The following is a 144,179-nucleotide window of genomic DNA, read 5'->3' as shown; positions in this document are numbered from 1 at the left end:
GCGGCGTGACAGCACAGCGGTGGGCAAGCGTCAGCAGGCCGTGCTGAAACTACTCAGCTTAGGAGAGAAGAGGCACATGGCCCACGAACTGCTGCAGGGTCTGACAGAGCAGACCGACCGCTGGCTTTCGCCGCTGAGCCTCCAACCGGGCATGGTCGTGTGTGACAACGGCCGTAACTTGGTGGCTCTGCAGCCTCACGCACGTGCCATGCCTGGCCCACGTCTTAAATTTGGTGGTTCAGCGGTTTCTGAAAAGCTACCCACGCTTGTCAGACCTGCTCGGAAAGGCGCGCCGGGTCAGTGCACATTTCCGCAAGTCTAACAGGGACGCTGCCACCCTGCGGACCCTGCAACATGGGTTTAATCTGCCAGTGCACCGACTGCTGTGCGACGTGCCCACACGATGGAACTCTACGCTCCACATGTTGGCCAGACTCTATGAGCAGCGTAGAGCTATAGTGGAATACCAACTCCAACATGGGCGGCGTAGTGGGAGTCAGCCTCCTCAATTCTTTTCAGAAGAGTGGGCCTGGTTGGCAGACATCTGCCAGGTCCTTGGAAACTTTGAGGAGTCTACCCAGATGGTGAGCGGCGATGCTGCAATCATTAGCGTCACCATTCCTCTGCTATGCCTCTTGAGAAGTTCCCTGCAAAGCATAAAGGCAGATGCTTTGCGCTCGGAAACGGAGGCGGGGGAAGACAGTATGTCGCTGGATAGTCAGAGCACCCTCATGTCTATATCTCAGCGTGTTGAGGAGGAGGAGCATGAGGAGGAGGGGGAAGAGACAGCTTGGCCCACTGCTGAGGGTACCCATGCTGCTTGCCTGTCATCCTTTCAGCGTATATGGCCTGAGGAGGAGGAGGATCCTGAAAGTGATCTTCCTAGTGAGGACAGCCATGTGTTGCGTACAGGTACCCTGGCACACATGGCGGACTTCATGTTAGGATGCCTTTCTCGTGACCCTCGCGTTACATGCATTCTGGCCACTACGGATTACTGGGTGTACACACTGCTCGACCCACGGTATAAGGAGAACCTTTCCACTCTCATACCCAAAGAGGAAAGGGGTTCGAGAGTGATGCTATACCACAGGACCCTGGTGGACAAACTGATGGTAAAATTCCCATCCAACAGCGCTAGTGGCAGAAGGCGTAGTTCCGAGGGCCAGGTAGCAGGGGAGGCGCGGAGATCAGGCAGCATGTACAGCGCAGGCAGGGGAACACTCTCCAAGGCCTTTGACAGCTTTATGGCTCCCCAGTCAAGGCTGAGTCGGCGGGAGCACTGTAAAAGGATGGTGAGGGAGTACGTAGCCAATCGCATGACCATCCTCCATGACGCCTCTGCTCCCTACAACTACTGGGTGTCGAATCTGGACACGTGGCCTGAACTTGCGCTGCATGCCCTGGAGGTGCTTGCTTGCCCTGCAGCTAGCGTCTTGTCAGAGAGGGTGTTTAGTGCGGCTTGGGGAATCATCACGGATAAGCGTAGCCGCCTATCAACCGACAGTGCCGACAGGCTTACACTTAAAGATGAACAAAGCCTGGATTACCCCATACTTCTCTTCTCCACCAGCGGTACGTAAACAAAACGTAGGCTGCACCCACGGATGGAAGCATCGTTCTCTATCACCATAAAAAACAGGGACCTTTTTAGCTTCATCAATCTGTGCATTATTTTCATCCTCCTCCTCATGCTCCTCCTCCTGAAACCTCACATAATCACGCCGAACGGGCAATTTTTCTTAGGCCCACAAGGCTCAGTCATATTACTTTTGTAAACAATGTTTATACGTTTCAATTCTCATTAAAGCATTGAAACTTGCACCAGAACCAATTTTTATTTTAACTGGGCTGCCTCCAGGCCTAGTTACAAATTAAGCCACAGTAACCAAAGCGATTAATGGGTTTCACCTGCCCTCTTGGTTGGGCATGGGCAATTTTTCTGAGGTACATTAGTACTGTTAGTACACCAATTTTTTTGGGCCCTCGCCTACAGTGTAATCCTAGTAATTTTTATGGGCTTCGCCTGCACTCATGCTACAGCAAGGTGAGTGGGGTTGGCCTACACTTTTGCTACATAAATGTAACTGGGGCCTTGTCTATACTGCAACTACTGAAATGTGAAAGACGGTTATCTCCCTAAACTGCTGCAACGGGAATGTTACTGTGGCCTGTCTTGACTGCTACTACTACTGAAATGGAACTAAGACTGTGCTTCCCCTATACTGCTGCTAGTGATATGTTACTGGGGCCTGTCCCTAATGCTACCGCTGAAATGTTACTAATTCTGGGCTCTGACTATACCGCTGCTAATGCTATGTCACTGTGGTGTGGAAACAGAGGCTTCCCAAAGATATGATGGTGGCGAGGCCATTTCCCACCAACGCGGTTACTGTTAAGGTACATATTACCAGTCTGACTGGGGCATGCAGTGTGGGCCGAAGCCCACCTGTATTTAATCTGACGTTAGCTCTGCTGTCCAGGGCACTGCAATGGGATTTGCTTATGTACCGCCGATGGGTTCCAGGGAGCCACCCATGCTTTGGGTCCACACGGACTTCACATTAGGGAGTTGTACCCTGCCTGTGTCTATGTATTAAAAACCCCAGTCAGACTGTGGCATGCAGTGTGGGCCGAAGCCTACCTACATTTCATATGACGTTACCTTAGCTGTGCTGGGCAATGCAATGGGAATTATTTATGTAATGCCAGTGGCTTCCTGGGACCCACCTATGCTGTCGGTCCACACGGAGTTGTAACTGCATGTGTCTACTTATAAAGAACCCCAGTCTGACTGGGGCATGCAGTGTGGGACGAAGCCCACCTGCATTTAATGTGACGTTACCTCAGCTGTGCTGGGCACTGCAATGGGATTTGTTTATGTACCGCCGGTGGGTTCCAGGGAGCCACCCATGCTGTCGGGGGCACACGGAATTCCCATTGCAGAGTTGTACCTGCCTGTGGCTATTTATAAAAATATGAGGCCAGCGTGTGGCATGAGGGCAGCTGAAGGCTGCGCAGACACTTTGGTGTGCACTGTGGACACTGGGTCGTGCGGGGAGGGTTGGGCAGCATGTAACCCAGGAGAAGTGGCAGTGGAGTGTCATGCAGGCAGTGATTGTGCTTTGTTGGAGGTAGTGTGGTGCTTAGATAAGGTATGCCATGCTAATGAGGGTTTTTTAGAAGTAAAAATTGTTGGGGGGGCCCACTCTTGCCGCTATTGTGGCTTAATAGTGGGACCTGGGAACTTGAGATGCAGCCCAACATGTAGCCCCTCGCCTGCCCTATCCGTTTCTGTGTCGTTCCCATCACTTTCTTGAATTGCCCAGATTTTCACAAATGAAAACCTTAGCGAGCATCGGCGATATACAAAAATGCTCGCGTCGCCCATTGACTTCAATGGGGTTCGTTACTCGAAACGAACCCTCGAGCATCGCGGAAAGTTCGACTCGAGCAACGAGCATCCGAGCATTTTGGTGCTCGCTCATCTCTAGTTTTAATATAATATTTATCAAAAGTTATATTCTATACTAGCTGATATACCCGGCTTCGCCCTAGTTAATTTAGTACTGGTGTTTATCTGGTGTTCACACGGAAAATCTTATAAAGTCGTGGTTACTTTAGAGATACTGAGGAAAAAAATATGTTCACCATTTTGCATGGTTCTTTGCGTTACCCAGGAAACACCACATGGAGGTAACCATGCGACGTTTTCTTTATATAAAATGACATCAGGAAGTGAGAACTTACGTAAAATTTGGATGCTAATTCTTTTGCGCTTAGAATTGAATAATCGAGTTAGGAACCATTAGTTTTTTCTACTTATGACATAATCAATGCCTGTGCCAAATTTCAAATTTCTATGACAACGAGAAGTGAATTAGATTACGAACGTAAAATTTGGACGCTAATTCTTTTGCGTTTAGAATTGAATAATCGAGTTGAGAACCATTAACTTTTCCTATTTATGACAATCAATGCTCATGAAAAAAATTTCAAGTTTCTATGACATCGGGAAGTGAGAGAATTAGATTCCGTACATAAAATTTAGACGCTAATTCTGTTGTGCTTAGAATTGAATAATCGAGTTAGGACCCATAAAATTTTCCTATTTATGACATTTATCAATGCTCGTGCCAAATTTCATGTTTCTACGACATCAGGAAGTTGGAGAATTAGATTCCGTACGTAAAATTTGGATGCTAATTCTTTTGCGCTTAGAATTGAATAATCGAGTTGAGACCCATTAGGTGTTCCTATTTATGACAATCAATGCTCGTGAAAAATATTTCAAGTTTCTATGACATTGGGAAGTGAGAGAATTAGATTCCATACATAAAATTTGGACGCTCATTCTTTTGCACTTAGAATTGAATAATCGAGTTGGGACCCATTAGCTTTTCCTATTTATGACATAATCAATGCCTGTGCCAAATTTCAAATTTCTATGACATCGAGAAGGGAGAGAATTAGATTAGGAACGTAAAATTTAGACGCTAATTCTTTTGCACTTAGAATTTGTTATGGAATTCAATGTTCCGTCAATATGCTGTGAGGCTCCAAATCAGAGGTGGTTATGGCGGCCGCCGTGAGAAAGCAATGAAACACAGAGATCAGGCCTGTGTCTAGAAGCAATCTGTTTATTCTGTACATTGTCATTTCTTATACAAAAAATAGGAGTATCAGTAGGCGTATCAGTAGGCGTATCAGTAGGCGTATCAGTAGGCGTATCAGTGCAAAGGCTAGTGTTACAAAGTTCAATCTGTTATACTGAGGTCAAAGTACTAAGGTGGTGAATAATTGCGTTTTCTCAATAAACATGGCTTCTTTTGTTGGAATGTAGACTGGCTGTCTAGTACCTTGATTCTTTATCACAATCTACATTTTAATCACATGCCCTAGACAGCAGTTAATGATCGAAGCATTCCATTATCCTTTGATCATTGTAACGAGATTAACAAGATCTTGGAGACATGATGGACATTTAAGATTACACCTCTACTTAATGTAATTAAGTACTAACCTAAATGTACAAGCATTTATCAGAGCTTTTCATAGGACACAGAATAGAGTGTACAATTTAGGCCTAAAGCCTCCAGAAACGTATATCAAAGATACATACATATATAAATTAGTATGTTCATAACCCTCACAAATTCAATAATCGAGTTAGGACCTATTAAGTTTTCCTATTTATGACATAATCAATGCTTGTGCCAAATTTCGAATTTTTATGACATCGGGAAGTGAGAGAATTAGATTCCGTACGTAAAATTTGGACGCTCATTCTTTTGCGCTTAGAATTGAATAATCGGGTTGAGAACCATTACCTTTCCTATTTATGACAATCAATGCTCGTGAAAAAAATTTCAAGTTTCTATGACATCGGGAAGTAAGAGAATTAGTGGCAAATTAGTGGCGAGTCAGTCAGTCAGGTCTTTCGTCTATTTTTATTTTTATTATATATATATATATATATATATATATATATATATATATATATATATATATATATATATAGATTGGGATTAATAATTCTGTCATACCTCTATAGGGTACTGTAGTGTTACTTCAAGGGCTTTTCCAGGCAGTGTTGGCTGTTAGTGCTGGGCCACAACAAAGTCGAAGCTGCTGCTCTGACCCCTGTGTAGTGGCCAGCACTTATAATTGCAGGCCTAGTTCTCATTGAAATCAATGGAAGCTTCATTTGTCATTGCAAGCTGGGGTCCCACTGATTTCAGTAAAAACTGTGCCTGTAATTACAAGCTCCGGCAATTACACAGAGGGTCAGACCAGCGTCTTTTGCTCTGACCCCGATGTATCCAGGCACTGACCGCGGGTGCTGCCTGGAAAGCCCATTACATTTTTATTGAAGCACTTTGGTTGCTAGTGTTATGGGTCATTGTGTTGGCCCATGTGTTCAGTGCAACTTATTGTGAAATGAGCAGGATCAAGATGAAAAAAGGTGAGAAGAGGCTTTGTGTGTAAGTATATACTAAATGCTTAGTATGCTTAGTCTACATTCCCTGTTTTAGGGCCCTGTTAGACGGAATGACATCGTTCAAAGAATCGTTCAAACAAGCAAAAGTGCATTATAATTATTCGGACTAAACATGAGCCAACGTGAACAATGAACAAGAATTGTTCACTTTTTGATTGCCATTCATTTTATGTTGGCATAAAAACCATTGTTGGCTCGTTTACTTATTGTTTCTTTTAAACAACGCTTGTTCAGTCCTTCTCATTCAGTGAATGTGAAAGACCACACAATGCTCTTTTGAATGAGACAAAAATGTGTCTGCCTGTCTAAACAGAGCGAACGAGTAAGAGGTGACATCGCTCATTCAAACAAAAATCAGCTCATTTGAAAGGACCCTTAGCTACAGTACCCATCTTACCTACAAGCCATAATGAAACAAAGAGTATAGAAGAAATGAGCAAGAGCAAAAAAAAAAAAGTGTAAATTGAGACAAAACAGAAAAGAAAAACCACCTGAGAAGATGATCTACCTGGAAATAAAACTACATCATAGCACTAATGGCATCTGAACTTGCTACACTAATTAAATAAGTTGATGCTATATAAAAATGGGAAGTAAATGAAGCACAGACATGAGTAGACATCAGTAAGACTAGACTTTTGTTTCTGTAATGAGTTGATTTGTTGAATTTGGCAAGACTGGGATGTGAAATCAGTGATGGTGCGTGTTGCCTGCTCTCTGGGGTTAGACTCCTATTGTCTTATCTGCTGTTCTGAGAACACCTCCATTGTGGTCACATAATAGCATATAAATCTAGAACTGCTATGGCATGCAAACAACCCATTGCTACTAGTCAATGTGGATGACATCAGAGCATTCCTTGTAGTCTGTACATGTGGAGGTGGGGCAGAATGCAAACACAGAAACACATCCAGGTCTACAGTAAGGGAATCGCCTACTGCTTATGTTTTAATAATTAAAGCCAGGTATGATATTTTTTGTGACATGTTTCTGTTTTCTAATCGTAGATATCTTTATGCTATTTTCTGTATGGGATTATAGTAACGGTGGCCATCTTGCCCATGCGGTTGTTAACAGCAGAGATACACTTTACAGCAGCTCCATGGGCCATAGGAACCAATAGTCTGGGGATGACTTATGTGTTCTCTACATACTGTGACATGCACAGAGGTCATTTTGCAGGGAGCAGAAGAGGTGATCTGCTTACATCCCCTAATGTTCATTTGTGCCCATGTTATCTTCCTCTAGCTTCGTTATAGTCTGTTGTTCAGCTTCTTCCTAGGAGCCAAACAATGGTAACACCAAATGAGTCAAATTTAGTACATGTTAAGGTTGGTTTACACGGGTCGATGATCGCTCAAATGACAGTTTGAATGACAGCTTTGAGCGATCATTTTGCATAAAGTAGTAAGTAGCTACTCAGCTACTTAAATACAAATTAGGTGAGCAAATGAAGCCTTCCCTGAACACTGTGCTCAGATCCTTTGTTCTCCACAGGAAACAATGCTATCAGCACTCCCCATGGAGAACTTCTGATAAAAGTGAGTGGCCATTTTTAGGTTAGCTTGAATTTAACGATCAGCAGTGCCTGAAAAGCGGATGATGGTCGCACATTTAGACGCACCGATTATCGCTAAAATGATTCCCCATAAGCGATTTTTTTTTAGTGATCATCGGCTGGTGTAAATGGGCCTTTAGACCTGAGCATTCACTATAATGGGGTCTGTCTGGCTGTTGGCATGCCATCTGATATTTAATAGGACAAAATAGAGCAGCACTACTTAAGGGCTCCTACCCACTAGCGTTTTTTTTCACTGCAAAATTCGCAGGTTTTTTTTTTCTACAGGGGGTCTATGGGACTTGTAATGTTAAAATCGCGATTTACCGCGAAATCGCGATTTTATCTTTACAACTCCCATAGCCCAAAGACCCCTGCAGAAAAAAAAACCCTGCGAATTTCGCAGTAAAAAAATACGCTAGTGGGTAGGAGCCCTAATCTTGCATTTTGCATACCTCCCAACTTCAAAGCCAGTGAAAGAGGGTCAAATTAAATGTCATGCACAGCATATCACAGCAAATCTTTTGTTAAGCCACGCCCATCCTCTCCTTGAAATACCATGAGTATGTTCTTAAGACCATATTCACACATTTGTGCATTGCCCCTATAAAAATTGGGTGCAAAGAACATCAGCTATCTAATGTTTAAAAAGCCCCACACTGTGTTCTGTTCTTCTCTGTTGAATTCAATGGGAGCTGTGCCTGCAGTACCAAACCAGACTGCTGTAATACAATGGGAGATATAAGGCTAGATGAGCTATGACAGTGTTTCCCAACTCCGGTCCTCAAGGCACCCCAACAGGTCATGTTTTCAGGATTTCCTCAGTATTGCACAGGTGATGTAATTATTGTCAGTGCCTCAGACATTGCCACAGGTTATCTTACTATAGAATATCCTGAAAACATGACCTGTTGGGGTGCCTTGAGGACCGGAGTTGGGAAATACTGAGCTATGAGGTTCCTTTTAGTTTGTTGCATGGAAAAAAAAAAAGTAGGATGGGTAGCATGTGCAGAGATGAGTCATGGAAGACGTTTTCATGGTGTTCTGGGCCTAGGTAAGAGAAAGGTAAATAGGCAACACAAATCAGAGAAGATGTCACATATGATGACTCGAAGTAACTGCACTGTAATCAATATCGCTTTGTAGAGCTAGTTTCTGCCTATTATATAGAAGTTTACGAGAGCTGCACCACTGTATCTAAGCCCACTGTGTTACAAAAGTTGTATTAGATTTATGCTGTCTCCAATATATCAATATTTTTTGAGGCGGAGGAATCAAAACTGATGTCTTTAACTTGTAGACCTGGTCTTTTAAGACCCTGGCAAAATTCCTAGCTGTTAGTGCTGCAGCTGTAAGTCATACATAGCTTGTGGCTGGAATTTGTGAAGAGAAATAAAGAGCAGCGTCAAGTTCATCTTTTGCAGTGGAACCCATGAGCCTTTAGCTATGCCCAGGGGCCTAGGGTAGACCACACAGAGCAGCATGACCATACTACAGCCAAGATATGGTTCAGCGCAGTTACAAACTGAATGTTAAATAGCTGCATAATTTTGCAGGGAATAGCAACTCTACCTGCAAAACTGTGAGGCCACTTACAATCAATCTGTAAAATGTGGCTGTCAGGATTCCAAAATGTGACCGATGCAGCCCTTCATACTGAGCTATTTAGCATGCTGGATAGCTCCCCTGATTTCAAGTCTTGTGTTCTTCGTTCCTTTTGCCCTGCTCAATGTCCTGGCACTGTGTAGTCCACCCAGTGTTTTATACCTTCCCCAATTAGTCCCCTATATAAACCTGGTCCTACCACTCGCTCCTTGCGTGTTTATTGGGCCTTGTACCTCTAACCAAACTATCCTCCACGCGTACCTGCTACTCTACAAACCGATCATCTATCTCGTGTACCAGACCTCGGCTTTTCCTCTCCATTTTTCTACTGCTTAAACCCATTGTACTGCAGTACCATTTTGTGAATCAGACCTCAGCTAACTCCTGACTCCTCTTCTGCCTACACCCACTGTACTGCACTGCCATCTTGTGGACCCGACCCGACTACTCATTGACCACGCTTTCCTCCAGTAGCAGCTACAACACAAGATTCCAGTCCCGCGCAAGACTCGTGACCGCCTACATGCTTTTCAGCACAGATTTTGGCTTTCATCTTGGCTGTCTAGAAGCTGCTCTATGGAAGCATTACCCTCAGGTGTCAAGATACTGACTCTGCAATGTAAAAAATACTAATATTGATGTTACATTAATTGGCAGGGGATGGGGAGCAGCAAATTGAGTTAAAGGGGTTTTTCCATAATTAAATCTACAGGACAGGTGATAAGAGTCTGATTGGTGGGGGTCTCGCCTCTGAAACCCCTACTGATCCGGAGTGCTTCTACTCAACTATCTCCGGCAATGCATTGAAATTAAAGGAGAGGCAGCGCATGTGCTTGGTCACCGCTCCATTCAAGCTCCTCACTGTGGGGAACAGAGGGGGACACAAGAACCCATTCTTGAGTTCAGTGGGGGATCTCAGCAATGAGAAACAGTTGACACTGGGAAAATCCTTTTAGGTTTTAAATGGGGAAGGGGCAGGGGTGCCAAACTAAATCTTTGTCCCAGGTTCAAGAAAACCTAGTTAGACATCTGCCCTACAACTGCAGGGAACAAACATAGGGAGACCTGATACGCCCATCTTTATCCTTTGCCAAGAGCTAAGGCTAGGAGCAGGTAAGGCGGGGGCTGAGAACAGTTATTAAGCCCTTAACACTACAGCACATACAATTACACCCTGCAGGTTCAGGGTATGTATGGAGGGCGATCATGGGTCGTTCCTGCTCGCGGGTGTCAGCTGTGTCTTACATATGACACTTGACCGCAACAGCTCTGATAAGCAGTGCCACTGATCAGAGCTCTTAACCCTTTAAATTCTGCTGTCTATTCTAATGACCCAATCAATCTTCATGGGTCCCTCACTGCCTCCTGCAATAAGATCGTGGGTTGCCATGGAGTGGCATAATAGATTGCCTGTGGTGCGGCTTGATAAATTGCTTGTCAGATCGCGGTATAATGTAATACTATGGCCTTACGTCATACTGCAGGAGCGATCAAAATATCGCAAGTTCTTGTTCCCTATGGGGACTAAAAGATTGCAAAAATGTATTAATTAATAAAATATCTAAAAAGGTAATCTAAATAAAAAACAAATCCCTTTTACAAACGCAGCAGTACCAAATAATTTTTGAAGTTTTTTTTTTTTTATTGTAAATATGGTAAAAGTCCAAACTATCTTTACCCCCCAGTGAAAGATGTAAAAAAAAACAAAAAAAAACATGCCAGAATTGGGAAAGGGGGAAAAAAAAAAAAAAAAGACTTATGCTCACAGGATTTAAATACAGGAAAACCTTAGACTTGAAAGGAGGACTTATTATTATGGTGGGGGGGGGGGGGGGGGGGGGGAAACTCTCTTTGAGGCCCCCTGGTGGTTTCAAAACCAAAGAAAGATTTCTTTGAATCCACAGCATTAAATTGAATGTTTATTCACAAAAGTGAGACAAGTACAAATAATAATAGACGCGGCAGCACGTTTCAAAGCTGCATGAGGCCTCTTTAGCAAGCAACACTGCGCTTCTTTGATCACCCAGTCTCCAAGAAAAAATGTAATAAAAAGCAAAATCAAAACGTCATATGTACTCCAAAATGGTACCAATAGAAAGTACTGTAAAAAATGAGCCCTTGCACAACTGTCGACAGAAAAAACGAAAGTTAACTGTCAGAAAATAATTTTCAAAAATTAAATACTTTTGGATAAAAATTAAAGTAGTATAGCAAAAAAAATATAAATTTGGTATCGTAGTAATCGTACTGACCCATAGAATAAAGTTATGAGATCATTTTTGTTGCAGTGTGTACACCATGGAAACAAGATGCACCCAAAATACTGGAATTTCCATTTCACTCCCCTTATAATATACTAAAAATCTTTTAAAAAATTCTATGGTACATTACATACTACCACTGAAAAATACAACTTGCCCCACAAACAACGAGCACTCAGACAGCTACGTCTATGGATAGATAAAAGATGATTTTTTTTAAAAGGGGAGGAAAAACTGAAAATGAAAAAACAAAAGGGCTGCACCCTTATGGGGTTAATGGGCAGCATGGCAATGAGGTGGAGTGAGCCCGGGTTACAGCAGGACGTGCAGCAGAATGCTTAGGATATCGATTTCAAACCGGGACTGTCCCGCTCAATCTGGGGCCTGAATAATTTCTGGTGCACATTGCCTAAACTGTAAGACTCAAACAGCAGGGCTAATAGATATGTAATGGAGATGCCCAATTCTGAATAGATACTGGGTAGAAGTACGTTCTTTAATAGAAAATGTGTATAAGGATACTTTAGATCATACCCCCTTTGTATGTGTACTTGGGTATGTAGACAATTTACCAATAGCTAGAGATGAAAAATTAGCAGTGGCAAGATTACTTTATGTCGCAAGGAAACGGATAGCCCAACATTGGCTAAATGAAGCCCCCACAGTAGCTGATCAAGCGGTTACTGCCCTGGGAAAGAGGGGTATACATTAAATGTAACACTGAGCACTAATACAAGATCTTGATGAAGTGGATGTTAATATTTGACACCTGTGAACTGATTGAATATTAGTGATGAATGCATCACTTAAGAGAAAACACAATTAAGACTGGGCACAGAGAATGGAGTAAACAGATAACCTTGCTGCAGAAGCTACTAGTTTGACAACACTAATGACGGTAGTGGACAGATGTAAAATGTCGCTTTGGGGCACAAAAAATTGAAAACTTTACTAAAAAGCATTTAATAAAAAAAAAAAAAAAAAAAGCACAGCCTAAGCTGACAGTGCAGTCATGCTTGTGATAATAAGATGATTGCTGAAAAGTGATCCCAATGTAGTGGCCCAGAACATTCCTGGCCCCTCCATAAATGTCATACATGTAATGTCTTGTGTATATGTGCTGTGCCAATTGGCTAGTCTCTTATGTGTATTGCCCAGCTGCAGCAAGTGAGAGGTTAATATTTGCAAGAGACTGGGAGATGTCTGCAAATGTATCAATTTATGTCCGGTCATGTGGTATACTAGAACCTATAAGTGTGTGAGAGCAAGGAGTGGGTTTTTCTTCTGGAGTTCTGTCCTTCTGGGTTCCTGAGAAAGTGTGTCAGCCACATGGTGGTACCTTCAACCCTCATGTGGTGAAGAATAGAAGAGAAAGGTAGGTTTCCTGAGGATCCTAATGCCAGAAACCATTAAAAGCGGGAGTGAGAGCGTGAGGAGAAAAAAAAAGTCCAAGACCACCATACAGAGGTGCTGTGTTGCAAGAGTGTCTGTGGAGTGACCCCTACCCCTATCCTCCTCTGGAGAGTTCCCCTTCCAGAAGCGGTACCTGACAGATAACGCAGGCCTGGACCAGTGTCATCCTGAGCTTCTTACCTGCACTAGTGTGTTACTGATTTGTGTGAAATTGAAGTTTCCAAGTCAAGTTTTGCCAGGCCCTGACCATTCCCAGGGACTGAGGTACTTTAACCTTACATTGCGTGTGAATTCTCTTTATTACCACTGAGGGTCATACCGATGGGTAATAGGAACGATGGCATCACGCGTGACAAACATGTATTCCTGTTCCATCTATATTCACCATCCCTCTCTTAGGGGTGTCCGGAAGAGGCCAAGCGCTGCTCTGGCCGAGGCTACGTGTGTCCCTCTGGGAGCAAGCCTGGTAAGTGCCACCATGACAACTAACCACTACCCTCCCAGCTTCTCAGCATATTGAAAAATGAAGAAGATCCGCAGCAGGCAAAGAGATGTAAAAATAGTATTCTTTTTATTCCAATTCCATAAAAATAGATGGTACAGGCAGCGACGTTTCAACCATTACTGGTCTTTATGCTTGATAAAGACCAGTAATGGTTGAAAAGTCGCTGCCTGTACCATCTATTTTTATGGAATTGGAATAAAAAGAATACTATTTTTACATCATCTCTTTGCCTGCTGCGGATCTTCTTCATTTTTCAAGTTGGTAATATATAAAGGTTGGTCCACCTTTATTGATCGGCTGTGCAGAGAATTCTTCCCCATGTTTGGGTATTGAGAGCAGTGCTGCGGGATCCTTCTTTTCATGTTGTGAGCTTCTCAGCATATGCCCCGTGTCCTGAGTTACCCTTTGGGACACTGCACCTACAGAAGAGGAAGTGTTAGCATATTTGGAGGCTCAGTGACCAGAGTACTGTCAATGCGATCATCATGACAGTCTGGATGTAACAGGCAGCCAGGGTCCTGCTGCAACAGCAGACATCAGAACGAGCTCTGATCCTGGTTGGAGCTCTGATGTTGTAATCAGTGCTAACCACGGCATCTGAGAGATTTTGAGAGGACAGGGGTTCCCTCACACTCCCCATCAACCTCTCCCCGCCCCCCCCCCCCCTGCCTCCACAATACAATGATGGGGAACTTATGGTTGCTACGGTAGCTGGAGGTCAAACAATGGCCTACAAGTCTGTCAGTCATAAAGGTGTACTGGAAACATCCAGAGATATATTCTAATAGGCTATGTGTCAGTGTGAAAGATGACTTTCGCTCCACGATCTCTAAAGGCAGGCACCAAGTTTCCCTTATGGAAACTTAAATAAAAATTTTACATAGGACATATTTAGTTCCACAGAGAATGCACCATCTCTACCCATCCTCCACCCCATTGTGCTTTTGGGGATGTCAAGAAAGGGGGGATATGCTTCACACATGGTGGACATGCCTGGAGGTCAAAAGGCTATGGCCACAGGTTCACAACATTCTCAGTCAACTGTTTGCAGGTCCGATTTCCAGTTCTCCTACAGTGTTCCTGCTGGGGACAGCCCTCTGTGATTTAGTTATCAAACTCATAAACTGATTCAACATGTATGTATGGCTACAAGAATCCATATCGCCTCTAAATGGAAATCACCTACTCTTTCCTTCCCAGAGGTGCTTAATAAAATATCCTCAATGATGTTATTTGAAAGTAATCATGCGATTAGAACAGACACTGACAAATTTCCAAGAAACCTGGCAACCCTGGACTGAGTGCTTAGAGATTCCAAGGCTATGCCATTATATATTATCCACCCAATTACTATTCTAGCAACCAATTACACACGTCATATAGATGTTCCTGAATGACAATGTGGATTCTTGACGACCCATGGGTTAAAACCCCCATGTTAACCCTTTTTCCTTACCCTTTTTTTTGGTGTGATTTATTAGCCAATGTAGGCATATATAATTTTCTATGGTGATATTTAGCTCCCCGCGAGGGGACTTAATGTTATAAGCTTATTATATGTATGCATATAAAACACAATAAAAACCTTTGAAACTAAAAGATGACAGTTTCATTAGAATATACTGCACCCCAAAAACAGGGAGACATATGTATTGGCAACTAGTGGTTTCTGCAAATAGGAAATGGTGCCTGGAAAAAGTGCTAACAAAGCAGCAGCTCCAAAATCAAAAGGCTGCCATTTCATTTCTCGTGTTTGAATCAAGTTATACATTAGGACCATATGTGGGATATTTTTAAAAACAGCAGAATCAGGATTACTGAGATTTGCTTCTCTATTAACTTCTGCTGTAATATAGGAAAAAAAATGTTTAAAACTGAGAATCTGGGAAAAAACTAATTTTGAAATTTCACCTCCACTTTGCTTTAACTCCTGAGAAACTAATAAAGGATTAACAAACTCCTTAAATGCCATTCTGAATACTTCGAGGGGTGCAGTTTTTCTGTGGGATCTTTCGATCCCCACTCCAAGCCCCCTTAAAAAATGAATTGGTCCTTAAAAATAAATTTTGGAAAAGTTTAGCAAAATTTGAAAAATTGTTACCTAACTTAGAAACTTATAATGACCTGAATAAAAAAACAGAAGTTTAAAACTGATGCCGACATAAAGTAGACATATGGTTAATGTTACTTATTATTGTGTGCTGTTTTAAAAGCAGAAAATTTTACATTTATAAAAATGTTATTTTTTTTTAAACAAAATGCAAAACGCATTGATCAAATTTTACCCCTAGCATAAAGTCCAATATGTCGTGAAAAAATCTCAGAATTATTTGGATAAGTAGAAGCATCACAAAGTTACTATCAAATAAAGAGATGCGTCAGATTTGAAAAAATAAGACTGTCTGGTCAGGAAGGTTAAAGCAGGCTCTGGTGGGAAGGGGTTAACTAGTAGGTTTTTCTCTGATGACATTCCTGGTAAGTTGTGTGGAGGTCCTGAACAAAACATTTTCTGGAAGTCCCCCTTTTCCTCTATAGGAGGCCTCTGAAGAAAGGCGGGGAGGGGGATTCCCACAAGATGAAGGAAGAAGAAAATTGTCCTACAACAATACATTACACTGCTAGAATAAAATCACAAAGTTTATTTTATAAAAGTACTAGCCCGGGTACCCGATACAGAACGCGTGCAATACAAAACGGGACATATTAAGTAAGAAAAGATGGTATCAGAAAGTAGGCATAGATACGTTGAAGGACACCTATGCTGATTAATGCTATGTTAATGTATTAACTTAAAATAGACAAATTCAATGATCCTTGCGTTGATTCTAGAGTCGTCCGCTAGCTTGCTCCGGCGTCTCAGCTACTCGTGTGGCTGCTACTTTAAGGCCTCTCTCACACAGAGCATTTGCAAAAACGCTGTGGTTCTCAACGCTGCGTTTACAGCATTTTCAGCCCAGCTGAAAACGCTGCCCATTCATTTCAATTGGAGACACACAGCTGAAAACGTCAAAGAATAGAACATGCAACGCTTTCGAAACGCAACGTTTTTTCAATGTGAGCAGCCCCATTGAAATGAATGGGAGCCTTGTACAGCATTTAGCGCAGCACTGAAAACGCAGCGCTAAACGCTGTACAAAAACGCCCTGTGTGAGAGGCCTAAGTGCAGCTGTTGTCCTTCTGCAAAAACAGGTCCTTCGCTTGCTTGGCATCTTACATCAGAAACAAACAGATTTTGTGTTTTAGTCGCATACAAATCCCCAGTTCTGGTTCGATTTGAGTAAAATTTGGCTTTTGTTGCCATTAGCAACCAATAATAGCTCAGCTTTCATTTGTGATTCTGCTGAGGTAAAATGAAAGCTGCGCCATCATTGGTTGCTAAGGGTAACAGTTCTCAATCCTCAGTGCCGAGATGAAATGAAAGCTGCTCTGTGGTTGCTATGGCGCCAAAAACAGTTTTTACTTCATTTTTGCAAACTGTTATCCACACAGACATCCAAGATGGAATTAGGAAGGACAAAATGGGCAAATGGTTGGTGGCTCCACCAGGGTTAGACTGGGGCTAAAAAGCAGTCCTGAAGCACAAATTTTCAACACTCAGTATGACTCTTCTAGTGGGAAATACTTGTTGGAAATAATCAGGAATACTAGAGTACGTAGAATCCATTGGTGAAACCAAATTTTGGGGGTTACTGCATTAGAATTCAAGCAAAAGGCAAAAAAATGCAAATAAGGTTTCCAAGACAACAACATTTCTGAAATTTTTTTAGCCTATAACCTGCTCCAGATTAGGATTATACTATATGCAAAATTTCATGTCAATCAGTCGTACAGTTTGTGCAAATCAGGTTAATTCCCTCGCCTCAATGAGCCCTCTGTTGTAAGGGCTGCACATACAGTTCATTTTCTATTTTCTGTGATTTGCATTACTATAGCCTATTGCACATGGTGGCGATATTTGGGCTGGCAGCACCTTATTGACTACACCAATAATTTCTTCTCTACCGTTTGGACCACACTGCGGGTAATAGTTGCTCCACTCTTCTCTTTTCCTTTTTTTTTAAATTTTAAAAACATGATGTGTATTGTCAACTCCTTTCATTTTACCCAATTCTTATGTTCAAAAATATTTTATTAGACGACAAGTTATTTGAAGTAAACATAATCAACAAAGGTAAATGGGCTCAATGTATACAGCATATTACATATGCCAGGCCCTGCCCAGGTCGGGGGTCTATAGATATCCCCGCTGTCAGTTTTACACAGAATCTTTGTTGTTAGTTTACTGAACATACTCAACTTAACACATCCTAAAACAAAAGGTAAAATATAAGTAAAAGAAAAGAGGAAAAGATGGGGTAGGGGGGCTACTAGATATCTTCATCCTCTTAATCAAGTTATTGTGATCGCTATAGGCCATATGTGCCCAAGATGATCCAATTCCTAAATCTCTGAGATGTTTGGATCTGCACCCATGGTTGCCAGGCAGCACAGAACCCCGGATACTTGTATTTATCTTCAGATCTTATTTCCTCATATCTCATGAGAATGTTCATGGATTCTACCCACAACGCTCTGGAGGGAGCAGTCGTGGTACTCCATAGCCTTGGGATGATCTGTCTGGCCGCCACAACAAAGAGGCGTAACAGTCTTCTCTTTGGAAATGGAAACATTGATAGGACGACAGTTTGCAGAGTTAAGGCAGAGGAATTGCATGCTAAGTTGTAGAGGGACATATCACCCCATAGGTTGGCTACTGGAGAACATTCCTACCATAGGTAGATCATGTTGCCCACCTCAGAGTTGCATCTCCAACATAGAGGAGAAAGCTGGCTATACATTTTATGTACTTTCTCTGGGGTTCAGTACTGTTGGGTTAGGATCTTATAATTTACCTCCTGCAATCTACAGTATGCCACCACCTTGTGCGACAAGAGGAAGGCCTTAAGCCAGAGCTCCTCCGGGAAACACCTGCCCAATTTTCTCTCCCACGCAACCACAAAGCTCGGCCTAGAGTCCCCCATATCTTGACTCAGCAGCGCCATATCAATCACTGAGATAGTGTGTCTGGGGGAAGGGGTCTGCAGATACACACAAAGCTTTGAAGGGGGTGAGGGATCTGGTGAGGCTCTCCCCAGGTGTTAGAAAGTCCACAAATACTTAACTGAAAGTATTGTAACCAGGCCTTAGCAGGAGTCACAGATTCTTTAAGGAAGTCCCTAAGGGGTCTCGATCCTGTTTGTGAGTAAACATCTCTCAGGTGGGAAGTAGGGAATCCGTGGAAAAAATAGCAGAGAAGAGCACCACAGTGTGGCCTTAAACTGAGGATTATCTATCAAAGGAGTGAGCGGGCTGGGGGAGGTAACTAGTTTAAATCAGGGAATCCCATCCAGATTTGCAGTATCTGCTCAAGGAGTGGTAAGGATACCCCTATATAGTCATGGCACTTCCTCAAGATCCAGAATACTCCCTCTAACCAAATTGGTTCCTGGTCATATTCTATTTCTACCCAAATTTTGTTAGAGCGATGGCGTAGAACACATGTGTCAAACAGAAGGCCCGCTGTCCGAATCCGGCCCGCTGCCTTTTGTTATGTGGCCCGTGGCGTACAGACACCGCTCACCATTGCAGCGATTACCAGCAGGGGTGTCGCAGCTGCCCGCTGGTAATCGCGCTGTTACTGCTAATCCCGGCGCACACTGATGTCAGTGTGCAGCCAGGATCCTCCTCCCGAGTCCCCTGCTCATCAGTTCCTCAGGAGAGGACTCGGAAAGGAAGCGTGACGGGCGCACACACTGACGTCAGTGTGCACCCAGGCTCAGGGCAAGCAGAGAGAGAGCAAGGCTGACAGGAAGGAAGAGGTAAGTATATGGGGTTAGGTGGGTGCTGCTTATTACTGTGGGGTGGGGGCTGCTTATTACTGAGATGGAAGGGCTGCTTATTACTGGGGAGGGGATATTATTGGGTGGGGGGGCTGCTTATTACTGTGGGGGGGAGGGGGCTGCTTATTACAGGGGAGGGGGTATTACTGGGTGGGCTGCTTATTACTGAGTGGGGGCTGCTTATTATTACTGAGGGGGGCTTATAATTATAACGTTGCTATGGGGGTTATTACTACTAATTGGGCCACTGTAGGAGTCGTTATTTTTACTGGGGCCACTATCAGGGTCACTATTAGAACTCGTTTATACGGGTGTAATTGTATTTCGGTCGCACAAATAGGCTGCGTATTTGCGCAATCGAAAATCGCTTATACCTGTATATTCGCATACGTAAAAAGGAACGCAGGTGGGCCCATTGAAATAGTGCGCAAATATGCAGTGAATACATAGGTTTCCTGCCCATTCACCACGTATTTGCATGGCCCATTCACTTAAATGGCCTATTGGGGTGCGTAGGACGCAACAAAATAGGCTCGTGCTGTTTGAAAATATACATCAGGTAAATGAACTCATTGACATCAATGGCTTCTAGTCACTGCATATTATGTACGCAAATACGCTTGTGTAAACGAGCTCTTACTGTACTGTTGTAGGCCCCCTGCACACGGGCGGAAATTCCGCCTGTGGAAGCTGCCATAGGATTGCGTTAGAAAACGCAATTCTATGCAGATGGCTGCAATTTGTCTGCGCGAAATCTCGCACGAAAAACAAATCGTGGCATGCTCTATTACTGTGCGGGGCAGCCGGCACATCACAGAGCCGTGGGAGCAGGCGAGTGCCGCGCTGGTTCCTGCAGGGGCTCGGGTTGGGTCCCGCTGCGAGAATTCTCACAGCGGGATCCGACCCGGCTGTCTGCAGGCAGCCTTACAATCGGCCCTTTGAAGGTCACCATAAGCCTGATGTGGCCCTCGGTGAAAATGAGTTTGACACCCCTGGTGTAGAAGGTCGAGAACAGAGTTTCTGATGCACAATCTGTAGTATGAGGAAAAATCAAGTAAACCTACTTCCCTCGAAAGTCTCACGCATTAGGAGGTCATGTTTTAATCTTGGTCTAGGTCCCCTCCATACAAATCTTTTCCTACAGAAAATCAAGTAGCCTTAATAGTTATTCCTCCTAATCCAGGAAAACAGCCAGATACCCAACAGAACTTTCGCGCTATATCACTATTAGGGCTCCTTTCCACTAGCCTTTTTTTATCGCTGCGTTTTTTTTCACGCGATTGTCAATGGGACTTTCTAATGTTAAAAACGCAGCGCAATGCACCAAAAACGCAATTGCATTGCGTTGCGTTCTTAACATTACAAAGTCCCATTGACAATCACGTGAAAAAAAAATGCAGCGATAAAAAAAAAGGCAAGTGGAAAGGCACCCTTAAACATGGATATCAAAATCTATGCAAACACTCTAGCCTCCAGCAGGCATCTCTCTTGCCTTATTTGATTAAAGATCATCAAGTAGGTTTTGTAAAAGGTCAACAAGCATCAGATAACACTAGATAACGAATTTTGAGCGACAAATCATACTGTGTAAATAACTCATAACTCAAATGTACCATACATGTAGAAACAGTAAGAAAAATAGCATGGAGATGGTCTTATGCACAAGTTTGTCTAGCCCATATATATCCCAAATATTCAGCTAATTGTTGGAGAAATGGTGGCGGCCAAGAATGTTTGCTGCATATATTATGGAACTGCCATCTTCTCCATCAATATTGGGACTCTAACCAACTGGAGAGGATGATAAAGCACAGTCCAGGAATCTCCTTCATTGGCATTGATTAAGATCAGTTCCCATGTGATCATGCCAGTTCCAAATTCCGTCCTGTAAAGTGCTGGCACTATTAAACAAAGGCCACGATCACATATTTGCTTTTTAAAATGCTGCTGTAATTGCGGTATAACTCTCCTATTGATTTCAATGGGGCCACGCAAACATGCACTTGAATGCAGTGTTTTCGAATGCTGCGACTTTTGAGCACTGTCTGCTCTATTGTGCCATGTTTTTGCACTTTTTAATGGACCTCCTCAGCCATTACAATGATGGTGTGCATTAAAAACCACTGTCGGACAGAGTAACCGGTGTCCTAAAATGGCGGTAAAATGCTCTATGTTCCAAAAAATGGGATAAATGAAGACTAAAGCTAGTTCTGCAAAAAAACAAGCCCTCACAGAGCCCCATTCATGAAAAAATAAAAATGTTATGGCTCTTGTAATGCTGTGACCCAAAAGCAAATCTTAACAAAAAAAAGTTTAGTGTATAAAAATTGTAAAACATAAAAAACTTTATTAACTTGGTTTCACCCGAATCATGCTGACTTGGAGAGTACGGTTATCTCATTATGAATTCTGCATGCCATAAAAATAAAGTAAAAAAAAAAAAAGCTATGGTCGAATTTCTTTTCCTAATCCAAGCCCCCAAAAGTGTATATGTATCCAAAAATGATGGTATTAAAAAAAATGCTACTTGTCTTGCAAAAAACAAGCCCTCAAATGTTGATGTTGACAGAAAACTTAGTTATGGCTCTAGAAATGCGGTGATGAAAAAAACGGATAAATTGGTTGGTCATTAGGGCATAAATTGGACCCGTCACTAAGGCCTCCTTCCAACGAACGGACTTACGCCGCGTAAATCCGCGGCAAAAATCCGCTGCGTTGCCCCATGCTATTAGGTTCTATTGAACCTAATAGCACAATGCTCACGATGCGTAATTCCACCGCGGAATTACGCACCGTGAAATCTCCCGTTCTCACCCGCAGCATGTTCTATTTGCTGCGGGTGTACGTGCTGACGGCTTCCATTGCAGTCATTGGAAGCCGTCCATTCACGCTATCTCCCGCTGCAACCAGCGGAAGATAGCGTGAAAAAACGCTTCCCCGCCTACCGCCGCGCGTCATATGACGCGGCCGGCGCGTCACGTGACGCGGTGGGCGTGTCACATGACGCGACGGCGGTGGGCGGGGAAGCGTCTTCACGCTATCGTCCGCTGGTAAGTATGGGGTCTCTGGGGGGCGCCGTGATGGGCTTCACTGCGGAATATTACGCGGCGGAGCCCGTCACGCTCGTGGGAAGGAGGCCTAAGGGGTTAAATAATGGTTTCTTTAATTTGCTTGGGTCAGAAATATGCAGTAGATGTGTACTATTTTAAGCAAACATTTTACCAGGTTTAACAATTCTTGCCCTTTGTTGTATCTCCATCTAGTGGCAAAAGCAAGAACTGCAGCCAAAGATATAGTGCATAAAGTTAGATTAGGCCTCATGTAGAAGAAAAAAAAAATCAAAGCAAATAATTCCATTACTCGTCCACAGCTGTCAGTCTCCACCTGTATCCTGATTTATGACTGCTGACCCTCACAGAGAAAGGTTTCACATGGGCATAAGTCACCTGCATATCACACATGTATTGTTCATGCACGATATATGCGGCGCTAAACACCCATTGATTTTTATTGGGGAACTCACACCTGCATTTTTATATATGTGAAAAAAAACAGTATGTCAAATTATGGTGCATATTACATGTGGAATATGCACCAATATAGCCTTTGGGGATTTCAACATACACAGTGTATTCTATGTGCGTGAAAAATATGTGCATCATACGCAGAACATATAAAACCATGTGAGTTAGCCCCAAAATGAAATCTGGCATCTGATTTCTTGCAATTTTTTGTGCATTAGCATATATTTATTAAAGGGGTTCCAGGACAACTTCCCTTTAATAGACCTGTCTGTATCAAAACAAGCAGAGCTATACTTACCGGTCCTTCGCCGCTGGGATTCAGCCTCGTAGTCCTGCTGTGGTTCTGGCGTTTGTTACGACCGCAGCTGTCACAGGAAGTTAGGTGACTGTTGCAGCCAATGAGAGTCCACAGCATCATGTTCCTGAGCTCCTGGCATCACATACATTGGCTTACAATGCATCAGTGCAGCGGGGTGTATTTCCGCGGTGTATAAGCGCCCGACTGAAGGACTCCGGCTGCCACGACACCCGTACGCCTCCCTGCAATCTCACGCGGAGGGGTTGGGGGGCGTTTGCAGCCATTGCCCGCGGGCGTAAGCTATCACAAACAACTGACGCCTGCGCTACATGAAGAGAGGTCGCTCCACGATCTCTCTTCATACATACTCTGACGCTGCAGGATGTTAATGTACATCCTGGAGCAGAAAGGGGGTAATGGTCTGTCTTAAAGAAATAGGACAGGATTATATTCTAAACAGTGAGCTGGCTTATTTATTGTCCAGAACCCAGTACTGAAAATAAGAAATCAAATGTTTTCAGATATGAATTTGGAGATAAACAGATGAGTACACGGACTGCATTTTCTGTACAGATAGCTGGACCTCTATCCATTCGTTTTTTTCCCTTCAGCAACCAAAATCATTTTTGCTTTTTTTTCCCTCAGCGCTAGCAAAAAGTATGGGAATGGGTTCATTTTGTTTCGGACATTTTTATATAGAATTTGTATAGTTTTGAATCACAGGGCACATATGGCGACTGTTTTGGTTGGCGTTGGATTATTTTTTTATGTTTATATTGTCATTTTATAATGTAATTTTTTTTAAACTTATTTTTACAAGTATTTTTGTTAACATCTATGTTCCTATGATGTCATAAGACCGCTGGGGGACATTCACATGGTCTTTCTTTTTTGTTTGACACTTTTCAAGTGTAGCTGGGGTATCTATAGGAGCAGCAGCCATAGTAGCCTGAATTGCAAGGGAAAACTCCCCCCTATAGTGACAATAGTCACTAGCAGAGCTGATCTGGGTCTGCTAGGAGCCTGCAACTCTGCTGTAAAAGGGGGCACCCGGCAGCCACCTGATTGCTGGGTCACATAGTGGAAGTAACACTTGCACTTAAAGTACATAGTTCTCATTGAGTGCTATGTATTCAGGAAAGGAGGAACAGTATTTTGCACCTGCATGCTGTTAGAAAGTGGTGTTTTATACCCGCTCTTGTATTATGCAATATTATTCCAGTGAGTATGGCCACTGGCAGTGGTTTTTGATATTTCCTTTTTCTGTGATTTCTTTGTAATTTGTTCATAGCAAGGCTCTAAACGCATTGCACCTGGTGACTCTTGCGTATGTACTTTGTGTTCTACCAAAGAAATCAACAGATGAAGCAACTGGCATTTCAGTGCTTTTTATTTCTTCTTTAGTAACACAATCTAGGATATACTGTAACTATGCCCACTTCTGGTTTTAGCTCAGCATACATGTTTCTAGGCTATCTTTCTCTTAACTAGGGTGACCTGGCACGCCGATTTAGAAGGGACAGGCCCGCATTGGGACCCTACGTCCCGCTTTTGTTCCACTCTCAGGACACGGAGTCACAATTAAAGTGATTACTAGCCAGGGTGAGGCGGCATCCTGGCTGGTAATCACTCAGCGGCGCTGCAGCTGGATGCACCCACTGACATCAGTGTGTGCATCCAGGATCTTCCTCCCTGCATCCCCTGACTTTTCCTCTTTGGTTCCGCCGCAGCAGGCGCACATTTACTGCTGTAGGCGCACACTTCCCGCTGCAGCACTGACTAGATGATGCAGAGCCAAGTATATCGGTCTCAGAGGGGCTACTGTGGGATGGGGGAATGTCACTATTAATACTGGGGGTGGTATAGGGGACAGTATTAGTAAGTGTCCCCTATATCAGACCCAGTAGTAGTATTCCTCCACTGGCGCCACTGTGGGGGGCACACTATTGCTCCACTGGCGCCACCATGGGGGGGGCACACTATTCCTTCAATGGTTCCACCATGGGGGACACGTACTGCTGTTGTCGATATAGGTTTCACTACTACTACTACTACTAGTTGCCACTGACTACTGACTGTACTACTGACATTTTTGAACCACTCAGTGGATGGACAGAAAACAATTTTCTTCAGATTTGATCAGTTAAGATTCATTTCTATGTTCACTTTTATTCCTGATACCTTCTATGAGCCATGTATGAAATGCTGTCCATACGCATGCATTACGTATAGCAGCGTTTCCATACGCATCCCTGCTATGAACATATTGGGGAATTAAAATAAATAAATAAATAAATAAACTCTGTGCATGTCCCTGATGTGTCATTCCCGAGCATGCGCAGCCCGTACGTGGTCTTTGCTGGCAGAGCGCATGGACTGTAATGTGTCTATAATGCTGCAGGAAACTCGCAGCATTGTACACATATATGCCGATGTGAACGAGTCCCAAGTTTGCTTTCACATCTGCATTATGGCCCAGTTAAAGGATTCTGGCGCTCTGCTCCGTTTTTTTGAGGAGAGAACGGAAATAAAAAACGGAAGATAGATAGATCCTTTTTTTCTTATTAATTTAAACCGGGCTTCAAAAAAAAACAAAAAAAAAAAACGGAAAGGCTTCCGTTTAATTCGATTCCATCAGATTTCAATTCTTTTGGACATGAAAATAAGTCTGCAGTCTCCTTTAAGAAAAAATAATAAACATTACCAATGAATAATGCAGTACCAACCATCTAGAACCCACATTTGAATAGCTGGTAGAGCTTAAAATGAGAACTAGTACCAGGAATAGACAAATGAGTCATAACAAACTTCATCTATTCCAGTCAATTCCGCAATAGGTATGACATAATTGAGACAATCTAATCCTTTCAGAATGGAATTTACAGTGTGATTTCTAGTATCTAGCAATCAGGATTCTACCAGCTACCATAAAATGACAGAGCATCCGTTTATGTTGCCATGTAGATAGTTCCCTATTAGGGATGAGCGAGTATACTCGCTAAGGCACTACTCGCTCGAGTAATTGCCTTAGTCGAGTATCTCCCTGCTCGTCCCTAAAGATTCGGGGGCCTGCGCGGGGAGCTGCGGGGGAGAGCCGGGAGGAACGGAGGGGAGATCTCTCTCTCCCTCTCTCCCGCCCCGCTCTCCCCTGCTCCCCGCCGCAACTCACCTGTCAGCTGCGGCGGCCCCCGAATCTTTAGGGACGAGCAGGGAGATACTCGGCTAAGGCACATTTCTCGGACGAGTAGTGCCTTAGCGAGTATACTCGCTCATCCCTATTCCCTATATAAGGGAAAGCAAGGCTACCTCTATTCATGTGAAGGATTGTCAGACCTCTATACCAGGAGGACAAAACTGTACAGTTTCTTTCCTGGCATCTCCCAGATATGGTGGACAAATGAGTAAGATGAAAAACGTTTAAAAAAATTTATATCTGAAGAAAAGGTTGTTAAGCTCTGAACTGCATCTGGCGCGAAAGGAGGGATGGATCCTCTATTGGAACCAAGTCATCCCCTTCGTCCCTCGGCAGTGCATAGATCCATGCAACAGTATGAGACAAGAGAAAACTGAAGACAGGACTTTTAAAATTGAGTTATAAAGCATAATATAGTGGCAGCGGAGTCTTTATTGGAAATGAAGTGTTTAATTTGAGAGTATAAGAACCAGTCCCTGTATGAATTGCTCCATGACATCTCTAAGCCTTGGGCATGAAGACAAGGGTAGATTAAAAAGAGAAGAGTGTTTCAAGCCCATCCCAAACTGTAGGTTGGCCACTAGTGGGAGTGAGGACCTGGTCTATAGGATAGCAGCAACTGATGAAACATTCAATCCCATAGTTGTGTTCAAGTTATGGACCAAAAGGGGACAATGAGAAGGGCTAATCCATAACAAGTATGGTCAATAGTTATAATCTTATAATCTGAAGGCAATAAATTCTCTGCATCCTTAGGGTTTATTCATATAGGTGTGCCTGTGCACTGTCCACAAAAAATATTCAACAGCACACAAATGCCATCCATGTGTTGTTGTCTGATTTGCATGGAGCGTTTTACATTGTATGAGTTGCTCTGTGAAAATGGACCAGAATAGGACTATTGGTATGTATGAAGAAATGCATGTGTGAGTAGCATAAGGGTGCCTTCACAATGGTCCCCAAAAAATGTGGGAGATTTGTGAACTGCAATACATACAAATATGAAACCCATTCTTTGTTTTCCTACATGGCACCGCAATGTGATGATATGCGAGAAACACATTGCATTATGTCCTATCTTTCTGCAATATTGCCCATTGCATTTAAAGGGGCCACATGAAAACGCCTCAAATCTACAGGGCTTTTACATGGTGGCAATTAAGATATCAGGACGGGATTCATGACCCGACATCGCCTCGCCAGTGTATAGGAGCCCTAATTGACTATTATGTACCCATGCACTATAAAGTCCATTTCAGTCTAGGACGGTAAATGGATCAGAAATACTCTAGTGTGAATAATCCCTTAACCCCTTGAGTGGCGGGTTTCCTACCACCCTGTTGTGCCCACCAGGGCAGGTTTTTTAAAATGGTCTAATCATTGAATTTCAACAAATTTTGCAGTTGCGTCTCAAGAGCCATAACTTTTTCATTTTTTCATTGACATGGCCATATGAGGGCTTGTTTTTTGCGGGACAAGTTGTGATTTTTTTAAACAGGGCGGAGGAAAAAAAGGGGCCATGTCATTAAGGGGTTAAATAATGTATTAACTTCCTTTTCTGGGTCATTACGACGCATGGATACCACATGTGCAATTGTATTTTTGATTTTTTACAAAAAATAAAGGGAGACAAGTGTTTTTATGTTTATAATTTTTTCCCCTTTTTTTTTGAATTTAAAAAAAAATTTTTTTGGTCCCTTTAAGGGACTTCCACAGGGACCCATCAGTACCCCTGATCACATTCCAGGGGTCCGATGGTGACAGCCCTTTACATGCTGCAGTGACAGCCCTTTACATGCTGCAGTGACAGCCCTTTACATGCTGCAGTGACAGCCCTTTACATGCTGCAGTCACATAGACTGCAGCATGTAAGGGGTTAACACAGCAGAGCTCGGAGGTTTTCTCTGATCTCTGCTGTAAGAGCTGGTACCTAGCTGTCCTCTCACAGCCAAGCACCAAGCTCTCCCTGCCACAGAGACCATCGGCTTGCTTCTGACAAGCCGATGGTCTCTATGGCAACCTGTAAACAAAGCAGGATCTGGAAAGGATATCAGGAAAGGAGACAGAAGTGGCAGGAGGTTTAAATATGAGGTAGTGACTAAGTGTTTTCCTGATGATGAGGCGGAGCCTTTATATGTGTGGAATATTTTGTCATATACAGTTACAATCAAAATTATTAACCCCTATTGCAAATTAGGTTCATTTGCCAAATTTACAGATTCATCTGTTTGCAAGAAACAAGCAAACAAAAACAAAAACTCAACACAACTAATCTAACAAGTGGATCCTCCAAATTAATCACAAAATGCCAAAATGGAAAAGCTGCAGCAAGAAGGGGTTAAATATATACGTTTTGAATATTATTTAGATGGCAGCTTTGAAGGCATAATTGTGTATGGCTGGTACAGGAGAGGGAAAGGGACCGTTCTTATAATTATTTTATGGCAAAAAGTGGGCCGTCAGTGTTGTGTTGCTTCTGCTAATAATGTGTGGAATTTATAGATTTTCCAATATATTATAGTTAAATGAATATGTGGGAAATAAAAGTCCACTTCTGGAGCTATAAATGTGTTACAGAAAAAGTAATGCAATTAAAAAAAAAAATTATAAACGGTGAAACAAGAATCATTTAAGAAACTTACATTAAAAACAACAACAGGCACAGCTATAAAAGCAAACAACTGCAAAAAAGCAAACAAGACTACAAAAAAGGTCTGCCCCCCCCCCCTCCACCCCTTAATAGTGGGCCATCTCTCACCTTATTTCCCTGTCGCCGATGGGAAAGTAAACAATGTCATAGAAGAGGGAGAAATCTAGAAGTACACTCACCGGTGACTGTAATAGTAACATTAATATCTTAAGTATATGTATATGGTAATACTATACATACAGTATCATAATATTATGCTATATTGGGCATGTGGTGCATCTGACATGGTCAGGCACATCCTAATACCATACATAATAGAAAACAAAAGTCCAGCCTCCTCCACCCCTTAATAGCCGGCCATCTCGCCTTATTTCCCATTCGCGATGACAATAGAAATACAGGTCATGGAGGAAGGGGAAATATAAAATTACACTCAACAGCAGTCACTGGTAAATGTAACTATTTTTAGTAATGTATGGAGGGTATATAAAGTGTAACACTGTACATACAGTACTAGATTATCAATGTGCTCTGGGCATGTGGTCATGCCATACATATTAAAAAATAAAAGTATACCACCGTTATGCCAGATTTAGACATTCTGGCAGTAATCTTCCAGCTTGATCAGATGGAATTGCTGGGCCTGCTCCTGATGATGTCCTGAGTGTTCTTCTGCCTACTTCATTGATGCTCATCTGCTCTTCATGGTCATCTTCTTGATTGTCTTCTTGGGGCTTAGGACATTCGATGATCATAAAGAACGGATGCGCTGTCCAGGGTTTTCCAGTTTGTGCTGACAAATAAAACCCTGCGAATAAGGCCTGGTGGCCTGCTAATATGGTCGAGTGGTGAGCTTCTGCTGCCTCAATCCACTCAAGACTGAATGGTCTGGAGCCATGGCGGATGTTGTTTGACTAAGAAAAGGAAGCAGAGGGATTAGCTGGTATTATAGCTTCTCATGACTGCACTGGGTTACAGTTCTAAAATACAAACTAATTCCAGTATAAATTTATCACCCTAAGGCTGCATTCACACGAACGTATATTGGCTCGGTTTTCACGCCGAGCCGATATACGTCGTCCTCATCTGCAGGGTGGGGGGGATGGAAGAGCCAGGAGCAGGAACTGAGCTCCCACCCCCTCTCTACCCCTCTGCACTATTTGCAATGGGGAAAGGTGGAACGGGGGCGGGGCTAATTCTCAGAACTTAGCCCCACCCCCATCCTGCCTCCTTTCATTTAAAATAGTGCAGAGGGGCGGAGAGGAGGCAGAGAGGGGGCGGGAGCTCAGTTCCTGCTCCTGGCTCTTCCATCCTCCCCCTCCTGCAGATGAGGACGACGTATACCGGCTCGGCGTGAAAACCGAGCCGATATAACGTTCTTGGGAATGCAGCCTAAAACTGCCTGCACACGGACAGATTTAAACATGCGCCTGAGATTCTTGGACACACCATCCATGCGTTGTCCGATGTGAAGGGACATCACACATTTTTATGTGCTATTCTTGTTCAAAAATCAGACAATAGGACATGCTACAATTTTTATTTTCCATGAACTATTTATCCAAGTAGAAAAAAAATCCAACTCCAATGAATGGGTTTCATTAGTCCAAAAGTTGGATGGAAAAATCTTCTTTCTGAAAGCAGCCTAAATCAGGTTACTGTAAGTAATCACCGACACAGAAATGTGTTCTTCCTCTTAGAAAATATTACAACAGACATTTAAGACAGACATACAGTATATACACCAAGAAACTTCATAAAACCAGTATATACACCAAGAAACTTCATAAAAGGTGATATTAGGGCTACAGCCCATGTCTAGCACCATAGTGAGGCTTAGACATATCCCACTCAGTTTCATTACTACTATGACGTTATAACATACAAAGTTGAACCAATACAATTTCTGCCCTAATGCTTACTGGTACATGGGTTTGTGCTGGTCACATCATCATGGCTTGTACCCAGTCCCAATTGCTATGCCGGGAAAACTTCTGGGCTCTGATGTCACCGTGGACCCCTAAGCATTTCATAGGATCTTCTTGGAGGAGCTAAAAATGAAAAATTGAATCTAGTGATTTGAACTATTACTATTATGTGAATCACTGTAAGGAGCCCTTAGGTGTACTATATGGATCAACTATTTAAAATATACCTTAATGTTTGTTTAAAATTTGATCAATATTAGAGACCACAATACAAAATATACACATACAAACACAAAACATTTATGGGTTTAAAGTAGCTAGTACGTGACCCTCTCTGTGAGAACTACTATTATTGCCAAACTTCACACATTAGATCCTAGATGGGGCCAAGGCCCACTGTTCGAATACGGAAATAGATAAGAACTTCGATTTGCTATAAGGTCAGATGATTGATACTGACTACAGATTAGCCCTTAGCGAGCATTGCCCTTAGTGAGTACCTGCCCGCTCGAGACAAAAGGTTCAGGCGCCGGCGAGCGGTGGGTAGCGGCAGTCAGCAAGGGGGAGCGGGGGGGGGGGGGGGGGGGAGGGGGGGAGGGAGATCTCCCCTCCGTTCCTCCCCGCACTCCCTGCCCACCGCCGACTCCCGAACCTTTTGTCTTGAGCGGGCAGGTACTCGTTAAGAGCAATGCGCGCTCGAGCAATTGCCTTTAGCGAGTATGCTCGCTCATCACTAATACTAACCAGAGCAGAATATGCTGAGCCCTTTTAGGTTTAAGGGTCATTAGTCGACACTTTGCGTCAGTGGCCATTAGGCTGAACGATAACATTGAAAAGTCAGACCAAGGTAGGTGCCAGTTAGTAAAGCACTGACCCTGTATGGGAACTGATCCTTCAATCTGGATCTGGTTACTATAGTGTTGCACTGTGTACTTGACTGGGCTAAATAACCAAAGATTATATACCAATAGGTTCTATATGGGAGAAAAGGGCCTTACAGGAGGTTTTTCTCCAAAAATGTTGATGGAGCTTAGATAATATGATCAAAAGATGTAAAGCGTTTACTGACGCACAATATGATCTGTTATAGACAATATTCGATTAATGGAGTACCGCTAGGAAAAAGTGATAAGGAAAAAGATCTGGGGTATTAGTGGATAGTAGACTAAACTGGAGTAACCAATGCCAGTCAGCTGCTGCAAAGGCAAATAAAGTCTTGGGGTGCATTAAAAGAGGTTTAAGGGCGAAGGACGAGAACATTATCCTTCCATTATATAAGGCACTTGTCAGGCCCCACATGGAATACTGCGTACAGTTCTGGTCACCGGTGCTCAGGAAAGATGTCACAATGCTTGAGGGGATTCAAAGAAGGGCAACTAAACTAATACACGGAATGAAGGGACTGGAATACCCAGAGAGGCTATCCAAATTGGGATTATTTACTCTAGAAAAAAGACGGCTAAGGGGTGATCAAATAACTATGTATAAATACATGAGGGGACAATACAAGGATCTCTTCCATGATCTGTTTATACCCAGGACCGCGACGGTAACAAGAGGACATCCGTTAAGATTAGAGGAAAGTAGGTTTCATCACCAACATAGAAGGGGATTCTTTACTGTAAGAGCAGTTAGACTGTGGAACTCTCTGCTGGAGGACGTGGTGATGGCAAAATCCATAGAGGAGTTTAAAAGGGGACTTGATGTCTTTCTGGAGAGGAAGGACATTATAGGATATAAATCTTAGGTTAATTGTTAGAGATGAGCGAACGTACTCGGATAAGCACTACTCGTCCAAGTAATGTGCTTTATCCGAGTACCTCCCCGCTCATGCTGAAAGATTCGGGACGCGCTGCGGAGCGGGGAGCTGCAGGGGAGAGCGGGGAGGAACGGAGGGGAGATCTTTCTCTCCTTCTCTCCCGCCCGCTCTGCCCCGCTCCCCGCTGCGACTCACCTGTCAGCAGCGGAGCGCCCCGAATCTTTCAAGACGAGTACAGCGGTACTCGGATAAGGCACATTACTCGGACGAGTAGTGCTTATCCGAGTACGTTCGCTCATCTCTATTAATTGTCAATCCGGGTATACAGGCAGGTAGGAACTATTAGGGGTTGATCCAGGGAACAGTCTGATTGCCATTAGGGAGTCGGAAAGGAATTTTTTCCCCAAAAGGGCTAATTGGCTTCTGCCCTTGGGGTTTTTTGCCTTCCTCTGGATCAACACAGGAGGATAGACAGGCTGGACTAGATGGACATGGTCTTCATTCAGCCTTACATACTATGTTACTATGTAGTCTCAACTTAATGGAATGAGACCTCATTAATTTTAAAAAACACTGGACTATTCAGTATTGACTTCTTGATAATTATGTGAACAAGGATTTACTATTTCATCGCGTAGTTAGGACGTTGATGTGTCCTTTTTGTATCACGATAATGCGTCTTGCTTTTATATTTGTAATTTTTATTGTTCAAAATAGGGGTCTGTTTTGCAATTTCATGCAATGTTCTTAGTCTCGACGCGTTTCCTCAGCCACCAATCGTTGGGGCTGATTTACCAGGAATTAGTCAGTTCAACAATGCTGACGCTGTAATGCTTTAGATTTGGCAGGTGAGCCTCCACGCCCTTCGGAGCGGAGTTTCCTGCATAAAAACATGGGGTATATCACTTCCTACCAGGATTGTCAGTAAGCTCACACAGAGCTTACAGCGTGAGCATAAGCTATGTGCTCTGAGCAGTAATCTATGACAGCCATTATCAGATCTGTGTCATAAGAGCTTCATATAATAGGAGGGGAGAGAAAATAGTTCTAGTTCCACGAGGAGTATGCCACCGTTGAGAAATGAGACTTTGTGCAGCTATTAAAACTGCCAAATCTAAAAGCATTACAGCGTCAGCATTGTTGAACTAACCAATTCCTGGTGAATCAGCCCCAACGATTGGTGGCTGAGGAAACGCGTCGAGACTAAGAACATTGCATGAAATTGCAAAACAAACCCCTATTTTGAACAATAAAAATTACAAATATAAAAGCAAGACGCATTATCGTGATACAAAAAGGACACATCATTGTCCTAATTACGCGATGAAGTAGTAAATCTTTGTTCACGTATTTATCAAGAAGGTAAGACTGAATAGTCCAGTGTTTTTTAAAATTAATGAGACCTCATTCCATTTAGTTGAGACTACAGTCTATAACAGATGATAAAGTGCGTCAGTAAACGCCTTAAGTCTTTTGATCATATTATCTAAGCTCCATCAACATTTTTGGAGAAAAACCTCCCGTGGGGCCCTTTTCTCCCATATAGAACTTATTGGTATACAACCTTTGGTTATTTAGCCCAGTCAAGCACACAGTGAAACACTATAGTAACCAGATGCAGATTGAAGGATCAGTTCCCATGCAGGGTCAGTGCTTTACTAACTGGCACCTACCTTGGCCTGACTTTTCAATGTCATCATTTAACCTAATATAGGTGCTCATGACCATTTTCCTATAGGCCTCTGACGCAAAGTGTCGACTAATGACCCTTAAACGTAAAAGGGCTCAGCATATTCTGCTCTGGTCAGTATCCATCATCTGACCGAATACGGAAATAGATAAGAACTTCGATTTGCTTTAAGAATAGTGGGCCTTGGCCCCGTCTAGGATCTAATGTGTGAAGTTTGATGGCAATAATAGTAGTTCTCACAGAGAGGGTCACGTACTAGCTACCTTAAACCCATGAATGTTTTGTGTTTGTATGTGTATATTTTGTATTGTGGTCTCTAATATTGATCAACTATTAAACAAACATTATTAAAAGTTATATTTTAAAAAGTTGATCCACATAGTACACCTAAGGGCTCCTTCCCACGGACGTATTTCCGCCACTTAATACGCGGCGGAAATCCGCTGCGTTGCCCGCAGCTATTAGGTTCTATTGAACCTAATAGCTCAATGCTTACGGTGCGGAATTCCGCATCGTAAAATCACCCGGACTCACCCTCAGCATGCTCTATTTGCCGCGGGTGTACGCATGGATGGCTGCCCTTGCAGTCAATGAAACCGCCTCTCCACCTACCCCCAGCCGCGTCATGTGACGCTGTGGGTGTGTCATAGAACGCAGCCGGCGCGTCACGCGCTCTATTGCGCATGCGCGCCGAAGCGTCATGCGGGACCTGGGACGCCAGATCCGCAGTTAAGTACTGGGGTCTCTGGCCGTGTGCAACCGGCCTAAAGGTTCCTTACAGTGATTCACTTCCTTAATAGTGAGAACCTATCTGTCTCAGTGATCCCCCATTATTACTGTTATGGTCTAGTGTAAAATGTATTACATAGAGAAAATATTCACCTTTTTGATGATGATCTTTGCCTCTATGTTGGAAGCATTAAATCGCCCTCGATGGTACTTGGACCTGCTGGTAACAATGATATTCGAAATGATACCTAAGGCATACCAGTCGATTGTGGCATTGTACTCCGCCCCGTTCAGCATCTCAGAAGCCATGAAGTCTGGTGTTTCAGCATATCCGGTGGCTGTGCGATCTCCGTAGATGTCCAAGGGCCAGCCCGAAGTCAGCGATCTTTAGATGGCCCATTTCAGTCACCAGGATGTTATCGGGCTTGAGATCTCTGTGAAATAGAAAAAAAAAATGGTTTATCCCTTTTCATACTGCTAAGAGAGAATCAATCACATTAGCCGATTTGCTTTATAAATACATGAAAATGTTACCTAATGTGTACACATACATTCAGAATATTCTTATGTATGTTTTATATCAGATTTCAAACCATCCTCTATACATACAGAATAATCTGGGATTACAGACCAGGCCTGAGTCTATTACACTATATATTTACGGGTGGACAAGGCACTTCGAATGCAGGTGTTGAATACTTCACACAAGTTCCACGGCTAGAAACTGCCACAAAGGGAAGAGAAGAAAATCAATATCTGGAGGCAGACAGAAGGCTCTGAAAAAATCATAGTACAGAACAGACGGGCAGACTGACTATGTGAGGTTATTACTAGAGGCTGGAGGGATCACACTACTTCATGTTCTCTAATCCGATTTCATTCCACATACTAGAAACATGGGGTTAAGGACTTGTGTACCATGTTGTATTATAGATCAGTGGGCTCTCTGCGACATCCTCTACAGCCTTGAGAAGATATATTATCCACTGGAGTAAGCACAGCATGGCTTAGAGTTACAGTATGTACAAGGGATGTTGCTATTACATAGTCAGATCCATAATATACAGGTTCAGACCAGGCAGAGAGTAATAAGCCTAGAATTGGATAAACGTCTTAAAGTGTTTCGGTACTAACATTTTATAAATGGAGAGTATAGTTGCAGCTTATGAGTATAACACTATTCTTTGTACAGTCCCTTAATGAATGGAGGTCATCATTGACCTTGTATGTGGGCAGTAAGGCTAACAATATGAAGGTTGCCTTACAACATGGGACCACTGTAGGTTGCATAAAGGCCCAACAGCCATTCCATGAACAGCTGCCCAACTATCGCTCCTGCGCTTTACAAGGAGTAATAGCCCTTCTGTGGATGGAGGCGGAGCAGTTGGGAGATCATTCTGGCTCACCTGCCTCCATTAACAGTAAACAGGCAGTAATTCATAGTTGAATAACTGCCTGTTTACATGGGCCAATAGTCACTTGGTTTTTAGTTCTGCTATAAACCAAGTGACTCTGACCAGTGAGCGATTTCTTGCTGCTCAGTACCGAGTACACGGTACGGCAATTGCCCAAATTTGCTCTTCCCAGCGATAAATTGGGCGATAATTGCCCCGTGTAAAAGGTAACTTCACTCATGTACTGTCCTCTACGTATAAACTGTAGTGAGGGGGGGCGTGGCCTGCGGATGACCGGGGAAGACACTTGAGAGGCGGACTCCCGCTACAGCCTTCCTTCCCTCAGCCATAAGCCTCCGGTACTCGGCGAAAATCACCCTCCCAGGTTGGGATGGGTAAGAAGACGGCCCCAGACATAAAATCAGCGGCACTCGCCTCAAAAAAGGGACAATGGAGCGCTTTATCGGCGCTCCGTGCACAGCCAGGAGAAGATCCAAAATGGCGCCGGCCAGCACCAGAGCGCATGTGCCGGCTTCCTCACCCTCTGCAGCAGCAGCGGCTCAACAGAGCCCGACTGCACGGAGAACACAGACCACACAGATGGAAACACAATCAACAGCAGCAACAGCAGGAGCTGGGGCAAGGAACTCCCCACAGAGTGATCTAGCAAACCAAAGCAGCCCAGGGACTGAAACCCAAGGTGCAGGGTCTGCATCCACCATAACTCTAAGGGGGAAACCTGCCCCCCCCACAAAACACCCGGGACGAAGCCCCTCAGCACACTACACAGTTACACTACAACCCTACAGCCCTGATAGGAAGGTGATCCTCACGACTGGGACATATCCCCTGGCAAAAGTGCACTCAGCAGCCCTACACTTGGCTCGCCAGAAAGGGCAACATCTATGGCTGATAACGGTGCATGGAAATCACGCATTATGTCAATCCCCACAAAGGATGAATTAAATGCACTATTCACAAGATTTGAAGAGTCTAACAGACAGGCCCTTGACCGGATTTACTCTGATATACACCACATGGGTCACAGGCTCCTCCAGGTTGAGGAGACGCAGGAGGGAATGGCGGCCATCTTGGAATCTCACAGGCAGGTCATCCAACACCAATCAGATCAAATCTCCAACATTATCTCACACTTGGATGACCTTGAGAACAGAAATAGAAGGAATAACCTGCGCATACGAGGCGTAACAGAAGTAGGACACCAGCTAGAGGAATGGGCCCAAACATTATTTCTACAACTGCTGGGCCGCACACGAGAAAAACCGATCATGATAGATAGAATTCACAGGGCACTGGGCCCGAGAGGCTCGGACCCTAACCGCCCAAGGGACATAATATGCAGGATCCACTTTTATAAGGAAAAGGACTGCATCTTACAGAAAGCCAGAGAAAAAGGGAGACCTCACACATAATGGCCGACCGCTCATCCTGCTACAAGACCTAGCACGCAACACACTGCGCCTGCGCCGGTTGTGTGGGACCCGATCTAGCTTTGTCAGAAACCTCACCACTCTCCACCAGGGTAAACAGTTGCACATTAGTGCAACCTATACGAGTTTTCAACTCCTCACCACACTAGTGTGGCGGCCTAATGCCACACAAAGGTTTTTCTAACAAACCTTTTTCTCTTTTCTCTCCACTCCGCTCTTTCCCTCCTTCTCCCCCTCACACCCTCTCCCCCCCTCCTCCCAAATCCGGTCGGGAAGATAACCCAAGAATTATAACTACACAATGACAAATATCACATTTAGTACTTGCAATGTAAGGGGGATAAACAAACCCGCCAAGAGGGGCCAGATCTTGGAACACCTACATAAACACAGAACAATGATTGTGCTCCTACAAGAAACACACTTCCAAGCAAACAAGATACCCAACTGTAGGAACTGCAACTACACCACTTGGTATCACAGCCCTCATCCTTCTAAAAAGGCAGGGGGCACTTCAATTGCCATACACAAAAACTTCTCCTACAAATTAATCTCGCTATCAACAGACTCTGAAGGTCGTTATATCTTTCTAAACATCCAAGTCGGCAATGAAGTTATAACTGTAGCTAACATTTATTTTCCGAACCAAGCACAGGTCCGATTTGGGATCTGGATACTGGGGGCTCTGAGGACCTTTGCGGACGGCTCCAACATCATAATGGGAAGAGACCTCAACCTCAGCCTAGAACCCAAACTCGACTCCTCTGGGGGTAAGTCTAACATCGCATACACAGCACTCCGCAGGGAACTGGCTAATCTCCGCCAGATTGACCTCTGGCGGATATTACACCCGGGAACAAGAGATTACAGTTTCTATTCCCCATCCCATAAATGCTACCACTGACTAGACTACCTATTCATATCACACACACTACTAGATCGTAATCCCTCAAGCTCAATAGGCTCCCTCATCTGGTCCGACCATGCTCCGGTCTGGGGATCATTGAGAGGGTCTCAAAACGATAGAACAAACATTAGCTGGCGCCTGAATGATAACGCCTGCTTACAGGCGATCCAGGAAGCTATCCAAAACTTCTGCCTGGACCACGCCTGGACCCAATCCCTGCGCCCATAAAGTGGGAAGCACTTAAGTGTGTACTCAGGGGAATATTTATATCTCACGGGGCACGCTTAAAGAGAGAACAGGCAAACTGAGTGACCTAATCTCCCAACTGGATCAACTCGAACACGCCAACAAAATCCCGTCCTCTATAAATAAGGCAGCAGAAATTTCAGCAGCCCAAAACAAAATATTACACATACTAGACCAAAACTCACTTAGCCAGAGGGATAAAACCAAAAGATGGTTTTATGAGCATGGGAACAAAAGCGGAAAGGGACTAGCTAGAGCTCTAAACCCAAAAACATCACAAACTCACGTATTTGCCATTCAAACTCAAAAAGGACTGGTCCACGCGAACTCAAAAATAAATAATTTCCACCGATATTACCACGACCTATACAATCTTCCAGACAGATCTAAAAAACAGGGGGCAAAAATAGCACGAGAGAGATTCCTATCTGGCAGACTTTACTCCAACTAGGATCTCGGACTCAGACCAGACCTTATTAGAAGACGACTTCACACTACAGGAGGTAAAAGAAGCAATCAAGTCCCTCAAGATAGGGAAGAGCCCAGGTCCAGATGGGTACACACCCCAGTTTTTCAAAATCTTAGAGGAACACTTAGCCCCTTTACTGCTCCACACCTTCAACTCCATCTCTGACTCGTGCCCCTTCCCCACACAAGCATTACAAGCAGTACTAACAGTCATACCGAAGCCGGGCAAGGACCCATTAGTCTGTGGTAGTTATAGGCCGATATCCCTCTTGAACACTGACACCAAAATTTTCTCCAAAATTATAGCTACACGTCTACAGACACAAATACCATCCTTGATCCATAGAGACCAGGTGGGCTTTGTGCTTGGGAGGGAGGCAGGGGACAACACTATAAGGACGTTGGCCCTCATGTCCCGGGCGCGGAAATCCGGGCATCCCCTCTGTCTCTCAGTAGACGCGGAGAAAGCCTTTGACAGGGTAAGCTGGGGATTCCTGGAGGCAGTCCTTGAGAGGCTGGGCTTCGGCCCCAAACTCAGGAGCCGGATAATGGCCTTGTATAGGGACCCCTCAGCACGTATCCGAGTCAACGGACAGCTGTCGGATCCAATCCAGATTCGTAACGGCACACGTCAAGGGTGTCCCCTGTCTCCCTCCTTGTACATACTAGTTATGGAAGCTCTAGCGAACGCTCTTCGAGCGAATTCGAACATCTGTGGGATCAGGATAGGCAACACTGAACACAAAACAGCTCTATATGCTGACGACCTACTACTATTTATCATGAATCCCAGAATAGCCCTCCCTGTTGTCCTAGAGGAATTTAAAAGGTTCGGACGGCTCTTTAACTTTAAAGTGAAGCTGAGCAAGTCGGTAATCTTAAACACCACTTTAACAGATGCAGAAGTCACCGCCCTAAAACCATCTCTTCCTTTCATCTGGAGATCAGATGAGATCAAATATCTGGGGGTAAGAATCACACCAGACCTAGACCAACTTTTCCTGAAAAACTATAAATCCCTATTAACCTAACTGGAAGCGGACTTTGACAGATGGAAAACAGTCCCTCTGTCTTGGTTCGGAAGGATCAACACCATTAAAATGAACGCCCTCCCAAGATTTATGTACATGTTCCAAACAGTACCAATAAAACTACCGGGGGCATTTCTATTAAGGGTCAGGAGGTCAATGATGTACTTCATCTGGGAGAACCATAGACCAAGGCGTAATTGGAAGGCCCTGACTGCACCCAGAGATTCTGGAGGAATGGGAATCCCAAATTTAGCTCTTTACCATAAAGCCTCACTAACCAAATGCATGTTAGATTTATTCCACAACGGAACACAGAGGCTTTGGGCGGAATCGGAACAGGACTCAGTCCCCTTTAAAGGAATGGGCCTCGTATGGATACCGGGCAAAGAGAAACAAAGACCTAGGACTATCGCCCTTCATAGAGAACATGATAACGACATGGTCAGAATATGTGACTCTAAAGGGAATGATTAGTAAACCCGGCCCTCTCACTCTGACGGGAAACCCAGAGTTGCCCATCTTCTTAAAAGGATCATACCTGACAATTAACACACCAAAGAATATCTTAAGGGTGCGGGACGTGGTGTCGATGGAAGGGGTTAAACCACTAACTGATTTACTCGGAGACAGAAGGCCCCCCCCCCCCCGAAGCATGGTTCCAATACTTACAACTTAGCCACTACATTAGATCTTTAGGAACCACTCAACAATTGAGCCGTCCCACCACCTCATTTGAGGAAATCTGCATTTAGTCTTCCCCGGAACAATACACAATATAGACACTATATCAAATACTGATCGAAGAGGACACCCGTAACTGTGGGAGGGACATAGAAAGGAACTGGGAATGAGACCTAAACACACCCCCAGAGGAGTCCTGGAAAAAATCATATACTCTGTCAGACAAAATGCAGGAATTAAATTACAAAATACTTATAAGATGGCATTAAACTCCAGTGAAACTAGCGAGGATTTTCCCTCAGTATGCCTAAAAGAAAAAGGGTCATTCATCCACCTCTGGTGGTCCTGTTCTCTGATCCACCCACTATGGCGAGAGGTCAACACTCTTTACTCTACGGTTAGCAGAAATCAAGTCCAATTCACACCAGAAATTGCTTTATTGTCCATGTTCCCTGGGTCAATATCACACGCCAAAAGCTCTCTACTGAGATTCTTTATCTTGGCCACACGTCAGATAATTCCTAGAGCATGGAAAACAACAACACCCCCTTCCAGACTATGGTGGCTGGAAGCTTTAGATCACATAAAACACATGGAGGAGCTTTGCGCTAGGGATGAACTAAGATACGAGAAACATGTCTCCACCTGGCTGATTTGGACCCAATACAGACTTTCACCGGAGCTAACGACTTGGCTAGAGACAGGCATCCCACCTTCCCCGATTACAATTATACCCACAACTATGACTACCGTGTCATCAATGATAACAGACCAATAACTATATAATTATATACCTCAACCTTTTTAAGGTATAGACCGGACCCCTCCCTCCTCCCCTTCTTTACCCCCCCCCCCCCACCTCTTCTAAATACCTTATTTCCCCCTTCTTTTTTTTCTTCTCTCTTTTTTCTCTTTTCCCCCAAACATAAACATACTTCCAATACTCTCTATGGTTGCTTGATATAACTAGTTCACTAAAGGATTAGCACTTAATTGTAGTGTCATATTTCGCGATTATAGAGTTGTTTAAAAATGTTTTAAAAAATGTTTAATTTTGGAAAAATAGAAAAATCTGCCTCAGAAAGAAATTACATTATGAAGAATGAAGACAGAGAATATATTTCTATACTGTTTATTTACTCACACGTTAAAATAATATTGTATTCTTTATAAATGCATGGCAGGCAATAAAATTCTTTTGAACCATAAACTGTAGTGAGCTGTTTATTAGCTTACGACTACATTACCATGCACTGGGGAAGTCAAGACACCCCTTCCACTGCAGAAGCTGACGGAAGTCTCCGCAGTTGATGTACTACATTCCGAGCAGCACCAGGTCCTGCCATACAGACAAAGATACAAAAATGTTAATGCCTGCAATCATTTGGTGTAGACTATAGGACGACAGGGGGATAGGATAGTTACTGTCTGTATGATCGATCAGTAAGCTTAATATTGGTGATACCGTGTTTCCCCAAAAATAAGGCACCCTATGAAATTTGCAGAAGTCCCAAATATAAGCCACCCCCCGATAGTAAGGCATAGTAAAGTGTGCAGGCACGTCAAGAGGCCTGTCCCCTGAAGCCATCCCCGTTGTCTCCTACCTCCAGATGTATAGGTAGATCTCCAGACAGACTGCTGTTATCCTGTCCCTGCTGTGCTGTACGAGTGTGCTGTTGTGAGCTCCCCTTGCTGGCTGGAAAAGTCCATACTCTACGTTCTGTTCCTGCTGTACATGTCTGCTGTGATGAGCTCCCCCTGGTGGCCGGAAGCTGCAATACCATCCCTGCTTACAAGTGGTACAGGAACGGCTGTCTGCAAACAGGTACGTTACTTTACAGCCCTTATTTTTTTATGGCTCTGTGTGTGCAGGCAATCTGTGTGTGATTCTTAAGGCTGGGTTCTCACAGAGCGTATTTCCAGCGGAAATCTCGCAGTTTGGCCACAGCGATAAACAGCGAGATTTCCACCGGGAAAGCGCTGCTTCAAAACCCACGGCACTCAGCCGCTTGTTTTGAAGACACCTGGCTGCACGCTTTTCTGTGGCTGGTGAATCCGCACCACAACACCAGCTTCTCCCAGCTTTGCCGTGACAGATTTGCTGTCCCATGTGGACGAGATTTCTGAGAAATTTCGTCCACAAAGCTGGCCAATTGAGGGATTAGCAGCCACAGACGGATTTGCCGCGGCAAAATAAGACACCCCCTGAAAATAAGTCGGAGCGCATATTTGGGAGCAAAAATTAATATAAGACGCGTCTTATTTTCGGAGAAACAGGGTAGTACAGTTCTAGCCATGCACCAGACACAGGAGAGATAACATCATACAGTAGGTGTTCTCTATGTACATAATATTCTAGTTTCACTAATGTACATATAAGAATGTAGAAAAAAATTATTTTTCACATAGAAAACGTAGGCTATGATGCAGACATGAAAACCGATGATGTGGCATCCATAGACTATTTACAAACAGTTTGCCTACATTGACTTTTTTTTACTCCGTTTTCCCGCTTTGACCCCTCAAGTATCAGCCCCTTTTCATTCTCAATTTTTTTAGCCATACGAGGGCTTTTTTGTGAGATGAGTTGTATTTTTTAATGGTGTCCTTTAGTTTACTATATAATGTATTGAGCAGTTTTACACCTTTAAGTGGGGGTGGAATAGTAAAAAAAAAAAAAATTACTGTATATACACGAATATAAGCCTAGTTTTTCAGCAAATTTTTGTGCGCTGAAAAAGCCCCCCTCGGCTTATACTCGAGCCAGGGAAGGCTTTAAAAAAAAAACAAAACCCTCCATACTCACCTCCCAGTCGGCATCTGTGTGTCTGGCGGCTGGCTGTTTGCATTCTCTCCGCTGTCATCCCCCGCCATCCTCTTTGCTCAGCCACTCCCCACAATCAGTGCTGTGTAAGTAAGAGCTGTGATTGGATCCAGCGTCAGCCAATTACAGCCGATGCTCGATCATTCACAGCCAATCTGTTTCAGAATTCTTCCTGCTTGGCTTTTAAATCCCCTGCCGTCAGTGCTGTGTAAGTAAGCGCTGTGATTGGATCGAGCGCCAGCTGTGATTGGCTGGCGCTAGAGATGAGCGAACGTACTCCGTAAGGGCGATTTCGCAATCGAGCACCGCGATTTTCGAGTACTTCACTACTCGGGTGAAAAGTACTCGGGATCGCCGGGGGGCAGGGGGAGGCGCGGCGGAGCGGGGGGTAGCAGCGGGGAACAGGGGGGAGCCCTCTCTCTCTCCCTCTCCCCCCCACTCCCCGCTGCAACCCCCCGCCCACCCACAGCGCACCCGAGTACTTTTCACCCGAGTAGTGAAGTACTCGAAAATCGCGGTGCTCGATTGCGAAATCGCCCTTACCGAGTACGTTCACTCATCTCTAGCTGGTGCTCAATCCAATCACAGTGTTACTTACACAGCACTGACAGAGCCAAGCAGAGAGGACGGCAGGGGATGACAGCAGGGGGAATTCAAGCAGCTTGTCGCACAGACCCATACGGCGGCTGGGAGGTGAGTATGGAGGTTTTTTCTTTTTACCTAGTATATACTCTAGTATAGCTCTGCTTATACTTGAGTCAATAAGTTTCCCCAGTTTTTTGTGGTGAAACTTATTGTCTCGGCTTACACTCTGGTCGGCTAATACTCGACTATTCACGGTATGTTACTTTCTTGCAGATCTTACTTTTAAGGTTTTCATGGTGCTGTAAAAATAACATAACATTCTGTGGGTCAGTACAGTTAGGGCGAGCTTATATATAGTATTTATCAAGTTTTAACAACAGATATCGGAAAGAAAAATTTACCCTGTGGTGCAGAGGACTACGAGTGAGCAGTTTCTTCATTTCATAAACACAATCCAGGTTCATTTCAGCACATAAGCATGCCTTTTTCAAGCTTAACCCCTTGAGTGGCAGGTTTCCTACCACCCTGTCGTGCCCACCAGGGCAGGTTTTTTAAAATGGTCTAATCATTGAATTTCAACTAGTTTTGCAGTTGCGTCTCAAGAGCCATAACTTTTTCATTTTTCCATTGACATGGCCATATAAGGGCTTGTTTTTTGCGGGACAAGTTGTGATTTTTTAAACAGGGGGGAGGAAAAAAAGAAATGGGAAAAAAAGAAAAAAAGGGGCCATGTCATTAAGGGGTTAAATAATGTATTAACGTCCTTCTCTGGGTCATTACGACGCACACGGATACCACATGTGTGATTGTATTTTTGATTTTTTACAAAGTAAAGGGAGACAAGTGTTTTTTTAATTTTTTTAATAATTTTTTTACTTTTTTATTTTTATTTTATTTTTTTTAATTTTTTTTTTTTTTGTCCCTTTAGGGGACTTCCACAGGGACCCATCAGGACCCCTGATCACATTCCAGGGGTCCGATGGTGACAGCCCTTTACATGCTGCAGTGACAACCCTTTACATGCTGCAGTCACATAGACTGCAGCATGTAAAGGGTTAACACAGCAGAGATCAGAGGTTTTCTCTGATCTCTGCTGTAAGAGCTAGTACCTAGCTGTCCTCTGACAGCTAACAACCAGCTCTCCCTGCCACAGAGACCATCCGCTTGCTTCTGACAAGCCGATGGTCTCTATGGCAACTTGTAAACAAAGCAGGACATTGCCGACATGTCGGCAATATCTTCTGCTGGTTTTTCAAAGCCCTTGCACTGCTCTGTGTGGGTCTGTGCAGGCAGAGCACACTGTCACAGCTTGTGGCATTGTGCTCTGCAGCTCCCATCGTGATACATAGCCCGGAAATCTTCCGGGCTATGTCACTATGAGCAGTGGAGCTGGTCCTGGAAAATTTCCGGGCGTGCCACTCAAGGGGTTAAAATACAAGGAAACACAAACTGATATATACATAAATGTTACTCACAACGAGGTATCACTCAGCGGCATCATGTAGTGTCCCCTGACATAATTAATGGGGAATGGCTCCATTCCCTCTAGCGTGAAAAATACATTGTGGAGAATACTTTATGAAGTTTTACACGTAATTGATGAATAATATACCCATTCATAAAAAACAGTAGTAAAATGTATGCTTCTCTGTCAGTTTGAAGAGTAGTGATAGTTTGTTGGAACGCACGTTGGCAGGCCAAACAAGGTCATGTGATTTTTCACGCTACAGGGAATGGAGCCCCAGGTGAGTTTTCATTCACCTTCCATACTTCAATTCTATTGAATGCTTAATGGTTTCATAAGGCGCTTTCTTATTGTATATTGATTTTGATTTATAAAAGTTGACAGTTTTAACCTGGCATATAAAATTTTTAAAATTCTTAGTACCAGAGTGCTATTAACCTTTTAGTGACGGCCCCATTGCCTTTTTATGTCCTCACTAAGTGGGCTTTAATCCTAGAGGACGTAAAAACATACATCCTCTTAGGATTAAAGCGCTCTTGGCTGAGGACGTGACAGCTCCATGCTGTCGGTGCCCGCAGGTAGCCGACAGCATGGAGCGGTCATCCTGGGCTGCGGGCAGTTTCCCCCGGCATTGCGATCAGCGCTATCCAATGGATAGCGCCGATCGCAATAAAGTGGAAAAAAGTTTGATATTCAGCTGCCCTGATGGATTGGATCCATCAGGGCAGCTGAAAGTACCTATCGGCCTTGATTGAGGTGTCCCGCGATGCACGGGTCCTCCGGGACCCGTCGCCGCTCGGCCGGGAGCCCCGGCAAATTCAAAATGTCCTGGCTTCTGGCTCCTGAAGGTAGCCGGCAACCAGGAGATGTTACCGGGGGCGGCGGTGAGTGGTCCCTGGGTCCGCGATCGCTGCTATCCAGTGGATAGCGGCGATCGCGACAAGGTTAAAAAAAGGTTTTAAAAAGTGCCAGTTTCACCTCCCCTTATGGGTCTGATCCATGAGAGGAGGTGAAAATACTCACCTCGGGTCCTCCGCGATGTCCCCGGTGTTCCGGGACCCGAAGTCCCCCTTTGCGCATGCGTGCCCGATGTCAATCATCGGGCGCGGGCACACAGGGGCTCGAGCCCCGGGAAATTCAAAATCCCTCTGCTCCTGGCTGCCATCTGTAGCCAGGAGCAGAGGGATGTCCCTGGTGAGATGATCACTGTTATCCAATGGATAACAGTGATCATTTAACGTAAAAAAAAAAAAAAAGTTTTAAAGTAAAAAAAAAATAAAGTTGAAAAGCTTACGTTTCATCTCCCCCCACGGATGATATCCATGATGGAGGATTAAATTACGTAACTAAGGCCCCCGGATTTATCCGCGGACCTTACCCCAGCTTCTGCGCATGCGCCTATCGCCAAAATGGCAGACGCATGCACAAAAGCCGTGGATTGCCAGGGTAATTTAAAATCTCCCTGCTCCTAGCTACAAAACTTGGCCGAGAGCCTGGAGATTTCACAGGGGCCGCGGTGAGCTGTCCCTAATAACGTGTTCGCCGTTATCCAGTGGATAATGGCGATCACGTAAAAGTAAAAGAATAGGTGAAACTTCATCTCCCCTCACCTATGCGATTGGTGAGAGGAGATGAAACTTTACCGGAGGCCTCCGTATTTGCACCCCGACGCGATCTTCCTCCGTGAACTTTACCGGATTCTGCACATGCGATCACCGGCAAAACACCGGACACATGCGCAGGAGTCAAGGAGCTAAGGAAACTTAAAATTTCCCTAATCCCAGCGACCAATGGTCGCTGAGAGCCTGGAGCAGTGACCTTGTTGAGCGGTTGCCGATCACGTGATAAAAAGGTATCGATCTACCTTAGACCGGTCTCACTTGATTGGATAGGAATTACGGATTCCGCATGCGTCTGATCCGCGGTAATACACGGATCAATCGCATTGGATTACACAATTCCGCTCACATTAGTGGGTCGGAATTGTGTAATCCACTCGCAGATAAGAGAACGCAGCAGGTTCTATTTTACTGCGGATATCCGCAACATAGAGCCAATTGTGCTCCATGGTCACGGATATACCCGCAGCCACATTGTGTACGGGCTGCGGGTACCCGTGTCACCGATAAGCGACGGTGTGGGAAATACAAACAAAAACACAAAAAAAAGTACTGTGCATGATCGCCTGTGTGAGTAGGCAGTTATGCGCAGTACATCATGGGGCCGTATGCAGGGTCACAGCCGGGCTCACAGCAGATTCCACATGCGTTATTCAGACAGCTACCTGTAATACGTAATTTACAAGAAGCCCCAGGAACGCTCATTTTCATGCAGTTCCAGGAGCAGCTTGTTGAGCGCCTTCCGTATGTGACCGCCGCACCTCGGCAAGCTTACGAAGACTCAGAGTGCAACTTTTTACACCCCATCCCTGCCGCTGAGGTCACGAAATACACCCCCCAAAAAGCAAGAGAGGAGGGGGAATACCCGGTCTTATTGTCCCATGTACCCATCCCAATCAGCTTCCATAATTACCCCTGTCTTTAGAAATAGCATACAGTTCACATTACTACTTTTATCTAAGATTTGGAAAACACCGAAAAGGGCGCGGGAGGGAGATTTTTTTTAACGTGTCAATTTTTATTCCGTACCAATGAGCAATGGGGCCTGGAACTTATTCAGTTGTGCCCTGCAATCCAACGGGTGTTCCCTCCATTACAGGTCTTGCCATGTGTCCTATAAGTAGATTAGGGCCACAACGGGAAGGTTTCTGAACACGGGACAAACAGGGGTATCCATTTTGGGGCTAACGGCTTCATTTCTATGTACACTGTACAAAAAACAGGAATTTTTGGTATAACTTACCGTAAAATCTCTCTCGTCACGTTCATTGGGGGACACATGGGATATAGCCACTGCCACTAGGAGGCGACACTAAGCAAAAAGTTTTAGCCCTGCCCACCGGCTATATTCCCTCTGTAGGCACTCAGCTAATCAGTTTTGCATGCAAGCAGTAGAAGTAGCCAGTGGGAGCACAACAAAAATCATATCTTTGACTTATGTAAACATATAAATGTTCTGGATTAATCTAAAGCCATCTGCGACCGAAGAACAAAAAGTTCCAGCAACTATTTCCGAGAAAGGGGTGGGTGCTGTGTCCCCCAATGAAGGTGACGAGAAAGATTTTACGGTAATTTATACCAAAAATTCCCGTTTCTCGTCCGTATCATTGGGGGACACAGCCAGACCATGGGGCACTCCAGAGCAGTCCCGAACGAAACATGGGGAGGGTTATTCACAAATAGTCCCGAGCAGTCGGGACAGCCGCCTGTAGAATCTTCCGACTCAGGGAGGCGTCCGCTGATGCATATGTATGGACCCTATAACATTTCGAACAAGTATGCAAGGAGGCAGATGTAGCCACCTTGCATACCTGCAGGGCTGAGGCCCCCACAGCCCGTGTCGAGTGGGCCGTTAGCAAGAACTGGGGCAACCGCCCCTTGGCGCGGTAAGCCTCTGCCACCAGCGTCCGTATCCACCTAGAGATGGTCACTTTAGCGGCTGCAGATCCCTTACGCAGCCCTCCTCGGATCACAAACAACGCCTCTGCCCGCTGGAAATCCTTGGTTCTTGCAACATATATTCGCAAGGCCCTCACCAGGTTCAGTCGGTGCAGCGCTCTCTCGAATGTACTGGAGCCAGGAAGAAGGATGGAAGAACGATGTCCTCGTTAAGATCAAACGGTGGACACTACCTTCGGTAGAAACTCTGGCACTGGTCTTAGAACCACCTTATCTTGGTGGAAGGTCATAAAGGGTGGCTCGACCGACAGGGCAGCCAATTCGGACACCCTACATATTGACGTGTCGCCACCAGGAAAACCACCTTCCAACATAAAAGCCGCAACGGTCTTTCCCTAAGCGGCTCAAAAGGATGCAATAGCAATAACACCAAATTGAGGTCCCATGCGGGTGTAGGTGGCCGGAACGGGGGAGCAGCGTGGGCGACCCCTTGAAGAAAGGTTCGTACCGCCAACCTGGTAGCAATTGACCTCTGAAAAAGGACTGAAAGAGCCGATACCTGGCCTTTCAGCGAGCCTAGCTTCAGCCCCAATTCTAGCCCTGTCTGTAGAAACGCCAGTATATTAGCCAGTGAGAACCGCATGGGGTGGAGGTGACGGTCCTCGCACCAGCCAAAAAAGCGTTTCCAAACACGATGGTAGATCCTTGATGACGTCTGCTTCCTTGCCTGTATCATTGTCCGAATCACCACCTCTGCGAAACCCGTCTTCTCAGTATCGCAGTCTCAACAGCCAGGCCGTCAAACGAAGCGACCCTGAACTCGGGTGGAAGAGGTGTCCTTGTGACAGCAGGTCCTCCCGCTCTGGCAGGCGCCACGGTAAGGCGGCCAGAAGCTCTATGATGTTCACGTACCATGCCCGTCTTGGCCAGTCTGGTGCTACTAGAATTACCGGGCGCCCCTCCTTTCTGAACTTCCTGAGTACCCTCGGAATGAGAGGGGAGAACACGTATGCAAGGCTGAAACCTGACCAGGGAATCACCAGCGCGTCCACTGCCAACGCCTGAGGGTCCCGGGCCACAAACTGATGTACTCTGTAGTTCAATCTGGACGCCATCATGTCGACATCCGGGGTCCCCCAGCGACGACAGATCGCCTGAAACACCTCCGGGTGCAGCTCCCATTCCCCGGGGTCCACTGTCTCCCGACTGAGAAAATCTGCCACCCAATTTTTTACCCCCGGTATTTATACCGCCGAGATAGATCGCAGATGTTTTTCTACCCAGATGAGTATTCCAGACGCCTCGACCATCACTCTTGCACTCCGCGTGCCCCCCTGATGGTTGATATACGCGACTGCTGTCGCATTGTCCGTCTGGACCCGCACGTCCCTTCCCCTAAGAAGCAGGTCGAAATGCTGCAGAGCTAGCCGGATAGGTCGGAATGCCAAGATGTTTATGGGAAGTACTGCCTCGCGCTGGGACCACACCCCTTGGACGGACAACTCCCCCAGAGTACCTCCCCAGGCGTGAAGGCTGGCGTCCGTGGTTCGTACCGTCCACTCGCCTGGGAGAAGTGAACGACCTCCCTGGACTCTTTTGGGGCTTAACCACCACCTCAAAGCGGCTCGAATGCGGGGTGCCACTACAATCCGCCGATCCAGAGTCAGTACTGATCTGTTCCAACACGACAGAATGAACTGTTGGAATGTCCGTGAGTGGAACTGCGTGAACGGAATCGCCTCGAAAGAGGCCACCATCATACCCAACACCTTCATGCAATGTCTGATGGATACCGGCTTCCCCTGAAGTAGGGACCACCCGTTGCTGACCAATGCTTCCCCTTTTGATTGGGGCAACCGAAGCTGGTGCTTCCTGGTGTCGAAAACCATCCCTAGGAACTCCAGCCGCTGCGTCTGGACTGGGCAGGATTTGCTGTGGTTGATGATCCACCTGAAGAGTCAGCATCTGCAGCGTAATGTGCAGACTCTCTACATTGCTGTCTTGACACGGTGCCTTTATCAGAATATCGTCCAGGTAAGGGATGGCTACCACTCCCCTTGTGTGAAGCAATGCCATTACCGCCGCCAGCACCTTTATGAATACTCTCGGTGACTTTGAGAGCCCGAAAGGAAGGGCCGCAAATTGGTAATGGCTCCCCTGGACCTCGAAACGCAGAAAATCGCTGATGGGATTTGCGAATCGGGATGTGCAGGTATGCGTCCCTGATGTCCACTGACGAAAGGAACTCCCCCGGTTCCATCAAGGCAATCACTGCCCTGAGGGACTCCATGCGGAAGTGTCTTGCTCTGACGTAGTGGTTCAGCCGCCTCAAATTGAGGACTGGCCTGGCCCTGCCAACTTTTTGGGGGACTACAAAAAGGTTTGAATAAACCCCGTCCGCGCTTACAGGATGGAACAGGCACCACTACACCTTGGGCCAGCAGGTGCTCGATCGCCAGGTAGAACTGCGCCGCACTTTCCGGGGCCCTTGGGACTCTGGACCTGAAAAAGTGATCCCAAGGAAAGGACGCAAACTTGATGGCGTAGCCGACTGAGATGACTTACGTCCCGCTACAGGGAAAGTCTGCCCTCCACCCTGTTGAGAACAGGTGGGGGCTGACCCTCATGCTGACACCTTTGTCCCTGCGCCCTTCAGCGCCCTGGAACGAGACCGCCAGGCTGGCCTAGCCTTGAAGGAAGGACCCTTCTGTTCCGTCGGAGCCCTTCTTGCCTGTGATCACTGCCCTGCTACGGGCTGAGACCCAAACCGGCAAAACGACCGAAAAAAGGACCTTTTTTGGTGCAACTCTCTCTCCTTTTCCTTAACTCTGAGGAAGGCAGGTGTTTCCTCCCGTCGCGTCCTTGATCAATTCGTCTAACCAGGCCCCAAAAAGCCTGTTACCCTCAAAGGGGAGTTTGGTCAGAACCCCCTTTGACGATGCGTCCGTTGACCAGCCCTTCAGCCACACGATCCGTTGCGACGCCACCGAGGCCGCAGAGGCCCAAGCCAAAAACTTTGCCGAATCTAGACTCCCCGCACAGACAAACTTCCCAGCCTAGATAATGTTATCCGTGACCTCCAACAATTAGTTGGGCGGAACCCCCGCAAGGATATCCTTGCTCAGTTGCTTCGCCCAAGCCACTGACGCCTTGCTTACCCAGGCGAAAGCAAAAGTGGGCCGCAAAGCGGTGCCAACCGCTTGGAAAGCTGACTTTGCCAAGGAGTCCAGCTTTCTATCCTGCGGGTCTGTTAGTGCAGCAACCTCGGCTGTGGAAGCACGGTATTCCTAGACAACTGCGATACAGGTGGATCCACAACCGGAGGCACTGGACCATTTCCTCATGAGATCCTCTGGGAACGGGTAAGCAACCTCACAGGATTTACCAGGAGACCTGAACCGTTAATCTGGAACCTCCCATTCACTTTCTAGGACCTCCTCAAAGTCCTGATGGGAAGGGAAGACCTGCCGTGGGTGTTTTTGCCGTTTAAAGGACACGGCCGCCAGTGGAACCTCCACTGGTTCCTCTGCTACCTGCAGCGTGTCCTTTACCGCCACCACCAAGCTGTCCATTAACATGGCCAGCCTAGAAACCTGCTCCTCGTCTAAATCAGAGCGACGACGCACAAGAGCGTTCATCCCCCCAACCGCTACTCCCCTTCACCGTTGACTGCAGTTGCTGCACCTGGGATGTAGCCTGGGACGCCGAAGAACACTAGGACTGTGAGGGGGCTGCTTGCGACCTCGCGGACCTCGCAGCGTACCAGGACCGTCAGGAGGATTCCCTAGACCAATGTGATGTATGGATAGACTCCTTGGAACTATGAGACCTGTGAAAGGACTCCCTCGAGTGGCGGGACCTTGAGGACCTCCTGGAGCGACTAGACCTATGAGAGGATTCCTCACGGCTGCGGAATCTCCGTCTCTTATGCGACCTTCCCCGTGACCCCTCAGGGGAAGACGCTTACGTGTCAAAGTGCAAACGGCGCAATATTACCGCCGACATGCTGGCTAAGCCAGAAACCGCCGCGGCAAGAGACCTCGCCCACTCAGGCTCGGCCGCCTGCTCCACAGGGGCGGCGGGGGGTACAGACATTCGTGGGGCCAGCCGAGCCAGGATACAATTTGTACAGTGGGGTTCCGCCTGACCGCACGGGAGTTCTGCATCGCATAAAGCGCAAGCATAAAATTTTGCCCTTCCAGTAGCCTGACTGGAACCCTCTGGCCTGGGGTCAGACATGGCGTTATGCACAGCAAGAAAGGCGCACCCCCTACTGCAAGCGGGTAACTGCAGCACAGGAAAGAGCTGCCTCAGCAGGGCTTACCCTGTCCTGCGGCTGTCCTGTCCCAGCTGGAGCTCCTGGGTTAGCAGACGAGGCTTCTTCCTCCTTTGGAGCACAGCACTGGATCACCTGGCAACAGAGAGGAATTGTCCCGGAAGGCAACGGCCCCTTCTCTGCAGGGGACAGTCTCTTTTAAGCTTCCCGCCCTGCTGAGGTGGGCGTGGCTTCAGTCCGGCTCCCGTCTGTCAACGGGAAGCCCTTCTGCCAGCTCTGCGTCCCGAGACGCCGACATGCCGGCAGTGTTCACCGATGCGCCTGTGTACGTCCGTGTGCCAGCAGTGTTCCCTCCACGTTCGCCGTCACCAGGAGGGGAGCCGCTCCAGAACAGACGGAACCCTATTGCTGGGGGGCCAACGACTCCAATGCACAAGGACAGGGTCGTGCCACCTTTTCTTCTGTGGGTCAGGCGCAGCAGAGTGGAGAATACACCACCTGTCTGTGCCTTCCCCCGGGAGGACAGGAAAGCCAGGGAAAAGCCCCGACTCCCCGTATTCCCGCAACAAAGTCTTCTTCAGACCTACGTACGTCTGCCTCCGCCAGACACTAAGCTAAAAACTGATTAGCTGAGTGCCTGCAGGGGGGGGATCTAGCCGGTGGGAGGGGCTAACAATTTTTGCTTAGTGTCGCCTCCTAGTGGCAGTGGCTATATCCCATGGTCTGGCTGTCCCCCCCCCCAATGATACAGACGAGAAAAACCGTTATTAAATTGACAAAATTGCCAAAAAAATGAAAATCATAATTTTTCCTTCTGCTTTGCTTGGATTCATTCAAGAATTGTGGGGTCAAAATATGCAGTACACCCCTAGATAAATTCGTTAAGGGGTCTAGTTTTCAAAATAGGGTCATTTGTGGGGGTTCTTTATCGTTTTGGATGCTCCATGGCTCTACAAGTGGGCAATGGGGCCTGGAATTTATTCCGTTGTACCCTGAAATCTAACGGGTGCTCCTTCCATTATAGGCCTAGCCATGTGTCCTGTAAGTAGATTAGGGCCACAAGGGGTATGTTTCTGAACACGGGACAAACAGGGGTATCCATTTTAGGGTGAAAGTCTTCATTGATTTGTGTGCTGTACAAAAAAAAAAGTTTTTAAATTGATACAACTGCCAAAAAAATGAAAATTGTAATTTTTTCCTTCTGCTTTGCTTAGATTTATTCAACAATAGTAGAGTAAAAATACACAGTACACCCCTAGATGAATTCGTTAGGGGTCTAGTTTTCAAAATGGGATCATTTGTTGAGATTCTCTGTTGTTTTGGCTGCTCAAGGGCTCTACAAGTGGACAATGGGGCCTAAATCATCTTCATGCTAAATTTCTGTTCTGAAAGCCATAGACTCCTTTCATTTTGGGCCCCGTTGTGCATCCAGACATAAGATTAGGGCCACAATGGGTATGACAAACCGGGGTATCCATTTTGGGGTGCAAGTCTTCATTCATGTGTGTGCTGTACCAAAAAAGCGGTTTTTAAAATGACAATTGCCAAAAGAGAAAAAAAATAATCAATCACAATTTTTTCTTTTTGCTTTGCTGGAATTCATTCAAAAACCGTGGGGTCAAAATGGGCAGTACACCCCTTGATAAATTCGTTAAGGGGTCTAGTTTTCAAAATGGGGTCATTTGTGGGGGTTCTCTATGGTTTTGGCCGCTCAAGAGCTCTACAAGTGGGCAATGGGGCATAAAAGGCCTTCAAGCAAAATTTATGTTCTAGTTCAAAAGGTTTTTATTGGCACAGAGAGTAATGGACAGAACAACGTACATTTCAAGATGCTTTTCAATTTTAGTGCAATTAGGATAAATCTAAACTTTATGACGCATCCGCTTACTAGCTCCTCCTCCTCTCCACCATGGAGCCTACTGTAGGACTCTCTCTGTTCACCATTTATCTTAAGAAAGAGTCCCCCTTTCCCCTCGAGGAAGGGGTCCAGGGGGGTGTGGGAAGCAAACAAACAAAAGGACAGAAGAAGGTATAACTAATCATGGTGCTCCTGGGAGCGTAGCAGGGGTTTAGAAGGGGATAGGGGTGGGTGGTGCCCAGAGGTTGGGGTTATGGCATCGCTGTGCACTTCTGTCTTCATGTGTCAATTGTCGTGCTTTGCGTCTCCTGGAAGGGGGTTGGGTCTCAGTAAGAGCACGTCTCCTCCGCTCCGCACTACCGGGCCAGTGTCGCTCCCCAGTCTTTCTGGGCTGCGCTGTTGGTGTGTCACCTGTTTATGTCACACCTATCATCTCTCAATCCACTCTCCCATTCCGGGAGACGACCACAGTTGTACAGCGACTCCACATCTCTCCACAGTGTCAACACTGGAAGGCAATCCCACCATCTATGAAAATTTATGTTCTGAAAAACACCGACTACTCCTTTCGTTTTGGGCCCCGTTGCGCATCAAGACATAAGATTAGGGACAAATTGGGTATATTTGTGAACACAGGACAAACAGGGGGATCCATTTTGGGGTGTCAATCCTCATTTTCATGTGCACTATAGGAAAAAAAATGCCTTTATTTAAATATAAATATTTATTTTTTCTCCTCTAAATTGAATTCCTGACCAAAAAAAAAAAAAACAAAAAACCTTTTTTTTTGCTTTGCTGGAATTCATTCAAAAACCGTGCGGTCAAAATACTTATGAAACCCCTCAGTGGATACATTAAGGGGTGTAGTTTTTAAAATGGGGTCATTGGGGGGGGGGGGTATCTATCATTCTGACACTCACGAGCCTTTGCAAACTTGGCTTGCTATAAGAAAAGTGTTCCTCAAAATGCTGAAAAGTAAATGTTAAATTTGTACGTCATCTAAATCAGTGGCCAACCTTTTTGGCACCAGGGACCGGCTTCAAGCAAGACCATTTTTACAAGGCCCGGCAGGGTGGGGTGGGACATGGGTGGGGCTTTGGTTATATGAGGCGGAGTTATGAAGGGGGTTGGAGTTTAGTGCATACTTATTTAATTATGACATTTAGAATATGACTCAACTCACCATATGTTCAGAATGAGGTGGAACCTGCGCCACCTTTTTAGCTGCAGCCTCTCCTAAAAGTGAACGGCTTCTTAGCCTTGGCAATGCGGCAATAGTGAACGGCTTCTTAGCCTTGGCAATGCGGCAATAGTGAACGGCTTCTTAGCATTGGCAATGCGGCAATAGTGAACGGCTTCTGAGCCTTGGCAATGCGGTTAGCCACTAAGAATGATGCTCTCAGTGCAGACACACTTGTTGATGTGGTGGCCTTCAATAATGGCTTCTGTCCTTCGTGTTCACATTTTTTTTCTTTCAAAAAACTCCAAAGGCTTGTCTTTAGATGCAGGGTACTTAGTCTGTAAGTGGCAAGTCAGTTTTGTAGGCTTCATGGCCTCGTTTGATAGCCGGTCGCCACATATCAAACAGAGTGGGCTTGGGGCCTGTGAATCGCCAGTTACAATGAGTCCTATCTAAATTATGGGTTCATAGCATTTTCTTTTAAATGCAGCTTTCTTTTTTCTTTAAGCAGACATGGAGTCTTCATCTGTCTCATCATCGGGTCTTTCTCCCTTTTCAAAGAAGCTCTCCAGCCATGTTTGTTTTTTACTCATTTTACAAGAGTTTGAGGCAGAGGCGTAGTGGGCCCCTAACGCTGAAAGATGGCTACTGCTTCTGACGACGGGCACTGCTGCTGATGATGACTGCTAATAATCAACTGTAGGTCTGCAAGAAGCATGGTCAAAAAAAGAGTAACAGTTTGTGGTTTGCAACCATGAAGAGACACATGTCAGTATAGCAACTATCTATTGCGATGGCAGTATATGCCCCCTGCCTGCCCGGCAGCACACACAGGGGAGAGGAATGTGACAGGATTACCTTGAAGCTCCTAACAGGGATTATAGATGATGCAGGTCTCCTGGTAACCGGCAGTGGTAGTGATGGCTGCTGTGGCACAGTGGCGGCTCCTTCTATGTGCTCGCGGGACGCTCTGCTCTGTCTGGCGCCGCACTCCTAAGCGCTTTAAGAGGTTTAGTAGTGTGAAACCCTGGTGGATTTTAAAGCTTTCATTAAGCCTTTAACTTCAGCCTAGCAGCACACACAGGGGGCAGTATAATATGACCCCGCTTGCCTGGCAGAACACACAGGGGAGAGGAATGTGACAGGATTACCTTGAAGCTCCTAAAAAAGGATTATAGATGAGGCAGGTGTCCTGGTAACCGGCAGTGGAAGTGGCAGCTGCTGCTGGCACAGTGGCGGCTCCTATTCCTATGTGCTCGCGGGACGCTCTGCACTGTCTGGCGCTGCACTCCTCAGCGCTTTAAGATGTTTAGTACTGTGAAACCCTGGTGGATTTTAAAGCTTTCATTAAGCCTTTCTTAACTTCAGCCTGGCAGCACACACAGGGGGCAGTATAATATGACCCCGCTTGCCTGGCAGAACACACAGGGGAGAGCAATGTGACAGGATTACCTTGAAGCTCCTAAAAAGGGATTATAGATGAGGCAGGTCACACGTAACTTATCCACCCCCTCCCCCACAAGCACACACATAGGGCAGCATGTAATTTATGCCCCCCCAGAGCACACACATAGGGCAGCATGTAATTTATGCCCCCCCCCCAGAGCACACACATAGGGCAGCATGTAATTTATGCCCCCCCCCCAGAGCACACACATAGGGCAGCATGTAATTTATGCCCCCCCAGCACACACATAGGGCAGCATGTAATTTATGCCCCCCCCAGCACACACACATAGGGCAGCATGTAATTTATGCCCCCCCAGCACACACACATAGGGCAGCATGTAAATTATCCCCCCACCCCCCCACCCCCAGCACACACAGTGCAGCATGTAATTTATCCCAAAAAAGAAATATGGGCTCACCTCACCAGCAGTATCTTCCAGTGTTGCAGGGAAATCTGAAATTCAACAGGAGCTCCGTCCTCAAGCAGCCGACGGCAAACGGCTAAATTCCATATAAATAAAAATAGAAGTCGAGAGGAGCTGCTACCGTTAAAAAAAATTCATTTATTAAGTAAAAAAAGCATACAGCTCACAGGTTCGCGCTGAACGCGTTTCGGCTATAGTAGCCTTTGTCAACAGCTATGAGGTATGAAATACACAAGACATTTATAGACAAAATACAAATTAAAATCAAAGAAGCAATACCTGTGTGTGCTAGCCTGTCAGGAGAAGAGGTGTGGAGGGTGTGTTCAGGAGTTAATTGCATCACATGTTGTAACCAGCATACAGAGATTTGTTGCAAAAAAGGTTAAAACAGACAGACAGAGGAACAAGTATGTATGTGGATATCTGGAAAATAGTATTTGAATACATCTATACAGTGATAAATAAGTGAAAATTTTAAAGGGAAAAGGAATCTGGAAGGCAAAAATTCCAACAAAGTAAAAGTCCATGAGAAAAAAAAAAAAAATTTTTTTGGAATACATGCTCTTAGATCTCCTAGATATATAGTTACACAAGCTATCTCTGCATAGTAATAAAACGATTGCAGGGTATATGAGTTCACCAAAATCTACAGAGCAGAAGTCAAGAAGAAAAGAAAAAAAAAATTCTCTTTCTTCTGAATGCATACTCCCAGATCTCAGATATATAATTACATAGATTATCTCTGCATAGTAATAAAACAATTGCAGGATATACAAGTTCACCAAAAATTACAGAGTAGAAGTCAAGAAAAAAAAACAAAAACACCTTCTATTTGTTTTTTAATAAACACAGAATAAATCCGTTCTATAATTCATACCAAACGGAAATCTAGTATTTAGTTCCAAGATCCAATACGCTTCCCTACGGAGAATATCCTTCATTTCTACTTTTTGTTTCCTATTTTTCCAATCTCTGTCTATACCCAAACATGAGAAATTTTTTGTCTCACCACCATGTTTTAGGATGAAATGATTTGCAACCCCTGATTTTCCTAATAAATTTTTTGGGAGGTCCCTCAGGTGTTCTGCTATTCTGATATGTAGTCTTCTGGAGGTACATCCTACATAAAGTGCATAAGGTGCATACTATTATATAGATTATTCCACTAGTTTTGCAGTTAATAAAACTGTTGATTTTGTATTTTTTGTTGTTCTGTGGGTTAATGAATTCCCTAGATTTATTAAGGGTGTACTGACAACAACCACAACGTGGGTCCGCACATTTAAAGAATCCATTAATATTAATCCAATTATTTTTGGGTTTCTGACATATAAAATTCTTAGATACTCTGTCTCTAATAGTACGGTTTCTGCGAGAGGTACATAACACACCTTTATCCAAGATAGATTTTAAATCATCATCATCTTGTTTTAAAATTGGAAGGTAGGAGAAGAATAATTTTCTTATCTGTGGGAATTCCCTACTGTATGGTGTAGTGAAGACAATTTTGTTGGATATACCATCAGATAAATCTTTATCCTTGTACAGTAAGGTCTTTCTATCCATTTTATTAACCTTGTCCTTAGCGTTCCTCAAAATTTGTGGGTTATAACTTCTGCTCGCCAAGTGGGTACAGATTTGATTTTCTGACATATTATAGCTTGATGTATTAGTGCATATGCGTTTTGCCCTAATAAATTCCGTAAGTGGTATGGCATTGATTGTGTGTCGGGGGTGACAACTGGTAGCCTTAAGTATTGTGTTACCACTGCTAGGTTTGCGGTATACTGAGGTATTGATACTATCCCTAGAACAACTGACCTCTAATAGAAGATCCAAAAAATTAATTTTGTTCTCATCACTATTAATGGTGAATTGTAAGTTAGTTATTTTTGTTAATATAACTCGAGAATTCTAATAATTCTGAGTGGGCATCAGAAATAGCGACATTTTGGGAATGGGAAGATCCCTGTCTCCAAATAATAATGATGTCATCCAAGTATCTGGCGTACCACACCACGCTGTCAATGAACGGATTAGATATAGAAAAAATATAGGATTCTTCCCACCAAGCCATATACAGTATGGCCAAAGTGGGAGAGAATTTTGACCCCATAGGAGCTCCTACCAGCTGTAAGAAAAATTGATTGTTAAAAATAAAAAAATTATGAGTGAGAAGAAACTGTACAAAGTATAATAAATTCTCTCAGCTCACTACTGTACTCGCTATATTTTTTCAAATGATAATGTAAAGCTTGTAGGGCAGCGTGGTGTGGTATACAGGTATAAAGACTGACGACATCACGTTACCCAAATGTAATCCTCCTGCCACACGAATGTATCCAATTTTTTCAAAACACTGCTGCTGTCTTTCAGGTAACCCGGTACCCACATAGCTAGTGGTTGTAAAGATTTGTCTACCCAAGCACTGAGTCTTTCACATAGGGAACCAATTCCTGAAATAATAGGGCGCATGGGAGGGGGGAAGGAATCCTTGAGTTTTAGGGAGGCCATATATATATGGAACTTTTGGGTTAGTGGGGATAAGGTATTCTCCCATATTAGTAGTAATCACACCTAAGTTAGATCCCAATTGTAATAATTCATACAGTTGTTTAGAAAAAGTAATCGTGGGATCTCCCTGTAGTTTTTTATAAGTAATCCTATCCTCAAGAATGCGATTAATGCAATTAATGTATAGGGTAGTGTCCATAATAGTGATATTTCCCCCTTTGTCTGACTGACCAATCCTGATGTCTTCATCTTTGGATAACCGCGATAACTCAATTCTCTCCCTCTTCGTCATATTATTGAATCCAGAATGTCCATATTGATTGTCCTTAGTTTGTGCTTCTAACAACTTCAGTTCTTTTTCCATAATCGTTTGAAAATCTTCCACAACCTTTGTGCGGGTTTGTGTTGGATAGAAATCAGGGTTAGGTGTTTTTATGTTGATCCTGTGTGTAAGGACATCAGCTGTAACTGACTCCCTATGTAGGTGATGTAAGTCCAAAAGGGCAGCTGTGTCCTTCGGGGTTAAATCCTCAAAGGTGTCCTGTATAAGTTCTCTTTTAGTAGCTGGAGTAAAGGAGTCATCACTGTTAATGAAATGTTTTTTCACAATTAAATTGCGGACAAATTTGTTGAGATCCAGGAGGGTTTGAAAAAGGTTGAAAGATATGTCAGGAACAAAATTGAGTCCTTTATTGAGTACATTGATCTGATTTTGTGTCAAAACCTGTGGTGTGAGGACTATGATGTTATTGTCCTCTAGTTGTTTCTCCTGGATGGGTATCTTCTTGTGTCTGTGTCGCTTGCGTTGTTTTTTGAAGTAGATAGCTTGTGGTGGGCTCTATGGTCCTGTTCTTCAGAATATGAGCATTCCCAGCTGGAGGTGTCATACGTTCTGTCTGATCCTTCCTGATCTGAGGAGGAAAAGGTAACTGTAGAATTGCGTCGTGTGGGACCCCTCCTAGTTTTTAAAATGGATCTAGGGCGGTGAACAGGCCCATCTCTCCAACCATAAACTTTATTTTCCATGTAGTCCTTTTTATCCCGTTCAAGTTTGGAACGTTTTGTTTTTAATATATTCTCTTCCAATTTCTGCATATTAATATTGATGTTATCCAGAATCTTTGTATATTCATCCTTTCCCGTTTATTTTATAAGCTCATCTTCAGATAGTTTAATCTCCTGTTTCAGAGTGTCCAGCTTAATCTGTTCTTGGTCCACTATTAATTTCATTAATTCCAAAGAGCAGGTGGATAAGACTTGATTCCATTTATTTAAAAATTCCCCATTGTATAATGTGGTGGGCTTTTTTTAAGGCGCAATCCTCTAGGAATCATACTTAACTCCAGATACTTGACCAGTGAGTTCCTGTCCCACCAGGTTTTAATTTCACTCCTCTTGTTTTTCCAGGTTATGTCTTAATAATTTTATATCCTGATCAGAGGAAAAAGATGTTAATAGTATGCACCCTATGCAATCTACTTTATGTAGGATGTACCTCCAGAAGACTACATATCAGAATAGCAGAACACCTGAGGGACATCCAAAAAAATTTATTAGGAAAATCAGGGGTTGCAAATCATTTTATCCTAAAACATGGTGGTGAGACAAAAAGTTTCTCATGTTTGGGTATAGACAGAGATTGGAAAAATAGGAAACAAAAAGTAGAAATGAAGGATATTCTCCGTAGGGAAGCGTATTGGATCTTGGAACTAAATACTAGATTTCCGTTTGGTATGAATTATAGAACGGATTTATTCTGTGTTTATGAAAAAACAAATAGGTGTTTGGTTTTTTTCCCCCTTTCTTGACTTCTGCTCTGTAATTTTTGGTGAACTCATATCCTGCAATTGTTTTATTACTATGCAGAGATAATCTATGTAATTATATATCTATGAGATCTGGGAGTATGCATTCAGAAGAAAGGAGAGAAATTTTTTTTTTCCTCTTTTCTTCTTGACTTCTGCTCTGTAGATTTTGGTGAACTCATATACCCTGCAATCGTTTTATTACTATGCAGAGATAGCTTGTGTAACTATATATCTAGGAGATCTAAGAGCATGTATTCCAAAAAAATTTTTTTTTTTTTTCTCATGGACTTTTACTTTGTTGGAATTTTTGCCTTCCAGATTCCTTTTCCCTTTAAAATTTTCACTTATTTATCACTGTATAGATGTATTCAAATACTATTTTCCAGATATCCACATACATACTTGTTCCTCTGTCTGTTTTAAACTTTTTTGCAACAAATCTCTGTATGCTAGTTACAACATGTGGTGCAATTAAAAGGGGTTGTCCGGCCACACAGGGTAAAAAATTTTTATAATGCTGCTGCTTCCCTTTCAGTAAGGATAGTAACACACAGCATACAGGGGCTCAAACCGGCCGGCAGATCAGCTGCAATGTCAGTTTGTTACCTTAGAATCTGATCTTCACTGCAGCTTTCAAAGATGGCGCCTCTGTGCTGCCTTCCCACAATGCTCTGCGCTCTCCCTCTTCTGTGTGCGTGCTCCCGATGGCAGTAAGAGGCATGAAAAGGCAGGATTTCATGGCCTCCCTCAGCTCACGTCCTAGCCCCGCTCACGACACCCACCTCTATTGAACTGCTCTACAGTCTCTCCCCGCCCAGGCCCCGCATACTATACTCAGAGGGGGTGTGGCCAGGGGAGACTGCGTTATACACTCATGGTTCAGGATAAAATCCTGCCATGAGTGTAAACAGCAGCACTGTGTATAGTGAATTGAGAGGGGCTGGGGAGAGCCGAGAGAGAACTCTCCTGCAGCCCCCCCACTGCAAGGCTACCTACTGCCCCCCCACCCTGCTAAAGTAAAACAAAACATTTCCCCACACACACACACATGCCCTCATAGTGCCCCTCCCACAGCGACCTCCCCCCTCACAATGACCGCTACCCCCCACAGTGCACTCTCCCACAGTGCCCCCCTAATGATCCCCCACAGTGCCACAAACAGTGCCCACCCCCCCCGCGACTTCTGTCAGCTGGGTCCCCGCACACCACTTGCACACAACCATCCATCCTCCCCCCTCCCCCCGCGAGAGCCCGCCCCTCCACTCATTCTTACCTTGGAGATGAAGAGCCAGCAGCCACGCCTCCCCTGCAGGCAGAACTGAGCTTCCCAGCGGCTGAAGTTCTTCTGCACATGCGCAGAGCTGTGCTGGAGAAGCGCGTCCCCGCTGTCCCAACAAGAAGAGGACAAGAGACTTGTCGGAACCAATGGCAACCGAGGAGCAACACAGGGGGGGGGGCACCCCAAAAGGTAAGTGAATAACTTCTCTTTGCCTAATTTACAATGCACAATGTATATTACAAAGTGCATTGTATTGGGCAAACAGAAGTAATGAGATCTAATGTTTATGGCCGGACAACCCCTTTAACTCCTGAACACACCCTCCACACCATTCCTCAGCCATCTCTCCTCCTGACAAGCTAGCACACACAGGTATTGCTTCTTTGATTTTAATTTGTATTTTGTCTATAAATGTCTTGTGTATTTCATACCTCATAGCTGTTGACAAAGGCTACTATAGCCCACACACAGTGTAGCATGTAGTTTATCTCTTCTCCCCCACCCCCCAGCACACACATAGGGCAGCATGTAATTTCTCCCCCCCCCCCCCAGCTCACACACAGGGCAGCATGTAATTTCACTCTTCTCCCCCGTAACCCCCCCCCCCCCCCAGCACACACACAGCGCAGCATGTAATTTATCTCCCCTCCCCCAGCAACACACAGGGCAGCATGTAATTTATCCCCCCAACCCCCCCCCCCCAGCGCACACACAGGGCAGCATGTAATTTGTCCCCCCCCTCCCCCCCCAGCGCACACGTAGGGCAGCATGTAATTTATCCTCCCAACACCCCCCCAGCACACATGTAGGGCAGCATGTAATTTATCCTCCCAACACCCCCCCAGCACACATGTAGGGCAGCATGTAATTTATCCTCCCAACACCCCCCCAGCACACATGTAGGGCAGCATGTAATTTATCTCTCCTCCCCCGAGCCACCCACAGCACACACATAGGGCAGCATGTAATTTATCTCCCCCCCCCCCCAGCACACACACAGGGCAGCATGTAATTCATCATTCCCCCCCCCCCCCAAAGCACACACACAGGGCAGCATGTAATTTATCTCTTCTCCCCCCTACCCCTAGCACACACATAGGGCAGCATGTAATTTATCATTCCCCCCCCAAAGCACACACACAGGGCAGCATGTAATTTATCTCTTCACCCCCCCCCCCCCCCAGCACACACACACAGGGCAGCATGTAATTTATCCCCCCAACCCCCCCCCCCCAGCACACACACACAGGGCAGCATGTAATTTATCCCCCCAACCCCCCCCCCCAGCACACACACAGGGCAGCATGTAATTTATCCCCCCCAACCCCCCCCCCCAGCACACACACAGGGCAGCATGTAATTTATCTCTTCACCCCCCCCAGCACACACACAGGGCAGCATGTAATTTATCCCCCCAACCCCCCCCCCCCCCCCAGCACACACAGGGCAGCATGTAATTTATCCCCCCCCACCCCACCCCCAGCACACACATAGGGCAGCATGTAATTTATCCCCCCAACCCCCCCCCCCCCAGCACACACACAGGGCAGCATGTAATTTATCCCCCCAACCCCCCGCCCCCCCCCCCCAGCACACACACAGGGCAGCATGTAATTTATCCCCCCAACCCCCCCCCCCAGTACACACAGGGCAGCATGTAATTTACCCCCCCCCAGCACACACACAGGGCAGCATGTAATTTATCCCCCCAACCCCCCCCAGCACACGCACAGAGCAGCATGTAATTTAGCCCCCCAACCCCCCCAGCACACACATAGGGCAGCATGTAATTTGACTCTCCCCCCCAACACACACATAGGGCGGCATGTAATTTAACCCCCCCAACCCCCCCCCCCCAGCACACACGTAAGGCAGCATGTAATTTATTCCTCCAACCCCCCCCCCCCCCAGCACACACACAGGGCAGCATGTAATTTATCTCTTCTCCCCCCTCCCCCTAGCACACACATAGGGCAGCATGTAATTTATCATTCCCCCCCCAAAGCACACACACAGGGCAGCATGTAATTTATCTCTTCACCCCCCCCCCCCAGTACACACACAGGGCAGCATGTAATTTATCCCCCCCCCCCCCCAGCGCACACACACACAGGGCAGCATGTAATTTATCCCCCCAACCCCCCCAGCACACACACAGGGCAGCATGTAATTTATCTCTTCACCCCCCCCAGTACACACAGGGCAGCATGTAATTTACCCCCCCCCCCCCAGAACACACACAGGGCAGCATGTAATTTATCCCCCCAACCCCCCCCAGCACACACGTAGGGCAGCATGTAATTATTCTCCCAACCCCCCCCCCCATCACACACACAGGGCAGCATGTAATTTCTCTCTTCTCCCCCGAACCCCCCCCTCCAGCACACACACAGGGCAGCATGTAATTTATCCCCCCCCCCCCCCCAGCACACACACAGGGCAGCATGTAATTTATCCCCCCCCCCCCCACCCAGCACACACAGGGCAGCATGTAATTTATCCCCCTAATCCCCCCAGCACACACACAGGGCAGCATGTAATTTATCTCTTCACCCCCCCAGTACACACAGGGCAGCATGTAATTTATCTCTTCACCCCCCCAGTACACACAGGGCAGCATGTAATTTACCCCCCCCCCCCCCCCCAGTACACACAGGGCAGCATGTAATTTACCCCCCCCCCCCAGCACACACACAGGGCAGCATGTAATTTATCTCTTCACCCCACCCCCCAGTACACACACAGGGCAGCATGTAATTTATCCCCCCCCCACCCAGCACACGCAGGGCAGCATGTAATTTATCTTCACACCCCCCCCCCCCAGCACACACGCAGGGCAGCATGTAATTTATCTCTCCCCCTCAGCACATACATGGGGCAGCATGTAATTTATCAATTTATTAACTTGAAACTGACCTAGGTCCTAACAGGTGTACAGACGCGGCGGCTGCTGCTACTTGCACAGAGGCAGCTCTTCCTCCTACTCGCGGGATGCTCCGCTGTTTGGCGCCACAGTCCTCAGCGCTTCAAGAAGGTGCCTTGTGATTGGTTGCGGCGTGCTGCTTTCACACAAGCAAGGAACATAGCAGGCTAGTGTGAGAGCATAGAGCGCAGCTGAAGAGGCCACGGGATTGTTCCTTCCAGATCAAAAGTTCCCAGCGGTCTGCGGCAGTAAACACCTAACGGCCCGGCCCTGGTCCGCGGACCCCTGATCTAAATGGTTGGGGGAAAAAAAAACAAGTTTTTCAAACGTGCATTCAGAATAAAGTAAACCGATAAAAATATATATCCTATCAAAAATTTGTACAGTATGTTTGCACATATTTGAGATATTAGTTGAAAATGTGAAAAAAGACAATTTCTTCAAAATTTTTCCAAATATTGGCACTTAATAAATATACACAAGTTATATCAGTATTTTTACAATCTAAATAAAGTACATGTGGCAAAAAAAACAATGTCAGAATCACTTGGCTATGCAAAAGCCTTACGGAGTTATGCTCTGTTGAACGACACATGCTAGATTTAGAAAATTTAACTCCGCCACTAAGGCGCAAACAGGCTTAGTCACTAAGGGGATAATCGAATTTCTTTTATGACAACAAAACTGTATTGAGCTTTCCTTGGCTTAAGTTGTCACGTGATTTCCTGTGATATCATCTGTCACAACAATCACCGGGACCACAGCAGGCTGCAGCACTGGATCCTGGAGACTGCAGAGGGGGCAAGTATCTCAATTTTTTATTTTAATACATGGGGTCTTATTGAAAAACAGTTTTCTAATAAGTGGACAACTCCTTTAATTTCAAGTGACAGAAGCTGCCATTTAGCATGCTATGTGAAAGACCGATACAAATTACAGTGAGAGCAGCCTGTATTGTGGCGAGGGGGATCTGCACACCCACCCGCTTAGGGGCCTGGTCACAACTGAAACATTGTATGTTAGACCACTTATAGTAATTGTTTTTCATCTAGGTTGTACATGCAATTGAACTTTAGATTTAATTTAACTCTATGTAATTTATTTTGTATGTGTGATTCCTCTCTGTATGGGATTCTTACAGTATAACACGTTTGGATATACACTATATCCATGTGGATTTTGTATGTTTTACAATAAATGCATGTACTGTTTATCGCTGCTTGGACACAAGTGTCCTTGTTCATCCAGTCTGCCATGGTCCTGCGTATTACACACTTAAACCCCCTAATGACGGGGCCCCTCCCCCTCATCATTTTGTTTTCTACCCCCCCTTATAAAAATCATAACTCCTTTATTTATCCATCGACGTAGCTGTATGAGGGCTTTTTTGTGGGATGAATCTATTTACATGGACAGATTTTTCATGGCTGCGTTTTACAAACACAACATGCACTACTTTTGTCCTTTTTTGCTTTTGTATTTGCATTTATTTGTATTTTCAATTGAGCAAATTTGGATCAATATTTATCCAGCAGAAAATGAAACTCCTGATGGCAAATACGGATCATACAATGAAAAATACTGACGACACACAGTTGCAGTCATTTGTAACACATCTGTATTACAATATGTTCGTGTGTAACGGACCTTAGGGCGAGTTCAGACACTGTGGAATTGTTCTGTAATTTCAGCTATGGAACGTGCACCCAAATGTCCCAACAATTTGCAGTATAAAAACCTGCAGCGGAAGATAATCACGTTGCAGATTTCCAAATCAGTAGCATGTGTCATGTGTCACAGAAAAATGATGGCTGTTCATTTTGGATTTCAATCAAGGCAATGAGTGAAGGCCAGAGTGAAAACTGCACCAAAATTTGCTTCTATGTTGGTATTTGTTTAAGTGGTTTCATTTATGTCTATACAAATAACGGATGGTTTAATATGGGTCTATAGAATGGATTAGAATTCTTGTTCGTGTATAGCACCCGTTTTTTTGTATTTTTTGTTGCGCTCTATCTATAGAATGACTGCTCCCTTATCCCTGTAGAGATCTAGTAGGACATTAATAAACACAGCCTTGTACACCTAAAAACTGAATAGTGGGCATTCATTTTAATAAAGGTATAGTATATTTAATATTCTTCTCAGTGGAAAGTGGGGGCCATTCTGATTATTGCTATGTGAAGATTTTTGTATAGAAATATATTACCATTGCCCAGCTCAAACACAGTATCTATCACTACAGTCTGAGGAACATATACTGGTAGTTGTTCATTTAGAAGTAGTCATAAATGGTCTGGTAAGCAAATTCTTTGAGAAGAAAGGGGCTCCCAGGTGCAAGTGGTAACACCCGCTGCTCCACCATCACGCAGTCCTCTCCTTCAGTAAGCAGGTTTCTCTTGGCGATGACTTTCACAGCAAACTTCTGGTGAGTAAAGTTTTTTTCTGCTAGCACCACCTAGAAAAAGTTATTTATGAAGAATTGTCATGACTTTAATAATAATTATGAATGTTTACTCTATTTGTACTCTTTAACAGTTTGATTTACACTGCATATTTGCAGTGTGGATTCTTCAGCACAGCTCTGCAGTACGAACCCAGGCCTCTGCATCTGGGCAGAGCTGCCTGCTTCCGGCACTGACAGCAGGCCCAGTGAAAAGCTGTACTTACGGCATAGAAGGATTTTTTTTTGTTCATATTATGTCCGTATAACTTTATTCATGTATTTTTTGGGAGGAGGTGGGACCCAGAAATGTCACAACTGTTTTTACAGCGCATATAGCATAAAACGCTTGAAAACATACTATGGATCAGCACGATTAGAGCAATATCAAATTTATATATTTTTTTTTTTACTGTTTTACTACTTTTGCAAAGAGGAACATACCTTGAACTTAGAGGGCCCCACAGCAATACTCAGAATTATATTAGGGACAGCATATCTAAGAGCGGCTCAGCTCTAGTATACCTCTAAATAATACAGGTGACGGCTAGTCTGGTGGTCTGTATAGAAACACAGGAGGCTAACAGCAGAAAAAGACCACAGGGTCCATGTCTACCATTGGAATCTTTCCTTATAATTATTTTTTAGATGGGTCCTGGAGTCTAAAGTCATGTCTGGTCTATACTAAGGGGAGTCTGATCATTGTTTTAATTCCCTAAAGGGGTTTTCTGCTGCTTGGGAACCCTGTCCATCAGCTGATCAGCTCACTGTCCAGTGCAGTAGGCTGGATGTAGTGATCACTGGTCAGAGGAAGAATCTCCAATATATATAACGACCGTCCGGGGCAATGACTCACAGTACTTATCTCATATATATATATATATATATATATATATATATATATATATATATATATATAAAACGTTTGTGACCGTGTATAAGGTGCAAATAAAATTCTCAATTCCTTCATGAGAAATAGAATTTTATTTGCACCTTATACACGGTCACAAACGTTATATATATTGGAGATAAGTACTGTGAGTCATTGCCCCGGACTCGCATTAGGGATGCTGCATATGGACTTGGATGTCTTGTTGCATCCTTTCATACACAGAGTGCTGTTGGTGATAGCACTAAGGTCAGAGGAGGAAGTCTGAGCATTGAACATTAAGTGTAGGAGCAGCATGGTGCTGCCATTAATTTCAAGCCAGCCCTCGGACTGACGACCATTTAACTGATTAACTATGCAGAGGAATGGTCATCAGTTAAGAAAAAAATTCAGAAGCCCCGTTTAAAAGGGCATAAAAGGGGCCTGTCACTAATGACAGAGTTGAGCAAACGTGCTCTTTCAAGCTTGATGCTCATTCGAGTATTAGCATACTTTATGGTGCTCGCTACTCGAGTGAGCATCACGTTGTGTTCAACCCCGCCCCAGTTTTGGCCCCTCCCAACTGCGCACATCAATGGTAGTTTGTGGCTGGTTTGGGAGGGAGAGTGAACACGGAGAAAAAAAAGCTTGGCAACTGGCGGGTCCCATACAAAAATGCTCGAGTCTCCCATTAAAGTCAATGGGGTTTGTTACTCGAATAGAGCTCTCGAATTTTACAAAAAGCTCGACTCGAATAACGAGGACCCGAGCATTTTGGTGCTCGCTCATCTCGAATGACAAACCATTTCCAGTTTTCTCCATTGCCCATTCCTAGATCCATACCTTTTTAATTTTTCCCTTCCACATAGCCATATAAAGGGCTTTTCTTTGTGGTACAAATTATATTTAACCCCTTGAGTGGCATGCCCGGAAATATTCCGGGACGAGCTCCAATGCCGATAGTAATATAGCCCGGAAGATTCCCGGGCTATGTATCACTATGGGAGCTGCAGAGCACAATGCCACAAGCTGTGGCATTGTGCTCTGCCTGCACAATCCCACTGAGAACAAAGCAGGACTTTGAAAATCAGAAGCAGGAAGATATTGACGATCTGCCGGCAATCTCCTGCTTCTAAAGTCCTGCTTTGTTTACAGGTTGCCATAGAGACCATCTGCTTGTCAGAAGCAAGCTGATTGTCTCTGTGGCAGAGAGAGCTGCTGCTTGGCTGTCAGAGGACAGCCAGGCACCAGCTCTTACAGCAGAGATCAGAGAAAAGCTCCGATCTCTGCTGTGTTAGCCCTTTACATGCTGCAGTCACCATCGGAGCCCCGGAATGTGATCAGGGGTTCCTGATGGGTCTCTGTGGAAGTCCCTTAAAAGGGACAAAAATAAAGAAAAAGTAAAGTTAAAAATGTATTTAAAAAAATATTAAAAAAACACTTGTCTCCCTTTACTTTGTAAAAAATTAAATAAAATTACACATGTGGTATCCCTGCATCTTAAAGGAGATGTCTCGAGGAAGCAGTGAATTTTTTTTTTTGGCCAGTCCCCCTAATTAAACATACATTACTAATTACCCCTGTAAATGACTTTCCTAGCTGGTTTCTACTTACCGTTCCAGCGTTTCAGCAACTTATAAAACTTTTTCCCAAGATGGCCGCCAGCTCTTTTCACATCACTTGCTGTAGCCCGACGTGCGCGCTCCCGAGACGCTACCAGCTGTGTCTCCATGGCAACCAGACGCCCCGCAGCCGCCGACCGGACCCCTGGAGTGAACACGGCCGACCAGTCACCCACCGCCAGGCAGAAGGTAACCGGCGCAGCCCCGCCCCCCCATCACAGCGGCAGCCCCCCGGCCCAGCGACAGCCCCCCCCCCCCGGCCCAGCGCTAGTTCCCCCGGCCCAGCGCTAGTTCCCCCGGCCCAGCGCTAGTTCCCCCGGCCCAGCGCTAGTTCCCCCGGCCCAGCGCTAGTTCCCCCGGCCCAGCGCTAGTTCCCCCGGCCCAGCGCTAGTTCCCCCGGCCCAGCGACAGCCCCCCTGGCCCAGCGCTAGTTCCCCCGGCGCAGCGACAGCCCCCCCGGCCCAGCGCTAGTTCCCCCGGCGCAGCGACAGCCCCCCCCCCGGCCCAGCGCTAGTTCCCCCGGCCCAGCGCTAGTTCCCCCGGCCCAGCGCTAGTTCCCCCGGCCCAGCGCTAGTTCCCCCGGCCCAGCGACAGCCCCCCTGGCCCAGCGCTAGTTCCCCCGGCGCAGCGACAGCCCCCCCGGCCCAGCGCTAGTTCCCCCGGCGCAGCGACAGCCCCCCCCCCCCCCGGCCCAGCGCTAGTTCCCCCGGCGCAGCGACAGCCCCCCCCCCCAGCCCCCCCCCCCCCGGCCCAGCGACAGCCCCCCCATCGCAGCGGCAGCCCCCCCATCGCAGCGGCAGCCCCCCCATCGCAGCGGCAGCCCCCCCATCGCAGCGGCAGCCCCCCCATCGCAGCGGCAGCCCCCCCATCGCAGCGGCAGCCCCCCCATCGCAGCGGCAGCCCCCCCGGCCCATCACTTACCAGGACAGCTGGACGGCGGGACAGCTGGGCGGCGGGACAGCTGGGCGGCGGGACAGCTGGGCGGCTTCTCCGGACAGCTCGGTAGCTCTGCACCTTCCTCTAACAGAGGAAGGTACAGAATGGCCGCTCCAGCGCGCTCCCGAGCAGTGACAGCTCGTCTGCGCATGCGCAGAAGAGCTGTAGCGGGGAGCACACTGAAGCGGCTCGTGCTGAAAGGAGAAGACCGGACTGCGCAAGCGCGTCTAAAAAAAGCAAGCTGCCAGCGAATTTAGACGGAACCATGGAGACGAGGACGCTAGCAACGGAGCAGGTAAGTGAATAACTTCTGTATGGCTCATATTTAATGCACGATGTATATTACAAAGTGCATTAATATGGCCATACGGAAGTGTATAACCCCACTTGGTTTCGCGAGACCACCCCTTTAATGACCCAGGAGGAGGAAGTTAGTACATTTAACCCATTAATGACACGGCCCCTTTTTTCCTCCCCCCGTTTTAAAAATCATAACTATTGTGTTTATCCATCGATGTTGCTGTATGAAGGCTTGTTGTTTTTTGCGGGATAAGTTGTATTTTTCAATGGTGCTATTTAAAGTACCATATAATGTACTGAAAAACTTTTACAAAATTCTAAGTGGAGTAAAATGAAAAAAAATGACATTCGGCCATCTTTCAGTGCGTTTTGTTTCTATGGCACACACAAAGTGCAACAAAAATGACAACTATATTCTATGGGTCAGTACGATTACCGTATATACCGGCGTATAAGACGACTTTTGAACCCCGAAAAATCTGCTCTGCAGTCGGGGGTCGTCTTATGCGCCGGTAATAAAAAAAAAAAAAAGTGTAAAAAAAAAAAATTTTATTACTCACCTCCCACGGCGTTCTGTCGCGCTCCGGCAGGATGTCGCTCGCTCCGGCAGGCTGTCGCTGGCTCCTCGTCCCCGCCGCAGCATAGCTTTCTGAATGCGGGGCTTGAAATCCCCGCTTCCAGAAAGCTAATACACACGCCGGCAGCCATGACAGCATTGAATGGCTGTGATTGGCTAAAGCACACGTGGCTTCAGCCAAATCACACTATTCAATGACATCATTGAATGGCTGTGATTGGCTGAAGGCGCACGTGTTAGCAATCACACCCATTCAATGATGTCATTGAATAGTGTGATTGGCTGAAGCCACGTGTGCTTTAGCCAATCACAGCCATTCAATGATGTCATGGCTGCCGGCGTGTGTATTAGCTTTCTGGAAGCGGGGATTTCAAGCCCCACATTCAGAAAGCTATGCTGCGGCGGGGACGAGGAGCGAGCGACATCCTGCCGGAGCGCGACAGAACGCCGTGGGAGGTGAGTAATAAAAATTTTTTTTTTTCTCCACTGAATACCGGCGTATAAGGTGACAGTTGGGGGGGTCGTCTTATACGCCCCGTCGCCTTATACGCCGGTATATACGGTACTACGATACCAAACGTGTAGATTTTTTTTTTGCTGTAGTACTTGTATTTTTTTGAAAGACATTTAATTTTTAAAAAATTATTTTCTGCTGCATCTTCTGCGCGCAATTACTATTTTATTTTTCCGTTGATGTACTTGAGCAAGGGCTCATGTTTTGCGGGATGTCCTGATGTAACAATCCGGAATACATAAGACTTTTTGATCGCTTTTTATTGCATTTTTCTGGGAAACAGGGTGAGGGAAAAAGTGCATTTGTGGTGTTCTTTATTTTTATTCCGGACTACGTTCACCGTGCGGGGTAAATAATGCACTACTTTCATAGATCGGACTTTTACGGACGCGGTGATACAAAATATGTATTTCTCTTTTATGATTTAGATTTTATTAGATTCGGCAAAAGGAGGGCAATTAAAAAAAAAGTAAAAAGTTTAAAAGTGTAAAAAAGTCATGAAAAAGAAAAAAAGCTATTACAATCTGGTATGGGCACAATCGTACTGGCCTGTAGAATTACTTTATTATTTATACTGCTCAGAGAATGCAGTGAAAAATAAAAATAAAAAACATGCCAGAATTACAGATTTCATTTATCTTGCCACTAGAAAAAGATGGAATAAGCAGCGATCAAAATTTTACATGTTCCAAAAAATTAGATAAATGAAGACTAATTCATCTCGCAAAAAACAAGGCCTTGTAGAGTTCCGGCAATGGAAAAATAAAATTAATACAGCTCTTAAAATGTGGCGACACACAAGGAAACCTTTAAGAAAAAAAAAAGGTTTAAATGCACAAAAATAGCAAAAAACATAAAAAAAAACTGTAAACTTGGTCTCGCCAAAATCGTGCTGACTCGGAGAATAAGGTTACCGAACTGTTTATTCTGCACGCTGAACGCCGTAAAAATGAAATCCAAAAAACAAATGGCAGAAATTTTTTTTATTTCCCCAATCTCACTACCAATTTTTTTTACAAAAGTTATGCAATACATTATATATACCCAAAAATGATGCCATCAAAAAGTACAACTTGTCCCACAAAAAACAAGCCCTTATAAGGCTGTGTCGATGGAAAAATGAAAAAGTTATGGTTCTTGGAACGCGGCTGCAAAATTAGTTTAAATTAAATGATTAGACCATTTAAAAAAACCTGCCCTGGTGGGTCTGACAGGGTGGTAAGAAACCCGCCACTTAAGGGGTTAACTATAATATTTTTTTTGTAATAAAATGTATTATATAACATTTTTTTGAGAGAGTTATGAAAAGAAAAAAACATTGGTTTTAACTTTAAGGTTCAGCATGCAGAATAAATAATGTGATAACATTCTCTGGGTCAGCACGATTCTAACACCAGAATTCTTTTGTTTTGCTATATTTGTACAGTTACAAAGCCTTTTGCTTTTCTGTTGTCGCCTTTCAAGAGCTATAATATTTTTATTGTACTACCAATGGAGCTTATTTTTTTGCAGAATCAACTTTGATCTTTTTATCCCATTTTTGGGAAATATATTTGGACTACTTTTTATTCCAATTTTAATAAAACATGGAATTCTGGCACGTCTTTTTTTTCAAACTGTTAATATGTCAACCCATTATATTGTGCAAAAATAAAGCCATTTTCAAAATATAAATTCTCTGTATGGAACCCACTAAACTAAAAATTAAAATATAGCCTTTGTTGTTTTTTAAAAAAAATTGGGACCCACTACTATAAACAAGGACAAGAGACACACAAATACACACAACACGTAGGTGACCCCAAAAATAGGCAGAATAACCACATTTTATAGACTAGACCACTGTTCATACTACAAATAGATGCTGTTGAGGAACCTGTGACAATGCAGTCACTAGTGAGTCCGAGATGAGACTGATGGATTATTGGTCGCATCTATATGTGAATAGGTACACTGAGAACTGTAAATAAACCTACAGCCAATATGTACTTAGACCAATGTATCGTATTAGGTCTCGTCCTAGAAAGCGGTTATACTTAGAATCACTGAGATTATACAGCCCTTAGGTGCCCACCGATAAAGGAGACTACTGTATAGCAGTATGGATGATTAGGTCAAATAATGTATCCTGTCTATTCTGGTGGTCCACCTATTCCTATAGGTTCCAAAAAGTTCAAATAGTTCTTGGACTGAGTGTGAATATACTAAAATAGATCTTTTAATGTACTGTAGATACTAAAGCTCAAAATAGCGGTCTAGGGTCTATTGATTCTCCCTCGTATCATTTATAAACTGATATCTGGAGGGGTATGATGATCTCTCAGATGAAAATAAATTTGCTCAGTCAGACTAAGAAATCTTCTATCATAAAGGTATGAGCATCAGCTCCATATGTTGACTAATATGTCCCAGCAAAAACTGACAGACTTCAGTATTAAGACTTGTAGTCCTCACAGGAACCTTTCGGTCTCAGTGAATAACAATTTTCAAAATATATAATCATCGTCAGCGCATTATAAATAGATGTGTGTATTACATATTGATGAGAGTTGATAACTCACAAATTCACATACTATTTGGTGTTTTTTTCATTTATATATCAGCACATTACAAATAAAGTGTATATTTACATGTTGAGGAAAACAGATACATTCACAAATTGTTTAGACATATACAAGACCACTATGACAATGTTCATAATGCCAAGAGTATATACACCATGTGTGAAGTAAATACATAATGTGAAACTAACTGCATACAAATTGTGTGTACCAATCATTCAATATGATAGTTGAACATGCATCTAGTATTAATATCACGTGGGTAAGGTACCAGGTCATTAAAGGGGTTGTCTCACGGCAGCAAGTGGGGTTATACACTTCTGTATGGCCATATTAATGCACTTTGTAATGTACATCGTGCATTAAATATGAGCCATACAGAAGTTATTCACTTACCTGCTCCGTTGCTAGCGTCCCCGTCTCCATGGATCCGTCTAATTCTGATGTCTTCTTGCTTTTTTAGACGCGCTTGCGCTGTGCAGTCTTCTCCCCTTCTGCTTGGTCCAGGCACGAGCGGCGTTCTGGCTCCGCCCCCTTCTACGCATCATTGCGTAGCTCCCCCCCATCACGTGTGCCGATTTCAGGCAATCAGGAGGCTGGAATCGGCAATAGACCGCACAGAGCCCATGGTGCACCATGGGAGAAGACCCGCGGTGCACCATGGGAGAAAACCGCAGTGCATCCCTGGGAAAGGACCGGCGGCCATCTTGGGAGAAGATTTTTTAAAGTTTTTATTTCGTCGGATTGGTAAGTAGCAAGCGGCTTAAAAACCGCTTTACGTTGCTATTTTATGCCAGGGGGGTGACAGGGGGAATGGGGTAAAGTAAAATTTTGAGGTTTGCCGCGAGACAACCCCTTTAAGTTATTGTACAGTGAAAATACAAGATAATTTCTTCATTGCGGCGAGTGTAGTTAAATACACGGCCATGTGAAACAGCCCAAATAATACTTCTCAAATCCGACCCACAAAGATGAAATATGCTTAAAATACCACAAAGATCCTAATAAAGCATTATAGGACTCTAGGTAGTCAAGTATAAACCATAGCCTCAAGAGAGATTACATTATAAGATCACGGCGTAGGCATTAGGAGTCAACATTTACATCACAGAATCCAAATTACAGATACACATTGCCAAAAAACTAATATGCCAAAACATTTAACGAGTCCAGAGATGACTAAATACAAAAAAGTAATGCAAAATAAGAATACAAATGGGAGGCCAAGAAAAGTATTTACTTATAATTTAAACCCTGCCCCATCCATCACTCCACCTGACCGAGCAACGCAGGTCCAAACCTGGTCTTAGATAAATGTTAGTCAGTTATTCAAAAAATCCCGAGAACAGTCTTAGTTCAAATCTGAACAGCCAAATTTAGACAAAGGAATTTTCTTCAGCGCCCATAAAGGTCAAGATCACGAAGTTCGATCAATTTAAAGGACAATCCACCAATAATTCCGAGACTTAAAGTAGGGCCAGAAAGAAATCAGAACTCCAGAGGCCAAAGAGTATTACCAACGGGATCCCAAAGAGGCAGAAAAAGCCCCCAAATAGGAAACCTTATGGAAAACAGAAGAGACCTTCAAACAAAAGATTTATACAGAAGTGTTAAAATACCAACAATTAACCCCTTAAGGACCAAACTATTGTATCTTAAGGACGAGACACTTAAGGGATTTTATCCATATGGTGGTTTTTCCGTCAGCTACCAAAATTATGTTTGCTGCATTTTTTCCCCTCGTGACGTTAAGGGCTTATTTACATGAGCGTATATCGGCCGGTGTCTTCTCGGCTGGACGATAAACGCTTCCATCTAAGCAGTCCCCCCCTTCCTCCCCCTCACTGTCCCTCTGCCCCTCCTCTGAGCAGTTTGCAATGAAAGTTGGTGAGATGCAGCGTAGCCAAGCTCCTACCCCTTCCTTGTCCCTAGCCAGTAATGGGAGTGGGTGGGACAGAGTAGAGCTTAGCTCCACCCCCACAGCTCCCATTACAAACGCCGCAGTAAAAGGAGAGAGGCAGAGAGTCGGTGAGAGGAAAGTAAGTGGGGACTGCTTAGATGAAAGCATATATAGGCCAGCCATCATAAACGCCCGGCGATATATGTTCGTGTAAATAAGCCCATAGGGCTATTTTTAAAAAAATTTTCACTGACTTTCCATTTTTTAAGTTTCATCTGGAGTAAAAAGCTACAAAGAAAAAAAAAAAAGTAACATTTAGTTTTTTTTAAAAAAAAAGTATATTTACGCTAAAAGTATGGGAATGTGTTCATTTTGTTTTGGACATTTTGATATGTAATATTTATGGTTTTGGGTTACAGGGTACATAAGACAATGATTTTGGTTGGCATTGGATCTGGGTTATTTTCTTTATGTATATATTTAATTCTGTAAATTTTGTTTTACTTATGTATGTAATTTTTTTTTTTACCAAGTCCATCATACAAGACCTATGGAGAACATTCACATTTGTTTTTTTTACATTTTACACCTTCCAACTGTAGCTTGGACATCCATAAGAGCCCGAGTTACACGAGAAAACATCCCCTGTTGTGACAATAGTCCCTAGCAGAGCTGATCTGGGGTCTGCTATGACTCTGCAGCTCTGCTGTAACAACGATTTCCCACAGTCATGTGACTGCCGGGTTGTGTAGTAGAAGTTATACTTCCACTTTCAAGTACATAGTGCTCATTGAACGTTGTACACTAAGGCCCCCTGTCCACGTGTGTTGCGAATTCCCAAGTACCAATGCTATGGAAAGCTTCAGACGGCGTGATTCGCTGGCAATTTACTGCTTGCGAAATCCACCCGTGGACAGGGGGCCTAAAGGAGGAGGCAGAACATGTTAAAAACCCCACCTGCCTCCTCCTCAGGGTTATCAGCTGATCAGCTGTGACTAACAGCTGACAACCAGACATGCTGCTAATTTATTGCAGAAGTTTTAATCTTCCCCTCTGTATATTTAATATCATCTGGGTTTAAAGCCCAGGACCAAGCCCCGTAAGTTTACAGTGCTTGGTCCTTAATGGGTTGCACAAGGAATCCTATGAATAAGAGCTTCATGGAACCTTTATGGGCCAACTATTTGTAACCAAAATATCCACCTGGATTCATGCTTTTGTATATGGGTCATTATGAATACAGCAATAGTAAGAGGGAGAGGAAAGTCTCACATATGGATTCTAATTGTGGAATCTGCAATCGCCATCTGGGTGGAGCCCTTAAAAATGATGAAATAGGATTGCCGAGATGGGAATATTCCTTTAATATATTTTCGGAGTAAAATATTTCCGAATGCAAACTGGTGCAATTTTAGCACATATAGTAGTTTCATGCAGGAATTGACTAATTTTGTGGTGCAAAACAAACTACATGAATAGGGTGTTTTCATGTTTTTACCTCTATCTTATGTTAAAGCGAGTAATTGGATGGCAGAATAATTTTTATATATTACTAGAGATGAGCGAACGTACTCGTCCGAGCTTGATACTCGTTCGAGTATTAGCGTGTTCGAAATGCTCGTTACTAGAAGCGAGTACCACGCGATGTTCGAGTTACTTTCACTTTCATCTCTGAGACGTTAGCGCGCTTTTCTGGCCAATAGAAAGACAGGGAAGGCATTACAACTTCCCCCTGCGACATTCAAGCCCTATACCACCCCCCTGCAGTGAGTGGCTGGTGAGATCAGGTGTCACCCTAGTATATAAATCGGCCCCTCCCGCGGCTCGCCACAGATGCATTCTGACAGAGATCAGGGAAAGTGCTGCTGGTCCCGGAGCTGCTATAGGGAGAGCGTTAGGAGTTATTTTAGGCTTCAAGAACCCCAACGGTCCTTCTTAGGGCCACATCTGACCGTGTGCAGTACTGTTGAGGCTGCTTTTAGCAGTGTTGCACAATTTTTTTTTTTTGTATATCGGCCGTGCAGAGCATTGCGTCCGCAGTCTGCAGTCATTGTACAGAGTATAGGGCCAGTACTGGTGAGGCAGGGAAAGAGATATTCAGGCTATATAGGCAGTGGGCTTTTTCCAAAAAATTGGGGAAAAATACTATATTTGGGCTGCCTGTGACCATCTTCAGTTTACTGCGTGTCTGCTGGGGGTAGTAGTCCTAATTAATACGCAGCTAAGCGTTACAGCAGGCTTGCGCAAAATTGTTTCCTGGATCTGCTGTGTCTGTTACATGATGGCCGTCATCCCGCCAGAGGGAAACAGTATACATAATATTATACGCTGCCTACAGTAGCTATCTGCTGGGGGCAGTAGTCCTAATTAATACGCAGCTAAGCGTTACAGCAGGCTTGTGCAAAATTGTTTCCTGGATCTGCTGTCTGTTACATGATCGCCGTCATCCCGCCAGAGCGAAACAGTATACATAATATTATACGCTGCCTAAAGTATCTGTCTGCTATATCAGCTCAGCATTTTAAAAAAATAGAAGCAAAATACTTAAGGCCTACTACTGGCCTTTGGACACTTGACTGCTTCTGCGCTGTGAGTTCCACTAGCTCAGTCATACGCACCGTCTCACTACAGGCGTGCGCAAAATTGTTTCCTGGCTCTGCTGTGCGTTCCGTAAGGGAAGTCAGCCTCCAACCACAGGCCAATAAGCAGCACATTTAATTACAGCGTTCTGTTTCTGCACTACTGGTAATACAGCATGCTGAGGGGTAGGAGTAGGCCTAGAGGACGTGGACACGAGCGAGGACGCGGAGGCCCAAGTCAGGGTGTGGGCACAGGCCAAGCTCCTGATCCAGGTGTATCACAGCCGACTGCTGCGGGATTAGGAGAGAGGCACGTTTCTGACATCCCCACATTCATCTCACAATTAATGGGTCCACGCGGTAGACCTTTATTAGAAAATGAGCAGTGTGAGCAGGTCCTGTCGTGGATGGCAGAAAGTGCATCCAGCAATCTATCGACCACCCAGAGATCTACACCGTCCACTGCTGCAACTCTGAATCCTCTGGCTGCTGCTCCTCCTTCCTCCCAGCCTCCTCACTCCACGAAAATGACACATTCTGAGGAGCAAGCAGACTCCCAGGAACTGTTCTCGGGCCCTGCCCAGAATGGGCAGCAATGGTTCCTATCCCACCGGAGGAGTTTGTCGTGACCGATGCCCAACCTTCGGAAAGTTCCCAGGGTCCGGGGATGAGGCTGGGGACTTCCGGCAACTGTCTCAAGAGCTTTCAGTGGGTGAGGAGGACGATGACAATGAGACACAGTTGTCTATCACTCAGGTAGTAGTAATTGGAGTACGTACGAGGGAGGAGCGCGCACAGAGGATTCGGAGGAAGAGCAGCAGGACGATGAGGTGACTGACCCCACCTACTGAGGAAAGGTCTTCAGAGGGGGAGGCAAGTGCAGCAGCAGGGCAGGTTGCAAGAGGCAGTGCGGTGGCCAGGGGTAGAGGCAGGGCCAGACCGAATAATCCACCAACTGTTTCCCAAAGTGCCCCCTCGCGCCATGCCACCCTGCAGAGGCCGAGGTGCTCAAAGGTCTGGCAGTTTTTCACTGAGTGCAGACGACCAACGAACAGTGGTGTGCAACCTTTGTCGCGCCAAGATCAGCCGGGGAGCCACCACCACCAGCCTCACCACCACCAGCATGCGCAGACATATGATGGCCAAGAACCCCACAAGGTGGGACGAAGGCCGTTCACCGCCTCCGGTTTGCACCGCTGCCTCTCCCCCTGTGCCCCAACCTGCCACTGAGATCCAACCCCCCTCTCAGGACACAGGCACTACCAGCTCCTGGCCTGCACCCACACCCTCACCTCCGCTGTGCTCGGCCCCATCCAGCAATGTCTCTCAGCGCACCGTCCAGCCGTCGCTAGCGCAAGTGTTGGAGCACAAGCGCAAGTACGCCGCCACGCACCCGCACGCTCAAGCGTTAAACGTGCACATAGCCAAATTGATCAGCCTGGAGATGCTGCCGTATAGGGTTGTGGAAACGGAGGCTTTCAAAGGTATGATGGCGGTGGCGGCGCTACTCAATTCCCAGTCGCCACTACTTTTCCCGATGTGCCGTCCCAGCCCTGCACGACCACGTCTCCCGCAACATTGTACGCGCCCTCACCAACACGGTTACTGCCAAGGTCCACTTAACAACGGACACGTGGACAAGCACAGGCGGGCAGGGCCACTATATCTCCCTGACGGCACATTGGGTGAATTTAGTGGAGGCTGGGACCGAGTCAGAGCCTGGGACCGCTCACGTCCTACCCACCCCCAGAATTGCGGGCCCCAGCTTGGTGGTGGTATCTGCGGCGGTGTATGCTTCCTCCACTAAACCACCCTCCTCCTCCTCCTCCGCAACCTCTGTCTCGCAATCAAGATGTGTCAGCAGCAGCACGTCGCCAGCAGTCGGTGTCGCTCGGCGTGGCAGCACAGCGGTGGGCAAGCGTCAGCAGGCCGTGCTGAAACTACTCAGCTTAGGAGAGAAGAGGCACACGGCCCACCAACTGCTGCAGGGTCTGACAGAGCAGACCGACCGCTGGCTTGCGCCGCTGAGCCTCCAACCGGGCATGGTCGTGTGTGACAACGGCCGTAACCTGGTGGCGGCTTTGCAGCTCGGCATCCTCATGCACGTGTCATGCCTGGCCCACGTCTTTAATTTGGTGGTTCAGCGCTTTCTGAAAAGCTACCCACGCTTGTCAGACCTGCTCGGAAAGGTGCGCTGGCTCTGCGCACATTTCCGCAAGTCCCACACGGACGCTGCCACCCTGCAACATCGGTTTCATCTGCCAGTGCACCGACTGCTGTGCGACATGCCCACACGGTGGAACTCTACGCTCCACATGTTGGCCAGGCTCTATGAGCAGCGTACAGCTATAGTGGAATACCGACTCCAACATGGGCGGCGCAGTGGGAGTCAGCCTCCTCAATTCTTTACAGAGGCGGGGGAAGACAGTATGTCGCTGGATAGTCAGAGCACCCTTCTGTCTATATCTCAGCGCGTTGAGGAGGAGGAGCATGAGGAGGATGGGGAAGAGACAGCTTGGCCCACTGCTGAGGGTACCCATGCTGCTTGCCTGTCATCCTTTCAGCGTGTATGGCCTGAGGAGGAGGAGGAGGAGGATCCTGAAAGTGATCTTCCTAGTGAGGACAGCCATGTGTTGCATACAGGTACCCTGGCACACATGGCTGACTTCATGTTAGGATGCCTTTCTCGTGACCCTCGCGTTACACGCATTCTGGCCACTACGGATTACTGGGTGTACACACTGCTCGACCCACGGTATAAGGAGAACCTTTCCACTCTCATACCCGAAGAGGAAAGGGGTTCGAGAGTGATGCTATACCACAGGACCCTGGCGAACAAACTGATGGTAAAATTCCCATCCGACAGCGCTAGTGGCCGAAGGCGCAGTTCCGAGGGCCAGGTAGCAGGGGAGGCGCAGAGATCAGGCAGCATGTACAGCACAGGCAGGGGAACACTCTCTAAGGCCTTTGACAGCTTTCTGGCTCCCCAGCAAGACTGTCACCGCTCCCCAGTCAAGGCTGAGTCGGCGGGAGCACTGTAAAAGGATGGTGAGGGAGTACGTAGACGATTGCACGACCATCCTCCGTGACGCCTCTGTCCCCTAAAACTACTGGGTGTCGAAGCTGGACACGTGGCCTGAACTCACGCTGTATGCCCTGGAGGTGCTTGCTTGTCCTGTGGCTAGCGTCTTGTCAGAGAGGGTGTTTAGTACGGCTGGGGGAATCATCACAGATAAGCGTACCCGCCTGTCAACCGACAGTGCCGACAGGCTTACACTCATCAAGATGAACAAAGCCTGGATTTCCCCAGACTTCTCTTCTCCACCAGTGGCCAGCAGCGATACCTAAAGAATACGTAGGCTGCACCCGCGGATGGAAGCATTGTTCTCTATCACCATCAAAAACGTGGACCTTTTAGCTTCATCAATCTGTGTATAATATTCATCCTTCTCCTCCTGAAACCTGACGTAATCACGCCGAACGGGCAATTTTTCTTAGGCCCACAAGGCTCAGTCATATAATTTTTGTAAACAATTTTTATATGTTTCAATGCTCATTAAAGCGTTGAAACTTTCACCTGAACCAATTTTTATTTTAACTGGGCTGCCTCCAGGCCTAGTTACAAATTAAGCCACATTAACCAAAGCGATTAAGGGGTTTCACCTGCCCTCTTGGTTGGGCATGGGCAATTTTTCTGCCGTACATTAGTACTGTTGGTACATCAATTTTTTGGGGCCCTCGCCTACAGTGTAATCCAATTAATTTTTTGCCCACCTGCATTAAAGCTGACGTTACATCAGCTGTGCTGGGCACTGCAATGGGATATATTTATGTACCGCCGGTGGGTTCCAGGGAGCCACCCATGCTGTGGGTCCACAGGGAGTTGTAACTGCATGTGTCCACTTCTAAAGAACCCCAGTGTGACTGGGGCATGCAGTGTGGGCCGAAGCCCACCTGCATTTAATCGGACGTTACCTCAGCTGTGATGGGCACTGCAATGGGATACATTTATGTACAGCCGGTGGGTTCCAGGGAGCCACCCATGCTGTGGGTGCACACGGAATTCCCATTGCGGAGTTGTACCTGCCTGTGACTATTTATAAAAAACCGCGGTCTGACTGGGGCATGCAGACACCTTGACAGAATGAATAGTGTGTGGCACATAGGTTCCCCATTGCTATGCCCACGTGTGCAGCTCCTGATGGCGGTGGCACAGGATTATATTTCTCATTGCTTCTGTACAGCATTGTGGGCTATCGCCCCGCCCCTTTTAGAGAGGGTCGCTGCCTGGCCGTGCCAACCCTCTGCAGTGTGTGCCTGCGGTTCCTCCTCATGGCAGACGCACTTATAAATAGACATGAGGGTGGTGTGGCATGAGTGCAGCTGAAGGCTGCGCAGGGACACTTTGGTGTGCGCTGTGGACACTGCGTCGTGCGGGGGGGTTGGGCAGCATGTAACCCAGGAGAAGTGGCAGCGGAGTGTCATGCAGGCAGTGATTGTGCTTTGTTGGAGGTAGTGTGGTGCTAAGGTATGCATTGCTAATGAGGGCTTTTCAGAAGTAAAAGTTGTTGGGAGGGGGGGGGGGCCCACTCTTGCCGCTATTGTGGCTTAATAGTGGGACCTGGGAACTTGAGATGCAGCCGAACATGTAGCCCCTCGCCTGCCCTATCCGTTGCTGTGTCGTTCCCATCACTTTCTTGAATTGCCCAGATTTTCACAAATGGAAACCTTAGCGAGCATCGGCGATATACAAAAATGCTCGAGTCGCCCATTGACTTCAATGGGGTTTATTACTCGAAACGAACCCTCGAGCATCGCGATAATTTCGTCCCGAGTAACGAGCACCCGAGCATTTTGGTGCTCGCTCATCTCTAATCATTACATAAAGCGGAATTTAATTTGTGGTTCAAAATATTACAGCTATGTGAAAATTGGTGCATCTTTCCTATTTTTGGTGTCCTGTAAAAGTTTCTGCAATTTATGCCTAAGTTGAGTACAAACTTGTAAAACTGGCACAATTTACATGTCGAGTTTATATACGCTGTCTCCCCCCCCCCCCCCCTCCCTCCTCCTTTCCAGCTGTGTCTGGTGTAGGCTGTAGTGTCTTAGGGCTGAAACAGATAAGCGAGACGGCCGTAAGAAACGAACCCATTAATTAGTTTAGTTTTGATTAGCTTGATTCTCACGTGATATTACTACGCACGAGAAAAGATAAAGCAGGACCCATCTTTACCATTTAAATTTTGTGCTATTGTGCATATTTGAAAAAAAAACAAAAACAAAAAAAAAACGACAATTTTCACCGGTTCTTGCACAAAGACGTTCTGCTGCGGCAAGCGTATGTGTGCATGCGTTTGTGTGTTTAAGCCCTTAGAATCAGTAACGGATATTTTTGTCCAGGACTTTATTTCTAACCTGTCCGAAACGACCATGGCCAAGCACATGATGAAAAGTCAATCTATTGATGTCATGTGAGATTGCGCTGCCGGGGTGAGATCCACAAGCACTGATGTCTCCTACAAGGAACAGAAAAGGGAGACATTAAGATAAATTGAAAATTTGCTATACAATAGTCACAAAAAGTAGAATTTTAGGAGAAAAATGCAGTTGGCTACATTATTACTGATGTAGAAGCATTGTAAACACAGACCGAGGTTAAAGTGCCAGTTTTAGGATAAGGCCCAATGCACACGTGCGTACTTGCACTGCGGGTCCGGAGCGGGCATTTGCTTGCAGATTCCGCGCCAAATACTGCCCATAGACATGCTATGCAAAACGCTTTTACATACCCACGAGCAGAAATCACTTATTTTCTCTTCACAGGGTTGGAGGTGGGGAAAAGAAAAAGACCAATAACCAGATTCGCCGACGCGACATCCTCTGTACTGTGCATGTGCAGCGGCTTGCCAGGTGGCACACCTGCAGCACAGAAAAGACATCGAACATGTACGCTATTGGTCACAGGGTCTGATTCCACTGTGAAATGTCACAGTGGGAATCCAACCTGGCTCGTGCATGTCGGCCTAATACGGAGAAATGCTGGATAAAATACATAATCCCTACTACTGATAAGGACACACTTTATTTTCTCATTGACATTTGATGAATCCTTAACCCTTAAAATATCCTTTAATTTATGTCATGCAATCATGAAGGGTGTAAAAAGCGGGATCAAAAGCCGAGTGCACGCCATACCTGCCAGCTCTCAGCTATTGTGGACAGCTGTCAACCAATTAGCAAATGTTTAGATACACACTCAACTTTCATTGCGGAATCTAAATTACTACCAAAGCTGACCAGGCACCTAAAACGGCCAGAAGGAGGCCAATACTAACTGATCACAAGTTCAAGTGCCGTGAGGACTATTTAAACATTTTCTTAAACCTTTTTCTATATTTTTATAACAGTAAAATAAAAAAAATAAAAAGGTTCAAAAAAAAAAAATAAAAAAGTCACATTTTTCCCATATAAAGCTTACCAATAGAAAAGCCTCAGATTTTTAGTTTCGTTGTGTTTGTAAAACTTCAAACTATTAAAATATTGCAGTGTGGTGTCCTGGTGAACACTAAGTACAGAATGCCAGACTGTTACTTTATCGCCCCCCCCAAAAAAATAAAAAAAATATATAAATATATATAATATATATATAGCTTACAAGGTGTATGTATCCCAAAATGTGCATGCACTTGTGTCGATGTTGGAAATCGCTTGTAATCCCGCAGACAGGGGATAAAGATCTTAGTGGAAAACACCTTTAAATTTTACGTGTGGTTTAGTTGTTTAACCCCTGCCTGCAGCTCTAGGATGAACATTTACGTTCCTGGAGCATAGGGGTATGTATGAACCGAGATCGGTGACAGTCGTGGGAAATAGCTGCAATCGGCCTTACGGTCGGTCGCGGCTACTAACCCTTTAAATGCCGCTGTCAATTCTGACAGCGGCATTTTATTCCCCCCCGGTGAGATCAGGGGAGCAGTCCAGGTGTCATGGCAGCCGGGGGCCTTTCTTGATAGGCTGCCTATGAGAATGCAGTATGACACAATGCTACAGCATTACGTCACAATGCAGGAGCGATCAAAGCATCGCATGTTGTAGACCTCCAGGGGAACTTAAAAGTAAAAAAAAATAAAGTTTTATTAATTGTAAAAAAAAAAAAAAAAAAGTAATAAAAGTTTAAATTACCCTCCTTTTGACATATCTGAGATAGAAAAATATATCAAAATCCTAAAAGCAAAACTGGAATATTTCTTACCGATAATTCCCTTTCTTTAAGGCATCATGACAGTATATGCTGGAAGTTGCTCTCCTGCTGACCTCAAGGGACAGGAAAAGGCAGAGCATAAAAGGAACCTCCCCTCCACCAAACACCAGTGTGTTCCAAATAACCACAGTGACAGTATACTTAACCAGGAGGTGTGTTTTTTATTGGCATCCCACACCTCAGATAAGGAAATCATAAGCATACACATTACCTCATGTGTTGGATAAAACAAGGGTAACCATGTCGGTAAGGGGGAAAAAAGCTTGTATGCTGTCATGATGCCTTCAAGAAAGAGCATTATCGGTAAGAAAAATTCCTGTTTTCCCTTCAACATGACAGCATACGCTTGGAGGAATACCAAATAACTAGTATGGCCTTTTTTTAAGGGGATTACTGCTTCATCCTGACTACATTTAATGTCCAGCCTGTAGGGTTAAAAAAAGGTATGGCCAGAAGTCCACATGGCTGTGTTACAAATCTGCTCGATTGAGGCGTGCGCTCTTTCTGCCCAGAAAGATGGCACCACTCAGAGTGGGCCTTCAATTCTTCTGGGGAGAAGGATGCCTTCGGCCTTGTAAGCCTCCTGGACGGCTCTCCTGAGCCACCGGGCGATCGCATTTCTAGAAGCGGCCCTTCCTTTGGCCTGCCCCTGAAATGGAACGAAAAGTTTATCAGTTTTCCTGAAACTTTCCGTCACTTTGAGATACGCTAGTACCGCTCTTTTAACGTCAAGATTATGGAGCCTCTGCTCCTTTTCGTTTTTGAAATTTTGACAAAAGGCTGGAATGACTATTGCCTGGCCTCTGTGGAAATCTGACAAGACTTTAGGCTGGAAGGAAAAGTCTAAAGAAAATAAAATTTTGTCTGGGTGAATAGTTATATGGGGCCATTTGTGAAAGGGCCTGGATTTCACCCACCCGTCTAGCCGACGTGACTGCCACAAGGAGGCCTACCTTATACGACACCAAGGCGATGGATAGATCTCTAATAGATTCGAACGGGGGACCGCAGGGGGGGGGGGGGCGCAGTAAGCCTTGTAAATGTACTATCTACTCGCCCCTCTAAGAAATCTTCTAATCCACCTGTGCTCAGCAAACGCGAGATCAAAGAAAGCCCAAAAAGCCGCCACTTGGACTTTGAGGGTATTCGGACTCAACCCTTTATCCAGGCCCACCTGGAAAAAATCTCGAACTTTGCGGATGTCTGACTGATCAAACTGCTGGATGTCCTGGCCCATCCACTGAGAATTTTTCCCAGATTTTGGAATAAATCTTTTTCGTCGAGGGCTTAAGGCTCTCACTAATAGTGGAAATTACATCAAGGGAAAGACCCTTTTCTAAGAATTTTACCCGTTCAAGAACCAGGCCGTAAACCTGAACTTGTGAACCTCCGGGTAAAGAAGAGGGCCCTGCAGCAATAGGTCCGGTCTTGGCGGAAGGTGGAAAGGCTCTCCCACTGACAGATCTCAGGAGAGGAAACCAAGGTCTTTTCGGCCAATAAGGTGCTACCAGAATTACTGACAGGCTTGACCGCAGTAATTTCCTTAGAAGTGGAATCAATGGTAAAGGGGGAAAAGCGTAGGCCAAGTCCCAAACACAGGGGTGAGAGAGGGCGTCTGTGCCTAAGGTTTGTCTTTCCGAGCCTCAGGAAAAGAAAAGCCGGCACTCGGTATTTGTGCTTGAGGAAAATAGGTCTAATTCGGGTACCCCTCCGATTGTCACGAGTAGGCTGAACACCTCGGGATGGAGTTCCTACTCTCCTGGGTCCACTTTCTTCCTGCTTAGAAAGTCTGCGGCTAAATTCTCGGCTCCTTTTATGTGGAAGGCAGACAGTGACTTGGTTGTGAGTTCCACCCACTGAAGGATCCTTCTCGCCAGATGCTGTAGAGGATTCCAGGTGGTACCCTGGTAGCGAATGAGTGACACTGTCATATTATCAGAAAAGATCCTCACATGCTTCATCCTTTAAAGCGATTGCAGGCTACGTGGGGATTTTCACACCGCACTAAGTTCTCTAAAGTTAGATGAACCAGATCTCATGAGGGTCCCATGTACATGGCCCCCATCAAAGTGGGCCACCCACGCTTTGGTGCTGGCATCCGTTGTAATTAATATTGCGGGGTCCCAGTTCCATTCGGATGCCCATGACAGGTTGTCCGACGACAACCACCCGCGGAGTGAAGATCTGGCTTTAGTAGAAATAGAGATTGTCTGGTCAACTGAGGACTGTAACCTGTCACAATTCTGAAGGATAAGTGCCTGGAGATCGCAGCTATGGAACTGAGCCCAGGGAACCACACCAATACACGAAGTCATTAACCCCAGGATCCACATTGCCTCTCTTATTGTTAGTCTAGATTTTTTTATATACAGCGGAACATTCCTCTATAATGAGCCAATTACTTGGAAGAGGAAGGGACGAACTATTGAGACAAGAATCCAAAATGACTCCCAGGATTTTTTTCCTGGTTTGTGGTTCCATGTTGGATTTCAGATTATTAATGATTCAACCCAGGTCCTTAAACAGCTGAAGCGTGGAACCCAAGCGTGACCTCAGAATAGTCGGGCAATCTGCCACCAACAGAAAATAGTCCAGATAGGAGAATAATCCTGTGATAGCGCAAAAAGGCTACCATTTCGATCACCACTTGGAAAAAATCCGTGGAGCAGAGGAGATTCCAAATGGGAGGCATATAAACTGAAAGTGACAGATTTCCCCTTTCATTCTCAGTGCAAATCTCAGGAACCTTTGCCAATTGACGTAAATAGGGATGTGAAAATAAGCATCCTTTAAGTCAATCGTAGCCATTACATTTATCCCTAGCAATTAAGGGAGTTGCAGTTTTGAAGTTTTGATAGTCTCCATTTTAAATTTTCTATACTCAATGAATTTATTCAGTTCTTTGAGGTTAAGTATTGTGCGGTGGGAGCCATCTGGTTTGGGAACCAGAAAAAGTGGAATAAAACCGCTTCCCCCTTTCCCTTTCGGGGACAACCATGCCGAGATCCAGCAGGTTCTGCACACCTTTCAATAGAGCCTGCTCTAGGGCTGGAAACAGTACCGAGGTTGAAATAAATCTGTCGGGGGGGGGGGGGGGGGGGGGGGCGAGATTCCAGTTCGCTCTTGTACCCGTACCCCTCTGCCACCAGGTGTAGAAACCATTCGTTAGTCGTTGCTACGCCAACTAGTAAAAAAACGAGCCAGTCTAACGACCACCAGGCATGAAGATGCGAGCTGAGGGACAACGGTAAGTGTCTTACCCCTTCCTCCCTTCGGATAAGACCATCTTCTGGTCTTTCCTTTCCCAGCGTAGGTTGTAGATGAGGGACGTGGAGTGAAGGGTCTTTTGGGCTTTCTGATGGCTGGCAATCTCTGCTTCTTGTCTGCTGCTTTTTCTAGCAGGTGATCCAGGTCTGGTCCAAAGATGCGTGCACCCCCAAAGGGTAGGGTACACAGCTTATTTTTGGAGGCTCTGTCTCCCAACCACTTCTTTACCCAAACTGCCCTTCTGGCCGTGTTGGATAGGGCTGCCATACGGGCTCTGAAGCGGACCGTCTCCATAGAGCCATCTGCCAGAAATCCCATCGCCATCTGGAGCAGAGGGATGCCGCCCGCAATCTTTTTCCTGGAGGCTTTCTGGTCGATTAAGGACGCAAGCTGATCCAGCCAGACCGCCATGAAGCTAGCCACAGAAGTGGTCGCAATGTTAGATTTTATAATAAGACTAGATGTGGACCAGGTCTTACGCATGGTCATGTCCGCTTTGGTGTCCATAGAGTTCTTTAAGTGGGACATAACTTCAAAGGTTAGCCCAGATTTCTTAGACACCATGGAGATAGCTGCATCAACTTTTGGCGTTTCATCAAGAAAAGCCACCTCATCTTCCGCAAATAAACGACGCTCCTTGAATTCTATAGAAATTAGCGGAGCTTGATCCACACAATCCCACTCGTTCAGGATTAATTGTTTCAGTGTGGTGTTTACAGGAAATAAAGATTTCCGTTGTGGAAGCAATCCTGCAAACATGTCGTCTTGTGCTGTGCGGGGTTGCTGCACTTCCTCCACTTGCATGGTTCTGCGTACGGCTTTTAGTAGGTGATGCATGTTAGTGGCGGAAAAGGTATTTTTTCTCCCCCTGCGACACTTCCCCCAAGATCTTCAAACTAAAAATCTTCCACCATGTCAGAGTCTGACTCTGACATGGCCAGAGCAGATGATCTTGTAACCCTGAGGGCCCTGGTTGGCGGTCTGAGAGGGAGGACTGTACTACTTCCTGGACGACCGACCTTTGGACATGAGGGAATATTTTTCTTCCTGCAGAACTTTTGCTGAACATAAAGCGCATAATGTTTTAGCATAGGAGTCGTAAATTTTGGCTAAGCATACTGGACACTTTACTTCTCCTAGCCTCCCTAGGTTTTTGAGTATCCCTGTCCTGAAATGACAATGGAGAACTGTGTTAATAAGTGTAGTGCAGGTGTCTGTAGGTTGGCCCACTGGACAACTTACAGTTTGGAGATTCTCTGGGTCCTCTGGCCGACATCCTGCGCTTGTGGGATCAACTCCTGTACTTAGAATCGATTCCCAGCGTGTAGAAAGCACCAGCCGTCTTCTCCTGGTGCAAGGAGCTTAAATTTTGCATCTGGCGCCAAGCCACGCTCCCTTTGTGTGCTACGTCGAGGCCACGCCCCCTTTCAGAGCGTCTGACGTCACTGTGCTCCCCGCCGAGGCCATGCCTCTTTGTGGAGCACAGCTACTCAGTCGGGACTCAGACAGCGGCCCCCGCTTGAATGTCGCCCGCTGTGGTACCGGAAAGTCAATCCTTGGTCCCAGGCCCACGCCGTCCCCGGTTAGCACCCAGATGAGGTACTTCCCACTGGGGTAACCGGGCTTCCAGAAGAGATGCCGCCGCCACCGGTAAGTCCTGGAACCTCTGGCATGGGACAGCATCGCTGGAGCTCTGCTGCTGCTGTCCTGGAGGGACAGGAAAAGCACTGGTGTTTGGTGGAGGGGAGGTTCCTTTTATGCTCCGCCTTTTCCTGTCCCTTCAAGTCAGCAGGTGAGCAACCTCCAAGCGTATGCTGTCATGATGTCGGAGGCAAAATACATATTTGGTATCGCTGTGTCCGTAAAAATCCGATCAAAGTAGCGCATTATTTACCCCGCACGGTGAACGTCGTCCAAAAAAGAAAAAAAGAAAAAACGCCAAAAATGCACTGTCACCTGGTCTCCCAGAAAAAAAAAATGCAATAAAAAGCAGTACCAACTTAGAATGCATACGACTTAAATAACAGAAACAGGGCATCCTGCAAAAAATGGACCCTTGCTCAACTACGTTGACAGAAAAATAAGTTATTTCGCGCAGAAGATGGCGGCAGAAAATAATTGAAAAAAAAGTTTAGTACAGTAACAAAAAACTTATACAAGCTTGGTATCGTAGCAATCGTACTGACCCATAGAATAAAGTTATTTTTGTTGCAGTTTGTGCGCCGTAGAAACAAGATGCACTGAAAGATGCGTTCATTTTACTCCACTTATAATGTACTGAAAATTTTTTTAAAAAGTTGTATGGTACATTAAATAGGACCATTGAAAAATACAACTTGTCCCGCAAAAAACAAGCCCTCATACAGCTATGTCAATGGATAAATGAAGCAGCTACGCGTTTTTTAAAGGAAGGGAGAAGGGGGTGGGAGCAAAAAAAGGGGGGGGGGGGAGGAGGGAAAGAGAAAGGGGGGCTGCATCATTAAAGGGGTTGTCCCGCGGCAGCAAGTGGGTCTATACACTTCTGTATGGCCATATTAATGCACTTTGTAATGTACATTGTGCATTAATTATGAGCCATACAGAAGTTATAAGAAGTTTTTCACTTACCTGCTCCGTTGCTAGCGTCCTCGTTCCCATGGAGCCGACTAATTTTCGCCGTCTAATGGCCAAATTAGCCGCGCTTGCGCAGTCCGGGTCTTCTTCTGTTCTCAATGGGGCTCCGTGTAGCTCCGCCCCGTCACGTGCCGATTCCAGCCAATCAGGAGGCTGGAATCGGCAATGGACCGCACAGAAGCCCTGCGGTCCACGGAGGGAGAAGATGCCGGCGGCCATCTTCAGCCGGTAAGTAAGAAGTCACCGGAGCGCGGGGATTCAGGTAAGCGCTGTGCGGATTTTTCTTTAGGTCCCTGCATCGGGGTTGTCTCGCGCCGAACGGGGGGGGGGGGGGGGGGTTTGAAAAAAAAAGAAAAAACCCGTTTCGGCGCGGGACAACCCCTTTAAGGGATTAAACAATCCCCTGTTATTAGAGAGGACAGAAAATGCGAAGGTGCAGGTTAATACAGTTTGGCATAGTGGAATGGTCAGGATTTTTCATAGCTTCATACCACGACTTCCCTGCCTGGATTTACTCAGCGGCACTGATCCCGGACCACACTCTGCTGTCGGTGTGCAGCCAGGATTTTGTGTGTGCACGCCCATTACTGCTGGGGCATGTTTACACATTGCGGAAATGCTGCAGAATGTCCTCCGCTGAAATTTTTGTGGCAAATTCTGCAGCATTTCTGCATCCAAAAAGCAGTCAAAATCTGCTCACTGTATTTTGAAACAGCCCTGTCGTTTTTAGAATGAGGGGGGTAATTCTACGTCATAAGCCCCGCACCTAAAAGTGTTTGCACTATACAATAAATAAGTGGGTTTTGGGTTGCAGTTTGGGCACAGTCTCTAAAAGGTTCACCATCACTGTTCTAGGTCTTTAAATGCAGCAATGCCACAAATAAATTGTTTTCACAACAGAGAGGTTTTATCTACTCAGTAACTTTGCTAGTGCTGCGATTTTACCAAACCGCGAAAAAGTTAGTCACGCATACTGCATGGGAACAAGGTGGCATTGTTGTGTGTTTTCACCCTGTCCCCCGCCCCCCAAAAAATATATATATCCCATAGTGGTACCTATAAATATAAAAAAAAAATTACAGCTTGCCCCCGATGAACAAGCCAACCATACTTCACAACACCAGAAGTACACAAAACAGGTCCAGTGTAGGGAGAAAGCGACTGTACAGTAATACTATGAGCTGTGTGTTTTGAGGGCAATACCTTCTGTCTTGTGCATAAGGACTCATTCATACGAGCGTATTTCCTGTGTGTAATGGAGGCAATGAAAGTTTACGGACTTTGATTCTTCCATTCACACCTGCGTTGAAACTGCGAGGGGACACCGTATAAAATGCAGGAGAAATAAATCGCAGCATGCTCTACTTCTCCACATTTCTAACATAGCCCTTACGCAATACCTGCAAATAGACAGTGTTTAATACGGCAATCCTTAAAGGGGTTGTCCCGCGGCAGCAAGTGGGTCTATACACTTCTGTATGGCCATAATAATGCACTTTGTAATGTACATTGTGCATTAATTATGAGCCATACAGAAGTTATAAAAAGTTTTATACTTACCTGCTCCGTTGCTGGTATCCTCGTTCCCATGGAGCCGACTAATTTTCGCCCTCCGATGGCCAAATTAGCCGCGCTTGCGCAGTCCGGGTCTTCTGCAGTCTTCTATGGGGCCGCTCGTGTAGCTCCGCCCCGTCACGTGCCGATTCCAGCCAATCAGGAGGCTGGAATCGGCAATGGACCACACAGAAGCCCTGCGGTCCACGGAGACAGAGGATCCCGGCGGCCATCTTCAGCAGGTAAGTATGAAGACGTCGGACCGCCGGGATTCAGGTAAGCGCTGTGCGGGTTGTTTTTTTAACCCCTGCATCGGGGTTGTCTCGCGCCGAACGGGGGGGGGGGGGGGGGGTTAAAAAAAAACAAAAAAAAAAAACGTTTCGGCGCGGGACAACCCCTCCTTTAAACGTGCCCAACGTTTGCCTCACTACCTGTAGCTTGCCATTTAACACCCCATAGAGGCCATGTCATCAGGATGAAAATGTCCGACTTAAATACTTCCAAGATCTCACATGCTCCACTACCGTCACTCTCTGTAAAGTCACATGAGATATACATCACTAATTGGCACTTTCAGTGCTCTTTCTATACATTACTGCAATAGATTTAGCATCAAGTAGAACACTTCACCCCCAGCATTACAGGAGTGCCATTCCAATAACAATATTTGAATTCCCAGTCTTGACTATTATGGTAATTATCTTGGTCCTATATGACCGGTCTCTAAAAATGTCACAGTCCCATGCCTCCTGTTATAATTAGAACTGGGACTCTAGTGAGGAATCCAACTCACAACAGGCCTGTTGTACCTCCCATGCACACCATGAAAAGGAAAATGGGGAGTCAACCTTGTCCGACTCTAGCTAGCAGCAGGAAGCGTCACCCTCCATATGTGCTGCTTCTCACCGCAGTACCAATTCAGCTGCCTTCTCCAGATTTGGGCCACAGTACTGCTGCTTCCTTTGGTACTCCATCCAGTCATCCATCTGCTTCGGTCCCAGATCATCAGAATACTTTCAAACTCAATCAGCTCTTTAGCAGCTCCCTCCGTCAGATAAGGCTGAAGTTGTGCCTATGATGGCAGCAGCCTCCGTCACTTCCTGCTGGCTCACACTGCTAACTGCAGAGATGCTGCCCCTTTTCACCTCAGTGTCACGCTTATGATGTGGCACACATATACACTATGTTGACAAACGTATTTGGCAGCACCAATCCTGCGCTGTCTGGCGAAGTGGATATTCAAATTGTATGTGTGCATTAGATATAAAAGGAGAGTATCTCACAGGCAGATCCCAGCACAGAAACCATCAGAATTCCACCAGCTGTAGAGCCGTCAACGGGGTTTGGTGGGGGGATATCACCAATCAGTAATAGACATCAATTCTTTTGGACCTTTTAGGCCGTGTTTCAACACTGTATTCATGGCGGAAATCTCACGGTTCAGCTGCAGAGAAAAAAAAAGCGCAAGATCTCTGCCAGGAAAGTGCTGGCTAATCTCAATATTAGAGGCAGCAAACAGATTTGCAGCGCCAAAAATTCCAGACGGAATTTTTGCAGCAAATCCGACCTGTGTGAACCCAACCTTAAAGTCCACTGTGTGCAGTTCAGCCATGTTCAGGGAAACCTCGTAAACTGACAATGTGGATAACGAAGCCTAGTACATCATCGGGCAACACTCAGGAAGTCTAACATCCAGGTGCACAAGAACCATCCATAGGGAACCACATGCCAAAATGTTACTATGGACAAGCAGTTGCACACAAGGCAAACAAAGCAGTGACTGCACAGGAGCGCCTGCGATGCTGCTGGGAGTACCGTTCTTGGACCGTAAACGAGTAGAAATAAATGTTGTGGACGGCTGAATCACACTACTCCATCTTCCAATCTGATGGCCCCACTTGGGTGTGGCGATTGCTCAGAGAGCAGTTTCTATCAACTGCATCATCGCTACAGTGAAGTTAGGAGGTGGTTCTGTTATGGTGTGGGGCGTGTTTCTGTACTGACAGAATTCTCAGCCCAACAACAGTTCTAACTGACACGCATGTTAACTGGCACTCATTTTTAATTTGCTTTTCCATGGACCCATTCAACATATGGAGCGTGAGATACACAAATTGAACAGAGCTTTACAGTCAACTTCTATTAAGATAACATCTTCGCAATGAGTAAATGGCAAGATTTACATCTTGAACTTTCATTTGAATGTTCATTAGCCCAACAACTGGGCAGTTAAAAAAAACGCCAGGAAAAAAAAAAAAAAAAACACGTTATCTAGAAAAAAAATGCTGGCTAATTGACTGCACGGCAAGCAATATGTGCAAATACCAGCTTACCAGTTATCAGATCTAATTCCAGGCATAAGTGCACGCCCAAAGCAGGTGCATCAAAACAAAGTCTTCAGTCCTGGCATCAAAAGATAAAACTGTTCCAGCACTTTTGCATAAGTTATTTCATCTTGACAGATAAAATCATCATGAGTGTGAAGTAAAAACGATGGAAGCATTCTTGTACATTTCAAGCCATAAGAGAGACTGGCCTTTAACTCCTTAACGACCATCCATATCTTGATGACAGCCTTTAAAGGGGCTATATTCTGCAGCTGTGTTTTTGGACGGCGGATGCATCAGAAGCCTAGCACAGGTCTCCCAAATGACAGAAAGGCACTTGCTCTAACACCGGGTACCAAAAGAAACCTCAGATTCCCGATTATTAACCTTTAACACGCCACAGTCAATGCAAACAGCATATAAAAGGCTGACAGAGGGGGGGGGGGGGGGCTCCCTCTGTCCTTCATTTAGGAAAGAGGGGTGGAGCAAACCCAATGATTCTAGAAACTTGGGTTCCAGATAAATATCTAGAAGCAAAAAAGCCTCAGATGGTGGGTTCTTCTCGTTGGTAACCCCTCCACTATCCAATAGTGGGTGTGCCAAAAGACTGGTGGATAGGCACAGCTCACCAAAAAAAGTTGATTACGTCCTACCACTTTTTTATAGAATAAATTAAAAACAAGCATAAGATAAGTATTTTGGGGTAAAACCCTTGATTAGTCACGCTGGGTAGAACTAATACACATGAGATATATGGTAATGGAATTCATTTTAACATACAATAGATGTGTAACAAGAGTAGAGGCAGGAAAGGCTTCCATTAGTAAAGGCCCATTTAGACCCGACAAGTCTCGGTCAAAGCAGTCATTAGAGCAATAACTGTTGCATCTAAATGCACAGACCTAGGTCCATTTTTGTGCACGAGTCGTTCCTCGCTTAATTCTAGTTTTCTTGAATTACCAGTCGGCAGTGCCAAAATAAGATTCTTACAGCTTATGTCCCGCTGGTACTTCACAGCAGGACGCGAGCTTCAATCGTTGAGAATATAGCAATTTGCTTATGCCTAACAGCTGTATTGTTCACCGAGCAATAGCAGCAGTGTCCGCCTCCGTCTGCATAAATTTTTTTTTTTTTTTTTTTAATTCGTTTTATTTTTGAAAAAGGCATTGCAAAATACAGAATGAAGAAAACTTTGCTAGGTATATCCTTATTCATATATACATTTTCCGTTATGATTAAATCAATGCAAATCTTGTTACTGTATTTCCTAGATAACTTGACAATAAACTTTACAACTTTTTTTCCAACAGGTTCTGCTCTGATTTATTTCGGTCTTAATAGAAGAACTAGAGTGTAGGTCTGCTGACACTTGTCTGTGGGGGGGGGGGGGGGGGGGGGGGGGGGGAGGTGTATAGATCGGGCCTCGAAGCTCATTACATATGTAAGGTAGAGTGGGAGTCAATCCATATCCCCCATATTTTCCTAAATTTGGCCAGGCATCCTCGGTTTTGGTAGATTATTTTCTCGTAGGAGGTTACGGTATTTAGCAGTTGGGTCCAATGTAGGATTGAAGGAGTTTCCACAGCCATCCACTTCATGGCTATTACCTTGCGGGCCAAGAACAGCACTTTTTCGAGAAAGGTGCGGGTGTGGTGTGGCCACACCTCCTCCTCCAGTAGGCCAAACAGCGCCACCCTGGGGTCTAGGTCAATAGCCAGTGGGGGGAGGTAGTAGTGCGTTTGTGAGGTCAGTAATTTCCGACCAGTACTCATTAATTGGGGGGCATTCCCATATCAAGTGCCAGAAGTTCGCCTCTGGTTGCAATTGCGTCTTCAAATACTTGCATCTGTGGCAAGTATTTGAAGACGCAGTGCCCATTTGGTATAGGCGGCTAGGAGTAAGGTAGGCCTGGTGCGTTATGTATAGTTGAATTAATTTGTTGTTTACGGCGGGGGAAACTGCCAAATGGCATTCGGAAATGTTCTGCCACTCCTCGGGTGTGAGGGATGGAATAGCTTGTTTCCATTTGTCATATGCTAAAGGCAGGTTGAGGGCTATTTTAGCCGAAAGGAGATGCGTGTATAGGGCCGAGATTAGCCCCCTAGGTCCCTGAGACTTGAGGATGCCAATTGTGGGGAACTTGGATATATGTGTTGAGGCGGGCGGGAATTGGGAGTTTAAAGCGTATCTTAGCTGGAAAAATCGGAATAGTTGGTGATGCGGGGACTGCAACCTGTTGCGTAGCTCTGTGAATGTAGGGAATATTTTGTCTACGTATATGTTACTTAGTGTATGTACCCCGAGCCATCCAATATTGTGGATCTGGGACTGATTGTAAGGCGGTGAGACCAGGGTTATTCCAAAGGCGGAGCTCGGGTATTATGTCTTGGTATCGCTGCAGTATCTTCACCTCCCTCCACACGCCAAGGGCTAGTTTGTGAAGCGGGACCACGTCGGCGGGGTTGGTGTATTGCGGGAATTCTAAGAAATTTAAAAGATTGCCTTTTACTTGCTTCGCCAGTTGTTTGTCTGGTATGGGCAGTTCCCCGTCTAAGACCCAGGCCCGTATGTTCCTCAATTGTCCTGCCAGGTAATAAAGTCGGAGGTCCGGGAGGGCCATTCCGGCTTGCTCTTTGGGTCTTTGTAATGTCGACAGGCTTAGTTTGGAGCGGGAGGAGTTCCATACAAAGGAGATAAGGGAGTTTAATGACTGGAAGAAGCGTTTGGGGACAGTTACGGGCATGTGCTGCAGTATATACAAACATTTGGGCTGGATGGCCATTTTAATGAGATTTATGCGCCCAGCCACGGAGAGCGGTAGTTTGGTCCATCCTTTCAACTTGTGTTTTATATTGCCTAATAGCGGGTCTATGTTTTCTGCTATGGCATTATTATGGTCATATAGCATAAGTATCCCCAGATATTTGAACGTTTGAACCGGTTTTAGCCCGTACCTAGTAAAGCAGGGGTCATTTCCGGGGTTGAGATTTGTGTACAGGATTGTCGAATTAGACCAACTGACATATAGACCCGAGAAACTGGAGAACCTGTCTATGTGGATCATGGCTTGGGAGGAGTTTATTGGGTCTGATAGAAAGAGAAATGTAAATGTGTCATCCGCATATAGTCCTACCTTACTCTCGAGGTCTGCCCATCTAATACCTTTCACATTGGGGGCGCTTCTCAGACGGATCGCCAGCGCCTCAATGGCTATCGCAAATAGGGCCGGGGATAGTGGGCACCTCTGTCGGGTGCCTCTTGCCAATTGAAATTCGGGTGATGGGATGCCGTTTACCACTACATTCGCACTCGGGGATTTATATATGGTTTTGATCCATTGCTGGAATTTGGGTCCAAATCCAAAGCCAACCAGACAAGCCTCGAGAAAAGCCCACTCCAATGAGTCAAAGGCCTTTGCCATGTCTAATGAGACTAAAGCCCAGGGCATATTGTATTGCTTACCTAATTGCATGGCTGTCTGGACTCTACGGATGTTTATTGTTGTAGATTTCCCAGGCATGAAACCTGTCTGGTCCGGGTGGATAATGGACAAAAATCACCTGATTTAATCTAGTAGCTAGAATTTTAGTTAGGATTTTGTAATCGGCGTTTACCAGTGAGATTGGGCGGTAGGAACTACAGTCTATCGGGTCCTTCCCAGGTTTCTGTATCACCACTATGGAGGCTTTGTAGAATGAAGGTGGGAGGGTGTTATCTATTTGGGCTTGATTTAGTGTATCAAGTAGTAGCGGGGCTAGTTGTTCACTATATTTTCGGTATGTCTCTAGTGGGAGGCCGTCCGGGCCGGGCGATTTATTAACAGCCATATGCTGAATTATCTGCTGGACCTCCTCCAACGTGATTGGGGCTTTCAGAAGCTCAACCTGATCTGCGGATAGGGTTGGGAAATTTAGATCTTCCAAGTAACTCAGGATATCTGCCACTGTGCTCTGGGAGGAAGAGCTGTACAAATTGGTATAGAAGTCTTTAAAACAATTTGTGATAGACGGGGCGTCAGTCAGTTCCACCCCACCTTGGTTCCTAATCTTAAGGACCGTATTAGTTTTGTTTTCCCGTCTAATGAGGTTGGCCAGTAGGTGACTGGATTGATTCCCTAATTCAAAATAATGTTGCTCAGTGAAAAATATTTTGTGCTTAGCTTTAGCGTAGTTTTGATATTTGTGAAGTCGGAGTAGGCAAAGCCAGGCTGTTTTATTGGTGTCTGTGGGGTTAGATGTGTACATCTTTTCAGCCTCCATTGTCTGGATTTCTAGTTCTGTCGGCCTGGGCTGTCGACTTTTTAATGTACGAAATGGCGGACTTGAGGAATCCCCTAACATAAGCCTTCAGAGTATCCCATTTCAGAGCGGGGTGGGTATTCTCACTGTGGGCCTCTAGGAACAGGGATATATGGAAAGGTGTTTGGTCATCTGGTCCAATTAGCTTCAGCCAGAAGGGGTGGAGCCTCCAGGTGGGTACTATATTTTGTTGAGGGAATTTCAGCGTTAACAGTATGGGGCTGTGATCAGATATGCCACGCAGACAATGCGTGATGTTGGAGAGGTATATTGCCAGTTCTGCAGAGCTAAATATATCATCAATCCTTGCCAGCGCGCTGTGTCCCGGGGAATGACAGGTGAACTCCCGCACGTCAGGGTGTTTAAACGGCCAGAGATGGATCCAGCCGACGCTTTCGATTAGTTGTTTTAGGGAAGAGCTTTGGGTGGGGGTCATGCTAGGGGATATGTGGAATCTGTCTTCGGCAGAATCCATTACCATATTAAAGTCACCTAAGCAGATCACCCCCGCCGAGGGATATTGATGTGCATATGTTATGGCGGATTGTAAAAGATGGAGGTTATTATGGAGCGGGTTGTAAATAGATAGGATAACATAGGGTTTAGAGTCTATTTCGCCGAATATGAATATGAACCTTCCTTCGGGGTCTCTGCGAATATTGATAGGGTTCCAACGCAATGACCTATGGATGAGCACGGAAACGCCCCTGGAGGAGGAGGTATGAAAGGAGTGGGCAACCCATTGCACCCACGGCTTTGCAAGGGCGTCGGCCTTTTCTTTAATAAGGTGGGTCTCCTGCAAGCTTATAATATGTGGGTTGATTTGCTGAATATAAGTAAAGACCGCTCTTTGCTTGAGCGCGGTACCGAGACCCCGGACGTTCCAACTAAGACATTTTAAAGTCATTGCTGGCTGTGTGGGCATATAATTGAGATGTTACCTCTGTGCCCCTGGGGTAAGGAGGAAGGGGAAAGACCGGCGAGTGTAGGGAAGGGAATTGTGTCAGTGCAGACTTGCTAAAAATATTGTTAGAGAGCAGATTACAACAACTTAAACATTTAACCTTTGACATCTTGCTTAATTTCGGCATAAGTGTCAAAAACAACATGCAAAAAATAAAACAATTTAGCTACAATCTGTTTAGAAGTAGCAGATGTTACTCTAATAAGGGGGGGGAATATCCCGGTGGCCTATAGAGGATCGTGGGTGTCCGCCAAGTCCGTTGGCAATTCAAAGATATCGTCGCCCCACCTTTTCACCGTCTATAGGTCAGAGGGGTATCAGTCGCATGGATTATGACTGGGTTTAAAGTCCTGCCATAGATACGGCGGGATCAGTCGTCCTTCGGTATCTCCGGGTGCATGTCCAGTCACTCCAAGGCCTCAGTGGGAGATTGAAGGAAAACCACCTTTCCTTGGGTTACGATGCGCCGGTGGGCTGGGTACGCCATTGAATAAGGGATATTTCTTTCTTTGAATTTTCTCTTTGCTTCTATGAATGTGGCTCTTTGCTTTTGTAACTCGCCGGTAAAGTCAGGGAATATGGAAATTGTTGCATTGTTGTGTTTTAATGGGCCCTTTAATCTAGCTTGACGAAGCGCAGCGTCGCGATCTCTGCAATTCAGAATCCTTACTAGGAAGGGGCGCTCCCGGCTGTGGTGGTTTTGCTGGGACCCGGTGGGCTCTTTCTACTGTGAAATGCGTAGAGAAGGCTTCGTCACTCAATAAAGACTTCAGCCAGGTTTCGGCGAATGTTTCTGGGTGGGAGCCTTCTGATTTTTCGGGTAGGTCTATTATGCATAGGTTATTACGGCGCGACCCGTTTTCTAAGTCGTCCGTCTTGGAATGGCAAAATTCTGCTACCCGTATGGCTTTTTTAACTGCCACTGAGAGCGGACGTAGGGAGTCTTCTGCATTGGAGATGCGGTCTTCCATTTCCCGCTTTCTACCTCATGTTCTGTAAGTCCTGTCTCAGTAACGAATCATCAGACTTCATCTCTTCTATTTTATTGGTGAGAGAGGATTTGCAGGTGTTGATTGCTTCAAGGAGCTGTTGCATGGTCGGTTCCAGGGGTTGCCCGCTCTCGCCTTCGGGCTCTCTCATCTGGGTCGTGTTGATCGCGGCGTATGATCCGGGGTTTCGGAGCAGGCAAATCCTTTTAGCTTTTCTGCTGCCGAGCCACTTTTGGCTCGTGTGCTCATGATGGGGGACGTAGATTGGTATAGTGGTTTATGGGAGTGAATGGCTTTTCTTTTCCGGCCTGAGATTTTAAATTGTAGCGGGTTAATATGCCTCTTACAGAGTTTAGATGTTATCAGCTATAGAGTCCTTGTAATTATGCAATTGCGGTGGTTATTAGAGGATAAGGGTCTTTTCCCGCTTAGTGTAGTAGGGTGTAAAGAGTATCGAGGGTTATTGATTGTAACAGAGGCCACTGAGCGATTCCGGTGATTTGGCGTGACTTTGCAGAGTTTAGATGTTGTTGGTTATAGAGTCCTTGTAATTATGAGATTGTACTGGCTGTTAAGGAGTGAAAGTTTCTGCCTTTTCCCGTTTAGTGTAGTATGATATAGAAGGTATCAAAGCTGTTACTTGTGGCAGGCACCTAACAGCGAAGCCAGCAGTTTGATGTGACTTTTATGGGGTTTAGATGTGATTAACTATCCAGTCCTTGTAATTATGCAGTTACAATAATTGTTAGAGGGCGAAGGTCGCAATTATATAGGATTTGACCAAGCCTGAAACTGGTTGTAATAGAGGGGTGGGAGATGGCGCCGGCCCCTTGCCGCGACACTATTCGCTGCGGGCAGAAGCGCAGTTTAAGGTGCAGGGAGCGTTTTATTTCCTGTGAGTTCTGCTGCTTGTCGGGTAGATGGAGCCGTGAGCTGAGGCAATCCGCTCCTCGCGCACTCCCCAAGGCGCTGTTATATAGTGGCGTAGGCAGCTAAAGATGTTTTTCCAAGGGGTGGTGGGAGGTCTATTGTTGTGGGCTGTTTGCCCAGTGTATAGCCCCAGAGGGGTCAATGTCCCTTGGCAGGTGTGTTGTCCCTCAGCCCCCGCTGGCTATTCACGATTTTGCTGCCGGCTCCGCAGGGCCGGGTCCGTGAAGGAGGATCCTGCAGCACGGAGTCCCTTGGGCCGCTGGGTGTCACAGAACGGGCGGCAGATACGTGACTGGTGGTGTGGTCGGGCCGACCGCGGCTCCAGGTGGGTCTGTGGCTGTCTGTCCAGCAGCTGTACCGGATGAGGGGACTCCCAGTCCGTTGGTCTGCAGGCGAAGCGGCTCTCAGGGCTGAAGTCAGGGCTCCGTGAGGTGCCTGGCACCACTAGAAGGCGGCGGCAGGGTGTTACAAGACGGCCAGTTGGCCGGGTGAGCTGCAGCTTCTGCAGCGGAGGAAGGAGACCGGAGGCTGTGAGCCGAGCGGCGGCAGGGGTCTCGGGACGGCGGGAGCGGCTTGCAAGCCGTGGTCCACCCTTCAGTCTTAGCGTAGCGGTTCTTTTCCAGGGGTAGGTCACTCCGTCCCGCGGGCCGGCTCAAGGTGTCTCTCTCCGCTCGGGTCGCGTCCGGTCAGCGACAGTAAGAAGGGGAGGGGGAGGGTCGGCCCAGGCAAGATGACGGGATCCCGGGGGAGACTCGTCAGGCAAGCTGCGTCCGGGTAGGTGAAGGCAGGCCCTCAGGTCCCGACCCGGCTCACAGGCAGAAGGTTGGAGAGGTCGGCGTCAGGATAAGCGCAGGAGAACAACAGGGCGTTGGCACCATTCCTCTTCCTCCTCGGTCCACGGCCCTGTTATAAGTGTCAGGAGGCTTTAATCGCTTCCACCTGCGGTCCAATCGTCCCCTCAGGATCTAGAGGTTCTTAGGCTATGTTTTGAGTCTCAGAATTTGAGTTTGGCCAGGATTTTAACAGGATGTTGAGTTTTCCCCTGGGGAGCTCTCCTCACATGCGACTGTCCATGCCGGTCGCTGGCCACGCCCCTCGCCTGCATAGATTTTAGTAGTTACTATAGACTATGCAAAAATGACAGCTCACAACTGTCACTCAAAATATCGTTTGAGAGACTTAAGCGATCTGTCAGTGTAAATGGGGTCTAATGGTGTCCCTGCCACACATTCTTCGGCCACTGGTAATTCATATTACCCACCCACTAATTTCATTTTTTTTTCTTGCTTTGCTTTATTTCACCTTTTCTCATAAGCCATCTCATAAGTGTATTACAATGATAAATACCTAGTGGGGCGGTTAAAAAAACAAAATTACATACATGGTATAGCTGCATTTGTAGCGACTAGAGATGAGCGAGCATACTCACTAAGTGCTCGATCGAGTATTGCCCTTAGCGAGTACCTGCCCGCTCGGGAGCAAAGATTGGGCTGCCGGTGGAGAGCGAGAGCAGGGAGGAATGAAGAGGAGATCTTTCTCTCCCTCTCTCCCCCCGGCTCCCCACTGCTCATGGCCGCAACTGACCTGTCACCTGCGCCGGCAGCCGAACCTTTTCTTCCGAGCGAGGAGATACTCGCTAAGAAGAATACTCGATCGAGTAATTGTCCTTAGCGAGTATGCTGACTCATCTCTAGTAGTGACCGACAGAAAAAAAAAAAGTCAGTACATTAACCGTGCACAGTGTCAGTGAAGAAAAATACAAAAAACATGGTGAAAAACAGCTAATCAGTCATACCTAGCCTTACAACAAAAAAATAGAATGACCAAAACATCGCATGGTTCATCAAATAGTGCTGTTAAAAAGTACAAATCCTGCACAAAAAAAAAAAAACACCTTCCACTGCACCACCGACAAAAAACCCCATATTAGGGTTTAAATTTGGTATGGGTGCAATCACACTGGCCTGCAGAATGAATTTAACCTCTAGGGCTTTTTCCGACGTGCATATATTGGCTGGGTTTTGCAGTGCACCGAGCTCCGGCCCTCTCTGCCCCTCGCCACTATTTGCAATTGGAGTGGGCGGGACAGGGTGGAACTTAGCCCCATCCTATTGCAAACAGTGGCGAGGGGCGGAGAGAGGGCGAAGTTGGGGTGGGAGCTCAGTGCACTGCTGCCGACCTGGCCAGTCTCCTTCCCCTGCAGAGAGGGACAGTGTATATTGCTGGGCGTGAAAACCCGGCGGATATACGCACATACGAATAAGCCCTTATTCTGCACAGCGAACACCATTGAAAGTAAAAAACATGCCAAAATGGAATAAAAAGCAACCAAAATGTTATAGATTACAAAAATCGCATAAAACACTACAGTTCATCCTGCAAAAAACAAGTTCTAGAATTCAGTCGGTGGAAGAATAGCAATTAGCTCTGCTCCCATCCCGCTCCTCCCATTGCAAACAGTGGCAGCAGAATTAAAAGACGGCAACAGCACTCATAATATATGTACTATACATACCTATATTAATACTCTAACCACATTAAATAATGCAAGGTTCTTGGTATATAATTTGATCAAATTTTATTGGCCTATCTACCAACGTCCAAGTGACCAAGCCGTAGCGAGGGGCTAAGGGGGGGCGGGAGCTCAGTGTACTGCTCCTGGCCCGCCTCCTCCCCCTGCAGAGACAGACAGCGTATATCAGCTGAGTGTGAAAACCCGGACGATATATGCATGTTGGAATAAGCCCTCAACACCGTAAAAATACGTTTTACTCTATTTAAAAAAATAAAAGTTAAAAGTACAATATATTGTATGTACCAAAAAAAAGTACCATTAAAAATACAACTTGTCCTGCAAAAAAAAAAAAAAAAGACAGGAATTAGGTTTACCTGTTAATTCCCTTTCTTGAAGTCCTCCCGACAGCATACACCTGGAGGTTGTCCACTGGACACCTGTTGGGACAGGAAGCGAAAAACACAAAAGGCAACTCCCACCACCAACTCACCAGTGTGTACCAAATGACTACAGTGACCCGGCTTTACTCAACCAATATTTTTTAATACAGAAATCATAATACAGTATGTTACTTCACGTAAACATAACTCGAGGGGAGGGAAAAGCTCCTATGCTGTCAGGATGACTTCAAGAAAGGGAATTAACAGGTAAACCTAATGCCTGTCTTCCCCTCGTCATCCTGACAGCATACACCTGGAGAAGTGCCAACAATCAGAGCTTTTTTTTTTTTTTTTTTTTAGAGGGGGGGGGGGGGGGGGGGGGGGGTGGCCACTTCTAGCACCTTACGCCCGAAGGCCATATCTCGGCTGGCCCCTAATTCCAGGCGGTAGCGTTTTGTGAATGTATGGGTATTCGACCATGTGGCGGCCATGCAGATTTGGTCGGTTGTTGCCTGGGCCCTTTCCGCCCAGGAACAGGCGACCGCCCTGGTGGAATGGGCCTTAACGTTGCCTGGGAGGGAAATTCCCTGGGATGGGTATGCTTCTTCCATAGCCCATCTGACCCATCGCGCTAAGGAGTCTTTAGTAGCGGCCCCTCCTCTGCCCGTACCCTGAAATTGAATAAAAAGGTTGTTAGACTTTCTGAAGGGAAGCGTGACCTCCAAGTACTTCAGGACTGCTCGTCTAACGTCTAGATTATGGAACTTCTGTTCCGTGGTGTTACGGGGTTCCTGGCAGGAGGGGGGGGGGGGGGGGGGGGGGAGGGGCTATACGTTGTTCCCTGTGAAAGTCCATGAGGACTTTAGGCTGGAAGAAGGGGTCACGTTTGAACTCTATTTTATCTGGGAAGATGGTCATATACGGAGTCCTGATAGAGAGGGACTGGATTTCCCCAATCCGTCTAGCGGATATGATGGCGACTAAGAAGGCTACCTTATCGGAAAGAATCGTAACTGATAGGTTTTCCAGGGGCTCAAAGGGGTGTGCGCAGAGTGCCTGTAAAGCTAGGTTAAGATCCCAGGGAGGCATGGTTTCCCTCACAAAGGGGTGACGTCTGACTGACTCCCCTTTGGGGGACCATAGATTAATTAGGAAATACCTCAAAGGGGCAAAGAAGGCTCCAAGAGCGGCCACCTGGACCTTAAGGGTACTAAGTCTTAGTCCCATGTCTAGCCCATCTTGCAGGAACTCCAATATCTGGCTAATGTTAGGTTGTTGGAGGTCATGGATACTATGCCCCAACCACCTAGAAAAGGTCTCCCAAACCCTAGCGTATATGATTCTAGTAGATTTTTTGAGGCTCTCGCTTAGGGTAGTTATTACCCTTCCTGATAGCTTCCAGGCCGCCAGCCTGAACCTCCGGACCGCTGGGCATATAAGAGGACCTTGTTGTAGGAGGTGGTCTCTGTGGAAGATGTAGAGGGTTCTGGGTCGAGATCACGGCCAGGAGCGGAAACCAGGGTCTTTTGGACCAGAATGCAGCCACCAGGATGACAGCCTGGGGACCCCTGAAGCTTCCTCAGGACCAGTGGGATCAGGGGGACGAGTGGGAAGGCGTATGCGAGGTCCCAATCCCAGACCTGGGACAGCGTATCTATTCCCAGGGAACCCTCGTCTGCTCCTCTGGAGAAAAACCGGGGACATTTGGCGTTCTCCCGTGAGGCGAATCCGCTGACATGCGTGTGGATGTAGAGTCCACTCCCTTGGATCTATCTTCCTGCGGCTGAGATGATCCGCCATGGAGTTCTCTGAGCCCCTTACGTGGAATGCTGTGACAGAAGGTGTCCGCTGTTCTATCCAGTCGAGAGCTTTTGCCGCCAGGTCTTTAAGTTGGGGGTTCCGCGTGGATCCCTGGTGGCGAATGAGGGACACAGTTGTTAAGTTATCTGAAAAGATCTTTATGTGTCTACCCCTGACCTCTGTCTCGAAGCCACGGACAGCCTTCCATACAGCGCAAAGTTCCATATAGTTGGAGGACTGGATAGCTTCCTCCTGGTTCCAACCCCCTTGGACGTAATAACGGCCTGAGTGGGCCCCCCAGCCAGTTGCACTTGCATCAGTAAAAATAAAAACTAGGGATGCGGGATACCAAACTGTGGCTCTGGCAAGGTTGGAAGTGGACATCCACCATTCCAAAGATCTCTTTATCTGGGAGGTAAGGAGAACTGACTGATCCAGGGAGGCGGGTAACTTATCCCAGGTACTCAGTATGAAGTCCTGGAGGGTTCTACAGTGTAATTGGGCCCAGGGGACTACCCCGATACAGGAGGTCATGAGGCCAAGGACCCTCATGCCTCTTCTAAGGGAGATTTTAATGGAGAGAGAAGGTGCCTGACACTCTTCTAATATTGCCTTCTGCCTCTCTAGGGGGAGGGACGAGCACTGGCGGTGAGAGTCCAGGATAACCCCAAGGAATTATTTCCTTTGTTCGGGAAGGAGACTAGACTTGGCAGTGTTGATCATCCAGCCCAATGATTCAAACAGGTGGAGAGCGAGATCAATATGGGACTGAAGCTCTGAGGCTGATCCTGCTATAAGGAAATCATCCAGGTACGGGACGATCAACACTTTGTTTGTCCTTAGTGCCACCACCATCTCCAACACTAGTTTAGAAAACACCCGAGGTGCAGAAGAAATCCCCAACGGCAAGCACGTAAACTGGAAGTGTGAGACTGATCCATTAACCACCAGAGTGAACCGCAGGAACTGTTGGAAATCTGCGTGGATGGGGACGTTGTAGTAGGCGTCCTTTAAGTCTATGGTGGTCATGACGCCGTCCGATGCGATTAAGGGGATCGCCGACCGTACTGATTACATTTTGAATCTTTTGTATGAGATGGACCTGTTTAGGAATTTCAAATTAATAATGGTTCTATAAGACCCGTTGGGCTTTTTAACAAGGAACTCGAATGATAGCCCCAAAGCATAACAGCTCCTGTACCCCCAGCTGAAGGGCCTGAGCAGACGAGGGCGACTGGCACAAACTTCCTAGGAGGGGAGGAGGAGAATTCGATTTTATAGCTCTCCGTAACTAGGCGTAGGGCCCAGGGGTTGGAGGTCACCTCCTTCCATTTGAGGGCGAACCCCATCAGCCTACCCCCGACCTGTAGGGTTTTTGAGAACGGTATCTCACCCTTTCCTCCCCTGGGGTAGGACCAGCGTCCAGTCTTTCCTTTCCCCTTGTATGTCCTGGGGGGAATAAAGGATGGAGGGTAGGAGGAGGGAGGCCGCTTGAAGGACTTCTCCGTGGGTAGTTCGTGGCTCTTGTCTGATGCCTTTTCCAAAAGGGTATCCAAGGAAGGTCCAAAGATTATATGTCCTTGGAAAGGCAGGGCGCAGAGCCAGTTTTTTGATGCGTTGTAGCCAGCCCAGGCCTTGACCCAGACGGCTCTCCTGGCTGTATTAGAGAGAGCCGCTGAACGGGCTCCGAGCCTCACCGACTCCATCGAGGCGTCTGCTAGGAACCCGGTTGCTTGTTGGAGGAGGGGAAGGCAGCTGGAGATGTCTTCCCTGGAACCCCTCTGGGTGATCAACGTCTGGATTTGGTCCAGCCAGACCGTCATGGACCTTACTACCGACGTGGCCGTAATATTAGCCTTGATGGTCAGGGCTGCAATCTCCCAGGCTTTTTTCAATCGCCGAGTCCACCCTGGTATCAAGTGGATCCCGCAATTGTGAGACGTCCTCAAAGGGGAGGGCTACTTTTTTTGAAACCCTAGCCACGGCCAGGTCCACCTTGGGGGTGGTTTCTAGGAAATCGACGTCATCCGGTGCGAAAACCATACGGTTCCTGAATTCCTTTGATAGAAAAAGTTTTTGTTCCATCTGCTTCCATTCTGTCAGAATTAACTGCTTCAGAATGTCATTAACTGGAAATGTTGGTTTAGGCTGAGGCTGGATTCCTCGAAACAGACTATCTTGAACTGATGGCTGCTGCGTAACCTCTTCCTCCACCTGCATGGTGCGTCTGACTGTGTTTAATAGTTGACCCAGATCCGCCGATGAGTAGTAGTATTTTTTCACGTCTTCCATTGGCGGCATGGATTCTGAGGGGGAGTCTTCTAAGAGTCCTTCCTCAGAGTCAGACTCCTCCATATGCATCCGCCTTGCCCTTTTCGTGGGGGGCGGAAGGGGGAGAGAGGAGAGAGAGGCTTCAATTTCCTCACGGATTACGGACCGGATGTCCGTCAAGGCAGAGGGGCCCTCTTCACGGATCACTTTTGCTGTACAATCTGTACACAGTGGTTTTGTATGGCTTTCCTCTAGCCAACGTAAGCAGACCGGGCATGTCCGCATGCGTTTTTTGGCCTCTCTATTCTTTGGCGCATCTCTGTCCTAAAAAACGGAGATAGCAAAGAAAAACTTCCAGCACCTTATCTTTTCCCTCTTCACCCCGGCAAAAAGCACATAAGAAGGTCTACTTACAGGTAGACCGCTCTTGGTGTCCTCCCTGGCTGACATCTTGCAGCTTCCCAGCATAAGGTGCAGACAGGTGCCATTGCAAAGACAATCCAGCCTTTTAAACCTATGAATTTGGCGTCGACACGCCCCCGAATGAGGCCCCGCCCCCACATGACGCGGCCGCGCTGACGTCACGCTGCCGTGTCGGACCCGGGGGATGCGCTGTTACACGTCAGACGCACACCAGGGAGGAACACCCCATGCTGCCTGCAGATAGCGCGCGGCTGCGCCGCCCCCGCTGTCATACCTCAGGGCCGGAGAGAAGCGCTTACCCGCTGTGCTCAGTGCCGCTGTCATGGATCCTACACACCGCTGCCAGACTGGAGCTGCAGACGGGGTGAGTAGAGGCAGTCTCTCACCGGGGTCCCTCCACCAGTCAGCTACCCTCTGGGCGGTGCCCTGGGGTGTTTCTTCCCTCATGGGGAATAGGTGCTGGGCAGTATTCTGCAGGTGAGGGTCCCCTCGTAGGGTGTCACCCACGTAGACCCTGCCAGCCCGATAAAGAGGACGTCCCCCCCCCCCGAGCGGGCAGGCTGCTTAGGAGTTTTTTTTTGTTCACCTCCGGCATACACCTGGAGGCTCCACTTGGACTGTCCTGTAGGGACAGGAAGACACTGGTGAGCCGGTGGTGGGAGTTGCCTTTAGTGTTTTCGTTTCCTGTTGCAACAGGTGTCCAGCGGACAACCTCCAGGTGTATGCTGTCAGGATGACGAGGGGAAAAAAGGTTCTCAATTTAGCAATCGACTAAAAAAAACCCCTGAAAAATTAGTGATGAAGCCTGTTTGCGCCTTAAACGTAGTCAAGTTTCCAATACAAAGTGAATGTTTGAAAACAATAAAATACTCCCCCTATACAGGTGTATGTACTTACACCTGTGGTCACCATCATTAACCCCTAATGCACATACACTACAGTAATCATCTAGTATACACAGCAGCTCCGTATTATACACATCAAATCAGACCAAAATTCACAGCTGCTATTCAAAACCAGTATAATAGGCTTCTCTGTTTCTATACATGAAGCTGCCAACATATTGAAGCTAGCTTCATATATAACATCAAAAGATATGTTCACCACTAAGTTTTCATAAGGATATGATGGCAGCTCTCACATGCTGTAATTTACACGTCATGCATGTAACATACGCCACATAACTAGTGGAGCAATTACATGGGTTTTCCAGTGAAATACTATTGATGACCTATCATGATAGATCATCAATAGTTGATCAGCCAGGGTCCTGCAATGCTTTATCGCCATCATAGGTGCTATTGTGCAAGTCCCCCACAGGGAAAGGGTAAAAAGATAAAAATAAAGGTCCAATAAAGAAAAATGTAAAAAAAATTCAATACATTTTTGTGCTCTCATTAGCATAACGTAAAAAAAAGTAAATACCACATATTTGGTATAGTCATATCTGAGACGATGCATACAATAAGTTGAACATGCTTTTTATCCTGCACAGCAAAAAGCATAAAAACCCTAAAAAAAACATGAGGCTAAAAATTAGCATTTTGCCTCCCAAAACACAATAAAAAAAGTGATCAAAAAAGCCTTATGTACCCCAAAATGGTATAGATTAGAGATGAGCGAGCATGCTCGGTAAGGTCAGTTACTCGAGCGAGTCTCTCACCTCGAGTAACTGCCTTCTCCTCAGAGGACTTAGAAAGCAGCTAATTAGAAAGAAAAAAAAAAAAAGGAAAATCAAAATAATTAAGTATTTTGGTATTGTTGTAATCGTACCAGCCCACAGAAACTATGTATTGTCATTTATGCTGCATGATTAACACTGTAAAAAAACAAGTCTATGGCAGAATTGATGTGTTCTCTCCCCATCAAAAAATTAAAAAAAAAATAAGTTTTACAATATAGTCTATGTAGCCAAAAATTGCACGAATCGAAACTACAGTTCGCCACACAAAAAACAAGCCCTTACACTACCACGTCAACATAAAAATAAAAAGTTTTAGCTTTTAAGAATGGAGATTAATACACCAAAAATCGTTGCGTCCTTAAGCCCCAAATAGGCCATGTCCTTAAGGGTTTAAATCGGTCGTGGTCCAGCATTGCTTTGGATTCTTGGACACTCATTTGTCTTTTGGGTTGCTGAGCAAGCTAAGATACAACTGGAAGGGCGTCAGGTGGGCATTATCAGGATTGATGCGATTTTCCGTTGGGATTCAGAGGTATGATGTGGGGGAAAGTACTTCTGGAGGCAATACGTTTTGCAGGTTTGGACAGGGCCCCATACATCTTCGCTCTATATAATGGGGGGTAATGATCTGGGTAGTCGGCCAGCAAGGGAGTTGCGCAGGGACTTCCAGCACAAATTTGAGGTTGAGCAAGTTGTTTCCAAGTATGGTCATAGTATGGTCCAAGATGCCCTCTAGAAAGTTGCAGAGGATGACCAGGTCAGACTTGGGTAGTAAGTTGTGCTTGCTGTGGTGGGTGGGATGGTCCTTAGAGGCAGTTTATATTTCAGTGCAGGGAGTTTGGTGGGTACAGCCTCACCTATAAGACTGCGCCCCCCCCCCCCCCCTACTTATGGGGGTTTCAGCGCTGCCTACCGACGATCAAACATTTGTGCCATCTCCAGCAGTCCTTGTACTTCCTGCTACTGTGTACTGAGGGCGGGTGATGGCACTTGGGGACACATCGTGACATCTCGCTCTGTCCGCTGGGAGGGGTAAGTTAGCAGGGTGGGTTGAGTCAGTAGTACGAACAAAACTATAAAATATGGGCCTAATTTATCCAAACTATCCAACAGTATAACAGTCTTTGTTGCCCATAGCAACCAAAGCTCAGTTTTCAGTTTACACTGCAGTTGTAAAATAGAAGCAGATTGGCTGCTATGGGAAATAAAGACAATTTCGTTAAATCTTCCCCATTACATTCTTCTCTATGAAAAAGTCTTAACAAACGTCTTAATGGGCAATTAGGAGCACATCATGAGGGGTATTACATCACAATTGGTTCAGAATCTCCAAAGTTCTAAACGTGAAGCATCTTGTGGCAGTTGGGCTCGGTGCCTTGAAGAGGATGAGTCTAGGTAAGAAGCTCAGGTCCTTTTAGACAGGACGACTGGTGGGTGCAGAAGCAACTAACCATGGTCCCAACGACTATCACTCCTGTGCTTTCTCACCGCAGTAATGGTAGTTAAGTGAATGGAAGCGGAGCGTGCCAGAGATCTCTTCTGGCCACCAACCTCCATTCACTGTGAACAGGCAGTCACTCCAAGATGATACACAAGTCACTTACTAGTTGTTTAGTTCCAAAGAGATAAAACAAAGTGACTAGCGACTAATAAGTGATTTTTCGCTCAGCACTCTTATTACATGCCATGTTTACAGGACACAACTATCACTTAATATCACTTGATTTGTCGGCCTATAGTTGGCCCATGTAAAACTAACCTTAGTAACCTCAATTTTGCGGTGTATTATGCATGAGAGAGCCCATTGTTCTCTATGGGCACGTAATTCAATTACATTGCAATGGTGCAGAAAAACACAAAAATAGGCCGTGCGCAAGATTACGCCGTCATGCTCAGTACAATTTCGCTGCTGTATACGGCAAAAGGACAGGGCACTCCACAGCGTTTTGCGCTTGTGACCCACACAGCGTTTTGTGCTTCTGGCAGAGGTCATGTTTTCAACCTCAATTAAAGCAAAAAACTGTATTTGATATTCAAAGGCCACATGTTAAGACACTGCACACACTTAATCATGTGGATTTACACAATTCATGCGTTTTTCAATTGTGTGCAAAATGTTGAATTATATACAGGATACACCCAGGTTATACCAGCGTGTTCCATATTAATATTCACAGGGAAAGGTATAAACATGTCCTGTATACAGTGATATCAACCATGCTGGTGTAAGCCCGGTGTCACATCTGCGTCAGTACCCGCACTAAAATGGAGCATGAAGGGAAAAACGACATCCGCAGGTATTTAACTACCTGCGGGTTTCCAATGCATCCCTATGTGGCGCGGATCCGCGTGCGGGAAAAATGCTGCGAATTTTTAATGATCTTTTTACCGTGGACACGAGGCCTTAAAGGCGCTTTCACACTGGTGTGAAAATAATGCAAGATTTGTACGTTGCTAGACACAGCTCGTATAATCATGAACACCATTATTTTGAATTAGGTTATATACATGAAGGAAGTTTTCCCGCATGGCACCGTGTTGTGATGCGGAACACAAACTGCAGGATGCTCTATCTAGCTGCAAGATTGCAGCTAACCACCCCTTTGAAAACAATGGGAGAACTCTGCAATCCTCTGCCACGGCAGGGAATTCCTTCAGCGCCTCAGCGATGCAAAACAGTTTTCACATGAAAATCCCTCACATCTATGGGTTTCACATGGATGACTAGGGTGATATCAGGCAAGATACACAGCCAAATATCACCCTCGCCACTGTGAAGGAGCTTTAACATTGGTATCTCTTGTACATTATACATGTACAGCTACTTTAAAGGGGTTGTCTCGCGAAAGCAAGTGGGGTTAAGCATTTCTGTATGGCCATATTAATGCACTTTGTAATGTACATCGTGCATTAAATATGAGCCATACAGAAGTTATTCACTTACCTTCCCTGCGCTGGCGTCCCCGTCTCCATGGCTCCGTCTAACTTCAGCGTCTAATCGCCCGATTAGACGCGCTTGCGCAGAAGGGTCTTCTGCTTTCGGCTCGGTCTGGCACGAGCGGCGTTCTGGCTCCGCCCCCTTCTACGCGTCATCACGTAGCTCCGCCCTGTCACGTGTGCCGATTCCAGCCAGTCAGGAGACTGGAATCGGCAGACGTGACGGGGCGGAGCTACGCGATGCTGCGTAGAAGGGGCGGAGCCAGAACGCCGCCGCTGCCGGACAGACCCGAAGGCAGAAGACCCTTCTGCGCAAGCGCGTCTAATCGGGCGATTAGACGCTTAAGTTAGACGGAGCCATGGAGACGGGGACGCCAGCGCAGGGAAGGTAAGTGAATAACTTCTGTATGGCTCATATTTAATGCACGATGTATATTACAAAGTGCATTAATATGGCCATACAGAAATGCTTAACCCCTTAACGACCAGCCCATAGTGTTTTTACGTCCTCCCGAAGTGGGCTTTATTCTGAGGACGTAAAAACATGTGTCCTGCAGAAAATAATGCCCCTCGGGCTGTGGACGTGACAGCTCCATGCTGTCGGTGTCCGCAGGTAGCTGACAGCATGGAGCTGTCATCCCGGGCTGTTCGGAGCCCCCCCCCCGGCATTGCGATCGGCGCTATGCAATGGATAGCGCCGATCGCAAAAAAGTAAATAAAAGTGCAATAAAAGTTAAAGACTCAGCTGCTCTGATGGATCGGATCCATCGGAGCAGCTGAAATTACTCACCGAAGTCCGCCGCACGACTCCCCGCTGTACCGATGCTCCGGGCGCCGTAGCCGTCCTTCTGCGCATGCGCGCCAGGCGGCATTACGTCAGCCGCATGCGCAGAAGGCCCGGCGGCGCGGGAGACTTAAAATCTCCTGGCTCCCGGCTCCTGTAGGTAGCCGGGAGGCAGGAGATGTCAGCGGGGACTGCGGTGAGCGATCCCCGGTACCGCGATCGCCGTTATACAATGGATAACGACGATCGCGGAAAAGTGAAACAAATTGTAAAAAAAGAAAAGTTTCACCTCCCCTCATGGATCGGATCCATGAGGGGAGGTGAAAATACTCACCTCAGGTCCGCCGATGTCCTCCGGCCGGTGTCGGGACCCCCCGCTGGCTTCTGCGATGTGCCGATGCGGCGCGCATGCGCAGAAGTCGGCGAGCCCGGCATATTCAAAATCTCCCTGCACCCGGCTGTCACAGATAGCCGAGTGCAGGGAGATATGACTGGGGACCACTGTATGCGGTTTCCAGTCATATGATCACCGTTATCCATCAGATAACGGTGATCTTATAAAGTTAAAAAGTAAAAAAAAAAAAAAAAAAAAGTTAAGTAAAAAAAGTTTAAAAAGTTAAAGTTTCATCTCCCCTTATGGATCGTATCCGTAAGGGGGGATGAAATTACGTACCTAAGGTCCCGGATTTGTTCCCTGGTGGGATGTTGATCCGCGGATCTTACCCCAGCTTCGGCGCATGCGCCCGTCAGCATGATGGCGGACGCATGCGCAAAAGTGAAATATTGCCCAAGAAATATAAAATCTCCCTGCTGCTGGCTACAAAAGGTAGCCAAGAGCCTGGAGATGTCACGGGGAGCCACGGTATGCGGTTACTGGTCACGTGATCGCCGTTATCCAATGCATAATGGCGATCACGTAAAAGTTCTTTAAAAAGTGGCAGTTTCATTTCCCCTCACCGATGCGATCGGTTGGGGAAGATGAAACATCTTCTCGGAGGCTTCCGCATTTGAATCCAGATGCGATTATCCTCCATGGACCCTTCCGGCTGCTGCGCATGCGCCTGCCGGCAAAATGCCGGACACATTCGCAGGAGCCGGGAAGCCCAGGAAATTGTAAATCTCCTTGCTCCCAGTGACCAATGGTTGCCGAGTGCTTGGAGCAGTGACCGGCGGCTTCGTTGAGCGGTCCCCGGTCACGTGATAAAGTAGCGAACTAACATTAGGCCGGTCACACATGACCAGAGAGGAATTATGGGTTCTGCATGCGCTTGATCAGCGGTAATCCACGGATCAATCGCATGCATTGGATTACACAATTCCCCCCAATTAGCGGGTCGGAATTACGTAATCCACTCGCAGAAACAGAACACAGCATGCTATATTTTACCACGAATATCTGCGACCTAGAGCCCTTTGTGCTCTATGACCGTGGATATACTCGCATCCCATATGCAAACACATTGTGTACGGGCTGCGGGTACCCGAGTCATCTCTAAGCGACGGCACGGGAAATGCAAACAAAAAACCGCCTGAGTGAGTAGGCAATTATGCGCAGTACATTACGCAACCGTACGCAGGGTCACAGCCGGGCTCACAGCTGGGATCCGCTGCGGGCCTCAGCAAGCGGATTCCGCCTACGGCTACGTGAGCCCGGCGTTATTTAGACCGCTACCTGTAATCCGTAATTTACAAGAAGCCCCGGGAACGTTCGTCTTCCTGCAGTTCCAGGAGCAGCTTGTTGAGCGCCTTCTCTGTGAGACCGCTGCACCAAAGCAAGATTACAAAGCCTCACAGCGCCACTTTCTACACCCCATCCCGGCCGCTGAGGTTACGAAATACCCCCCAAAATACATGAGAGGAGGGGGGGGGGGGGATACCCGGTTTTCTTGCCCCATGTGCCCAATCCAACCAGCCTCCGTAATTACCCCTGTCTTCGGACATAAAACGCAGTTTATATTATTACCTTTATCTAATATTTAGGGAATGCCAAAAAACGGGGATGTCGGGTGGGGGGGGATTATTTTTAGGAAGTCAAATTTTTTTCCATATAAGTGGGCAATGGGGCCTGGAATTTATTCAGTTCTGCCCTGAAATCCAGCGGGCATTCCCTCCATTATGGGCCTAGCCATGTGTCCTGTAAGTAGATTAGGGCCACAAGGGGTATGTTTCTGAACACGGGACAAACAGGGGTATCCATTTTGGGGTGAAAGTCTTCATTCCTATGTACACTGTTCAAAAAAAAAAGTTTTTAAATTTACAAAATTGCCAAACAAATGAAAATCGTAAGTTTTTCCTTTTGCTTTGCTTAGATTCATTCAAATACTTTGGGGTCAAAATATGCAGTACACCCCTAGATGAATTTGTTAAGGGGTCTAGTTTTTAAAATGGGGGTCATTTGTGGGGGTTCTCTATCATTTTGGACGCTCAATGGCTCTACATGTGGGCAATGGGGACTGGAATTTATTCCGTTGTACCCTGAAATCCAACGGGTGCTCCTTCCATTATAGGCCTAGCTATGTTTCCTTTAAGTAGATTAGGGCCACAATGGATATGTTTCTGTACACGGGACAAACGGGGGTATCCATTTTGGGGTGAACGTCTTCATTCCTATGTACACTTTCCAAAAAAAAAACTGTTTTTAAATTGACACAATGTCCAAAAAAATGAAAATCATAATTTTTTCCTTCTGCTTGGCTTAGATTCATTCAAAAACTGTGAAGTCAAAAAAGTCATCATACACCTAGATAAATTCGTAAAGGGGTCTACTTTTCAAAATGGGGTCACTTGTGGGTGTTCTCCATCGTTTTGCTTACTCAATGGCTCTACAAGTGGGCAATGGGGACTAAATCTCCTTCAAGCAAAATTTCTGTTCCGAAAGCCACCGCTTGCTCCTTTCATTTTGGGCCCCATTCTGCATCCAGACATATGATTAGGGCCACAATGGGTATGTTTCTGAGCACGGGAGAAACAGGGGTATCCATTTTGGGGTGCAAGTCTTCATTCATATATGTGCTGTACAAAAAAACTGCTTTTAAAATGACAGAATTACAAAAAAAATGAAAATTGTATTTTTCCTTCGGCTTGGCTTAGATTCATTCAAAAACTGTGAAATCAAAAAAGTCATCGTACCCCTAGATAAATTCGTTAAGGGGTCTACTTTTCAAAATCTGGTCACTTGTGGCCGTTCTCCATAGTTTTGGTCACTCAATGGCTCTACAAGTGGGCAATGGGGCCTAAATCTCCTTCAAGCAAAATTTCTGTTCCGAAAGCCACCGATTGCTCCTTTCATTTTGGGCCCCATTGTGCATCCAAACGTAAGATTAGGGCCACAATGGGTATGTTTCTGAGCACGGGACAAACAGTGGTATCCATTCTGGGGTGCAAATCCTAATTTTCATGTGTACTATAGAAAAAAGTCCTCTCTTTAAAGTGACATATTTGCAAAAATATGAAATTTTTGTTTTTCTCTTCTAAATTGCATTGACTCCTGAAAAAAAAATGTGGGGTTAAAATACTCATGACACCCCTCAGTGAATACATTAAAGGGTGTAGTTTTTAAAATGGGGTCACTTGTGGGGGTATCTATCATTTTGACTCCTATGAGCCTTTCCAATCTTGGATTGGTGTAGGAAAACAAAGTGTTCCTCAAAATGCTGAAAAGTAATGTTACATTTGTACGTCTCCTAAATGGTTAAAAAAAAAAAAAAAGTTTTTCCAATGTGCGCCCAAAATAAAGTAAACGGATGGAAATATAAATCTTAGCAAAAATTTCTATATTATGTTTGCACATATTTGAGATATTGCAGTTGGCAATGTGAAAAAATGACGATTTCTTCAAAATTTTCCCAATTTTGGCGCTTTTAATAAATAAACACAAATTCTATCGGTCTTTTTTTTCCACCTAAACGAAGTACAATATGTGGCGAAAAAACAATGTCAGAATCGCTTGGATATACAAAACCTTTCTGGTCTTTTTCCATGCTAAAGTGACACGTGTCAGATTTGCAAAATTTGGCCTGGTCATTAAGGCGTAAACAGGCTTGGTCACTAAGGGGTTAACCCCACTTGCTTTCGCGAGACAACCCCTTTAAGCTCTACATCCTGTATATAGTGATATACCAGGTTATACCAACACTGACCATATCACTAGCTACAGGAGATATCTAGCTTATACCAGTAATACACAGAAATATATAAATCCCGTCTTCGTCAGTCAATTACGTCTATCAGTCTTAAACTATATATACACACACAGCAATATGCAGTAGGTTAGATTAGATCCAGGGCAACATCCAATCGCCACATCTGGGGTCTAAATTTTTTTGCCCTCCAAGGAGTAACTGGGGGATTTTTCGCTTTCTTCTGGATCTTTGGGTCCAGTGGCTCTCACTTCGGGTCAACGTTGACCTGTTCATAATGACCACAGCAAGTTCTATGGCATCCACAGGCCTCACCTGAGTCATTGTGATCGTCGCTTAGTCTATAAAAAGGGCCAGTAATATTTAATTACAATGTTGCTTATTGCGTTTCCAAAAGAGAAATTCCTAAGAAAGAAAAAAAAGATTGCCCACATGCTAGAGCCAGAGTCTGGGCTGAGCTAGGATTCTGTATATAACAAAGTACAATCATCTCTCACACACGGCAACAGTAAAGGACGGGAACTGTGGCAGGTTCCATATATCAAGAACATATGACTCAACTTATAGCAACATCAGCTCCTGTCTCAAGGTACAAGTGTTATGGGGTTCACTCTCTAATGGGGCTTTAACATGGTCTGTGCCCTCACTTCCACACAACATACTGCCTGAAGGACAACTGAAGACAGTCACCAAGAGCAACCGAGTACAGAAGACACAACAGGGGTCTTGTGTAAAGATAGGTCACAGACTAAAGAGATGTTGATCATTGAGGTGCAACAAGTAGCTATGTGGAACGTGGCCCATGTAAGGGAACGCTGCTAAGCAATGACCACTATTAGACAGCAACTGGTATTTACTAAAGTTATATATTATGCCAGTCTAAGGAAAGGAGACAGTCAGTGATTTGTGCCAAGTTTCTTAAAAGGCGAATGGTTGCTAAATAATGTGGTGCATTTGGAACCCTCTAACAGCAAGTCCAATGTACCTCTGCTATGAGCAGGGATGGAGTCGCACCAACATGTCAGCCATTTTCAGGATTTCTACTTAATAAATTTAATATACTGTAATATCCTGCAGCAACCAAGGCACGACACTGAGGAGAAGGCAGGAGTAGAGATGGCACTTGTTACAGTGGCTCTACCAAACTCCTCCCCAGAGGGATGCATATGGCCTGAGCCAAGGCGCCGCTTGGTCTCTTCCAGACAACAATGGGACAGCAGTTACCTGTATAGATGTGTAGTGGACTGAAGTTGTCACTCGTGATGCCACCGTTCCTTCACACAGTTGGTTGTCCTGCGGAAAATAAGAGTCCACACACTGTTATAGTGACTAGCTCAATCACTGGGAACGGGCAGTGACTAACTTTAGTTCTGTAAGGAAACACCAGTGCAGCAAAAATAGTTTCAGCAAAGTCTGGGGGGAGAACAAAGGATGACACTGGGTCTATAAGTCCAAGTTATTTTTTTTGACACTGCTCCTTGTCAAACACACACTCTGGGACACAGGATGACACCAGGTCTACAAGCAGAGTTATCTGTAAGGCTCCACTCCCAGACAGACACACCGGAGGTGAAAGAATACTCAACTCACACTCACTTGTATTCAGTAGACAGAACACTGCATGGCAGGATACTTATTTCCACTCACTTATTTCCAAGGAGGGGTCCTCGGATGGGAACGTCAGGATACCTCTCCTTGGCCTCCATTCTTCACATGAGGGTTGAATGTACCCCCATGCAGCTGGCACTCGCCATGAAGAACAGACCACCAATGAAGAAATTAGACCCAGTCCCACTCCTTGTCATCACATATATAGGGCAACATCACATGACAAGTGTGAAGGCTGTAGGCCTAAAAGACGGTTTAAAAAGACTTCATGATGTCTCTTATGTATTATTATACTCAGATATACACATATTTGTATGGTTTTCAACTTACACCTAGATATATGCTAGACTTCACCTTGAAATGTCCAGCTGGAGGTACTAATTGGGCCACCACAAAGTTTCCCGTCTTATCTTAAGAGGTTTCTTGCCAAAAACATACGAGATTGTCAGGAAGCATCTGCAGAGAGGAAGACAACTGATAAGAAATTGCTATGTATACATATTAATTGTATTTGGCATAAAGGCACTTGCTTTTCAGAATACTATAAGAATCAGCGCATAGGGTAAATAAAGCTAGAATGCGCTACACATCGCATGGTCTGTGTGTCTGCATCCTCCTGACTGGTCAATTACCTCTTTGATTTGGAGCACACCAGCATATGAATGAAACTGTTGAATTTCCCCAACACAAGATAGTTTGATACAATTTCCAGACTTATGCCAGCTACTCAGACATTAACCTATTACATGCTGCAGTTGTGCAATACACATAAGGACAAGACAATTTACACAGTGGAGATGGAGGGGTAGATTCACACCGACGTATTTGTGCAGCAGTTTTTCACAATTAGCAGTGAATAGAACCCGTTGATTTCAATGGTTCATTCAAATAAGCATATTTGCGCACGCACCTCGTTCTTGTAAAAGAAAAAAAAAAAAAAAAGCACAGCATGCTCTATTTTCAGGTGTATTTGCATAGGGAAAGAACACACTGAACTACACTAATTGCCTATTCAAATGAATTGGAGCGTAGTTGCGTGTTTTTTGTGTGCGCGAATGCACATGATTTGCTTGCACAAAAGAGTGCAGTAAAACGGGCACGCAAATACATTTACATAATCAGTATTGTGTATGTGAAACTGGCTTGAGGTAGGTGTACACTAGCACATGGTCTGTAATTCCACTGCCAGCTTACGGCTCCACTTTAACCTATGAAGTTAGATTTTTTTATGCTGCCCCACGGTCCACATGATAAAACTCCCAGCATGACTTTTCCCGTGAATGTACAGTGTCCATATATATCAGGTGTCTGAGCCCTGTCCAATGCGAGTTGCGCCCAAGTCTCTCAGGCACATGTGGCATTTAAAGCTAGTGTGCACCCAGACTTCATCATACATTAGATACACGAAACCCAACCATGTGATGTCATCACAAGAGAGTACCACCTATATCAGACATGTCGTACGGCGACATCACTTGGCGCATCGCCTATCAGTACACCCAATATTACCACAGCAGCGCAGTTCTTATATGCACACCATAGCGTACCGTGAGGGGTCATAATGGCGACCAAGCCCCTACGCTTAAGGGGGCCCAGAGGCCACCCTGCGCAATATACAAATGTACATTTAGGTCACACTGTTGGCCACGGCTGACAGTGCAAAAAGGAGGGAGAAGGAGAAGGAAGGAGGTTTATAACCTACGTTAATGCCAGCAGTGTTAGAGTATCTATGAACACAGGTTGCACAGCGATCTACCTCCATACAACGCAGGCGCCTGCTGCATCTTACAGCAGACACCAGGCAGCCCCAGATCTGATGAGCTGCACAGGTCACTGAAGCATTACATCATACTGCAGAAGCGATCATAGCTTTGCAAGTTGTCCCCTCTGGGGACTAAGAAAAAAAAAAGTAACGCAAGTTTAACAAAAAACAAATGTTTTTGCCATATTTCTAATAAAAAGTCTAAAAAGAAAACAAAAGCAATACATAAATTTGATATCACGTCTATAAAAGTCCGATCAATTAAAGAAATGCATTATTAACCCTGCATGAACATAATAAATAAATATAAGAAATAAAGATACAAGAAAGGCGCTTTTTTTAGTCACCCCTGTCTCCAAGTAAAAAAGGAGTATGCATTCTAAAGTGGTACCGATGCAAACTACAGGAAGTCCTGCAAAAAAACAATCCCTTGCATAACTGTGTCAAAGGAAACATAGAAGTTACTGCTGTCAGATAGCTGAAGAAATGTAAAAAGAATTAAAAACCTTTAAAAAAATAAAGTAGTCAAGCAAAAAAACCCAAAACCATTAGTTTGGTATCGTAGTAATCGTACTGACCCATGGAATAACATCACATCATTTTTTTGGAGTTGTGCACTGTAGAAACAAGATGCACCGAAAGATGGTGGAATGTCTTTCGTTTTACTTGACTTGGAATGTAATTTTTTCAGTACATTAATATTATTGAGAAAATTCGTCCCGCAAAAAACAAGCCCTCAGACATAAGTCAACAGATAAATATAAAAAGTTAGGACTTTTTAAAAAGGAAGGAGGAAAAACCGAAAGGAAAGAAAAAAACCGACATGACTTTAAGAGGTTAACTTGCCTCCACAAGAAGGCAGAACGCCACTATTTTCTAGCAGCACGCTTACCCCCCTTAAAGGAGTTCTAACTTAACTTAACTTAAAAAAAAACAACAACTTTTTTTACTTACCTTGCTGGCCAGGACAGATCGTCCTGCATGTCCCCTCCATCTGGCATCTTCTTCTGTATCTTCTTGAAGCAGACCTGGAGCGGTCAAAATGACTGCTTCCTGCTCTACTCCATCCGTCAGCCACTTCCAAGGTGAACGGACGGGCACCACGTCACAAACAGTGCTTGTTGTGGACGGCCTCTCCACTGCGCACGCAACTGTTCTGTGCGTGCGCAGTGGAGAGGCGGCCCGTCCTGACTGTCAGAGGGCACCTCTCTTCTGCGCCTGCGCAAAATCCCGGAGGGGGGTGGCCCGTCGGAGGAAGAAGAAAGCCTGCCGGGAGGTGACCTCCAGAGGACAACAGAAAAAAAAGTGCAAGTATTAGGTTTTTATACTCTAGCAGCCAAAAATTGTGGGGTCCCTGTGTCCATTAGGCAGACCAGGGAACAATGGCTGCTAAAGCATAAAAACCTGATTTGTGTCAGAACCCCTTTTAAGGACATAGTGAACTGGATTATATTTTTCTCCAGCAGGTTTCAGGGTATTCTGTAGCTTCCTAATTGTATAGTGTGCACACCTTCATCGACCAGATCAGACACAAGTGATGACTCTCAGGTCTAAGCTGGGTCTGGCATACAATGCTCAGGTTTATTGAAACACATAATACCTACCCTTTATGGGCGTATAACAGATTACATCAGTAACGTGTAGGATTCCCATACGTTGGCCATATGGAATTCTCACCTCTCATGTCCAGTGTATAAGCCAGTCTTAGTCCTCCCAGCATGTGGCCAGGCAAAAGAAGTTTCTTTGCTTAGCTAGTTGAGTGGGGGGGAAGGGCTGGGAAGACACCCAAAATGGATACACTTAAAACACACAGTATAGGAATGTGACTAACTTAGAGGCTGCAGAAGAGCTTTACATTAGGCTAAAGTTATAAAACGCACATCTTTCTCTATGCCATTGTCCAGCTATTACCATAATGAAATTATGAAGCCATTTGCCTCTACAGAGTTCAATCACTACAGCTGCGTAATACATCAAGTTTATTACAAATCAATAGACATTTTACGCTAATCTTCATGTCTACAACAATGGCCTATTATGGGCTTGAGGACGCGACAACTTTTTTTGGCTTCTCATTTCCACTTCAAGAGCTATAACTATTTTTCCGGCAACATGGCTGTATAAGGGCTTGATTTTGCGTGGTGAACTATAGTTTTTATTGGTATCATTTTTGTGTGCATATAATATTTTAAATAACACTTTTTTGGGAGGGCATGGCTAACCGCCGGCAGAAGCGCACCGAGAGAACTCTTCTGGTAGCAAAGGAAAAGCTGCCACTATCCGGGATGCCACAACAACCACCGCTGACCTCTGAAAAACAGGAGGAGCAGAAAGAGGGGTCTTGCAGCCTGATAGGTGACCGCGGCAATCTATGGCCTAGTGAGACCCACAAAACCATGGCCTAAATTTTCAGTCTGACCGCCGTGGCAAATGACAGGATGCATCGGGAGCAGCAGGACCCAGCCAACATTCGGGAGGGGGCACCACAAAACCCCTTGAGATAGGGAGAGAGGTGGAGGAGGATTTGCAGTGAGCTAGGGGGCCCAGAATCGTGGCCCTAAAACCTGCTAATAGCACACACAGAACAGCAGCCTGAAAGGAGAGGAGGGCCCACTGCTTTATTCCCCCCAGAAATACCCCCCTCACTACCATCAGTGACTTTATAATCCAGGCCAGAGAGGCAGTGGTGCACACTGAGGGGGTGCTACTTGTGGCAGTGGGGAGATCTCAGTGGGACCCCGCCACCCTGCCTGCAGAAGAGTATCACCTGCAGACTTTGAGGAGAGGTGTGCTGGCTCACAGATGCACAGCAAGTGGTGGATTTAACAGAACAGCAGGACGTTATTGGTGATCTGTCGCCACCTAGTGGTTACTAAATAGAGCAGCATAATCAGAAAAGAGACAGGAATTAGGTCCTATTTGTTAATTCCCTTTTTTGAAGTCATCCTGACAGCATACACCTGGAGGTTGTCCACTGGACACCTGTTGGGACAGGAAGCGGAAAAACACAAAAGGCAACTCCCATCACCGGCTCACCAGTGTGTACCAAATGACTACAGTGACCCGGCTCTTGCTCAATCATTTTTTAATACAGAAATCATAATACAGTACGTTACTTCACGTGAAACCCAACTCAAGGGGAGGGAAAAGCCCCTATGCTGTCAGGATGACTTCAAGAAAAGGAATTAACAGGTAGGACCTAATTCCTGTCTTCCCCTCGTCATCCTGACAGCATACACCTGGAGAAGTACCAACAATCTGAGAGCTTTTTTAGGGGAGGGGGGGGGACCACCGCTTGTAGAACCTTACGCCCAAAGGCCACATTCACGGCTGGCCCCTAAGTCCAGGCGGTAATGCCTTGTAAATGTGTGGGTATTTGACCATGTGGCGGGCCTGCAGATTTAGTCGGTTGTTGCCTGGGCTCTCTCAGCCCAGGAACAGGCGACCGCCCTGGTGGAATGGGCTTTAACGTTGCCCAGGAGGGAAATCCCTTGGGACCGGTACGCGTCTTTGATCGCACTTGTGAGCCATCGCACTAAAGAGTCTTTAGTAGCGGGCCCTCCTCTGCCCGGACCCTAAAATTGAACAAAAAGATTGTTAGATTTTCTGAAAGAATACATGACTTCCAAATACTTCAAGACTGCCCGCCTGACGTCTAAGCTATGGAATGGCTGTTCCTTGGTGTTACGGGGTTCCTGGCAGAAGGAGGGAAGGACTATGAGATGTTCTCTATGAAAGTCCATGAGGACTTTAGGCTGAAAAAAGGGGTCAGGTTTGAACACCATTTTGTCTGGAAAGACAGTCATATGGAGTCCTGAAGGAGAGGGACTGGCTCTCCCCAATCCGTCTGGTGGATGTGATGGCATCTAGAAAAGCTACTTTATAGGAAAGTATCCTGACTGATAGCTCCTCCAGGGGCTCAAAGGGGTGTGCACAGAGTGCTTGCAGAAGTTAAGGTCCCGGGGGGGCATAGTTTCCCTCACAAAGGGGTGAAGTCTGACTGCCCCTTTGAGATATTTTCTAATCACCCTATGGTCACCAAAGGGGGAGTCAAAGGCAGCTCCCAAGGTGGCTACCTGGACCTCGAGGGTACTAGGTCTTAGCCCCATATCTAACCCATCTTGCAGAAACGCTAAGATCTGACCAATGTTAGGTTGTTGGAGATCATGGATGCTTTGACTAGAGATGAGCGAGACTACTCACTAAGGCACATTACTCGAGCGAGTAGTGCCTTAACCGAGTATCTCCCCACTCGTCTCTAAAGATTCGGGGGCCGGCGCTGGTGACAGGTGAGTTGTGGCGGGGAGTGGGGGGAAAGAGATATCCCCTCTGTTCCTCCCCGCATCTTTAGAGACAAGCGGCGAGATACTCGGCTAAGGCACTACTTGCTCGAGTAATGTGCCTTAGCGAGTATACTAGCTTATTTCTAGCTATGACCCAACCACCTAGAGAACATATCCCAAATCCTAATGTAGATATATTTCTAGTGGATTTTTTAAGGCTCTCGCATAAGGTAGTTACTATCCTTCCTGATAGACCTTAGTTCAGGTATTTTACCCGTTCACATTCCAGGCTGCCAGTCTGAACCTTGGGACCCCTGGGCATATCAGAGGACCCTGCTGCAGGAGGTCGTCTCTCTGAGCAAGATGTAGAGGGTGCTGGGTCGAGAGAGCGGCCAGGAGCGGAAACCAGGGTCTTTTGGGCCAGAATAGAGCCACTAGGATAACAGAGCCTGGGGACCACTGGATCTCTCTCAGGACCTGTAGGATTAGGGGTATGGGTGGGAACGCTTAGGCGGGATCCCAGTCCCAGATCTGGGACAGAGCATCCGTTTCCAGAGAACACTCGTCTGCTCCCCTGGAGAAAAAAAAAAAAAAGGGACATTTGGTGTTCTCCTGCGAGGCGAACAAGTCCACCTGTGGTGTCCCCCACTTTTCTATGATCAGCTGGAATGCGTGCGGGTGAAGAGTCCATTCCCCCGAATCTATCTTTCTGCGGCTGAGGAGATCCGCCATAAGGTTTTCTGGGCCCCTTACGTGGAAGGCTGTGACGGAAAGTGTCCGCTGCTCTGTCCAGCCGAGACGTTTCGCCGCTAGGACTTGGAGTCGGAAGTTCCACATGGATCCCTGGTGACGAATGAGAAACAGTTGTCACATTGTGAGAAAATTTTTTTATGTGTCTACCTCTGATATCCGCCTCGAAGCCACGAACAGCCTTCCAGACGGCACAAAGTTCTATGTAGTTTGAGGACTGAATAGCTTCCTCACGGTTTCAGCCCCCCTGGACTTAACGACCTAAGTGGGCCCCCCAGCCAGTTGCACTCGCATCAGTAAAAATAGATATTGGGGATGCGGGATACCAAACCGTGGACCTGGCAAGGTTGGTCGTAGACACCCACCACTCCAGTGATTTCTTGATCTTGGGGGAAAGGAGAACTAGCTGATCCAGGGAGGAATGTGATCTAACCCAGTTACCCAGGATAAACTTCTGCAGGGTTCTGCAGTGAAGCTGAGCCCATGGGACTATCTCGATGCAAGAAGTCATGAGGCTGAGGACCCTCATGCCTCTCCTAAAAGAAACCTTTGTGGAGAGAGAGTGCCCTCCACTCATCCAGGATTGCCTTCTGCCTCTCCAGAGGGAGGGACGAGCGCTAGCAGCGAGAGTCCAGGATAACCCCCAGAAATTTTTTCTCGTGTTCGGGAAGGAGGCTAGACTTATCGAAGTTAACAATCCAGCCCAATGACTAACAAGTGGAGTGAGAGATAAATATGGGACCGGAGCTCTGCAGCTGTCCCGGCTATGATCAGGAAGTCCTCTAGATACGAGACGATCAAGACTTTGTCCTCAGTGCAGCCACCATCTCCAACACTAACTTGGAAAAAACCCGAGGTGCAGAAGAAATCTCGAAAGGCAGGCACGTGAACTTGAAGTGTGAGACTGTTCCATCGATAACCAGAGCGAACCGCAGGTACTGCTGGAAATCTGGGTGAATGGGGACATGATAGTAGGCGTCCTTTAAGTCAATGGTGGCCATGACACTACCAGGCGCGATTAAGGGGATCGCTGACCTCACCGATTCCATCTTGAACCTCCTATAAGAGATGAATTTGTTTAAAAATTTCAGATTAATGGATAGTTCTATAAGCACCGTTGGGTTTCTTGATGAGGAACAGGGGGGAGTAGCAACCCCTGAACTGATCTCCTGTGGGAACCCGAATGATGGCCCCTAGGGATAACAGCTCCAGCACCCCCAGCTGAAGGGCCTGAGCGAACGAGGGCGACTGGCAAGGGTGTGACCACGAACCTCCGAGGAGGGGAGGAGGAAAACTCGATTTTGTAGCCCTCCCTAATCAGGCGTAGGGCCAAGGGATTGGAGGTCACCTCCTTCCACTTGGGGGCAAACCCCATCAGCCTACCCCCGACCTGTAGGGTTCCTGAGGGTGATATCTCACCCTTTCCGCCCTTGGGCTAGGACCAGCGTCCGGTCTTCCCTTTTGCCTTGTATGTCCTCGGGGGAACAAAGGATGGAGGATAGGAGGAGGAAGGCCACCTCAAGGACTTTTCTGTGGGTAGCCCCTGGCTCTTATCCAACGCCTTTTCCAATAAGGTGTCTAGAGAAGGCCCGAAGATCCTATGCCCTTGAAATGGCAGGGCACAGAGCCTGTTCTTTGACGTGCTATCGCCCGCCCAGGCCTTGACCCAAACTGCTCTCCTGGCTGTATTGGAGAGAACAGCTGAGTGGGCTCCAAAGCTCACGGACTCCATGGAGGCATCTGCCAGGAATCCGGTTGCTTGTTGAAGGGGCAGGCAGCTGGCGATATCCTTCCTGGAACCCCTCTGGGCGACCAGCGACTGGAGCCGGTCCAGCCAGACTCATGGACCTTGCAACCGACGTGGCCGTGATGTTTGCCTTCATGGTCAGGGCTGCGATCTCCCAGGCTCTTTTCATTGCTGAATCCACCTTAGCATCCAGTGGTTCCCGTAATTGTGAAACATCCTCAAAAGGGAAGAGCTGCTTTTTTTAGAAACCCTGGCCACTGCCAGGTCCACCTTGGGGGTGGCTTCCAGAAAGTCTAGATAGTCTGTTGCGAAGATCATACGATCCCTGAACTCCTTTGGTAGGAAGAACTTCTGCTCTGCCTGCCTTTATTCTGACAGTTTTAGTTGCTTCAGAATGTCGTTCACCGGGAATGTGGTTTTAGGTTGCGGTTGGAAACCCCGAAACAGGCTATTCTGGAACGAAGGCTGCTGCGGCGCCTCTTCCTCCACCTGCATGGTGCGTCTGACTGCGCTTAGCAGTTGACCCATATCTGCCGACGAGAAGTACTTTTTGATGCCTTCCACTGGTGGCATAGATTCTGAGGGGGAGTCTTCCAGGAGTCCCTCATCTGAATCGGAATCCTCCATATGCATACTAACTCTTTACATAGGGGGTGGAAGAGAGGAGAGAGAGGCCTCCATTTCTTCCAGAATTACGGGACGAATGTCCGGCATAGCAGAGGAGCCCTCCTCCAGGTCCACCTTTGCCATACAATCGATACACAGCGGTTTCGCATGTCCCTCCAGCAGCCACAAACAGAACGGACATTTACGGATCCGTTTCTTGGTCTCTGCTCTTTTGCGCATCTCTGTTCTAAGAAACGGAGACAGGCAAAAAAAACTTTCCAGCAACCTTCAATCGTGTTCCCCCCCCGGCAAAAAAACCCACCGAAGGAGGTCTACTTACAGGTAGACCGCTCTCAGTATCCTCTCTGGCTGACATCTTGCGTTGAGTGCAGACAAGTAGCAGGCAGAGGGGTCCCACCATTTGAAAACGTTGAATTTGGCACTGAAATGCCCCCCCCCCCCCCCCGAGTGAGGCAACCCCCCCCCCCCCAGTGACGCAGCGGCGCTGACATCATGCTGCCACGCCGGACCCAAGGGACACGCCACAGAACTCTGGAGCAGCACTCCAGGAAGGAGCGTGCAGCCCGTACAGCACTCACCTCGCAGCACCGCGATGAGGACTCAACGCCCAGCTGCTCGGATCCTGAGATAGAGCCCTGGCGCTCCCGAGCCCCTCCAGCTGCTGCAGTGCTCCGGCGGTCCCCCTGCCACAGCAGATGGGACCTATGAGAGGAGACGATCCCCGGCCGTACCTTCTGCCCGACGGGCCTGCTGGATCCAGGAAGGAAGCGCTGACCTCTGTTCTGCCGTCCACAGGTACCAGGGATCCCTTCCCCAGCCAACAACCCTCTGGGCAGCACACTAGGGGAGAATTCCTCTTCTGAGAATTAAATGCTGGGTAATTCCTGCGGGTGAGGGTCCCCTAGCAGGGTCTCACCTGCACAGACCCTGTCAGCCTAGAGAGGTATCCCCCCAGGGCGGACAGGCTGCATGGAGTTTCTCCTTTTCCTCCAGCATACAGCTGGAGGTTCCGCTTGGACTGTCCTGTAGGGACAGGAAAATATTGGTGAGCCGGTGATGGGAGTTGCCTTTTGTGTTTTTCCGCTTCCTGTCCCAACAGGTGTCCAGCGGACAACCTCCAGGTGTATGCTGTCAGGATGACGAGAGGGAAATAGCTTCTTCCTCTGGGGGTGGATCAATCATAGGGATTTATAGGCATAGTCTGCAAAAATCCTGTGCCACACCATAGAAGCCCACGTTATTAACTACCAAATGCTATAAACTATGCCCGTCCATTTTACAATTTTGACACATGGGTGGTTTGAGGTTTACGTCCTAACATCCTAATGTCTACCTACCTGTGCCAGACCGTTGCACTCTGAAAACAGCCCATCTTATACACGGGGCATTACCATGAATATGACCAGAACCAATAGAAACAATCGGGACCTCATAGTAGAATACAAGGTACACTTCCAGAACGGTTTGCAGTCTCAGGCTGATTCCCACACAACATCTTGACTGCCAAGTCCAGCCGCATCGGAAGATGGGGGGGGAGGGAGGGAGAAGGAGGGAAAAAGAAAAAGGGAAAAAGAAAGACTATTAACACCTTCAATATGCTTTCAGTGAGTATCAATTAGGGGCCAAAATTAGGAAATATTTTCCCATTCTTTTTTCTGAAAGTAAATTAAGAGATCGACTGAAACCTGGAACTAATTTCTGCGCTGGGAGAAGTTGCGCTAATGGAACCTATGATTAGTAGCCGAAAGTGCATTTCTCCAGCTTGGTTGGATCTAACAGATTTCTATAAATGTAGGACCAGATTATGTGGTTTATGTAAATACATTAACCATAAAGACTTTTGGTTGTGTTCCACTAACACAACCTACTGCATTTCCAATTTTAATAATTGCTCTACCACTTCTGTGTGGGTTAGTGTGGGTTATTACATGCACCATGTGTGGATCTGCGATCAGACCCTTACGGGAACATATTACTGACCATATTTTTGATGCTATACATGCAGCTAGCTGCAATATGTCAGCAGCTTCACCACATTTTATATGACAAAGGTAATATAACCACACTTGATGTAATAGGTATAGAACGAGTGTGCAGACCATCCAGGGGCGGTGATTGGGAGAACAAATTGGGAAACAGAAGCCTATTGGTTAGTGGTTTCAAATAGCCAATATCCTGCAGGCATGAATTTGCGGTCTGATTTGATATATAAATAAATACACACACACACACACACACACACACACACACACACACACACACACACACACGTTCCAGGAACCTGTTCACAAGTCTAAACAAATGTTTGTATGGAGCGGGGTCACGGGTGCATCCCGCTCCATACGTCGGGTGCAGGCTGTTCTTACAGCGGACCGCGCCGCTCGTCGCAACTGCTGCCGCCGGGTGTAAAAAACAGCCGGCACCCAGCGTTCTGGGGGCCCGTGCAGTGTCCCGCGATATTGCGGGACAGTGTGCGGTTGCTGGGCAGCCTAGGGCCTTCTGAAAGGCCCCAGGGCTGCCTATGCAGAGTGCCCATCAAGCGGCTTCCGGCTGTCTAGCAACCGCAGTGTCCCGCGATCTGACCGGACAGGCTTCTATCAGGCTTAATAGAAGTCTGTCGGGTCGCTGCACAGAATGATGTAATGCCATAGCATTACATCATACTGCACAGGGCAGATTGTTCACATCTTGCGAAGTTCGTAATTCGAACGTTCGCAAGACGGGGACTATCTGTAGTTCTATGGTGATCCAGAGATATGTGTATACTAGGAGATCATTAGTATAGTATATGTTAAGTGCATTAAGAGTTAATGATAGAGTGGAGCTTAACAGAGCATGTGTGCAGCGTTGCCATAACCGAGCTCCCCCTTGTATACAATATCCTCACCAACCAGGAAAAAAAACAAATAATAAAACTAGCATTAGTTTTACCAGTTTACTGCTGCAGAACAGCCAGATTCACCGCAAACACACGCGCAAGCCGGCAGATGGGAGAAAGAGGATTGCACCGCTATTCAGGAAAAGATGGAACAAGCACTGAAAGCGTCTGGAAATGAGGACCCTGCGGCAAGGCTAGCATGCTTTGCCAGAGCAGACTTCTATGTAGGAGCTCAGAGGGACTCCTTTACAGGATAGCGCTTCTGGGATCGTGGCGAGTACTGCCCCAAACATGGACACTGAGGAGGATGCAAAGACACCAGAGAGGAGTTGTCTGACAGTACCCCGCAGGACATGCCTCACCAGGGCAGACATATGTAGAGCTGCAGTCTGATCCCGCACCGAGGGATGTCCTAGGAGCGGTCAACAAATATATAGTACATTAAAGCTGCAAATACGCTCCATACAAGCAGATATGGGCACTACAGGCACTACAGGCACAACATGCCGAAAGTTACTGAACGGATGACTGCATTGGGGTAAAGGGCTAACGCAGTAAAGGACCAGTTATCACTGCAGCGAGATGTGAATGGAAACACTCAGGCTATCACCACCTTGCCGAGTCAAAGAGATGACCTGGAAAACATGTCAAGACGTAACTAACGTGTGGCTGGTTTACTGGAGAAATAGTTAACAAACCATCGGATTACTTTGAAACCTGGTTACTTAATATATTCGGTAAGGACCATCGTCCACATATCCAGTGGAAAAGACACTGTCCCGTCCCGACCACCCCGGCAAAATTATAGATTGTGGCACTTCGCAGAGACCCTTTGATAACTTAAGAAAACTAGCTAACTGGCTAGATCAAAATGTAAATCAAATCAACAATGAATAACGTTCACCCTGTAGACCAGCGATACATGACGGCTACTAATATCCTGGCATTAAAGCAACATACCTGGAATACATAGCAGAGCAGTAAAAAGTAACAAATTGTTTAAAACACTTTTTCCACAAGGCTCAGCCACTGAGGAACCTACGACTTACGGAGAACTGGTGCCCTGACCTGTTCAGGGGTTACTCAGGTTAAGACCCCCTGTCCATGGCCGTTGCAGAATATCGGTAGCGATATTCTGCTGTGGGGGATGAGGGGGGAGACCTGTCAGGTCTCTGCGGTGAGCAGGACAGAGGGCATTATTTAGATCCCGCGAGCAGAGAACCACTATGATTCACCACTCGCAGATGCCGCGGCTGCACTTTTCATAGCAACACTTATGAAAAGCTTCACAGCGTAAATCGCTGGCAGATTCCCGCCCGTGGACATGCAGCCTTATAAGCTGTGTTAGGAAGTATTTGGTAATGTTATTATACATGCGAGAGTGTATCAGTGCTAAACTAATGGGAACATCAAACAGAGCCATCTGTCTGGGGTGGGGAGGAGGGTAGGTAGTCCAAGAACTAGCAGACTGTCTTAGCACAACATTTAAGGTATGGTAGTCTTGTGGAGTGTGCGTGGTATGGGGGATCCAGTCAAACAACTCGCAATGTTCCAGTTTGTAAAGAAGTATCAGTTGCTTGTGTTGTGTTTGCAAGAGACATCCAACTAGAGAGAACCTGCACAATGTCAAGGTTTAGTGGGTGGGAAACAGTTTTCACTCAATGCATAAAGTCACTCAAAGGGGTTAGCATTAATACACAAATCAACCTCATTCCAATGCTTCATGCAAAAGATAAGCTCAGAGGGGCGCTTGTTCTTCCTCCACTGCAAATTATACAAGTTTACGTGTTTACTTTTACCATTTTCCATCCCCATATAACAACTGAATCACGCAACAATTACTGGAATTTATGGCGACCATGCTAGATGCCCCTATTCTCTTGGTAGGGGACTACAACTCTGTTTTCACTCCCCAGTGAGATAGGGTACGGGTGTTACTGATTGGTCACTTAACCCCTTGAGTGGCACACAAGCTGTGGCATTGTACTCTGCCTGCACAGTCCCACAGAGAACCAGTGCAGGAGAACCAGAAAACAGAAGCAGGAAGATATTGCCGATCTGCCGGCAATCTCCCGCTTCTGAATTCAAACCCCTGCACAGGTTTCTTTACAGGTTGCCATAGAGACCATCGGCTTGTCAGAAGCAAGCCGATGGTCTCTGTGGCAGGGAAAGCTGGTGCTTGGCTGTGAGAGGACAGCTAGGTACCAGCTCTTACAGCAGAGATCAGAGAAAACCTCTGATCTCTGCAGTATTAACCCGTTACATGCTGCAGTCTAAGTGACTGCAGCATGTAGAGGGCTGTCACCATCAAACCCCCAAAGTGTGATCAGGAGGTCCTGATGGGTCTCTGTGGAAGTACCCTAAAGGGAAAAAAAACGTAAAATTAAAAAAAAAAATTAAATACATAAACACTTGTCTCCCTTTTCTTTGTAAAAAATGAAAAATAAAATTACACCTGTGGTATCCCTGCGTCGTAATGACCCAGAGAAAGAAGTTAGTACATTTAACCCCTTAAAGGGGTTGTCTCGCGGAAACAAGTGGGGTTATACACTTCTGTATGGCCATATTAATGCACTTTGTAATATACATCGTGCATTAAATATGAGCCATACAGAAGTTATTCACTTACCTGCTCCGTTGCTAGCGTCCCCGTCTCCATGGATCCGTCTAATTCTGATGTCTTCTTGCTTTTTTAGACGCGCTTGCGCTGTGCGGTCTTCTCCCCTTCTGCTCGGTCTGGCACGAGCGGCGTTCTGGCTCCGCCTCCTTCTACGCGTCATCGCGTAGCTCCGCCCCGGTCACGTGTGCCGATTCCAGCCAATCAGGAGGCTGGAATCGGCAATGGACCGCATAAAGCCCACGGTGCACCATGGGAAAGGACCTGTGGTGCATTGTGGGTGAAGATCCCGGCGGCCATCTTGGTGAAGGAAGACGTCGCAGAGCGGGGATTCGGGTAAGTAATATGTTTTTTTTTTAACATTCCTTGGGGTTGTCCTGCGCCGAATGGGGGGCCTATGGAAAAAAAACAAAACCGTTTCGGCGCGAGACAACCCCTTTAATGACACGGCCCCTTTTTTCTCTCTACCCCCCCCCCCCCCCCCCCCATTTCTTTTTTTCCTCCCCGTTTAAAAAAATCATAACTCCTTTATTTATTCATCGACGTCGCTGTAGGAGGGCTTGTTTTTTGCGGGGAGAGTTGTATTTTTGAATGTGACTATTTAAAGTACCATATAATGTACTGAAAAACTTTCAGAAAATTGTAAGTGGAGTAAAAAGAAAAATGACATTCCACCATCTTTCAGTGCGTTTCGGCTCTATGGCACACAAACTGCAACAAAAATGACATGATAACTTTATTCTATGGGTCAGTACAATTACTACAATACCAAACAGTTTTTTTGCTGTAGTACTTGTATTTTTTTCAAAGATATTTAATTTTTTAAAATTCTTTTCTGCTGCATCTTCTGCACTCAACTTTTATTTTTTCGTCAACATAGTTGAGCAAGGGCTCTTTTGCAAGATGTACTGTAGCTTACGTTGGTGCCAATCCGAAATACATACGACTGTTAGTTTTCTACTGCATTTTTTCCGGGAGACAGGGTGACTGAAATAGTGTATTTGTGGCGCTCTATTTTTTTCGGACTAGTTTCACCGTGCAGGGTAAATAATGCACTATTTTGATAGATCGGACATTTATGGACGCGGCGATACCAAATATGTGTTTTTCTTTTAGGATTTAGATTTTTTTTTATTGTAGATATGGCAAAAGGAGGGGGATTTAAACCTTTAATACTTTTTTTTTTAAGTGTAAAAAAGTCATGAAAAAGAAAAAAAAACTGTTACAATTTGGTACGGGCATAATCCTACTGGCCTGTAGAATTTAATATATTATTTATACTGCTCAGAGAATGCAGTGAAAACTAAAAATCAGAAACATGCCAGAATCGCAGATTTTGTTAATCTTACCACTAGAAAAAAAATGGAATAAAAAGCAATTTTACATGTTCAAAAAAAAAAAAAAAATCAGATTAAAGACGAGTTCATCCCGCAAAAAACAAGGCTTTCTAGAGCTCTAGCAATGGAAAAAAAACGGATTACTTACCAGTAGTCCCATTTCCAGGAGTCATCCCGACGGCCCCATTTACATATGGAGTATACCAAATTATACGTGGCTTTTAGGGCGGGACTACTGCCTGAAGGACTTTTCGTCCATAGCCAAGGTCTTTGTCCGACTGGACGTTAACTCTTTAATGTCTGATAAACGTGTGTATGCTAGACCAGGTGGCTGCTTTGCAAATTTGCTCGGCAGACGCCTGGCCTTTTTCTGCCCAAGAGGAGGAGAGAGAGCATGTGGAGTGGGCTGTAATTTTTCCCGGGGGATCGAGGCCCCTGCCTTTATATGCCTCTTGGATGGCAGTCTTGATCCACCTCGCAATGGTGCCCTTAGATGCCATCTTTCCTTTTGCCGGCCCCTGAAATTGGATAAAGGTTATTACTTTTATGGAAAGAGCGGGTAGCCTCTAAATACGCTAGAAAGGCTCTAACATCTAGGCTGTGAAATTCTCGTTATCTATCATTGTGGGGATTTTGACAGAAGGAGGGCAGAGTGATTGTCTGCTCCTTATGGAACTTCGACACTACCTTCGGTAGGAAGGCTTGGTCCAAATTAAAGGTAATTCTGTCATCTTGGATTATCATGTATGGCTCAATACAGTATAAAGCTTGTAGTTCCCCTACTCTCCGAGCCAAAGTTATGGCGACTAAAAGGGTAACCTTTAGCGTGAGTAATCTTAGTGGGAGTTGGGAGAGGGGTTCAAAAGGGGGTTGGCAAAAACTATTTAGGACTAGGTTTAGGTCCCAGGTAGGGAAAGTTTCCCTAATAAAGGGTCGAAGTCTTTCTGCCCCTTTGAGGAATCTACGCACCCAGCGGTGTTCTGCCAAAGTAAAGTCTAGGTAAGACCCCAGAGCGGCTGTTTGAACCTTAAGGGTTCTTGGGCTAAGGCCTTTCTCTAGACCTGCCTGTAAAAATTCCAGGATTGCAGGTATATCGATATCTGGAATTTTCCCTGGATCTATTTTGCAGAAGTCTGAACTTCCTCCATATCCTATCATAGATGGCTGTAGTGGTAGGTTTACGGCTTTTTGTTAGGGTGGTAATTAGTTTATGGGAAAGTCCCTTCCCTCACAGTATCACGCTTTCAGCATCCATGCCGCTAGCTTCAATTTTTCAACCCCCGGGTATGTTAGCGGGCCCTGGAGAAGGAGATCTTCCACGGCCGGTAGTAGAAATGAACACCGGATCGACAAGGCTTTTAGTAGTGGATACCAGGGTCTTTTATCCCACTAAGGGGCAACTAAGATGACTGACACCCGGCTGGTCTGGATCTTTCTGAGGGTGTGTGGGATCAGTGGGAAGGGAGGAAAGGCGTAGGCTAGGTCCATGTCCCAGCTTTGGGACAGGGCATCTACACCGCACGGGTTGTCTCCTGGATTGAGCGAGTAAAAGTTCCGGCACTTTGTATTTCCCCTCGTGGTGAACAGGCCTATCTGCGGTTCTCCCCACTGGCAGATTAGTTGGTCGAAAACTCGCTGGTTCAGCCCCCATTCTCCCAGAAGGATGCTCTGTCTGCTTAGGAAGTCGGCAACGACGTTTGTGGACCCTTTTAGATGGCTCGCTGAGAGGGACAGTACGCAGGATTCCACCCAGTGGAGTATCTTGGCCGCCAGTTGTTGCAAGTGTGGGTGTCGCGTCCCCCCCTGGTGACGAACAAATGACAGAGCTGTCATTATCAGTCAAGATCTTAACATGCCTTCCTCTTAAAAAACCTTCTGCTGCCTGAAGGGTCTCCCAGATTGCTCTTAATTCTCTGTAATTTGATGAGCGCTTAGCTACTTGGGAGTCCCAGGTTCCCTGTAGATTTAGGTCGGCTACTTACGCTCCCCATCCCGTTTTGCTGGCATCTGTTGTGACGGGTACAGCGGGTTCTCGCGACCAGGAGGTACCTTTGCTTAGATTCCTCTGTGAGGTCCAGCAGCGTAGGGACTTTTTGACTTGGACGGACAGGCTCACCTTATCCAGGGAGGTCTGCCGTTTGTCCCACCTGGCAAGGATGAACCCTTGTAGTTGCCGAGTATGGGCTTGTGCCCATGGTACTATCTGTATGCAGGCAGTTAGAATGCCGAGCACCTGATAGAAACCGTCGTAGCCTGACAGAGGGAGGTTACTGCTTGGATAAGGTCTTCCTTTCTAGATGATGGAAGCCGACATTCCTGGATGTGGGAGTCTAATAATACACCCAGGTATACTTCCAGGGTACCTGGGTTCAGGTCGGATTTCTGTTTGTTGACTATCCACCCTAAATTGTTTAGAGAAGACAGGACCATGGATAGGTCCATGCGTATGGCCTTTTCCGTTTTTGACACTAACAAGAAATCGTCCAGATATGGGAAAATAAGGATTTGGTTCCGTTTAAAATAGGCTACCATCTCTATTATTTTTGTTAAGACCCGAGGGGCGGTGGAGATTCCGAATGGTAGGGCCATAAACTGATAGTGCTGGATTTTTTCACCCTCCTGCAGGGCGAATCTCAAGTATTTGTGATGGACTGCGGCCATTGGGACGTGGTAGTATGCATCTTTGAGATCTATAGTGCACATTACACTATCTGGGTCTACTAGTGAGACGATATACCTCACCGTTTCCATCTTAAATTTTTTATAGGAAATAAATTTATTTAGGGCACAGAGATTAAAGATAGTCCCAATAGAACCGTTTGGTTTTTTGATTAGAAACCGGGGGGAATAAAATCCCTCACCCCTTTCATGATCAGGGACTTGTGCGATGACCCCTAAGTCCTTAAGTTCTTGTACACCTTTTATGAGGTTCCCTTGTTCTTGTAGGGACCCCAGGGAGGTTATGAGGAATCTCCTAGGGGGTAGAGAGTGGAATTCAATTTGGTACCCCGCTTCAATTATCTGGAGTACCCAGGGGTTAGATGTTATCCCCTGCCACTGGCTTAAATAGCGTGCTAATCTACCCACTGTTTGTTCAGGAGAGGGTTGAGCTTCCTTACCCCGACCACCCTTGGGGTATGACCATCTTCAAGTCTTCCCTTTGACTTCAGGAGGTGCCTGCCGTGTCCTCCTCGGAAAGGATGGTTTCCTGTAAGGCTGTCTGTCTGGAAGGGCCTTGCTTTTATCACCAGGATCTTGTCCAAGACGGGCCTAACATGTATTCCCCATGGAACGGGATGGCGCAGAGTTTATTTTTTGATGTTATGTCTGCCACCCATGTCTTCAGCCATAATGCCCTTCTTGCTGTATTGCTAAGGACCCCGGTTTTTGCGCCATATCATACGGTCTCCGCTGATGCGTAGGCCAGAAAAGCGGTAGCCATTTTTAGGAGGGAAAGATAACTGGCTAACTCCTCTCTAGGAGCCCGATCTTTAATAGAGGCTTCCAGCCTGTTTAGCTATAGGACCATGGATCTGGCCACGGAAGTCGATGCTATGCTGGCCTCGACGGTAAAGGAGGTTGCTTCCCATGCCCTCCTCATCAAAAAGTCGATCTTTTTATCCATGGGATCCGAGAGTTGTGAGAGGTCTTCAAAGGGCAAATGTGTTTTCTTGGCTACTTTTGCGATTTGTATATCAACCTTTGGGGTCTCTCTGTATAGGCGGACGTCCTCAGGAGCGAGAGCGAGCCAGTTTCGGATTTCTCTTGATACCGATAGCCTCTTCTCAGGCTCCTGCCATTCATCTGCAATCACCTGCTGCAGGGTCTGGTTGACCGGGAACATGGTCTTTCGTCGTGA

General features: G+C 46.0%; 2 long non-coding RNA genes across 2 annotated transcripts; both read right to left on the bottom strand.

The window, feature by feature from the left end:
- Window positions 1–28,982: 28,982 nt before the first annotated feature.
- Window positions 28,983–58,264, bottom strand: LOC136624738 (uncharacterized). Its single transcript, XR_010792414.1, has 8 exons — window positions 58,029–58,264; window positions 57,736–57,877; window positions 56,881–57,582; window positions 44,982–45,072; window positions 42,419–42,510; window positions 35,147–35,427; window positions 30,810–30,938; window positions 28,983–29,801 (listed from the first exon to the last, which is right to left on the bottom strand). It is a non-coding gene; the product is annotated as an uncharacterized lncRNA (long non-coding RNA).
- Window positions 58,265–69,492: 11,228 nt separating this feature from the next.
- On the bottom strand, window positions 69,493–124,812 carry LOC136624736 (uncharacterized). The gene is made up of 5 exons (XR_010792413.1): window positions 124,674–124,812; window positions 124,359–124,562; window positions 123,936–124,004; window positions 86,991–87,091; window positions 69,493–69,733 (listed from the first exon to the last, which is right to left on the bottom strand). It is a non-coding gene; the product is annotated as an uncharacterized lncRNA (long non-coding RNA).
- Between the last annotated feature and the right edge of the window lie 19,367 nt (window positions 124,813–144,179).

This window comes from Eleutherodactylus coqui, chromosome 4, assembly GCF_035609145.1.
Source record: "Eleutherodactylus coqui strain aEleCoq1 chromosome 4, aEleCoq1.hap1, whole genome shotgun sequence".
In the NCBI taxonomy this organism is placed as follows: Eukaryota; Metazoa; Chordata; class Amphibia; order Anura; family Eleutherodactylidae; genus Eleutherodactylus; species Eleutherodactylus coqui.
Note: the sequence above shows the minus strand (reverse complement) of the source record. Positions and strands in the feature narration are given on the sequence as shown.